At 39.9% G+C, this 144,179-nt stretch overlaps 1 protein-coding gene across 2 annotated transcripts; it reads left to right on the forward strand.

Moving 5' to 3' along the window:
• Positions 1-21,624: 21,624 nt before the first annotated feature.
• SLAIN1 (SLAIN motif family member 1) lies at positions 21,625-86,496 on the forward strand. 2 transcript variants are annotated; one of them, XM_060287966.2, is made up of 8 exons: positions 21,625-22,491; positions 36,207-36,346; positions 59,728-59,877; positions 61,116-61,265; positions 63,894-64,235; positions 68,645-68,800; positions 79,657-79,939; positions 81,164-86,496. In XM_060287966.2, the coding sequence occupies exons 1-8, from the start codon at positions 21,878-21,880 to the stop codon at positions 81,237-81,239; spliced, it is 1,911 nt and encodes a 636-aa protein (XP_060143949.1). In that variant the 5' UTR covers positions 21,625-21,877; the 3' UTR covers positions 81,240-86,496. The 2 variants fall into 2 exon arrangements, with proteins under 2 accessions (XP_060143949.1, XP_030694481.2); XM_030838621.3 differs by lacking the exon at positions 59,728-59,877 and having other exon boundaries at positions 21,627-22,491.
• Positions 86,497-144,179: the final 57,683 nt, after the last annotated feature.

A 144,179-nucleotide genomic window follows, 5' to 3' on the forward strand; every position in this document is an offset into this window, starting at 1 on the left:
CTTTATTAAAATTAAAAACTTCTGCTCTGTGAAAGGCACTGTTAAGAGAATGAAAAGATAAGCCACAGACTGAGAGAAAATATTTGCAAAGTAGATATCTGGTAAAGAATTTGTCCTCCATACCAAAGAACTCTTAAAACGAAACAATAAGGAAACAAAAAACTTATTTTAAAAAATGGGCAAAAGATCTAAACAGACACCTAACCAAAGAAGATGGCAAATAAACATATGAAAGATACTCAACATCACTTTTCATTAAGGAAATGCAAATTCAAACATGGATAAGGTACTACTTTATGCCCATTAGAATGGCGTAAAACTAAAAACTGAGCATGCCAATTGCTGGCAAGGATGCAGAGCATCAGGAACTCTCATTCATTGATGGTGGGAATGCAAAATGGTGCAGCCACTTTGGAAGACAGTTTGGCAGTTTCTTACAATGCTTAACATATTCTTTCACATAATTCAGCAATTGTGCTCCTAAGTTTTTACCCAACTAATTTGAAAACTTATGTCCATACAAAAAGCTGCATGTAAATGTTTATAGCAGTTCTATTTATAATCATCAAAAACTGGAAGAAACCAAGATGCCCTTCAATAAACAAATGTCTTGACAAAACTGTGGTACATCCATACAATGGAGTAATATTCAGCAATGAAAATGAATGAACTATCAAATCTGCGGAAACGTGGATGCTTCTTAAATGCATATTGCTAAATGAAAAAAGCCAGTCTGCAAAGGGCTGCTCCATACTATGTGTTCCACTTATGTGACATTCTGGAAAAGGCAAAACCATGGAGACAGTAAGTAGGTTAGTGATTGCTGGGGCTTCAGGAGGAGTGGGCCTGGGGAGATGAAGAGCTGAATAGGTGAAGCATGGGGAATTTTTTTTTTTTTTTTTTTGCGGTACGCAGGCCTCTCACCGTTGCGGCCTCTCCCGTTGCGGAGCACAGGCTCCGGACGCGCAGGCTCAGCGGCCATGGCTCACGGGCCTAGCCGCTCCACGGCATGTGGGATCTTCCCGGACCGGGGCACGAACCCGTGTCCCCTGCATCGGCAGGCAGACTCTCAACCACTGCGCCACCAGGGAAGCCCAACATGGGGAATTTTTTTAGTGCACTCGAACTATACTGTATTTTGCAATGGTGAATACATGACACTATGCACTTGTCAAAACCCACAGAACTTAGCAGTACAAAGAATGAACCTTAATATATACAAATTTTAAATCTCATTTAGGCAAGGGATCCCAGGATGGAATGCAGAGTGTTGCAAAAGGATCCAATGGTATTGCAAATGTATGAAACAGTCTCAGTAAAGGGGGTGAGGGGAAAAGGGGATGACCTTAGTAGCTCTGAAAGTGAGTGAACGGTAACTTTGGAAATGAATGGAGTGTGTAAGACTAAAGACACAGCAACTGTACAGGTCACTGTACTCTAGTTGACCAAGTTGTTTTTCATGGAGTACAGGTTAACAATTCTGAAACCACTATACATACGTATACACTGGAATTGAGTAATTCAGTAAATAGACAGTGGTTGGTGGGAGCCACATTTCTCACCGTTGGAGTGGGAGGTTACAGATAAGGAGGGGAAGAGACAGGTATGGTCCCTGTGGTAATGACTGAGTTAGAGACATCAGTATGATTTCGTGTTTAGTTTAATATAGATACAGATGGTTACACATAGAAATATCTAAAGGTATGTGCATTTACATGTGTTAGTATACACACATATATTTTCTTGCTCTGTCAGCTGACAGAGCCTAGAAGCAATGAATCCAGATCTTGATTTTTTAATACGATTCTCCAATAAAAGTGACCAAGACTCCTTGGAGAAATGGCTGGTTCTAGGGCTGGGGCAGGATGTAGAGAAGATGAACCCGGAGCATCTTATAGTGCCAGGAAATAAGGAAGTGCTCAAACATATACATGCACACACATATGTACACACAAATGATGTGGATAAGTCAAAGGGACATAAGTGTCAATTGAAAGCGCTCCCAATGGCCAAAGCTGGTATTTGAGCAACTAAATAAATAATTTAGCATTGAATTATAACCCAAAGTATAAAATAAAGATTTGTGAGTCTGTGCTGGCATCAATAAACATTTGAAAAAATAAATAATGGAGGAGACACAAATGTCCCATGCAGAATTCCAAATAATTTATATAGCTACTCCATCCTCGAGGAGGTAGAACATAACTCTTCACTTCCTGTGTGTGGGCTACATAGTGCATATCTTCCAGACCACAGTATGGGATGAGGAAAAAAAGAGTAACTTTATGGAGGAGGGACCTGACAAACACTACCTCAGAAAGGTAATCAAGATTAACGTCAATAGTAATTAATGGTATTACTAGCATGTACTTGATAGGATGTGATAAAAATAGCACAATATCTCTGTAACCTTCTTCCCCAAAACCCAGAACTCCAGTCTAATCATGAGAAAAGCACACATCTTCATTGAGGAGACAATACTCCTCAAAACTAACAAAGGCATCAAAAATTTAAAAGTCCGAGACACCATCACAGCAAAAAAAGAGCCTGAGACATGACAACTAAATGGTTCCTGGATGAGATCCTGGAACCAAAAAAGGACCTTAAGTCAAAACTAAAGAATTCTGAATAAAATATAGGCTCTAGTGTTGCTTTTCCTTTCTTTCTTTCCTTTTTGTTTTTTTTTAAAGAAAGGCAGACTGCCACATGCAGGCTCATTAGGATGTGCCTGGAGTCCTGGAAGTTTGTCTACCCTACATTCTCCTACAAATGGACCTTGAGATCTTGTGTGCAGGTTCTAGCAGGGGAGCACAGCAATTAGTAGACCCTTGACCCAAGAACGGTCCTCCTCTATCGGGGAAGGCCGACCAAGTGGGCAGTTTTGGGAGGGACACATATGGAGCAATGAGGGAGGGAGGTCACCTTCCTAGCCAGCAAGATCAGCCACATCAATCCTGGCGATCAATAGGGTGACAGATGTCGCAGCCAGATCACCCTCATATCTAAGGCTTTAGTTTATAATTGATTCTGAACTGTGACAAAGCTACCATGCTAATGTAGGATGTTAATAATAGGTGAAACTCTGTGCGAGATGTATGGGAACTCTGTATTATCTTCACAATTTTACAGTAAGTCTAAAACAACTCTAAAGTACACTATTTTTTAATAAGTTATTAAAACCCTACTATAGCTCACTAATGCTGGGCATGTAAACATCGTCAAATGATAGATATGGGGTTAGAATACAGACTAAGCTTCAAAACAATGAAATCCAGAAAGACAAGGGTTCCAAACACATGGAAATTTCTTCCTCTTCCACATGACAGCCCTGGGTTAGGTTGTGGTCCAGAAAAGGTGAGCAGAGCAGCTCTAATCCAGGGTTGCTGACTCCTCTGTCCTGTTACTCTGCCATGCCCTAAGGGGCTGCTTTTACTCCAGGATCAAAGCAGGCTCACCAGCATTGTTTCCACCTTCCAGCTCCATGGAAGGGAGAGTGGAGACAACCACCTTCCTTTTTTTTTTAAAGATGTGGCACAAAACTGTCACAAAACACTCCTACTTGCATCCCTTTTGAAATAAATTGGGACTCCTGGCTAGGTGGATTGCACAGGAGGATGAACTGTAATCTCTAGCCATGAGTGCCAATTAAATCTGAAGGGTTTCTATTAATAAAGGAAGAAGCCAGAATAAAACTAGTATCCATTACAAATCTCTCCTGGCTTCCTGCTCAATTATCCAAGCGCACCTTTGTTCCCATACACAGAGCACACCCCTCAAAGGGGTACATCCTGAAATCCCATTTGATCACTCATCCAGCTCAGAGGCCAGGAATTCTGGTTGACTCTGTGTCCTCTGTCAGGTCCTGATGCAACCCCCTCCAGTGCAGGGACCCGTAAACAGAAAGGGCATGATCTATCCCCCAACCAGCCAATACACAATTGTGGAGTAGGAACGAGGTAATCACAGGTAAAACTCTCATTCAGAAAAGGGAAGAATGGGACCAGTGAGTGGTCCATGGCAGTGAACAACGTTTGCTGGGCATCAGTTATGGAAAGTCCCCTCTGGTATTAGGATCCTTGATTTCATCCGGTCTGTTCTCTGGGAGGCACCCTCTTGTTCACTGTCCACCATGGTCACATCTGAAGTGGACATTGGAGGTATGGATCTGGGGACCCAGGGTTGCTTCAGGGTGGGAAGGGGCATGGCAAACTGGGGAAGGGGCATGGAAAACTGTCATAGACTTCTGTAAGCCTGGTTTGTGTTTTGTTTTTCAGCAGAACAATTTGCTCAAAAACTTAATATGCTTCAGTCTATTAGCTTCTAGTTAGTTCCATATGAAATTAACATTAGCAAAGGCCTCGGGTGGTCATAGTTCTTTCATCTGCCGCTTCCCCTCTTTTATTTACTGGCCTCTGTGCTTGGCTGTCCCTTTCTCCTTCAACTAAATGATCTTTGCAGTTGAGTTGATTCCCATTGTCTGAGGAAGAGCATTCAATGGCAGGCCCGGTACAGCTTCTGAGAAACATTACTATCTCCTGCTCTTCATCATAAAGTTGCAGTTGGCTTTTCTAGCTTGATTAAGCCCTCAATCACTGGACTCCCAGGCAACTTAGATTGCAGGTCTCAGTCAGGACAGAAGTGCAATGCCTAAGCATTTATGCTTGCAGACTGGCTAATGGACGCCTTGCTTCATCTCTCTCATCGTATCTTGTTCAATGCAGTAAGGAGCAGCAAACACGTACTAACATCCTGAGTTTTCTCAATCTCTCCTCCTAGAATCATGGGTTCCGGAGCTAAAATAAGCAAGAACTTTGCCAAATGTTTGGCCATGGCATAACAAGAGTCATCAGATTTCCTGCCTGCAACATTTCCTCATTCCTTATACTTGTTTTAGGCTTTTATTGGATAGCATCCTATTTCCAGTACCAGTTTCTAGATAAGTTAGGACACAACGAGGTGGCTGTAACAAAGCATCTATAAAATACAGTGACTGGAACAGGAAAAGATTCTTTTTCTCTTTCTCATAGCACAACAGAAGGAGGCTCTGTCCACGAAATTATCTAAAGCGTATTGTACTGCCATCCTCTAGCATCTCATGATCAAAGTTGGCTCTCATAACTGTGCCCCTGCCTGAAGGAAGAGTAAAAGAAAGGATGTGATGAAGAATCTGCCTCCACTCCTGTTGCTCATATTCAACTGGCCACACTTAACTGCAGGGAGGTTGTGACATGTATCTCCTAGCCAGACACCTGCTAACCCATGTCGAGGTTTCTGTTAGTAAAGGAAGATAGAGAAATGGATTGTGGGAGCAGGTTGTAGTCTTGGCATCTGTAGAGCCTTGTGAACTCAGGCGCCTGACTTGTCCCCTGTGAGAGCTTATCAGTGGATGATGGTACCTCAGGGTCTCCTATATGTCCTTGTATACAAAGACATTGTGATTTGGACCTCCCAACACCCATCCCTTTTAATAACGTCTTTTCTTGATGAACTAAGGATTTTAGATCTATGTGGCCACTTAAGTGTGTTTCTGACCCAATACTCTCAATTAACAGGATCTGGAATTGAGGAGAACTGAGGACCTCAGTTCCTGAACACTTCCATTATAGATCCAGTCTGTCAGTGGCAAAGCTAGGATTGGAACCCAAAATGCTGAAGTCTCTTTCACTAACCATGGGGTTTAAAAATGAATGCAATAATCTAAAAATGATCTCACCAGAATAGAACACAGTGACAGACTAAGCTTCATATGCCATTCTCTTATTTAGATAATTCAGTATTTTATTAACTTTTAGAATTACAATGACACATTACTAACTCCTACTTAACTTGTGGTTTTTATGATTCTGGATCAATTTATGCCATACATTTGCAAAACACATTCTGTCCTAGCTTGCATTTGTATAGCTTTCCTCTTTCATGAGTGTTGTTTGTTTGTTTGTGTTTTTTTTATTTTATTATTATTATTTTTTTGCAGTACGCGGGCCTCTCACTGCTGTGGCCTCTCCCGTTGCAGAGCACAGGCTCCGGACGCGCAGGCTCAGCGGCCATGGCTCACGGGCCCAGCCGCTCCGCGGCATGTGGGATCCTCCCGGACCGGGGCACGAACCCGCGTCCCCTGCATCGGCAGGCAGACTCTCAACCACTGCATCACCAGGGAAGCCCATGAGTTATTTTTTTATACTGTGCATATGTCACTTGTCACTTGAATTAGATGAGTTTAACAGCCCTTTTGGATCCCATTTAACATGAGATGCTTTAAAGGGTCAAACCTTGAGACCAAATCACAATTTTACTAAAGTTGATGTGTATTATACCCATTATATGTCCCCAATTTACTAGATTTATCACTATTGTAAAAAAAAGTTAGATTAGGATTTACTCCTTTAAAAGCTTTATTTTCCATAGTTTGCTGTTTTGAATATGTATTTTATTTCTTCTGGAAGTATAGCTTATTGGTCTACAGTTTTAGACTTGTTCCCTTCTAAATGTAGTTCCCTTTTTCACTTTTAGGATTTTCCATAAATTCTTTCACTTTGCATTTGTGTGTAGAAATATTATTTCACCATGCACTTCTGCCAAGTTTGTGAGTCCCCAAGACTCCTGATGCCAATCATAAGTTCAAGAGGTCTCTAAGACAACCGTCCAGCTTGATAATTCACTAGAAGGACTCCCAGAGCTGTCCTACTCATGGTTATGGTTTATTTTTGTGAAAGGATACAGATTAATACCAGCCAAGGGAGGAAGCACATAGGACAGTGTCCAGGAAACGCCAAGCACCAGTCTTCAACTGTCCTCTCCCAGTGAATTTGTGTGGCCCATGCCTGTTTCTCCCAGCAATTAGGTGTGACAAGACACACTAAGCTGTGACAACCAGAGAAGCTCATCTCATCCTTGGTGTCAAGAGTTTTTATGGGGGTTCAGTCAGGTAGACTTGGTTGACTGCTCACATAGTTGACCTTAGTCTATAGCCCCCAACCCTGCCTCTCCCCAGGTAGAGATGATACTGTGTGGCCCAAAGCCTTCACCATAAATCACAGAGTTCAGATAGAATATCTGGAGTGGCCCAAGGCCCCCAGGCAAACAAAAACACACTTAGCAGGCAGGACATTCCAGGGATCTCCCAGGAGTTGAAGGAAAAGGACAAACTTCTCTTTGGGCACTGTTAATCCTTTACTACTCATCTTTTAAGTAAATAATACTGTAAACCTTGTAAATCCAGAGATACTCAGGGTTCAGTCCCATAACAGTGCTGCATTTATTCAAGAAGTGTAGTTCAACTCTTGAAATGTAATTAAGAAGAATTCCATCATTTACTAGTGACTCTTAAAGGACATTCAAGAGGATCCAAATACATACTCCACATTCGCTTATATTAAATTCCTCTTCCCTCATCCCCAACCCTACTTCCCCCCCAAAAAAACCCCTCTTAAACTCCCAGCCTACCTAATATTGCCCTCCTCCTTTTCTCTCTCTTCTTTCTTATCACATTGTTCAGCAGATTAATTTAGGCTTAAATTCAGCACAAAATTATCCATCCTTTTTTAGGATGTGGGAAGAGGTAGAAAACTGAGCTCACCAATGCAGATTTTCTTTGACAGGCAGGGAAATGGGGACAATCAACGCGTATGCTAATATTATTTTTTTCTGACATAATAATTATAACTTCCAGTCACCAGGCATCAACTGTGTTTCAGGCATTTCACATATATGTGTTTCTGGATCAAATATGTTACCTTCTCAGAGATCTCACAACCTAGGAAAACTTTCAACAATTTTAAGTGGAGGCAAAGTCATTCAAGAAATACTATAGGAATTACTGCTGAAGTGCGTCATTCCATGATACTTTGTTGTGGTAAAGGAAATATGTACCATGGGGGAAAAATTGTTTATGTAAGTATCAAAATATTCAGCTTCAAAATTTCCTTTTTCTTTCTTTATTATTCTTTATTCTTATGGTTGTCTTCTAGCTCAATATTGGATAATTAATTTAGGGAGGAAAAGGGAAAAAATCTTAGGATTCTACCAAATTTTAACAAACACAAAATACTAAAATGCAGGCATATATATTTTTTAACTCTTTTATTAGGTAGTGAGACTTCTATTCTGTCAATTGTAATATATATGGAGATGCTTGAATCTGTTATGAAGTTTCAATACACTTTCTTTATATATAGTAGAGAAAAATGAGCTAGAAACTTTTCCCACTATCTATGTACCTTAAGAGTATCATCGATTCATTTGTTAAACTGCTCACACACATGCTTCAGGGTGAATTAAAACCAAATCTGAAATACAAGTTACAGTTTATTCTTTTGGCAAAAGGAGACAACAGACTTTCCTTTCCCACCTCCATGACCCCTCCAACCCCTCCATCCCCACCTGACTCCCACTTACCTCCAGCCTCAGGAGACTGGTTCAATACAGCAATTTACTATGTTTACAATTTTAAAACATGACACAATATTATCAATGTATCTCCCTAATCAGCTGCAATTCTTGAATCTACTCAAATATCCAGGCAGTGCTCCCATTTCCCAAATTATACTATAAATGTTCTCTAAGTTTGTTTGAATCACGATTACAAAGGCTCTGTCCCTTGCATTGGATTAATATGCTCTTGACTCTTAATCTATAGAATTTTTTCTCCATCTCTTTTTTCCTCTTGCAGTTTTGTTGTTGTTGAAGAAGGAGGAGGAAGAGAATGGGGAGAAAGAGAAGCTGAGTCACTTGTCTCGTAAAGTTTCCTACAGTTCATATTTTTGTTTTGTCTTGTTTTAGACATGTTTTTGGCCCTTCTATTTCTCTGTCTTCACATGTGGTTAAATTCAGGTTTGGTGGTGGTGGTGGTGATGGTATGTGTATGTGTATGTGTGTATATATGAAGACTACTTAATAAGTGATATTGGGTACTTTCATCAGAAGCACATACTGTCTTTCATTTGGTGGTATTAACAATTTATTGGGGATTTCAAAACGTGATGTTTTCATTCTACTTTCCCTTTTTCATTTATTAACCTGAATACATGTATAAAAAACACTTTCTCTCATCCATAATTTGGTTACTCTGAATATTTAGAGAAAAGGCAGGATAAAGATTTTATCCTTTATTTACCAGTTTCCAAAATAATAACTCAAAGCCCTAGTATTCTCCAAAGATGATCTATGTATTTAAATATCATTTTGAACTCGTGGATTTAAACATATTTGATGTGTTTCAATCCATGGCAATTATTGTTCTTATTGACACTTAGGTCATCTAACCTTCAGACAGTGGGAGCTTATTCAAGTTGGCTCCTGAGTCTTTTTCACACAATCCTACTAGCCTTGGATAAGAAGTTTCAAACTTATCTAGTACATTTCCTACCTTAGACCTACGATCAGCCTCCTTTTTCAAGGACCCAGATCTCTTTTTCTGGAAAATGGTATTTAAAGACCAAATTCTAGGAACTCGGGTAACTCATTGCTATTGGGTCGGTCAATATCTCTAGGCAATTTCAGTGCACAGTGCTAAAGAAAAATTTTTTTTTCACTAAAAAATATAAATAAGTCTTCACTGATATTCTAATTGAATTCAGGGTTATAAGGTTAAACTCGTTCATCTTAGTGAATATCTCCTTTCTCCCATATACCATATCATAGCACACACATCACAGTCTCCAGATAGCTATATCAACACCACTATCAACAATATATTTCTAGTAATTTCTTCAACTCAAATAAAATTATCTCTAGGAAAGGGATGGCAACTGAAAACTGACAGTATGAATCATTCTTTCTTAGCAAAGACTAATTGCACGCCTTAAGCATATTTACTTGGTGTTATTTAAGATCTGTGTAAAAATGTTGATGTACTGGGGTATGTATAGAAGTTTCTCTCAGGAGAATGATAGAATTTTCTTCACAGAATTAGTACCGTAGTTGCTATAACTAATTCTTATCTTTGCTGTGCATTAACCAGAAGGCTAACATATTTGCAAAGAAACTCTCTTGTAATGTGACAAGACTCACAATAAGTTGGTCTCCCTCCACGAGAAAGGCCCAGTAGGGGTCAAGCCATACCGGATTATACCATGGTTCAGTCTGGTAGCCCCGAACACTTACCATAGCCACTTGCAAGCACTGAAGTAACAGATGGTAAATTTAAAAGAACAGCTTTTTAAAATTTAAAACAAATCTAAATGAAACCTCCCTCATCATCTCCATTCCACTCTTTCCCAAAAAGGGGGTGAAAAACATCACAAGTATGATTCTGAGATGTTTATTTTTAAAGTAGCATTTATCCTAGTTTTCAAAATCTATTACAACCCATAGTAAACAGTGGTTTGTTTTTGTTGGTGGTGGTGGGTTTTTCTGTTTGTTTGTTTTGTTTTTGTTTTTTTAGTAAGGCAATGCCTCATTTTATCAGCTTTCCCTGGCTGATGACCAGGATGTGGAAAATAGAGTTAGGAGACTAAAGACTTCTAGGAGGCAGTAGCAGAGAGGTGAGCTGCCTCCACTGCCCAGTTGGTACAAGAAATCCTATCACTGTACCTCAATGAATATGAACATTTTTCATCTTTATTTTTACGAGAAAATGGTTTATGTAATTTACCTTTCAGTCCTTACATAAGAGAGAGAAGTTTAAAATCACTGCAGCTTCTGCTTATGTTTTGCTCAGGGATGGGCTGCGCTGGTTGAATGGGGTGCCGTGTGCCGCGCCCGCGGCTGATGAGAGCGGGAACGCGCAGAGAGAGGAAGTCCGCGGCCACACGTCTACCCCGTGCAGCCAGAGTGGGGTTAGGATGCACTGTTGAGTTGGGGGATTTTTTTAAAGCAGATGGTAAAAGAGTGTAGCCCTCTTATCAAAATGACATTCAAAGTTCACACTTTGAGCCACCGGCAAACTCCACATCCAAGCAAACAACAGTGGGAGAAAAAATATTATAAAAAATGTATAGGGCTTCCCCGGTGGCACACTGGTTAAGAATCCGCCTGCCAATGCAGGGGACACGGGTTTGAGCCCTGGTCCGGGAAGATCCCACATGCTGCGGAGCAACTAAGCCCGCGCGCCACAACTACTGAGCCTCTGCTCTAGAGCCCGTGCGCCACAACTATTGAGCCTGCATGCCGCAACTACTGAAGCCTGTGCACCTAGAGCTCGTGCTCCGCAACAAGAGAAGCCACAGCAATGAAGAGTAGCGCCCGCTCACCACAACTAGAGAAAGCCTGCGCGCAGCAACAGACCCTGCGCAGCCAAAAATAAATAAATTAAATAAATAAATTAAAATAAAAGAATAAGTCTTGGGACTTCCCTGGTGGTGTAGTGGTTAAGACTCCGTGTTCCCAATGCAGGGGGCCCAGTTCGATCCCTGGTCGGGGAACTAGATCCCACATGCGTGCTGCAACTAAAGAGCCTGCCTGCTGCAACTAAGACCCGGTGCAACCAAATAAATAAATAAATCTAAAAAAAAAAAATGTATAAACCAGGAACTGAAGAGAAATGTGAGTCTGAAGTCACAGGACTGCCATTCTCACCAGCAAGCATGCAGACAGCGGGGATACAACTCCCCAGGACCACAGAGAAGTAGGGTGCAGTGTCAAGACACTTTCCTCCCTCTTTCCATCCTGGGAAGAATAAAAAAAAAAGTGCTGCTGTTTGCTGCCCAGAGCTATAGCTTGTAAGAGTCTGAGTGCCAAGGCAGACACCAGGACAGACTCAACCTTGGTGACCAAGTCTAGCCAGCATATCATCTGACTTTAACCTCTTCCCAATATCATGGTCGAATAAGAACCCTAAGCATCAAGAGAAGACCAGGTTTTGAAACACAGGTCCTAGGGGCTGAGCTGAGGCAATCACAAAACCTCTTAATAGAAAGGAGGAAGAGAGAGAAAAAGAAAAGCAGCACCAACTCAAGGTGGACCTCAAAACCAAAAAAGAAAATTAACAAAATAAAGACACCAAGTAAAATCAAATATTGGGAAATGAAATCATTCTAGACAAAACAAAAATAAATGTGCCGCCTTAAAAAAAACTTTAAGATAAGTATATCTAGAGTTATCAAAGACATGCAAAAAAGGAATAGCATCATTTCAAAGAAGTGAGAAATTATGCAAAAAGATGCTTTTTAAAACTTAGTAAACTGGACAAACTCTAACCTGGAGTGATCAAAGTAATATGAATGAAATGGGAGGTAATACTAAGGCATTCACCCGGAATATAGCAGAAAGGCAAAGAGAAAACATTTTCTGAAAGAACAGTTAAGAGATATGGAAATAGATTGATAAGGAGATAATTAAAAATCAATGAACGAGTGAATAAATGAATGAACACACACACACACACACACACACACAGAATCCCAGAAGAGAAGAGGAGAAAAGGTAGAAGTAACAGTCAGAAAGATAAAACCTGAAAATTTTTAGAGTTGATGACGTAAGCTATCAGACTGAAAATATACTCCAGATAATTAAAGGTAAATGCACAACTAGACACATTAAAATAAAAGAGCAAAACACAAAGATATTCTTAAAATCTACTCATAGAGAAAAGACCAGAAGGCCTACAGTTAGACTTATTACCAGTAGGTACCAGAAGAAATAAAATTTTATCTTCAAAGCTCTTAGAGAAAATCTATCTATCCAGGATTTTATATCAAGTTAAAGCTCATTCAAGGATGAAGGAAGACATTTTTCCACGGACTCTTATTGAAAAATAAAACAAAACAGGCAAAATTCCATATTTAAGAAGAAGGAAACACGGGCTTCCCTGGTGGCGCAGTGATTGAGAGTCCGCCTGCCGATGCAGGGGACACGGGTTTGTGCCCCGGTCTGGGAAGATCCCACATGCTGCGGAGTGGCTAGACCTGTGAGCCATGGCCACTGGGCCTGCGCGTCCGGAGCCTGTGCTCCGCAACGGGAGAGGCCACAGCAGTGAGACGCCCGCGTATCACAAAAAAAAAAAAAAAAAAAAAAAAAAAATACTACCTAAGGGGCTTCCCTGGCAGTCCAGTGGTTAAGACTCCACGCTTCCTCAAGGGGCACGGGTTCCACCCCTGGTTGGGGAACTAAGATCCCACAGGCCGTGCAGTGAAAAATGAAAATACTACTTGAAAGAAAGCTGGTATAGCATTATTAATATTATTAATGTTAAGTGAAATATATCTTAGGGCAAAAAAGCATTACAAAGGATGAAGGAAACGTTACACAATAATAAATTGAATTATCCACAAAGAAGATATAAATCATGAACTGAACATGTGTGCATAAAATATACAACACAACAAATATATATGTTTATGTATACAATATCAAGATAGGACATTTAAACACTTTTCAAACTGTAACTGATAGATAAGCTAGTAAGACTATAGAAGATTTGAATAACATAAGCAACTTGATTTCAAATATACATACATTTTATATTTTTATAAATATTAGAAGTTTAGATAAATTATGTAATGTGTATCTTGCACGTAACAAATAGAATTACACATATTATTCAAGTACACATGGAATATTTCCAAATATTGGCAGTGTCCTAGGATACAGAAGAAGTCTCATCAAATTTCAATGAATCAATAACTCAGACAGAAAAAGGCAAATACTGTATAATCTCACTTATATGTAGAATCTAAAAACAAAATACACAAAAAAATTTAAAAAATGAATTCACAGATACAGAGAGCAGATTGGTGGTTTCTAGAAGAGGGGGGAAGGTGTGGGGAGGATGCACGAAACGGGTGCAGGTGGTCAAAAGGCACAAACTTCCATTTATAAAATAAGTAAGTCATGGGGACATAACATTCAGCACGATGACTGTAGTTTAAAATATCATGACATATATTTGAAAGTTGCTAAGAGAATAGATCGTAAAAGTTCTCATCACAAGAAAAAAATTTGTAAATATGTGTGGTGATGGATGTTAGCTAGATTTATTGTGGTGATCATTTCACAATACATACAAACGTTGAATCATTTTGTTGAACACCTGAAACTAATATAATCTTATATGTCAATCATATTTCAATTTAAAAAGTCAATGAATCAGATTTATATAGACCATGATCTCTAATCACAATGTCATTAAATTAGAAATCAATAGTAAAAGATGATGAAAAGTATTGTATATATATATTCAAACTATAGTTGTATTTTTATTTTTTTATTTTATTTATTTTACTTTTTTGGCGGTACGCGGGTTTCTCACTGTTGTGGCCTCTCCCATTGCGGAGCACAGGCTCCGGACGCGCAGGCTCATCGTCCATGGCTCACGGGCCCAGCCGCTCCGCGGCATGTGGGATCCTCCCGGATCGGGGCACGAACCCGTGTCGCCTGCATCGGCAGGCGGACTCTCAACCACTGCGCCACCAGGGAAGCCCTAAAGTTGTTGTATTTTTAAATGACAAATGAACTCAAGACATAATCTCAATCAATTTCTAGCCAAACAACCACAAAAGCAGGAGATTCCAAAATTTAAGGGAATCAGCCAAAATATTTAAGGTAAATCTTAGCCTTCAGTTTATTTAGTAGCAGGAAACATTTACATAAAGTATATTGTAGTAGGCAGTGCTGTACTTCCAGTTCTCCGCTGCATACTCCTATTGCTTTGAAGTTATATGTAACCACGTGACTTGCTTTGGTCAATGAAGTGTGAGTAGAAGGAATTTTTGCCACTTTCACGCAGGAGCTTTATGAGCTAGTATGCAGTTGTCCAGGTCCTTTGTTCTTACCTTGGCAATGATAGAAGCATGGAGATGGAGCCTACCTTAGCCCAGGTACCTGAGTAAGGATGACAGTCTTCTGACCCCCACCCTGGCTCTCTTCCTGTGTGTCCACATGTACAATGCAACAGCATCCTAGGGACAGGCTGCCACCATCTCAAGTTAGGTTTCCACAGTTATTCTCTGGATTTCTGTCTTCTACAAGCTGAATTAGTTTAGGTCTTTCTTCTTTGAAGCTGCGTTTGTAATCTGTTGGTCTCATCACCTACTGAACCTGATCTTTTAAAATTATGTTTTATTGTTTGTTGTTTTCTCTGTTCCCAGGTTTTTAGTAGCATGTGGGAGCTTTCAGACAAGTGTTTTCCATGGACTAATAAAAAGTGCTTACAATTACTGTCAAATAAAGCCTGGAGTCTGAAAACAGAGGCTTTAAACTGGTTATAAAGCTGGAAAACTGTCCAGTAGTTAATTTCCCCCATCCTACCCATTTGCTATTCTTTAGTTCTCAGAGTAAATTCACCTCTGAGATTTTTTACATTTTGTTTTGATGAAGGCAACCATGCCTTTAATAAAGTATTTTCTGTTAATCTACACTTCCTTTCTGAAACTGAACAAACAAAAAATATTCCTGAAGATAAGAAGTAAGAACATATCTGTAATCTTAGTGACACAATCCTTCAGTCACATGATTATAATCATTGTCTCTGTGCAGGATCTAGGATGAGCAAAATAGTATAGTTGAAACACAGATAACCCCGTTATGATATAATCATTACTATTTTCTGAAAGCTCATTATGTGCACAGACCATGGTTAGGCACTCACTGGACGTTTGTTTTGAGTAAACCTGCTGCAACTTCTTTGAGGCTGGCTTATAATTTCTAGAATGTGATGATTTGCCTGAGAGAATGCTGCACTATTTCCTGTGAGCTGCCTTCCACTGCCTTTTACTTAGATTCCCATCATGTCCTTGCAGCTATGGGAGTAAGTCGGAGAACTAAAATGACCCACTGTGATAGGAGGACTTCTAACCCTGCTGTGTCAGACTTTCAAATGATTTCTGACTGGTTTGTAACACTTCAGTGTGATCGCAATTTTTTGCAAGGAAGATTTTTAGAGCTCTGGAAATTATCAAAGAAAAAAGAGCTCTTTTGAATGAAAGAAAAACTCTACCACACTGACTTTTATGATGAGAGAAACATTTGAGGAAAACAAGAAAATAGATTGTTCGAACTCCAAAGGCTTTCAAAAGCTCTAGAGTAGACATCCAGTGTGATGGTAATATAAAGTACCAATTTTTGCCAGCAAGACTCGTCATACCAGATTCATTTTTCTCTTATAAAGTTAAAAAATTGGTGGAAAATTGTAAAGATGCTTATTTTTCAAGGTTTAAGTATGTTATTTTTTTCAACGTTTAAGTAATCTTACATACTTTCTTTCAAAAAGAGCAACTTGTTCAAAAATGTCTATTTGTTTTAGTTTAAAAAGTTTCAGATTTTGAAATAAGTTTCTGAACTTCAAAAAAATTTATTTTTATACTTTTGAAATTTTAAATACATCCAAGATCATCATGGGATCTGTTTAGATCCAACATAGGCTGTGACTTGGTTCCTTCTGAGTATTCTTAAGAGTGGTATTGACATTTGAAGAATCCAAATGGCTAGAAATACAAAACAAAGCAGTGATAGTTTACGCTGTTTCATCATCTGTGCAGAAGTAAGCATTGAATGAATAGCCTTTGTACTGTCAGAAATGTTGTACCAGCACCAGCAACTTTGTTGATCTTGGAAACCTACTGTTTTCTGATCTGTGCTTGGTGACTTTTTAAGCTCCAGTAATATTTGCTTGTTAATGAATCAGACTTTGTTCAAGGCATTCTTGGCTATTGAGTTTGCATAAGTCAATAGTTTTTATTGATAAACCGTTAAGACCAGAGCAGGGTATTTTGCTAGGTGCTGCCCAAGATCAGAAAAGAGATACTGCAATGAATGAGCTGGGGCTGCCTAGTTTTCAATTCCTGCCTCTGCCACTTCCTGGCTAGGTAACTTTGGGCAGATTGTGTGACTTCCTATGCCTCAGTTTCCTCATTTATAAAACAGGAGTAATTATAGAAACTACCTCAAAGGGCTGTTTGATGATTAAATGTGTTAATACAAGTAAAGGGCATAGAACAGTTGCTGGCATTTAATAAGCACCAATAGCTATTATTAAGGTAAATTTTTAAAGTTTCATTTTAATGAGCGTGGCACATGTGTGACCGATTCATAAAACAAAACAAATTGACCACAGGAGTAAACAGTATTGACTAGGAATTAGAGCTGGGTGCGGTATCCTAGTTCTATCGTTGCTTTGATACATCCTATATTCTGTCTGATAAATGAATATCACAATACTCGCCCCAATGCCTCATAGCTTGATAAGGAGAACCAAATGAAATAATGTACTTTTTTTAAAAATTTACTATTTGAACCATTTTTTAAAATTAATTATTTTATTTTTGGCTGCATTGGGTCTTCATTGCTGTGCACAGGTTTTCTCTAGTTGTGGCGAGCGGGGGCTACTCTTCGTTGTGCTGTGCCGGCTTCTCATTGCAGTGGCTTCTCTTGTTGCGGAGCACGGGCTCTAGGCACGTGGGTTTCAGTAGTTGTGGCGTGCAGGCTCAGCAGTTGTGGCTCACGGGCTCTAGAACGCAGGCTCAGTAGTTGTGGTGCACGGGCTTAGTTGCTCTGCGCCATGTGGGATCTTCCCGGACCAGGGCTCGAACCCATGTCCCCTGCATTGGCAGGTGGATTCTTAACCACTGCACTACCAGGGAAGCCCCTAATATACACTTTCTATACGAAGTCCTCCGAAATTTTTTTTTTTTTTTTTTTTTTTTTTTTTTTTTGCGGTACGCGGGCCTCTCACTGCTGTGGCCTCTCCCGTTGCGGAGCACAGGCTCCGGACGCGTAGGCTCAGCGGCCATGGCTCACGGGCCCAGCCGCTCCACAGTATGTGGGATCCTCCCGTAGCGGGGCACGAACCCGTGTCTCCTGCATCGGCAGGCGGACTCTCAACCACTGCGCCACCAGGGGAGCCCCTCCGAAAATTTTTAGCCAGAATTAATTGTTCCTTCTTGGGCACTCCCTAAGCTGTTGACTTGTATTTTCGTCATGACACTTAGCACAATGTCTTGAACGATAATCAACTGTTTATATGCTTTTTTCTCCGACTAGATAAGGTCTTGGTGGTGGAGAAATTGTCTTACTCACTTTTAAAAAGCCATCTAGCATTGTGACGAACATAATAGACATGTAATAAGTGTTTGTTAAAAAGGGTTCTGACAAGGATACCTCGCCAAGTCAGCAGAATTATTATTATTATTATTATAACTACTCCTATATGTGCCTTTACAGGGCATAATTACATGGGTTGTTGGCATGAATTCGAGTAGAGCTGGGTGGGGTTTGAACGGAGCAACCCACACAGGGAATTATTTACATAAATTCTGGCTTCATATATTTTTGTTTTCTCTTTGCATTATTCCCTGACACTAAAATCCACACATTAATGCAGCAAGTATTCTTATAGCTTTTAATTGGGTCAGATGTGAATTATTATGGAGTCTGCAAAAAGCCTTCTAATCCTCCCATGTTGTTACCATATGACAAATGAGGCTTATAGAAGTAACTGATTAGGTTCTTGTCTAAATTTCAGCTAGAACTTGGGATTTATTTATCCATGTATTCTAAAAATCATTTCAATGTGTTTTTGCTATGTGCTAGACACTTGCTGGGCACTGGACAAAGGTAGTGGGGATCCACAGTATTCAAGACAAGTATTCTGTATGGATAAACAGGAATCTAAACTAAGAGGCCAAAGGAAAAAACAAAACCCAAAACAAAACAAAAACAAAGCCAAACAAACAAAAACAAACGCTGTGGTTCCTCTGAATGAATTTGGAAACAGAGCTGGGGATCTTTGATCCTAGTTTAACACACTAGTGATTTTTTCTTTTTGTGGTAATTGGATCTATCAACTTGAATGAAGGTAGTGGTCATATTAGGGTATGTCTATTGCAGTGATGGAAAATCTGCATTTAAAACATATGGGGCTTACTCTTAAGAGGAATTTCACTCTAAGACAAAGGGATAAAGAGAAGAGTGGTTGGGCCATGAGAAACTGTGCTAAGAATTATTGTCATTTTCAAGACTGAACTTGGGCAAGTAACCTAACCTTGTTAGCTTAACTGTAAAACTGGGATAATAACAGACTGTTCCTAGATTTCCTTGGAGAATTAGATTTACAAACTCAGGAAGAAACTATGCTGTCTTTCCAATTTTGTGGATGGATCAATTTGACGTCCATAGATACTATTAGAGGTATATGCGAAAAATACAAATCAATTACTTTCTCTCTTGAAATTCACTAGAGTGACCCAGCGACCATAGTTCTGGAGTGTAAGGAATGAGGGGCACCAGAGAAATATGTATTTCTTTATCTGATTTTGTATGTGTGATATATGGATATTTCTCATCAATTTATGGTGTTTCAAATGTATCCTTAAAGCATAAATTTTTTAATGAGACATACATTTTTATTTTCCATATCTTCTTTGTAAACCTCTGAAATCACCTCATGTATTTCATTTAAAGCAAAAATATTTTAAAATTGAGAAGCTATGCATGCAATTTCTTTCAAAACACAAAGCTTACAAATTTGCATCAAAATAAAAAATCAAGACTGCTTAATTGAAACCTTGACACCATCAACCTCTTTAATTATGTGTTAAAGAGACAGGCATCCTGGGGATACCAACTTAAAATCAGGGTACATTTTGAGGGTTTCTGTTGTGTGTACATATGTAATTCACGGAAGGGGAAAAAAGAGGTGCTGACATAGAAAAGAAAGAGATGATATAAAATTTCTCTAGACGTGAATCCTTTCACAGGTTAAAAACAGTTAGGAAGAGGACAAATTTGTCTTTTCAGAAGAAGAACACAGAATAGAAATTTAGGACAAAATGTTTCACCTCTTTGCTAGGTCTAAATTTCAGTGAATGCTCTCTTTTGAAACAACAAAGATTTTTTACAATACTAATTGTTACTTAGAAAACACAGTTCTAAGGCTTGACTACTGGTTGCTTGAATGTATTCTATAGACCATACTGAGTAAACGGAGGAGAAGAAGGATGTTTATTATAAATTTCGCAGTAAAATGACTGCTTTTCTTTACATCTTAATTCTTGTTGTCTTCGCTCTTCTGTGCCTATTCCCGATTTCTTTTGCTAATGTGGAACCCAGCAGCTCTTTGTTCTCATTGTGTCTGTTGTCTCCCTTTCTTTGTGTTGCAGGGATACTGCTACCCACATCTGCCACTGAGCATGCGGAAAATCCTTCAATAGATTCTTTACTTAGGACTTTCAGTAGTATTACTCCACTTCTCCAGGTTTTAGTAATAACCAGTATATCTAGAAGATAGACTGAAACTTGGAAAGGTGATGGGTGATACAGGTGGTTAGGTGGTGGTCTAGCAAGCTGGGACACCAGATAGGAAGGCTCAGGGTAGTTATCACACATATTTATCCAATTTACGGAAGATCTCACCAAGCTAGTTAAATGCAGATCACTCACCCTACACACAGAAGTTGGAGATATAGATTGACAACTGACAAGACACAAGTGTTTCTGAGCAGGAAGCCACAGAGCTGTATCTAAAACCAACGGATACAATAACCAGTTCCAGAGGGATGTGGTACACTGACACAAAGATTGGTATGTAAAGTCCCAGAGCAGGGACCTTCACTAGATAGTATATCATCTGAGGATGAGAACCAGTTGTGTGGAAGTTTCTCATAATAAAATCTCAGACTTTTCTCTGTGTTAAACACCCCAAAATGCTACATCAATATCAATTGAATGAAAAGACTCAATTCTTCTGCTTAAGCCACCCCTCACCCCGCTTTTACAAGCAGATCTACCAATAATTTCCAGAAGGTGTAAGAAAAGGCAAGTTTGCAGGTGCGATTCGGGGTATTGGGGTCGAGCTCTGAGGTTTTCTCTTTTTCTTCCCCAACCTCACGCCAGCAAGTCTGACCTAATAGCTTGTAAATTATTTAACAGATGGAACACCATTCAACTTTACTCATGTTTCTCCCGTAATGACTTTTGCCTGTTTTGTTCACTTGAATGCATGGCCAGCTCTTCGAATGGTATCTGCCACAGAGTTAGGTGCTCAAAGATCTTTTGTTTAATGAATGTATATAGTATAAAAATGTTTTTCTTTTATTGCGGCAAACATTGGTGGTAATACAATAGTTCAAACCGGACAGTTTTAGAAAAAACTGAACACCTGGCTCTTTAGTGGGGGGAAGGCCACTCTCCCCCCTCTTAGTGAGAGGGAGATTTTCTTTCTCCTCGGCCTCTTCTCTCCCACCATTTTGTTTTTGCATTACCAATCAAGGGATTAATAGCATCACCTCAAAGCCTTTCCGTTCCACGTTTTTACTTTTTGGTTCTTAAGATACCGTTTCCCGGTCCTTTGGTTTTCTATAGGTTTAACTAGCTAGCGGCTGGTAGACGACACGGTTAAGTCCAAGTGCTCTTGTAAGGTAGCGAACCGGCGGGCAAACGCTGCCCTCCTGCAGCGCAGGCACCTGCTGCGGCTGCTTTTTCTAGAACCCCGCCCCTAGCTCCGAAGTCAGCTCAGTTCGCTCCCTCCCCCGCGGCGGGAGGAAGTGCCGGTGGCGGGAAAGTTCGGGCCAGGTCCAATCAGGCACCTGGGATTGGGTAGCGCGGCCGGGGGCGGTGGCCCCCGGACCCCAGCCCGCGCTCCCGGCCCCGCCCCTCGGGAACGCCTCGCCCCCCGGCTGGTCCGATACCCCCGCCCCGCCCACCCGGCGCCCGCGCCCCGCCCCGCCCGGGGGCCGCGGCTAAAACCCGGAGCCGCAGCAGCGCCCAAGGGACTGGAGGGAGGCTCTGAGCATGTGCAGAGCAGCGCGGCGGCGGCTGCCTCGGCGAGAGGCAGCGGCCCGGTGCTGATGCGAACAGCCGCCTCGGTCTCTGCCCCAGCGTAGTCGGCCCCCTGGGCCGGGGCGGCAGGGAAGGAACTGTAGCCTCCCCGCGGCCCGAGGAGCCGGCGCGTCGGCCTGTACCCCGCCCCTCCCCACCCCCGGCGGCCGCGGCGCCCTCGGGGACCACGATGATGGCGGAGCAGGTGAAATGCGCCTCGGCGGGGGGCGGCTCCGGAGCGGGCTCCGGGCCGGTGGTGAACGCGGAGCTGGAGGTGAAGAAGCTGCAGGAGCTGGTGCGCAAGCTAGAGAAGCAGAACGAGCAGCTGCGGAGCCGGGCGGCCAGCGCGGCCGCCGCACCGCACCTGCTGCTGCTGCCGCCGCCGCCCCCCGCCGCGCCGCCCCCCGCTGGGGCCTGCAGCCCGTTGGCTCCGCGGAGCCCCCCGGCCGCCGCTGCCGCCGCCTCGGGGGGACTGGGGCTGGGGCTGGCGTTGGGCGCTGGGGGCGGAGGCGGGGGCGGCAGCGGTGGCTCTGGCCCCGCGTTCCCGGGGACCTACTGCCTGCCCGGCCCGGCGCCTTCCCTGCTCTGCAGCCTGGCGCAGCCCCCCGAGGCGCCCTTCGTCTACTTCAAGCCGGCGGCGGGCTTCTTCGGCGGGGGCGGCTGCGGCCCGGAGCCGGGGGGCGCGGGGACACCTCCCGGGGCCGCCGCCGCGCCGCCCTCGCCGCCCCCCACGCTGCTGGACGAGGTGGAGCCGCTGGACCTGGAGAGCGTGGCCGCCTGGCGGGACGAGGACGACTGCACCTGGTATTGCCGAGCTCTGCTCCCTCCCTTGGGGCCCTCGCCTGCGACGCCCGGGGAGGGCGAGGGCTGGAAGGAAGAGGGGGACCTCAGCCACTGCCCCCAGACGGGGTGACCTGGCAGGTGCCGAGCCGGGCGATGAGCGGAGGCTGTTCACCGGGGTGGAAACCTATTTTGTTACAGCTCAGGCCGACCTATCTGGGGATGAACTGGTCCTTTTCCTCTCCTGTGTTGTCGTCTTTGCTGATGATTGGGTGCCACGCTCCTCGTTAGCATTAACTGCAAAATCCATGCTATCTTGTCTTTTTGTCACTCAGTCGTGTTCTTTTTCCTCAGTCTTTTTTGGGAGTGACGGGGGATGGGTAGGGGTTGGCCTCCATCTGCGACTGTTACTGTTTTGTCCTCCCAAACCAAGGCCGGACTGGATTTGCGTGCTGCCCCTACCTCCTCGGCACCCCAGGGCACCTAGTGATGCATGGAGGAGTGATGAATCTCTCCTTAAGAGATTCGTTCTTACTGTTTGAGTTGTTCAGTGGTTTGTCCTCATTCGCTGCATCTTCTTTGATAGCTTCTCACTTCAGAAACAGGCTCGCTTTTTCCAGTGTGCTGACCTCACTGGCTTTCCCATCAGTAACGGCGTAAAAAAAAAATGAAGGCTTTTCGGGGAATGGAGTGAGCAGCTTGAAGGCACTCTGTTACCTAGCACCCAAGGAACTTGCTTTAATTTAAAAAATTAAACTGGTGATTGAAGAAAAGTGAGATTAGAGAAACTTTTTTTTTATTTTTTAGAAACTTGAAGTTGGTTATCAGAAAACTTGAGGCTGGCAGCATTTATTCAGTTGAAATCTGGTTAGCTCTGTCTGCTTTCCTTCAGTGAGTACCTTGCGGGGGGGGAGGGAAGAGGGGTGTTCTGATTCCTTTATTTGTTTTTAATGGTGCTTGCTCATAGGGTAGCAGTCACTTCATGACTTCTTTTGGTTGGTTCGCATGTTTTCCTCAGTCGTTAGAGGTAGTGTGATGTGGTCAGATGAATAGAAGCTTCAAATCAGGTGGGACTTAGGTTCACGCAGGGAGAATGAACAGCATTCACCTGTACGTAGCAGTAGCATGAAGAGTAATTGTAGTTCTTTTAATCTTAGGTCCTCTTCCTGTTTTCCAAGCTGGATCTTCCTCACTTTCTTTGTGTTTATGTTGAGTGATTGCTCAGGAGGGAATGGGAGATGGAGAACCTTGCTGGTTTCCCATTAGGAACTGTGGTGGTCCTTTTCTCTTGCACTTTTTTATGTTGAGAACTCTAACTGTAAAGTACATTAATTGGTTTGATTCTGAGAATCAAAATACAGGGAGCTATAATAAGGCATAGTCATCCTTCTGCTTAGTACTTTTTGGCAACTGGGCAGGTAACTCAGGTTGTAAAAATCAAAACAACTCGCCACTTTCTGGAACTTTAAGCCATTCATTAGAAGCTGCACCTTTATTTTTGTAAAGTCCAGGCTGTGTTGTAATCTCAGATTCAGCCTGAATATGGTACCAGAAAATGCTCTCATGATGGTGCTTAGGTTGTTACTAATAACTGTAAGCCCTTATGCCACTTTCAAATTATTTTAGATTTAGTCCCCACTTGGCCTTTTCTGGAGATATGTACGTAAGTAATAGAAGGAAACTTGCTGTATTTTGGCTGAGGATCAATCCTGTGCTTTAAAGCTATTAGCACTTTAAAATTTATCATGATTCACTATTTTATATTAGATTTGTGCTAGTACATACACAGTGAATATAATTGTAATATTTTCTTTTATTAAATGGACTTCTACCATATTTAGTTATCCTCCAACTGTTGCTAGTACTTTGGTATCTTAGGCTTTCCTTTTGTAGTTATTTTTTGTTAAAACATCATTAAAATAACTAAAAGAAATCACCTACTTGGTGAGATTAGCCTAGTAGCGCTTCAGATGGTTTGAAGCAAATCTAACCAGGTTTGATTTGCAGCAGGTTCTACTAATTTCACTCATCAGGTATATCTGTGAATGACTAAATCAATGCCTTGACACCTTACAGATGTTTCTGTAGACAAATGGCACACTGTTTATACAGTATCTTCCTCAAAACAAAGCCAGGGTTAGAATCCCAGGTGGAAAAACAGGGAGGGATCATTAATCTTAGTGCGATGGACTTAAAATTTTTGTAAGGTCACCTGATTTATAGAAAACTTTCTATCAGAACATTTTTATACATTGAGATATATTTGTATTGCCGTACTGGCCTGTTTGATCATCACCAGTCAACAGGGTTTAATTTTCAAAGCTAAACCCACTTGTTAATGCTTGCAGAGCCTTCTGATGTTCCTTCATCACTGCAAACCGCGTGTCCCTGCCTGACGCTGTCGTCAATAGAGTGCTTTTCATTTGGCTTCCCTGATAATGTTTGCAGGAAGGCTACTTATTTTTATCTTCCCTGTTTATTAAGAAACAACTGAAGTGGATAATATGTACCTGATTGTTTTAAATTATTTATAAATTTATAAATTATTTATAATTTTTTAAAACTTTATAAAGTGGATAATATGTACCTGATTATTTTAAATTATTTATAAATTTGTAAAGTCACAAAAGTCTTCCGTCTTGTCCTCAATTTACTACTGTGACTCAGAGTGAACCCTGTTAACCTTCTGTAGATCCTTCAAGGTAAAAACATAGTTATACAAATCAATATGCAAATATATCCACATCAGTTTTTTTACACTTACCTTTCATTGGACACATCTTGGACATCTTTGTTTCCCTATAACAGTTGCATCATCGTTAACAGTAACTTGGTCCTTAATAATGTTACTTTAACTGTATTACCTACAATTTTTCATACATTTTTATCATGATTTCATCCTAATGGGTTAAACAAAATTAATAATTTATTTAGAATAGCACTTCCTGCTAAAATGTCAGATCCTTAGGAAAGGAAGTTCACAAATGTAGGTTAATCATTGAATATTTTAGAAGTTCTTTCATGTAAGTCTGTTTTATCTAATACAATCTTAGAATGTATAGCCTGGACAGCACTTGGCTCAAGAGTTATGTGCGAAAGAAAAAAGTGAATAATAGAAGAGTATTTGCTTGATGATAGTTCATTAGTTAGTGAATGATCAGTCAGGTCTCATAGGCCTTTTTTCCAAACAATTATTTAACCTGTAAGTTTCTTCTGTTTATTGAAAAAAACACTTTGATGCAAGAAGAATGATGTATTCTGCTTTTTGTTTTGATGAAAAGCTTTGAAACAAAACAATTGTCTTATTTCTTCAAATATTTATCTTAGTTGAATTTAAAGTATGTAATTTTGCCTTAATACAATCTGGTTATATTAGCACAGTGCTGCTAAAATTCAGTGTCTCAGAAAATTAAAGTTGACTGTGGTTTCAGAATCTTAAGTCCAATTATTATAATCCCATAGTAAGCTTCACATCCTGCTGTATCAGTTCTTCCATTATCTTACTACTAATTTGACAGCCTTAGCTCTCCAGGAGACCATAGGCCAGAAAGTACAGGGGAGAAACCGAGTACCAGGAGCAAATTAAAAAAGTTCAGAAGCGCTAAAGTCCTGATGCATACGTGGCACATGGTGTGACTGGATGATTTGCCAGTCTGTACAGAAGGATGTTTTGAAGGTCTCTGTCCCAGTGTTACCAGGCTGAGAAGCACTAGGCTAAGAAGAACCAGGGTACAAGGAGAGGGAACCAGATTGGTACGAAGTGGCAATGGGAGCAGTAAATCATTAACTGCATACTAGACCTTTCTGTGACCTATTTCAGCTCCCTAATTTCAGTGTTAAGTGCCAAGGAGAAATAACTTATGTAAACTTCTTCAGTTATTTACTGAAAGAATTGAGTAAAATTTAGACTTATTTATATGTATTCAGAAGTGTTTGCAACCATTGATGTTTTTTCCTCCAAGCATGGTTGTGACCCATTAATAGGTTATAAAGTCAGTTTAGTGGACTGACTCAGTATTATTTTTTTATGAAGTTCAGTGGAATATAAAATCAGGACCAGAGTACATTGTATCTTATAATACAAATGTGTCTTGATTAAACTTATTTCAGTTTTATGTGTATATGTCCTGGGTTGAAATAGTTAATGCATTTGTGCATTATGGCTAAAGTTAGAATAACTCCAGTTTGTACTGTTCAAAGCAAAACGGACTTGGAGAAAACAGGTAGAAGAGCACGGCTCCCTGAAGATAGTGTAGTGCCGGGGTAGGTCAGAACCTGCTCACCTCAACCAGAAGACGAGTCTGTATTCAGACAATGCCAAGATTAAAACATGCCAACTGGTATAAAATACAGCTGTAAAAGGAGGCATTTATTTTTAAAAGAGATGTGGCAGGGACTTTAACTTGCCCAACTGGAAAGGACAGGAGAAATGTTCTTTTTTTTTTTTAAACATCTTTATTGGAGTATAATTGCTTTACAATGGTGTGTTAGTTTCTGCTCTATAACAAAGTGAATCAGCTATACGTATACATATATCCCCATATTGCCTCCCTCCCACCCTCCCTATCCCACCCCTCTAGGTGGTCACAAAGCACCAGCACCGAGCTGATTTTCCTGTGCTATGTGGCTGCTTCCCACTAGCTATCTGTTTTCCGTTTGGTAGTGTATATATTAGTCCAGGCCATTCTAGGAGAAAATTTCTTAATGATACAAGGGGAAAATGGTGATATCTACAAATTAAGGAAAATTTAATGAATGAGATATTCATCTTCCATGTGTAACACCAAGACCCTGGACAGCTGGCTAAAGTCACTGCCAATTTTTCATCAGAGCTGTTGAACACCTTGTACTATACATATGGCACAGCTAAATTAGACCACCTAGGCTGTTTTTTTGCATAATTGATTTTCAGTGGAAAGACCAGAGGGTGCTTCACTTTCTGACAGTACTGATCGAAAATGCACAGTGTTTTCTAGGAGCAAGTGGAGTTGACTGAAGCCTATGCTGATGTGTCTTTCAAATGAGTAAATTTGAAACACTGCAGTGAGACACTGAAATAGAGTTTAGATATAAATGTGGAGGGAGGGGGAAGAGTCTGCTATGGGACCTTCAGTAACTAAAATTTAGACTTAATGTATCCTTTTAAATAGCTTATTGGGGGTAAGTTTCTTTTGCAGTGGCTAACCAGCTTGACCCTAGCAGATGCTAGTGAATCTAAGCTGACTAAGATTGATTGATTGTGCTAATCAGTGCTGGTGTTTTACCTTTCCTTAAAATAAAACTTATGGTGATTTAAGACTCTTAAAATGGCTTGTTTGAAAATTGACATATTACTTTTCAGTGACAGGTCTATGATATACATGTACAGTAAGTACCCTACAAACGAAACAAAGTTGTGAACTTTCAAAGATGGGAATGTGTGTTCACATGTCCAATCGCGTAAGTTAGTTCACTTGTCTGGTGTACCTTGTCATGTGCATGCATCCTCTACAAGTGGTTGTGCTTTTGTGTACTTTACTGTACAATACTATATAGAGTCCAATAGTACAGCATCTTTATTTCAATCAATCCCAGGATGTCCAGAAGCAAGCGTAAAAGCGGCAGTGATGTGGCTGGTACTGTACAGTACTTTTCAAATGTTTTCTTTATTTTTTGTTTGTTTTTTATGTATTATTTGTGTGAAAAGTATTATAAAGCTATTACAGTACAGTACTATATAGCCGATTGTGTTAGTTGGGAACGGAGGCTAACTTTGTTGGACTTACGAACAAATTGGACCTATGAACGTGCTGTTGGAATGGAACTCGTTCGTATGTAGGGGACTTACTGTAATTATTTTTGAATTATCTGCAGAAGGATGGCTTTAGAACCAAACATTGAGAATAACCAAGATATTTTTCTAGACATTTTGAAATACTTCATTTGAAGCATTCAGGGTTATTATGATGGACTTTGTATTATTTCCAGCCTCCCAGTGTTAGTGCGTGTATGCAGTCAGGAGGTCCAGAAAATGAAGTGTATGAAAAAGAAAAGATTCTGTGAGAAGGACAATAGTTTCTAGTCATGTGCTTTTGGAAGTTTTGAAGAGAAGTGAAGGAAAATTAAAGTGTGACATTTTAAATGATAGCTTTTCTATTTGAAGGCTTCTCAAGTTTTAGACTAAGGCTTTTCACATATTCTTGCCATATTCTAATATATTGTCAACGAAAGGTAGAAGTTGAAAGAGCAGTTAGTAGGAGGTATGTGTATTAACAATGGCAAACTAGGATATTGTAAATGTTGCTGGCATTGTAATGACAATGAAAGAGGTGATTTTTATGACTTTTTAGAAGATAAGAGCCATTTAGGAGAAATACAGGTTTTACCTTGCTAATCTAATTTTGGAGACATGTTATACTCAGGGAGTTTGTAGCTACGTGATCTTCATAACTCACTGCCCTTTTTCTCTCTTTAAATCCAGTTCTAGGCCTACCCAGAGAAGTAGTAGGCTCAAAACTATCCTGGGAACATTGTTTGGAGACTGACTTTAAAAATGATCCCTTCTATCTTAATTCCACATATTTGCTTAGTACTTCCAAAGTTCTATCAAGGTAATACAATAAGTAGGATGTAAATGGTTCAAAAACTCTTCTATACCAAGGCTTACTACAGAAAGCAGCAGTTCTCCCAACTCTTTCCTGCCTCTGAGTCCTCCACATAGATATTACTTTATACTCCTTTGGCAGTTTCTTTTGTTCTTTATTTCTAAACAGTCTTTATACTACATGATCTTAAACAGATATAGACTTGTTTTGGAAAATGAGGACTAAGGCCTCTTCCCTTCATCCTCCAGCTACCATATCTTCTTTCCCTTCTCGTAATGGTTTTTATAACTTTTCTCTTAAATCATCGTAATGACCTGTGTCATGGTTATCACTGTTATTAGCTGAGTCCTGTTAATTGTATGTTACATTTGTTTTCTCTAATCTCCTTGTTCCTCCAAGAGTCAATAATGGCCTCTCTCTTCCCCCTTCACTTTCTTTAATCCCTTATTACTAATTATCTCTGTAAATACTGGAGCCATAACATCTCTCAAGAAGGTCAAACGTATTTGATAATCTCTTAAATCTGTTTTTAAAAATTTATTTTGTCCTGCCATCCGTTCTAGAATGCTTAATCCCATTGCTCCAGTCTTTACTGTCGCTCCTTAGGCTGGATGCACAATGCTGTTACCATGGGAATTCCTTCGGGTTTCTTGCCAATATTGGATCTCCTATTTCATAAATCCTTTGTCTTGGAATTTCATTTATTCTTGTGGGTGGGATGCAGCGTCAGTTAGCTTTCTGAGAAAGGGGACATGGATGAGAAGTACACTTTGAAATCCTGTGTATTTGAAAATGTCCTTATTCTATCCTCATACAAGATTCATGGTTGGTCTGGGTATAAAAGTCTAAGTTATTTTTCCCTGTTAGAGGGCATTTGTGACTTTTTCTTTAGGTTTCTTTCTTTATCCCTAGGGTTCTTAAATGTCATGTTGTACCTTGTATGGACCTGTCTGTTTGTTGCACTGAGCATTTGTGGGTGCCTCACTCTAGAACCTGGTGGCCTGCCTTCAACTTTGGAAAATTTTTTGCCTTTAAAACAAATAACTTTCTCTTCACTTTCATGTGTGTTTTAGAACTTATAATAATGAGATGGAGGCCTGCTGGTACAGTCATTTAATTTTCTTATCCCTCTCTTCTGGTTGTTAATCTTTGTCTGTGTTTTGCTCCTTCCTGGGAGACTTCTTCAGCTTGATCTTCCAAACTCACTTATTGAATTTTTTGTTTCTTCTATAACAGTTTAATTGTTTCACTTGCCAAGAAAGAAGAAGCTGTCCCATTTAAATATCCTGTTTTTGTCTTGTGAATACAACATTTTCTCTCAGATGGTATCAGTTATAATTGTCTTGGATTTTTCATCTGTTCCCTGCATTGTTTTTCCTCCTCAGTTCTTTTTTCCCTTCTATCAATACTTTTAGTCTCAGGGTTTTATTTAAAAGGATTATTCCAGATATCTGGTGTCGTGGGTTGTCTGTTCATACCCAAAGGCGATATCGAAGTTGATCTAAGGCCTCTGCATGGGTGGAACTCTGGCTGGTAGACTTTACCAGAGATTGGGTGGGTGGCCAGCTCAGGTTTCAGTATCTTTAGGTCTTCTCTTGGGTTCATCTGTGTCTCCAGACATAAACCTTCTGGGAGATAGGAGTTAAGGCAGTCGATTCTCGGAATGTAAAGGGGAAAATGGGGCTAGGGTGCTAACCATTCAGCAAGTAGACTTTTGGTCGGCCTCTCTGGTTCAGTGCGGGTACTTCATCTGTCTTTCAGCTGAGTTCTGTGTGCCTGAAGTCAGAGCTTCTCTGGGTCAGCCTTATGCACATGTCAGTAGTAAGCCTCTGGTCCTAGATTGTGGCAGAGGAGGGGTGGTGGGATGGGCAGTGTGGAGTAGAGGAGGCGATCTGGGGTCCCACCTATTCCTCACGCAGGCTTTCAGCCGAATTCCCTGCTTTCAGTCGCATGATCACCCCCATATTCTGTGAACTGCAGGGTCGGGGTGAGCCACAGTAGCAGATAGCACGTGGACAGCGGAGGAGAAAAGAGAGAAGTCCCTGTACGTGAATATGGCAGAGTGGGTCCCAGAGCCATTACATGTTCCTCTGGGAAGCTGCTTTTGAATGTGCTGTGAGGCTGCGTGGTCAAACGAGAGAACCATATTACTTAGGCCCTAATAGATTAAGGACATCTTCCTGAGGGGTTCCCTGCAAGCAGAAAGCAAAACGCTCTACCAGAAAAACCCCCAAACTGGTGGGAGTGTGTGAAATCCCCAGGCAAGCTGCTTGGTGGAGGTTCCTAGCGGCAGGAGAAAGCAGCGGTCATCCCATGGGATGCTGGAGGTGATGGGCAGAGCAGTGCTTCACATGGCATCTCTGGGCAGATGCTCAGAGAGTGCATGAACCTGTGTGTGTATTAAACAGTGAGGAAAATGTATTAATTTAAAAGAAGCTGAAAGATAAGGAGGTTGCACAGTTGCCTAGTGTTGTGGCTCCTTTCTGTCAGGGCTGTGGCACCTGCTTCTGTGATTCAGCTGCCTGGTGGATGGCAGCTCCAGGGTCACTGAAGGGCGGGAAGTCAGTTGCTTACTGTCTTGTGAGTTTTTCGTAAAGCTTCATTACGGTATAAGTGCAATATAAATTGCAAATATTTAAAATGTACTGTTTGATAGATTTGGGCCCATGTATAACCCATAAAACCATCATCACAGTCAAGATAGTGGAGATGGCCCAATGCTTTAAGCTTCCTTGTGGCCCCTTGTATCTCCTCCTGTCCTGATCCTGCCTACGTCCAGCTCAGGCACCCACTGATCTGTTTTCTGTCAATCTAGATTAGTTTGTGTTTTCTATACTTTTGTATCAGTGAAATCATATAGTAGGTACTCTTTTTCATTGGTTTGGTTTGGTCTGGCTTCTTTCAATCAAGATAATTATTTTGAAATCCACCTCTGTTGTTACATGAATCAGTAGTTCATTTCTTTTTATCGTGAAGGTTTTAGATTGTAAGGACACAACGATCGTTTGTTTTATCCATTCATCTTTTCATGAACATTTCAGTTGTTTTCAGTTTCGGACTATTACAGGTAAGTCTTTGCATAGACACATGGCATTTGTGTCTTTCAGGTAAATACGTCATGACTTTTGAGTGGCTGTAACAGAAAGTAGGTGTACGTTAATTTTTAAAGAAGCTGCCAAAATCGTTTCCAAAGTGGTTGTGCATTTTACGTTTCTGCTGGCAGTTTAGGAGTTTCAGTTGCACGATGTCGTCCGGAAGGCTTGCTATGGCTAATCCAGGCATTCTAACAGCTGTGTGATAGTATCTCGCTGGCGTTCTAGGTTGCATTTCCCGAATGGCTAATGATTAGCCTCTTTTCATACACCTGTTTACCATCCATAGTTCATCTTTGGTGAACTATCTGTTTAAATCTTTTACCAGTTTTTTAAAACTGGGTTGCTTATTAAGTTTGCAGAATTTCTTATATATTCCACTTATAAGTTTCTTTATCAGATAAATGATTTGCAAATATTTTCTCCCAATCCATGGTTTGTCATTTATTCTCTTAACAGTCTTTCAAAGAGCAAGGCTTTTAGTTTCGATGAAGTCCAGTTGGTACATTTTTTTTCTTTTATGGATCATGCTTTGAGTCTAAAAATATGTATCTAAGAAATACTGCCAACCCAAGGACACAAAGTTTTTCATCTGTAGTTTCTTCTAAAAGTTTTACAGTTTAGGTTTCATATTTTTGTGATCTGTTTTGAGTTCACTTTGGATAGTGTGTAAAGTATGGATCAAGGTTCACTTTTTGTATATGTGTATCCATTTGTTCCAGCACCGTTTGTTCAAAAGACTATCTTTTCTTCATTGAATTGTCTCTGTACTTTGTCAAAAAAATCAGTATTCCACATGTTAGTATTTCTGTATCTGGACCATCTATTGTTTTTCATTGATCTATTTATTTTCATGCCATCCTAAATTGTCTTTATTACTGTAGCTTTGGAATAAGTCTTAATCAGTTAGCGGTAGCTCTCCAACTTCATTGTTTTGGCTATTCTAGGATCTTTGCATTTCCATATGAATTTTAGCTTTTACGTTCTACAAAAAGCATGCTGAGATTTTGGTTGGAATTTTGTTAAATAGATCAATTTAGGGAAATTGACATCTTAACAATATTTAGTTTTCTGACCCATGTACATGGTCCGTTTCTCTTTAAATTTCTCTCAGAATGTTTTGTAGTTTCCAGTGTACAGGTTTTTGACATCTTTTGTCAGATTTATCCTTAGGCATCTTATGGTTTTTCTTATACTGTTGTAAATGGGAAGTGAAATTTCAAAAATACTGGTTGTTGCTAATATAGAAATACTTTTGTACTTTGATTTGGTATCCTACAGTCTTGCTGCTAAACTCATTCTAGTATCTTTTTTTGTATATTCCTTTATACATAGACGATTTTTTTACATAGACAATCATGTCTTCTGTGAATAAAGACAGAGTTGTTTCTTTCCAATCCAAATGTTTTTATTGCCTGATTGTGCTAGCTAAAACCTGCAGGCCTTGTATTGCTCTTGACAGGGGAAAAGTGTTCAGTCTTTCACTGTTAAGGATCCTTTTTTGTAGATGCCTTTAATAAGATTGAGGATGTTTCCTCCCTTTTTTAATTTGCTGAGAGTTTTTATCAGGAATGGATGTCATATGTTTTTTTTCTTTGTATATTGAGATTATCATATGGTGTTTCTATTTTAGTATATGTGATAAGTTACACTGGTATTTGAATGTTAAGGCAACCTCTCATTCCTGGGATAAACCTCACTTGGTAATGACGAAGTATCCCTTTTATATATGGTCGCACCAAATTTGCTAAAACATTTAGACCTTTTGCTTCTGTGTTCATGAGGGGTGTTGGTATTTAGTTTCTTACCTTGTAATGTCTGTATCTGGTTTGGGTATCAGGTTTCATAGCTATATTGGTCTCATAGACCATGTTGCGATGTGCTCCCTCCTCTTCTATTTTTTTGGAAGAATTCGTGAAGATTGGTATTCTTCTTTAAATATCTGGTAGAATTTGGTAGTGAAACCTTCTAGGCCTGGGGTTTTCTTTGTGGGTAGGTTTTGCTCATTTGTCTTTGCAATGGTCTGTCCTTTTACTTTTAACCCGTGTGTTTATATTTAAAGTACCCATGTTGTAGGCAACATATAATTGGGTCTTTCGTGACCCCTTTAAACATGAGGAGAAATTTGCTCACATGCCCATCAGAATATTTCCCCTCAGTTTTTATTGTCTAGGACTGTGTCCAAGGCTTGTGCCTAAACCAGTCATTGGGCAAATGGGATTAATGGAACTGGCACCGTTGGCTCAGCACAGTGCATGTCTCTCAAGGCGTGGTCTCCACGTAGCAGTATCAGCATCACCTGGGAACTTGTTAGACATTCACATTGTTTGGTCTTACCCGAAACCTACTGAATCAGGTAGGTTAGAGCTGCCTGCAATCAGGTGTTAGCAATTTGTGTTTTAACAAATCCTCTGAGAGATTTTAATACGTCAAAGATTGAGAACAACTGGCTTAGACTAACCTTTAGTTGGGGGTCTAGAGTGAGCTACCCAGTCCTGGACAGGGGTCTAGAGAGAGCTACACAGTAACAGTGCAGAGGTCTGACAGCAAGGAAGGGCAAAAGGGAAGGATCTACATAGATTGGTGATAATCTTGACACAGTAGGCCAGGGTGGGACCTAGGAATAAGAATTTTTAACTAACCAACATACTCTCTTAGAGTGTTGTCCACACTCTAAGGGAAGAATGACATATTAGGATTACTGTCAAGTTGATTAGGAGAGAGATTTTAGAATCTTCATCTCCTGACAGGAGTCAGCAAACTGTGTCTTGTGGGCATATTGGGCCCACTGCCTGGTTTATGTAGCTGATCAGCTTAGATTTTTACATTTTTAAATGATTGAAAAAATCAAAAGAATGCTATTTTGACACGTGAAAATTATGGGAAATTCGACTTTCAGTATCTATAAATAAAGTTTATAGGAACACAGCCGTACTTATTATTTATCGTCGGTGATAACTTTGGGGCTGCAGAGGCAGAGTTGAGTAGTTATGACAGAGACTATGTGGCCACAAAGCCTGTATGTTTACTAGCTGGCCCTTATAGAAAAAGCTTGCCAACCCCGAACTATAAGAATAATTTGCTAAATACTACATTCCCCAGCCCTCTGGGATAGATTACTCGAATAGGTGGTGGGCTGGACGATAACAGTAAAAGTGAATAATGAAGTATGTTAGTTCAAGAATACCTGCCCCTTAGAATTATGGTAACTTTGCTTGAAGTAGTATTACTTTAATGAGATTTGTAATTAGAATAAAGCTTTATATAGCAAGGTCAGTTACTAGAGCCTGTGATTATAATTTTCTTTCTTTTTTCTGTCAACTGTTGGTTAATTCTCAAGGTAAACCTTTTTGTATAACCCTATCACTGAAAATATTCTAAAACCTACCTTAAAACAGTACATCAATGAGAGAAAACCTTTGTTATGACTTGTAGTGCCCCAGGGTGGTTATTTTGAATCCTGCCAACTATTGTGCAATGGTGAAGATGCTGAAAGTGAACTCTTCCTAAAACATATCTTTGAAAGCTGTTTGGCTTTAATGAGAAAGAAGCACATATCAAATTTGGTATAGATTTAAGACAGGAAATATCTGATTATTTAAGCGTTGAGAGAATCAAACAGCTGACTTGTTTTTAGACTTACTTTTGTTAAATGCAAATAAGACTTGCCTTGTTTGCCACATCATGTTTATGTATATTAGCCCAAGTTCACATAAGATTCTGTTGTCAAAGAGAGATGAAAATGTTCACTTCTAGAAATATAAGTGAGCTGATCAGATCATCACGGTGCCCCAGGTCAGTTCAGTAGCCAAAGCCCCAGATCTTTGACTCTCTGAGACATTGTTCCATAGTTTTTTGAAGTCCTCCTTGCCACCAAGCTACAGAATGTGTCATATTCTACCAGGGGGTATTTATCTGTTAAAAATGATTTTGGTGTTTGAAGTAATCAAATGTGAGTTCTGTTTTGATAGAAACTGTTAAATACATGTTGTTTTCTCAAGTACAAGCGAGGTAATCTCTATGTAGCTATATAATCCCTATAATGTAGATTTCTTTTTTTAAGGTTATACGTTGGCTCTTCAAAGACATTCCCGTCATCAGAGAAATCCCTGAGCCCTTTGCAGTGGTGTAGACATGTCCTAGATAATCCGACTCCGGAGATGGAAGCAGCAAGGCGTTCCCTGTGCTTTAGACTGGAGCAAGGTAACCGCGAACCCATACACCTGCATCCTCAAACTCCTGCCACTGTCCACTGTTTTGTTGCTGGTTTTGGAATAGACACTTAATTGAAAAACTTTACCCTAAGGTGCAGCTGTTGCATGTGATTCACTTCATATGTTTACACATCAGGGTTTCTCGGTATAGAATATATTTAGATTTGTGCTTGTTTTTAGCCAGATTTTCAGCTTCTTTTAGTGTTGTAGGAATACATATTATTTTTCTATTTTTTCTTTCTGTTTATGAATGTACCAATACATAAAATGGGCCAGTTTTACATTCTCTGGGGATGGTTACAAGGTTGTGTCGCTGAATTCCAAGATAGTGAACTGGGATTCCACTGGGACCTGGGCACTGACCTTTTGCCTTCCCTAACTGTTTATTTGGATGTATAACTGGAAGTCCTAACCTTTACAAACTAGGAGATAATCTTCATATTGTATGTAACATTTAATTATGGAGCCCAACATAAGTTTAAGTAAAAAAAAATAATAATAATTAGGATAGTTGTAGCAGGGGAAAAAAAAAGCAAAAGGAATGAGTAGTACTCAGCTCCTTGCTATTTTGATAAAGTAGACTAGTACTTAAGGCTGTAATTATTTAGGCTTTTGCTTGTCTCTTAACCTCTTGGTATCGGTTTCATTATCTAGGTACACTTTACTCCATGGATCACTCGCATCCAAATCACACTTGAGCTCGAAAATGGGGTTAAGGGTTAACCTTAACCCTCCAGATGAAAGAATCAGGGTAGCTGAGAGTAGGGCTAAGGGAATCTGCATTGGCAAGGTCACCAGTGTGATTCTTATGCACACTGAGGTTTGAGAACACTGCCTATGAAACTCTTCAAGGATAATGAATGCTTATCAAATACTTGGACATGATAAGACAAAGTGTAATAGGAACCGTTTCTCGAGCTCTTAATTCTGACAGTCAGAACATTAAGTTCTTGACATTTTTCATTGTGTTCTAACTGCTCATCTGAGGTAGGTACTACACTCACTTTTAGAGGTGAGAAAAGTGAAGTTTAGAGAAGTTGAGAGGATTATGAGGGCAGAGTGGTCCTTGAGAGCAGAGCCAGGGCCTGGGTCTCCCTGACACCAGAGACTGTCCTTAACCAGTATTCCATCCTGCTTTATTGACACAGTCAACAGTAAATATGAACAGAAATCTGTTTTAAATATGTGGGGAAGGCCAAACTAAAAATTAGCGTGTTTTATTAGCATTTTAACTAAAATGAAATAAGTGATGTAGTAATAGCAAGTTGAAGAGTGGAGTAGGAACAGAGGCATACTAGGGTTAAAACTTTGGTGACAGATGCATGTCTAAGAGGACAGCCATCTCAGAGCCAAGACTGTGGTCCTGTTTCTGGGCCCATTTCCCTGAGTGGCCCTAAGCAGACCGTTATTTTCTCTTTCAAAGGTTGTGTAGGCCATCCCTAAGTTTTCTTATTCAAATACCTCTGATTCAAGGACTTTTTATATGTATATTTTTATATATGAATTTTGCTCAGTTTCATTTGAAATAAAATAAAAATAAAATTCAAATGGAATTAGAATCCTTTAGTTCAAGGGTCAACAATATGAAAGGGATCAGATAGTAAATATTTCAGGCTTTGTGGGCCATCCAATCTCTGCCATCACTAGAAAGCAGCCATAGATGCAAACATTAATGAACAAGGCCGTGTGCCAGTAAATCTTTATCTGTGGACAGAGATTTGAATTTCATGTGACTTTTTTTTTCATGTGTCAAGAAATATATTCCTATTTTTAATTTTGGTTTTTACCTTTTTTTGAAAATGGTTAAAATATTCATAGTTGGTGGGTATTATAAAAACAGGGGCAGGTTGGATTTGGGCCACTCAGGTCATAGGTTTGCTGACCCCTGCTTTATAGTTCATTTGCACACAAGGTAGATCTACATACAAGGTTGGTTTAAAAAATAGAGGAGAGGCTATGTTAATTTAACGCAATGTAACATAAATGTAATTTAAAAATAATCATAGTTGGTGGGTGCTTTTGAGATTCTAGACTAAGTGCCTAATTTTCCTTTCATTGGCAAGGGGCTAAAGCAAAATTGTGAGGTCATGAGGACATGAATTGCAGTTTTATTCATAGTGTAATTTATTTAAATTTAATATAAAAGAGTTAGAGCAGAGAACTAGCTTTTCAAATTCAAAATTAGTCTTTTACTAAATTTGTATGTAAATCTAAATCCTCTTTTGCTGTGAGGCTAAATGCTTTTGTTCCAAAGATCCATAATCCATAATCCCATTCTGAGATAAGAAGTAATGGATTAGAATAGGTTGTTCAATGGGTGAAAAAATTTTTTTTGAAACTTAACATGTTTTATAAAGCAGTACATCTATAGTTTAGCAAGCATTAGTCTTACAGACATTATAAGGAAAAGGGCAAATTCCTACCCCATTCTCTCATGCCCATTTTATTACCCAGATGCAGTTACTTAACAAAAACTATTTGTTCTGGTTTTGTTTGTCTACCCTCCCTTTATAAATTCCAGGCTTGTATGGCTATTGCCTGAGTTATCAATTTTAATCATTACCGGTTGGCTTTCTACTTTGGGTGGTGAAGGTTTCATTTTTAACTTCCTCCCCCCACTATACTTTTTCTCCGCATATTCCGTCATGTAGCTTTTTACCAATTTTAGGATACATCAGTATGGATTATGATAGCAAGACTCACATCGAAGCCATGCAGTATTTTATCATTATGTTTCTTTTTTCATTTAACTATGCTTTTCCTTGAGTTAATTGTAAAAAGACATTTTTCTTGATCCTTGTCATTAATTTACCCTTAGACTCTCCAAATGAAACATCCTCAGTATGGTTAGACATAGACACCCACCAAGGGTTTTTATTTATTTAGTTTAACCATTCCTCCTGGTAGTGCCTTCTATTCTTACTGCAGTCGTACCTTGTTCTCTGTAGGCCTGTGCGCAGCTGTCATGGTGGGACTTCCTTTTTGCTCTCATCCTAGGAATTCCGCATCCTGTCTTCTGCATTGTATCGCTCGTGTCCTAAATGCAGAGACTTCCTTTTCCTTATTCCCTAGTTTAGCAGAATACGTTCTCCTGTTGCTTTTTGTGGGGAGTAGAAATGGAAAGAGGATATGTGGGAGGTCAGTGGTGAGAACGTCATATGTCTGAAAATGTCTTTATCGTACCTTTGCTCTTACACTTGATTGTTCTTCGGGCTACATGTAGAATTCTAGTTTAGAAACCATTTCCAGCAGAGTTTAGAAGGCAGTGTTGCATTATATTTTAGCTTGAGGATTGCTGTTGAAATCCTGTACCATTCTCATTTTTGATCTTTCTGCGTAAAATACACTGGATATTTTAGAATCTTTTCTTCCTGGTATTTTGAAATTGCATTTGTGTGTGTGTGTGTTAGACAGTGGGTACTTCCAGCCTGGAAACTTTAGCTCTGCAAAATTTCATGCATTATTTCTTTGTAACCACCCCTCCCCTCCAGTTCTCTCTATTCTTTCTTTCTAGGTACTCCTTTTAGTCAGATGCTGAATTTCCTGGATTGATGTTCACATTTTATATTTTTCTCTTCTTTTGTTTATTCTTGATTTTTTTTTGAACATTCTGCTTTCTTGGAGATTAAAAAACTCGTCTGCTAAACTCTTGCTGCATATTTATTAAGTACCTGCTATGTGTCAGGAACCATGGTAGGTAACGGGGATCCAGCAGTAACCAAAACAGTCCCTGCCCTCATTGAGTTTACCATGTAGTTTGCAAACTTTCACTTAATCCTTCTGTTTTTTGTAAGATACCCTTGTATGTGTGAGATATCTTAAATCTAGCAGCTTTCTGCTTCAGTTTAAGTGATGAAATCTGTCTTTGGTAAAGCACGAGAGGAGCAGCTGCTTGGGCTGGGGAGGGAGCCCAAGGGTTTTGGTACTCTTCCCATAGACTTTGCAGCAGTCATCTTGTGTTCGTTTCACCATAGAACTCCCTACCCTCTGTGGTGTCTGTACCATCAGTTTCAGAGCTTTTCCAGGTCTTTGTTCACCTATTCCCGCTGTGGACCCTCAGAGCAGAGAATATCAAAACCCAACTGGGTCCATCACCTAATGTTTATCTGTTTTTTCATTTCTAAATAAAATGACTCTTCTTAGTCTGATAGTATCTCCTCTCCTGTTTGATATTCCATGTAGGTTTAGAAGACCTGAGTTAGCTGTCATTCTAGTGTGGTTTTGTAGAAATGAGAGAAGAAATCATAGTTAGTCCTCTATAGCAAAGAATTCTTACTGGATTCCAGTTAAGGGATTCTTTGTCAGTGACAGCTAATTAACTGGTATCAGTTAATTACAGTTTCTTTTGGTTTTTTTTGCGGTACGCGGGCCTCCCACTGCCGTGGCCTCTCCTGCCGCGGAGCACAAGCTCCGGACGTGCAGGCCCAGTGGCCACGGCCCACAGGCCCAGCCGCCCCACGGCACGCAGGATCCCCCCGGACCGGGGCATGAACCCGCGCCCCCTGCATCGGCAGGCGGACCCCCAACCACTGCGCCACCAGGGAAGCCCCTAATTACAGTTTTAACTTAAAGTTTATTCATTATATAGCATAAATGTTTAATTGGAATAATGTGTGTCACGTATTTTAGAAGTTTCAAGTAACTCCCTAATAAAGTATTTTGTTTTTGTTTAGACTTCATTTCTCTGGAACAATCAGCATCTTCAAGTACCAGACATCATTGAGCATTTTCTTTGAGACCAGGGTTGTGTCTTCATTTGAATATAAATTGCCCAAGGACAGGGACTTTTTTTTGTTGATCACACCAGCTGCAGAAGGGAACCTGACATGTATTAGACACTGTTGCTAAAATTAATGAATTTTTGTTTAATTCTTTATGAACCCAATGTCACAATTACTACTGTTATAATTTCAGTTTTGCTTTTGAATATTTCAAGATGGGGTGAAGTCTTTGCACCACTTTCCTTACCAGCCATCTCTTTCTTTCAGAAGAAAGACTGGCGTCACTTGAAGTATCAACTTGCAGCATTGCTTTTCCATTCACAAGCATGTTTACTTTAAAATAATTGGTTTTTACTTACCTTACTGCATTTTGTTGCAAAATGATTAGTGGTTGTACATGCTTCTCCCAGCCATTCCCCCACCCAAGACTGTTCAGTTAGACCATCCACTGCCATGAAAAGGAGCAGTTAGAGATGAGCTTTGAAGAAAGGTAAAGTTATCCTCTCTGTCTCTCTCTCTCTCTCTCTCTTTTACCAAGGGATAGGTAAATGTTCTTTAACGTCGGCCTGCAACTTCAGATAAGATGCTGCTTATTAGAGAACAAGTATTTTAGATATTTGGTTTTTATTTCCTGACCCTGATGTTTTGGGGAAGAAAATTGCTCAGCAATTAAAGATGAATTCCCTGAGAACATGTGAAGAGGGCCATAGTTACGAGGAGCCAGAGTCTATCTAGTGGGTGGGCCTTATGTCCCCTTGGGCCCCTTGGTCTTACATCTCTTCTTTCTCATTCCCTCTTGTACCCTAGGAACTTAGCCTGTGCTATTTTCTCAGTTGCAAATTAGCTGTCTTCTCTGCTTAAGGCCCACACATCCCCGAGCACATCTGAGTAAGGGTTTGTCAACCTCTGTTTCTGCAGGTACACGGAGTAGCATTTCTCTTAGAATTGTCTCTAATTGTGTAGTTGCTAACGAGCTCGTTTGGATTATAACTTCTTGAAGGGCCTAACTCTCTTCTTGTTGCCTACCTTCTCGATTTGGGAGGGTCCTCTAATAACCTTCATTCATATCTGACAACTTTGTGACCCTGGTTCTAGATTACAAAACTTGGTAGATTTTGGGAGAATATATGGGAGGTGTTCAAGTCTTGCCTTGAGGTTGTGAGAACAGGCTTATTAAGATCCTGCCCTTTGAAGAAGGTTTGTTTTTCTGAAGAAAATGATGGAAAAGAAATGTTTTATATGATTTAATTTTATAGGGAGTGAGCACCCACATTATGACTGCTTGTAAGATATTGCTAAAAGAAAACCTTTGTTGTCACAGCTATAATTTTGCTAATTGGTTAAGTGCACTCAAAATACAATAGGATAATTATTTTTGGTGTAGGGTATATATATTACAGATGATCAATATGTATCCAATACTCTTAAATTCTCATAGGGAATATAAATTGACTTTAATTAAAATATTAACTAATATTTTAACTGAATATTAATTAAATTAATTGCAACTTTATTGTGGCTCCTGAAACTTATTTTTCCCTTTTCCAAACTGGTCTTACTATTCAAATTGTATAATTTGTAAAGTCTTATGTATCAAGTAGTCAGCAAGGCAAGTTACTTAAGCTTTCTCAGCCTCTTCTACATTTACGTTTATTTTATAGAGTTGCTATAAGGGGTTAAATAAAGATGTTTGTGAAGGAGACATAATAAAGGCTTAAATATTCAGTCTCTTTCCTAATATATTGGAATAACATAAATGACTTTTTTGGATAATGTACAGAAAGTAATGATAGAAATAAAATAACTAATTGCTGAAAGTTAAATCTTTCAGTACTTCTAAATCTACAATCTATTCGTATAAAATTCAGAAAGCCTAAACTAATATTTCCTCTTTTTCTTGGTTGGTTTTTCCTTTTTGAAAATGCTCCTAACAATGTTTGTTATGTTACATTTGGAAGCACCCTGTTTTGTGAACATCTTTTAATTGAATTTTTAACATGTGTATCCCTTTTTTTCACATAGATTAAGCATCTGAGGCTAGGGGGACCTGTACCTCAGTTTCCTTTTGAATTGCCAGTGCTTATTACTAAGTTTTAAGCTCTGAATGGTTGGTTTCTGTTATGTATTAATTTGAGTACATTTAAATTCCTTAGAGCAAAGAAACTAATTGAACATTTGGTGTTGTAAATGGCATCCGGTTAGCCAAAGCCACACACAAAATAATTATGTAGTCATATTCATTACAGTGTTAGCTCTGAGGATAGAGATTTGAGTCTGTTTCGTTCCCTGCTGTCACCCTCCCAGTGCCTGGAATGTCACCTGGTAGGCGTTAAATGCTGATAGTTAAATGAATGAATTTGGAGGAAGGGTTTTTTTTTTTAGTTAATTAATTTATTCTTTTTGGCTGTGTTGGGTCTTCGTTTCTGTGCGAGGGCTTTCTCTAGTTGTGGCGAGCGGGGGCCACTCTTCATCGCGGTGCGCGGGCCTCTCACTGTCGCGGCGTCTCTTGTTGCGGAGCACAGGCTCCAGACGCGCAGGCTCAGTAGTTGTGGCTCACGGGCCCAGTTGCTCCACGGCATGTGGGATCTTCCCAGACCAGGGCTCGAACCCGTGTCCCCTGCATTGGCAGGCAGATTCTCAACCACTGCGCCACCAGGGAAGCCCCATGGGGGAAGGGTTTTTGATCTAGTAGTTAGATCTAGTGCCTCAGCCCTACTTGACTCTGGTTAAGAGCACATCACTTGTTTCCAATGTCTTGCTTATGAGTGGGGACGTTTAACAGATTTCACAGGGCTGTTACAAAGATTTCAGGAAATGCTGAATGTGAAATTAGTCTGAAAAACGTGAAGTGTCATGTAAATACAGGGACACGTTCCTAATACACAGTTCTTTATTCAGAGATTGAACCCAAAAAAATACAGGGAATCCTCTTAGTTCGGCTATTTATAGAAAGCGAAGAGTATTTTTTTCTTTGAGGGAGTGGGTCTGTTTTCTCTCCCTATAAATAAAGATACTTGGTAGAGTTAGGGATCTCAAATTGAAGTTTTATGAGTGTAGTTTATTCAAGAATAGTAGAAAATTCAAGAGGACCTCTGTGGTCTATTCTTTTTCTCCTGCTGCTTCTCGGATCTATATGTATTAATATTTCATTTCTGACATGCTTTTCTTTCTTCTTCCCCACTTCCTCCACCCCTTTAGAATGTAAATAACAAATACCCATAGAACTTTCATGGGTAGCATTAACTCACATGATATTCTAAATTGGAATAAGGCTAATCTAGACTCTTTTGTTAAGTCCATGTCATGAGGCTGGGATGTTAGATAACCAAATAATGATCCAAAAGCTTATCTAAGTAATTTGAAACACCCAATATGTGGCTCAGTTAATTTGGGGCCAGTTAATAAAAGCTTATCTTGCCTTAAGATTCTTGAATGTCCATAACTATTGAATCAGGACAGGTCACATTTGAGGAGTGTGGGTATAGTTTGCACCAATAGTGTAGCTCTGCACACTTAGCTATCTTGGGTCATGTTTCCCTGGGACCATCTCTCATTTCCTCTGGGATTATATACTAAGCAAATGTGAATAGCTATTACCTCTTAGCTGAGTTTTTCTCTTATCTTCATATGACACCAGTTCCCATTCTTGTCTCAGTTGTTATGATGGAGTGTTTCTCTCTAAATTTAGCCAATGAAGAAGAAAGTTGTCGACTAACCCAGGGCTCTGAAGGTGGCCTTTTTCATTTGCAAAAGCCACACAGATTGAACTGAGACATTAAGAAGCTTATCGAGTGTCTTGTCTCCTGGAGCCTGCCCAGTCTCTCCTTGCGGGGCCCAAGATGCTATCTCCGCCAGCTCGTGTTTCCAGTCTTGAGGTGCTCTGTCACATTTGGAACACAAAATTAAAACTTAGTCTGTGCGGTTCATTTTAGGTAAGCTCTGTAAAGGATTCCCTTTCTCATTGGAAAAGTAATCTGGAATCACACTGAAATTTTTGTGCAGAAACAGGGTTTCTTGACATTTGCTATTATCTCTGTGCGCTGGAAGTTGAAGATACATCACGTCTGTGTGCTTCCATCACATCCTTGCTTTGCTCTTAGGCTCCGAATAGCATCAGTGTATTTGCTTCATTATTAGGAATGGTGTTGAGTACAGTAAAGTAACACATAATTAGGGATTGTGTTCCCATGAAATTCACAGTTTCTATACCATTATAGCCAACAAACATAGATATGTATTTGCCAGATATTCCTAAACAATTGTCCTTTCCTTTCTTTTGCCAATTATGCATGTGTTTCTATTTGTTTTTTCTTTTGCATTTCCACCATGATTAGAAAGGTGTTTATCAAAATAAGCAATAACTTATGACAGTGCATAATGTTTGTTATAATGAACACATAATTGGCATGCTATTTTGTTACCCACCCCAATGAGAAGAAATGATAGAGATTCTCCCAAAGCAGTTGTTTCCTGCTTTCACACTACTCTGATGATTGATTACACTTGCCTTTATGGCAGTAAAATTTTATTTTACCTGTTTCTTGGGACCTCTACCAAACAGTCAATTTCTGCAAGAATTTGTAGACAACCTTTCCTGAGACACTGGGCCTTGACCAGAGAGATGATTCAGATGCTAAACCATGAAGTAAATGTGTATTGAGCACTTGCTAGCGCTCAGTGCTAAGGACTAAGGGTACAGTGGCAAGATGAACTCAGCATCTGGCCTTTGGAGCAAGCAGTCTAGTACAGGGAACAGATGACACAGATGGCAGCTCTTGTTCTTTTTTCTTCCTTTCCCTTAAAACAAGCATGATGATGTTCATGGACCTGAGTCTGAGGGGTATGGCCAGGAAATGCTTTCCTGAGGATGTGACATATTGAAGAGTCAGCAAAAGTTCAGCAGGTAACTCTGTAGCAGAGGAGTGCAGGGGAGCAGCTCAGACCATAGGAGCAGCATGTGGAAAGGCCCTGAGATGGGAGGAGACTCGTGAAGTGAGACGAACTGGCAGACCACTGGCAGGGAGAAAACCTGAGCTGAGTGATTCTAAAGGAAACTAGAGTTAAGGACTCTGGACTTTCTATTGAGATGGTTGGGAAACCTTTGAATAGTTTTAAGCAAAGGAGTGACATGACTTTGGACAGGAAAGCTACAGGGTTGTCTTACAAGACTGACCCTTTTTTGAAATCTGGCAAAATTTGGAGAGTTGAAATAGTGATTTTAGAAATTCTTTGGGATGTTGCAGTTGGGCTTTAGCATTTTTTAGGATGATTCTTTAACTTAGTTAGACTTGGAAATGTTTTCTCCTGCTTCTCTCATTAATATCCTGAATTTCTTGCGTGACCGCCTATGGGAAGCAGTAGTTTAAAATGTGGCCAAACTTCATGGTGCTTAATTTACTTTGAAAATATAAGGCTTTGATAGTCTCATTTATTTATAATACATGGAGCTTTATACTTTTATATAATGACAAGTTTCATGTGTTTGAATTTTGGAGCTCTTGTCATTTTGTACCTGTGAGTTTAATATTTTTCCACTTGTAAGATATATTTCAGTGAACGGGGTGTGTGTGTAAAAGTATCAGTTTTTGAAATTCAGGTTTTAGTGTGCGTGCCTGTGTATTCATATACATGTGTATATATGCACATGCAGTGTAATCGTGTGTGATTTTCCATTTTCATAGCATTTTTAAATAAGGAAAGTGGGATCAGGAAAAGGATACTCTAGCAGTAGGAGTTGCTGGCATGTGCTAAAGATGATGACTGCAAGTGGTGGGGATGTCTAATCTTCAGGGTCAAACCAGATACCTATTTTTATTTTTATTTTTATTTTTATTTTTTTTTATTTTTTTGTGGTACGCGGGCCTCTCACTGCTGTGGCCGCTCCCGTTGCAGAGCACAGGCTCCGGACGCGCAGGCTCAGCGGCCATGGCTCACAGGCCCAGCCGCTCCGCGGCATATGGGATCTTCCCGGACCAGGGCACGAACCCGTGTCCCCTGCATTGGCAGGCGGACTCTCAACCGCTGCGCCACCAGGGAAGCCCCCAGATACCTATTTTTAAAGATGGCAGAGAGATCTGATTGAGAAGCAGAGCTCGAGGTGACTTCAGGTATCCACATTAGACTGAGCAGAGAGTGGGAGGAGTATTAGATGAACTTTGGAAGCCTGCTACCTTCCACCCTAAGATAGAGACCTCCTTCCTTTGTGCTGTTGGGATCTCAGCCACTCTACTGCTGCATGTCCAGGCACGTATGGAGAACTTGCTTATGAAATAATCCACCTGTTTACATACTGTCTGTTGTTAGTTTCCTTAGAGGCCTGTTGGTGTAATACCTACACTGGTGCAAAAGAAACTCAACGCCAGTTACCTGTATTCAGATGAACTTAGCCTTTATTCATAAATACGAACCAGCAACCAAGTCTCACTTGCTTTTTGAGAAAACTAATAGCATGAACAAAATAAAAAGGTCAGCTGACTTTGTAGGAAAGAAGTAACTAGGGGAATAGAGAGCTCAGTGTGCTCAGATTCAAGGGAGTAGTAATACAATTTTAAAACAAGAACAGATTGCTAGGAAGAGCAGTAGTCAAATGATTACTACTTTTAGTCATTTTTAATTTCTTGGAAGTACTGAAATAAAAATGGACAGGGCTAAGAACCAAGCTGCTTATCTGAATTAGACAAAGGAATTGCCCCAAAAGAGAGAAAATTGAGAGAAGTTAGGGCACTTGGAGGACAGATCTGCAACCTCTGATCTTTAAGTTTTAGAAGCTGGAACAGATAGTTTAGAGGAAGAAAGAATCAGTTAATTACGGAAGAAGATCTCTTTGAGCTGAAGAAAGACACGCCCTCAGCATGAACTGGGATAGATGAAAAGTGACCTACACCTAGACATCCTGGTTTAATTCAGATTTTCCAGGGCTTAGGATAATATCCTAAAAATGTTCAAAGGAAGAAATAGGTTATCTACAACAGTAACAGACCTCAGATATTTCATAAGTAATATTGGATGCTAGATGGGCAATATTGTCTTTAAAGTTTTGAGGGGAAGTTATTTTCAAACTGTGATTTCGTACCCAGGCAAATAGTAAATTGTGGAGACAAGTGGGAGAGGGTTTTGGATCTGCAAAGATTTAGAAAATTTTTCTTCATGCACCCTAGTTTAATGGCGGGAAAAGTACCAGGAGAGAGATCCATGAGATCTACAAACCCTAGGTCACCAAGATGACCTAGGAGAAACCAAGAAAGATACAATAAGAAAGTGATTTGACTCTGAGGGCTTACGATGTCCTTCCCCTAGTTGTTGGGGTCTAGTCCAGTTACTTTTCTCGGCTGCTGTCCTTTCACAATGCTCAGTTCTCCAGTTAATTGTACTTACTACACCAAAACACTGAAATGCCACGTTTATGTGGCTTGACATCCAGTGATCACCTTAAAGCTTGTCCGAAGCACAGCTATTGCACAGAACGAAAATACAATAAACCTTGACAGTGTCCAGATAGAACCGTCAAACCGAGGTGGAAGGTACGAGAGGGGGAGCATGCACGAAATGTCTAACCTTTTCACCACGGGGAGTCAGGCACCAACAAGCTGGTGCTGGTTTGTCTACTTAAAGTTGCGCTTTTATACGAATTATATAATTGTCCCCAAATTCCAAAGCAAAACTCCTGCCAAATGGATCTGGTTGTTATAACCTTTATGTATATTTGAATGTTCTTCTACGTGCAGGTATTTTAATAAAATCATGGAAGTGGTTAGTTTTAGGGCCAAAAAAAGTTTTTGCTTTGTCAAAGCTATTTATATTGGTATGTTTACTTTCTACTACCACTCAAGACTGGTAGGTCAGAGGCCTTTTCTGCCACTGGAATGTAGGCCACACACATTGTGTCCCTTACTGGCAGAAGAGTACCCTAGCGCAGGAGATGCTAAAAGGAAGGATGGTTCAAATTCCATTTCCATCACTCTTCTATTCAGGAGCTTCTGTTAGCCTACTGGGCTTGGATTCTTACCACACTGTACATGTTCAAGGGCAGGGGGACTCTTATTGGTGATCTAGTCTATCCTTAGAGTTCGCTGGGGGGAAGCCACTATATTCAAAGGTCAAGATCGTCTAGCCTATTTCTTCATAGAATTGGATTCTGTAGCATCTTCCTTCTCTCATTATTGCCGTGTCGAACGTGGAAGTTGTTCCAGCCGGCTGTCACGGCTTGCGTTGTGGCTGTAGTCTAACTTGAGAGCAGCCGTCTGCAATCCGCATGACAACATCGCATGGTTGACAGATTCTTAGGTCACTCTTTTCCCTTGTTCTTTGCAGGTTACATTATTACTTTCACATGGGCCCTCTTCTCACATTCTGTGGCCATTTTCACTGTCCTTAAATTTGCTGTAAGCCATAGCAGTCAGGCCCAAGGGAGAAATGACTTCTGTACAAGGGAATTTTTAAACATGCCTTTGAAGTCTAGTTACTACTGAAGTTAGATTTATTTTTAACCTCCCCTGTTAATTGCAGATGGGAAGTCTGATGACGATGGTGACTTGTGAAGTCATAGAGGTCACTCCAGTCCCGGATAACACTGGATTTGGTCCATGTGTGCCTAAAGCTGACAGCTTATCTTCAGTTTTGACCAGTGATTAAGTGGAAACAAGTGGACAGTCCACAGAATTTCCCTTCCCAAGTCTCATTTTCCAGCTTTACTTTTAGACCATTGTCCTGGTTAGAGAAGACCTGAGAAGGATCCAGTAGTGGCTGGGAGAGAAGAGCATTCGGCGTGTGGTCTCGGGACTGGTTAGGGTCTGAGAAGTAGAAAAGGTCTAGTGCCTTACTCATGATGATGAGATACTTTAACCAGCTAGATTACTTTAACGATGAAATTCAGATCAAGAATAATTATAAAACTCTGATCCCTGTGGAATAAATGTTATCAAGTAACACTCCTTCGTGGTGAAATTTTGTAACTCTCATTCAACAAATATTAAACATTTATATGCCAATCATTGAGGGTATACACCATCTTTTAGTTACTTTCAAACCTAATATATTAAACTTAATCCTAATGTTGAAAGTGACTTTCTTGATTAGCTCTAGGTATTATTTATATGCGTAAATGAACTGTTTTATTAGATGTTTTTTGAAGGTGGTATGTAAGTCATGTTTTTATAAATTATTACATTTTGAATATAACTGGAAGTTTAAATACTGAGTATCTACAATGTTCCGGGATCATAGGTGTATATGTATCATATATATATAAAACATATAATTTTAAATCATTACATTTGTCATTGTAGGTTGAATGGACTGAACCTGTGGGAAAAGATTCAAATTAACTTAGTAGGTTTTTCTAGCTGTAATTTGAAGATTGAGAGACTTGGGGGTGATGAGTAACTTACTCTGATTAAATAGCTCCTAAGAGGGCTTCCCTGGTGGCGCAGTGGTTGAGAGTCCGCCTGCCAATGCAGGGGACGCAGGTTCATGTCCCGGTCCGGGAAGATCCCACATGCCGCGGAGCAGCTGGGCCCGTGAGCCATGGCCGCTGAGCCTGCGCGTCTGGAGCCTGTGCTCCGCGACGGGAGAGGCCGCAGCAGTGAGAGGCCTGCGTACTGCAAAAAAAAGAAAAAAGAAAAAAAAAAAAGAAGCCCCTAAGAATACCAGTTACACCAATTAAGGCCCTCATCTGCTAGTTCTTTAGGCTTTCTCCTTATATCAGTGCACTGGCGTGTGCATAATAGTTGAATCCTCTTTACTTTTTGTATGTCTGGAAAGAGCAGTATGACCACCTGTTTCAGAGCAGTAGAAGGACCTCCTAGATCCCATATGCTTATTTATCAGGCCGGGGAGAGCTGTGGAGAAATTAATGCTGCTCAGGTTCACCCAGTAAAAATAGTGGATCAGATAAGCTGCAAACCGTATGTTACTACTTCAGGGGGCTGGCGCGGGTTGGAGCCAAGTCAGCAGTGCTTATTACTTCCTGTGAACTTATTCCAGAAAACCTTTACCTCAGTCTGTGCAGTCAGAGTTTGTAAGAGTGAACCAATAAAATACTGTCTTTCCTAGGGTTCTTAATTCCCGCGTTTAAGCTTAGTCCAAGCATTTCTGTAGGCTGTAGGTATGTAAAGCTGTAACATAATCACCTAGGAAGTTTATTCTGGAGAGGATGGTTTGTGAAAATGGAGTTCTTCCTGCCCCGGTGGTTTGTGGGCTTAGAGCAAAATGCTGTGGTCTGGATACAGCTTCCTGCCAATATAAGGAGAACAGAAAGTATTAAAAGAGCTGATGTCGCCTGTCCTTCGCTGATCCTAAACCACTCTGTACCTGGTGTTAGTAAAGGGCCACGTAGTTGAATTCCTCTAATTATTTGGCTTGGAACTGAGGCCTGCCTGCCTACCTGTTGTATAAAAGAAAGAATAAAAGCGGAAGGATTGAATGATTGTTAATCTCTCCTTGCTTCCTTTTCCTTTACTTTCCGTGACTCTGTGGTAAAGAACATCATTGTTTAAGACTCAGAGATATGACTTAGAAGCTTGTGGTTTTGAAGAAACCATATTTCTTAAAAATGTGTCATTTGGGACGTTTGTTTCCTCTGAGATAGCCTTTGGGTAAATAAGTGAGAACTGTTGACCCATCCTGGTCAAACTGTTGAAAGTTCAAGGTTCAGTACTTTGCTTCTGAGTTGCTAACAGCTGAGGAAAGATTAAGCCTGTGAAATTGTCTAGATGAGCTAGAACGTAAAAAGCATGCCCATCATTTTGAGAAGGCAGGTTAAACGGCCTGAGTATTAGGAAGAGTGGAAGAGCGGATCATTTCTGCACTCTCCTTTCTCCCACCTAGCTTCCAGAACATTTTCCGTCAGAATTTAGAAGACGTTTTTGCCCCAACTTGCTGTAACTTTTCACTAGTTTTCCTTAAAAAATGATTTGGGGCTTCCCTGGTGGCGCAGTGGTTGAGAGTCCGCCTGCCGATGCAGGGGACACGGGTTCGTGCCCCCGTCCGGGAAGATCCCACATGCCGCGGAGCGGCTGGGCCCGTGAGCCATGGCCGCTGAGCCTGCGCGTCCGGAGCCTGTGCTCCGCAACGGGAGAGGCCACAACAGTGAGAGGCCCGCGTACCGCAAAAAAAAAAAAAAATGCTTTGTAGCTTGTGAATACATGGTGTAAACTTTTGTCTTATACTCGCCACAGCCCTGCTTATTACCCTCTGACAAACATACCTTCTCTTCCGATGAGAACGCTGCAACACAAGGATGTTACATTGATCTGCCCCAGATCTGAGAACTAGCATGTGGCAGGATGGAGACTGGAACTCTGGTGTCCAATGTCTTTTTAGTCTTTTGTTGGTCTTTATTACAGTATGTTATGAAAAGTGACAGTAGAGAAGAATGCTATTGGCTATCGTTATGTCTTAACCCTTGACATACCCTTGCAATAGAATCCTGTGCATTTATCAGAGGGAATATTACAAAACCTGTATGTATAGTAGTCCAAGGGTTGGCAAGTTATGGCCATACCTGGCCTTCTGCCTGTTCTTATATGGCCTCTTTCACATTTTTAAACGGTTGAAAAAAATTAAAGAACAGTAATATTTCATGACCCATAATTTCTATGATATTCAGCTCTTGGTATATATATAAATAAAGTTTTGTTGGGGCATAGCCATATTCATTCATGCAGGTATTGTCTGTGGTTGCTTTAATGCTGTGATGGCAGAGTTGGCGGAGTTGAGTGGTGGCAGCAGAGACCATATGACAGCAAAGCCTAAAATGTTCACTGCCTGGCCCTTTACAGAAAATGTTTGCCAACTCTTGTGTTGGCCTGTTGCTGTGACTTTCATCTCTGACTTTCATAGGCATTGAATACAGCCACCTAGCCCTTCCAGACCCACATCTAACTCTTCTTACCAAGATCTTACACTAGATCTCTAAAATTCCCCAGTGGCAAATAACCTTCAATCACTAGGGCTTTTTTTCCCCTTATTTATGACACAGGTGGTGTCACTTTGACATTTCCGTGAGTAATATGGCCACCACACTTCAGCTATCTAAACCTAAACCAGTAGGACATAAATGCCCTTTAGAGAATCATAAAAAGGACACTTGCTAACATCTTCAGGTGTTTTGTTTAGGCTTGCCTGTTGAGATTAGTATCATCACGGAGATATGCTCTCCAGACTCACCTAGGTAATAATCTGTGCTTGTCTTAGTGGTGGGCTGGTCATTACTGTTAATACTTGCCAGGTTCTCTATTCCAGCCTCTGCCTTCTCAGCATGTTTATTGCCTTCTGATCTACAGGTAAGAGGCCACAAAACCCACCTTCATCTCCCGCCACCTCCACTGATCCTCCCCATACCCACTCTTAAACGTTCCTTCCTTAGGCCTCTTCTCTTTTCCTTCTTTATATTCTGCTTGGGTGATTTCACTCATGCCTGCGGTTTCATCTAACACTTACTTGTTGATGTACCCTGATCTCTTTGTCTCTTGCCCTCTTTCCTGAATTCTGACTCCTTACTGGACACGAGCACATAGGCATGTCCTACAAGTATCTCGAATTTAATTCATTTTTTTCTTAAGCATGCTTATCTCATGTTTCCCGTCTTAGCGGATGGCATCTGTGTCTTAGAATCCATGGTGTCAGCTTTGCCTTACTCCTTTTGTCCACTCCCTGTGTTCGTTGGCTCACCAGATATTTCCACTTCAGCTCAGATGTGGCTTAACGTGTTTTCACCAAATGTTCTGCCAGTACTTTAGTTTGGTACCTTGTGGTGTCTCACCAGCTGCACTGTGAAGCCTCCTAACTGGTCCCCCAATCATCAATCTCTACCCAATTAGTCCATCATTCTATATGTCGTCAGAAAATACATATCTGATCATGACTTTCTCCTTCTCAAAGTCAAGACAGTACTTGAATATTAAAGCCTCTACTTATACATGACAGTGCAGAAACGGATCCTCCCAAGCTCTCCAGCCCTAACACTTCTCCACATATACCCTATGCTTCAGTCCTAACGTCGGCCATTCCCTGAATATGCCCTGCTTGTTCACGCCTCCATGACTTCACATGTGTTATCCAGAATGAATATGTAGAATGGCATTGTACCCTGGGAGATAAGCTCCTCAACCTTCAAGGGCCATGTTAAACATCATGTCTTCTGGTGAAGTCTTTGGATTCCCTCAAAGGTGACCATTTTCCTCACTTTGCGTGCACTTCATGGTGCTGTCATGGCGCTTGTACTCTTGTTACTTGCCTGTCTTTTGCACTACTGGTCTTTAGAAATTGAAGTGGGAAGGACGGGAGAACAGTAACCATATTTTACACAGCTCAGTATCTGTAGCATCTGGCACTGGAGAGCCACCATGGTGGGTGCCTACTCAAATGAATAGAAAAATGAATTTTAGAAAAGCAGGTGGGAGCATAGGGGCCAGGCAGATTTCCCAGAATGACTGGGAATTGAGCAAGAAAAGAACTCTGTGCTGTGTGTACCTATGGAAGAGATCGCTCCAGGAGACGGACCTTTATTTTTTTGGTATCTGTTGGTAAATGTTGAATAAAGGACGGACTCTGGGTGTGGTCTGTAAATGTTGGTGTCTGAATTATTCTGGAGCACTAGACTTTTTTTTTTTTTTGGCTCAGGAGTACACAGATAGTTGGCCTCAAGCAGCTCCTGGTTTAGGGAATGATGGAGAATATAAATTTGGGTAGCTGAGAAGAGCCACGAGCAAGGAGATGCAAAAATATGACTTAATGTAGAAGGCAGTTCTGTGAATTTTAGTAAAACAGAACTCAGATTTGCTGTCAATGAGTTTTCATCAGGCTTATTAAAAACTGCAGAAAGAAAACATTTCTAGGGCTGCTTTAGACTGATTTCCTCACACTGCTGGGATCATTCCAACCTTCTGGAGTGATGTTCCAGATCACCTGCTTTGTGAGAGAGACAAGTAACAGGATGTGGGAAATTAGTGAGCCATGGGCTCTGCAAACTGCAGTTTTGACTTTTAAAGTCTTATTCTTGGATGAGAAAGAAAGAAAGAAAAAAGATGGGAGAAGTAGAGTAGGGCTTGTTTTTAGGATAACTTCCCATGCCTTAGTCTGTTCAGGCTGCTCTGTAACAATACCACAGACTGGGTGGCTTGTACATGGCAGAAATTTATTGCTCACAACTCTGGTGGCCGGACATCCGAGGTCAGGTGCTAGCGTGGTCTGGTGAAGGCCCTCTCCAGGTTGCAGATTCCTCCCTGTATCTTCACATGGCACATCTCTCTGGAGCCTCTTTATAAGGCACTACTCCCATTCAGGGCTCCACCCCCAGGACTTAAGCACCTCCCAAAGGCCGCACCTACTAATACCATCATCTTTGGGGTTTAGCGTTTCAACGTATGAATGTTAGGGGGACACAAAAAAATCAGACCACAGCACCTGGTTAGAAGTGTGTCTGTACTGTTAGAAGCCACTAGACAGAGTAAGAGTCCAGGACTCACCCAGCTCAGATGCTACGCTGATAGTGGGGTGTACAGAAATTCCACTGAACACACTTTCAGCTGTTTTGTATATGGTTTCTTTGATTTTAAGAGATGTTGGCATCTCAAGAATTTGAGGAAGCTTTGTAGCCTTCTTGCACGGTTTACTGCCAACTAGTGTTCCTGGCACAATCCTTCACTTTAACTGTGCATTGTAGGAACTAGCTCATCTAGGCTGAAGCCTGTTTACTCCGGATGCATCAGTTACTCCGCACAGGACCTGGCCGTTAGTGATATAAAATCATTTAGCTCGAAACCAGAAGATTCACACATAAAATTCAACAATTTAGCGGTTACTGGGAAGTATTAACGAAGTGCTGCTACAGGTATATTTCTTCACTGGGCCTCAAGCTAGGCTGAAATGTCTAGACTCACCTTTGTCTTCAAAGATATACTAAATTATAGTTATATTAAGTTTAAGAAATTTGGCAAAATCATTTAGATGTCAAGGTAGGAATGGTAGAATGGTTTGAAATAGGGGAGTATTAGTGAACCTGCCAAGATTTTGACCACATTCAACATTTATCGATTATATACTATGTGCCAGACATTGTATTGGGTACTCAACTGGCTCTGTCTATAACAAGGGGAAAGTGTGAAAATGATTATTTCCAGAATAGAGTGTTGCTTTATTTTGAACTCTTAGGTAGATGCAGTACTGTCCTTTTGAGGATTATCACTAAGGTTTACATATTAGATCAGTTACTCTTTTTCATTTTATGTGAATTAAGCCATACTGCATTCTTAAATTAGATTTTGATTATATGCATGGATATATATATTCAACAAAAATTTGAATATTTACTATATATACTATGAGTGTAGGCAAAGATGATCAAGGCATGGGAGGAGGGTCATGGTTTCTGGGAACTTTTTTGTTAGGAATAATTTTTAGTGTGGAAAATTTAAAAAAATTAGATTCTTTCTTAAACCTATCCCATTACCTATCCTTTATGATTTTTCTTGATATTATCATCACTGGAGCATTTATCAAATTGATTTTTGCAGGGGGGTTATACTTTGCCTAATGTACAAAAAATAGCTTCACAGATATAGTGTAATTTATTTTTTAAGTTAGACAACTTTGAAGGTGTACAAAAAAAATAACCTAGTAGACCATTGGACACTCAAACTAGTTTCTTGCCGAAAGATGAGGTATCTGTCCACAACTTAGTACTTTGTCACGTTTATTTCAATAGAAAATGCTTACCAGACAGAAGGTGGCAAAGTCGAAAGTTTAACCAATACCAATTGTATTCTTAACAAGGAAGCTTTAGAAACACTCTAGATGTGGGAAGTGAGGTATAGGGCATTGGGTAAGGGCCCTAGTGAGGTGATCTGGAGTCCCTGAGATCTAGTATTGGGTGAAAAGCCACTGTGCTACTTTAGAAAGGAAGAGAGCAACACAGTTAAAATAATCAATGACCAACACAAGCTTGGTAGCGATGCTCAGAGCAAGCTTTCTGAGGGCAGTGTTGGTGGCCGGAACTTGGCTGAAGAATAGATTGCGATAATCTAGTGAGAGATGGCGAGGTCTTGATGAAGGAAGTGGCAGTAGGACCACAGAGAGTGTGCAGACAGAAGTGTTCTGGGAGAGAGTTTAACTTAGGTATTTGGGAATGAAAGCCCTGCCAAGTATGATACGTTTGATCCAAGTTGGAGAAGCCCTGTACTTACCGATAGAACTTTAGAGTAGGAGGATAGGAAAGCTTAGCTGTTCAGAAGTTCATCACCCATTTTCTCCTTTATCAGAAGCTGTCTTGCTCCTTTCTTAGCGTCATTTTGATCATCATCAAGCCTCTCAAAAAATTTGACATCCTCGTGTATACAGAAAGTCCATTAAATTAATTAAATGGAAAAAACAAAATTGCCCTATGAAAAGTTCTTTGTGTTTGTTTTTATCCTCTAAGGAAATGCTTCCTGTTGCAGTTCTTACAATTCTTTAGCTACACACTGAAGAATAACTAGGATGCGGTGGCTTCCGCTCCCCTCCACTCTCCTTCTCCACCACAACCTCGGGCACTAATATAACATCGTTATTTTGTTAGCTTGCCTCTGCAATAATTCTCCTCCCTCTTCTTAAAAGCCTCCATGCCAAAGGACAATGCAAAGCATTCTTTCTTGCAATAGATGCTAATTGTGTTCTTCGTTGGGATCTTGCTGTCATAGCCACAGTCGCTGTGCCATCGTGCTGGGAGGCCCGGGTCACAGTAGTTATTGTGCAGAGTAATGAATGCTCGTTAGTGGTGATGTGTTGTCGCCTGCATCTGTGGGTGAGAACACGCAGTCACTGTAATTTGCCTGGCGAGTGATCATATTGGTGTAACATAACGTCAACTGTTAAGCAAGTCAGCTGTCACAAAGAACTATTGGTTTTTTTTTTTAATATAGAATTTTTAATGAGAAACTTTGAGTTATAGAGATTGAAGATGTGAGAAGAGCTACCTGGTGTGTGTTGCATATTAACCCCTACTTCTCAGTGTGTTTTGGGATCAGGTTTACATATCTGGTGGTTTAGGGAAGGGAGTGCCAGCTCTGCACGTCTCTGCTCTGGCACAGATTGGGAATTGCATGTTGGATAAGTGACGTGACTGGTGTCAACTAGGAACGAGGCTTCCTGGCAGTGACCCCTTCGTGAAACTTGTGGATTCTGAAAGCAGAATCACTGTGAATGTAGTTTCCTCAACTAGTTCTTCCATCTGCGTAAGGAAAAGGTTATTTCTTCAGTAGTTGTTTGAATGGGATGGTGCTGTTTCTCAAGAATTCTTGCTGAAGTAACAGGAAACATTTGCTCTTATAAATAACCGTGGTGCTAATATGCAAGGACCTTACCTTACCAGTCTCAGGATTGGAGCTTGTTACTTTTTTGCCTGCCCACAGCCCACAGTTTCTTCCTCTCCAACCCCACTGCCCATCTTTGAACACTTTTTAGCTATTTGCTCATTAGCATCTCTCATTAAAAGTGTCCTGGGAGTGCATTTCAAAGCAGTTCTTTTTATACTTGTTTCTTCAAGTTTTGTCGAATTTCCAGCAAATGTAACGAAGTTATTGCTCAAAGTGAAACTTAACCTAATTTATACTTTTCATCTATTCCCTCCTGTCCTGCTTTAGTACATTGCTTTTTAGAAAAGTGGATTTTGACTAGCACAGTAATTTGTATGCCATGAAGAGAGAGGAAGTGATTTTAGGTGTGACTTGAAGTTTTGTTTTGTTTTGTTTTGTTTTGTTTACAATTTAGGGTCTTTTTATATCCCAAGATCCAAGGGGCTGGTAATTTTGGAGGAGGGAAATATGTTAATTAGGACAGGAGAGATAATGTGCAATTAGATCATCTGCCAATGCAGGTAAAATTCCTTTTTGTTCCTTATTTTATAGTATTAAATTAATAATAGGTATAATCCTACCATTAAAAGTTACCTAAATAACACATGTTCAATGCAGAAAATTTGGAAAACATTTTTTATAAAGAAAAAATCCAGCAGATTATCAGTTACCTCTATGCCTGCCACCTGAAATAACTATCACTAAGTTTTGGTGTATATATACCCTTCTGTGATTTTTGTAGATCATTTTTCCATAAAGCTTGTTTTGGACTCAAGCAGAGATGCAGTAAGATACAGTAGTCATTTTAAGTTTCTTCCATAATCCAAGAACAAGTTTCCATAATAATTCTTTGGTCAACATTTATTAATATTAAATGGGTTGAAAATAAAACTTAGGGAAAAAAATAGGACTATGAACAGTTAATATTAAGAACTATTTCCCATAATTCTAAAGATAAGTTTCCTTGAGTTTTTCTTTTGACATTAACATTTTATATTATTAAAACAGTTAAATTTTTGTGCAGAAATAGAAAATATTCGTAATGAGGAAATTAAAAACAACTTTTCACTGTTATATAGACATACTGACTGTAATCAAGGTGGCACTGATTGAATGGTTCTTAATGAAGGTAGAAATAGGGCCCTGCTTCACAAATAGCCCGCTTTTACATATGTTTTCCCTTAGATAAGTGAGAGCCAGTTAAGAATGAAAAGTTGCTTTGTCTTTTCATTTTGTTAACCTCTTCCCTTTCTCCCTCTGACAAGTCAACGTCTGCTTCTGTATAGCTAACCGCTGCTGTTTATTTTCTGCTTCTGTGACAGCTAGCCGATGGCGGAGTCTCTTCCCTTCAAATGTCTCACTGGCTTTTCCTTATAGCCCTGTGGCAAGACTCAGCCCTTATAGCAATGGCATTAATACTCCCAGCTTCTCTAAAACCTCAAATAAAGCAATACTAACACCTGAAAGAACAGGTAATATTTCAACTTCTCGTCTAGCGGCTTGCTTTGTAAATCAGTCACTAAACACAGCTTAAATATCCACCTTTCATTGAAAAGCTTGAGGGTAATCTTACTTATCACAATGGGGAGTCTGCTGCACACTTACTTTGGGTAATGACAAAGGCTAGCGTTAATTTGTACTTTAACGTCATTAATCTGCTCTCAATTGTGTACAGTAGGCAGCCTTCACTCTATCAAATGCATATATATATAATTATGTGTTTCCAAATGCATAATGTGCTTTTAAAATTAAATGTTGAACAAAATAAAGGTCTTTATGATTTTCATTATGATTGAAGATTATCAGACTTTTATTATATCTTGCTGTTTAAAAAATTGTTGGTGCTTTTTATTAAGTCAGGGCTGTGTAGAAAGAATAGTCATAGTAGCTTTTTATGAGATGACGGTCTCATAGTTGTCTCAGCATTGGTGATTCCATCCCTATAGTTTTCTCCCTTCAGCCCTTTCTTCCTTGGTTCTCCTATCTCCAGCCATTACTTTCTCACTTTCATGAGTGACTACAAGTCTCCTGTGACGGTTCTAAATTATGAAGGTTTTGTATGTGCTTCCCTGTATGGACGTGTGCCGTTTATGTGTGATATTCTTATCCATGTATAGCACTGCTGTTTGTACCTGTTTAAAAAGTGGACCAGATTAAAATTTAGTTTCAAATATATACTCCATTACTACCAGAGACAAGCATGTCTGATTCTTCATTGGAAGTGTACAGGATATGTATCCTTATACCATGCCTTTAGATATATACCTAAGCTAATGGGATGCAGATTTAGCATTATTGATTTTTCTTGTCTTACGGTGGTAAAAAAAACATATAACATGAAATCTACTGAAATCTACCTTTTCAACAATTTTTTTTAGTGTACAGCACAGAGTGGATTTTTGAATTATGAAAACTGAATTTGAGAAAACAAAACAAGTGGTTTTGTATATATGAATTATGAACACGTGAAGAGGTGCATACTGTCTTGCCGTTCTCCTGTCATAGTGGTGTGTTGGTTGTTTTTTGGTGACTTAATGAAAACAGGAAAAATATAGATGGGTCTTGTTTTTTTTTTTTAATCCATTCAGCCACTCTGTGCCTTTTGATTGGAGAATGCCTTGAAGTGCTGACTGTTGATATGTGAACTGTAAAGCACATGCAGATAGCAGTTCTTTAGACTAAGTAACAAACATGTTTCCCTTGTTTTTAGGTTACACATCCAGGGGCTCCCCTCTCAGTCCCCAGTCATCCATAGACAGTGAGCTGAGTACTTCAGAGCTGGAGGATGATTCTATCTCCATGGGATATAAGTTACAGGACCTCACTGATGTTCAGATCATGGCTCGTCTGCAAGAAGAAAGTAGGTTCCTCTTTTTTTTTTTTTTAAATTAATTAATTTATTTATTTTTGGCTGTGTTGGGTCTTCGTTTCTGTGCGAGGGCTTTCTCTAGTTGCGGTGAGCGGGGGCCACTCTTCATTGCGGTGCGCGGGCCTCTCACTGTCGCAGCCTCTGCAGAGCACAGGCTCCAGACGCGCAGGCTCAGTAGTTGTGGCTCATGGGCCCAGTTGCTCCGCGGCATGTGGGATCTTTCCAGACCAGGGCTCGAACCCGTGTCCCCTGCATTGGCAGGCAGATTCTCAACCACTGCGCCACCAGGAAAGCCCCGGTTCCTCTTTTTAAACTAGAAAACGTTTTAAACTAGAGGCTTCTACTTGAAATCTAAGGGGGTGGGGAGGTTTCAGGGATTTCTCCCCAGGTAATGGGCAAACAATTCTATTTGTTCTCTCCTCCCATCCTACTTTGTAGGTGGCGCAATTAAATGCTTCTCACAGTCTCATGACCATTGTAAAATATTAGCACATACTCTGGGCAAAATACATTGATGTAAAACATCACCAGTGTAGCCACTGTGGAAACAGTTTGCCAGTTTCTCAGAGAACTAAACATGCGGTTTCCATAAGGCCCAGCACATTGTATTCTTGGGCATTTATCCCAGGGCAATGGAAACTTATGTTCAGAAACACAGAAACCTGTATATGAATGTTCATAGCACTTTATTTATAATAATAGCCAAAAACCAGAATGAGCTCAGATGTCCTTCAGTAGGTGAGTGGTTAATTAAGCTGGGGGTACCTCCATACTGTGGAGTACTACTCAGCAAGAAAAAAGAATAAATTTTGATAGACATTACCATCTTGGATGAATCTCCAGGGAGTTATGCTGAGTGAAAAAGATGATCTCAGGAGATTTCATACTGTGTAATTCCATTTATATAACATTTTGGAATGACAACATTTTAGAAGTGGATGACAGATTAGTGGTTGCCGGGGCTTAGGGATATGGCGTGGGCTCTCAGGAGGGAGGTAGATGTGGTTATAAAAGTGCAACATGAGGGATTTAGGGAGCTGCTCTGTTTTTGACTGTGGTGATAGGTATATGATCCTACAGGTGATAAAATTGTATAGAATTTAATACTAATACATGTACACATATAAAAGTAATACTGGAGAATCTAAATCAGATGGGTTTATATAAGTGCCGATATCATAGTTGTCCTATTATTCTATGATTTTGCAAAATGATACCATCAAGGGAAACTGGACAGAGTACACAAAAGATCTCTATTATTCCCAGAACTGCATGTGAGTGTGTAGTTATCTTAATAAAAATTCAATTAAACATGCATTAATGCATTCTCAGATGCAAATTATTACATATAGAATGGTTAAACAACAAGGTTCTACTGTATAGCACAGGGAACTATATTTAGTATCCTGAGACAAACCATAATGGAAAAGAATATAAAAAATTATGTGTATATATATATATGTATAACTGAATAACTGCTGTACAGCAGAAATTAACAAAACATTGTAAGTCAACTATACTTCCATAAAAATTGTACTTCTCAAGATACATAATTATTGCAGGAGAGATAATTGGAAATGTTATTTCCAATAACATTGAGTTATTGGTTCTGCAATAAGGTTACAACAGTTAATCTGAGAGTGAACTACTTCAAGGGTATTAATGGTATCAAAAGGCAAAAGAAGATGTAGATCACAGACCTGGGCTAAGCTTATTTTGGAATTATCTTCTGAGGCCAACATAAGTAGAAACAGCCAAGTATCATTTAAGCATAACAATTTCCTGCTTTCAGAATTGGGCAGGGCTACTATGAGAAAGATTGTAATGCTTATGCAAGATTTAATAAGATACACTTTGAGAGGAAAAACGATTATTTTATGTTGTTATTTAGTAACAATACACTAACAGTAACTCTTTCTAAAAAAATGTATGGCTGAAAGATTGGATGTCAGTCTCGGAAGTTAAGCAGTCAGTCAGGCATAGACTACTTTAAAAAAAAGTTGTGGGTTGGGCTTCCCTGGTGGCACAGTGGTTGAGAGTCTGCCTGCTAATGCAGGGGACACGGGTTCGTGCCCCGGTCTGGGAGGATCCCACATGCCGCGGAGCGGCTGTGCCCGTGAGCCATGGCCGCTGAGCCTGCGTGTCCGGAGCCTGTGCTCCGCAGTGGGAGAGGCCACAACGGTGAGAGGCCTGCGTACCGCAAAAAAAAAAAAAAAAAAAAAAAAAGTGTGGGTTGGCAACGAGATAACTAGAAACTTCCAGATGATGATGAATAGTGTCTCCTAAGTAGTCTTCCTAAGTATCTCTCCAGATTCCAGAAGGAATGGCTTGGGGAAATCGACAGATACTGATAGATGAACTGTAGTGGTATATTTAATCTTCACTGGAATTGGGGCAATCTTTTTCCAGAACAGAATAGTCCAGTATTAGCTGTCTGTTTGGTAGGTAAACGTGTCTGTTTTCTTGGGATGTAATAAACTAAGAACAAGATAGTGGGTCTCCACTTGAATCACTTGCTTGACACAAATTTTCCTCAAATATTTGATGAATTGGAACTTAATAATTAAGCCAGATTGAAATGCCTCATAAGATAAAATACCAGTCCCTGTTGTTCCGTAGGTCTCAGGCAAGATTATGCTTCTACTTCAGCATCTGTGTCGAGACCTAGTTCCAGTGTGTCACTGAATTCAGGAAAAAAAGGGACATGCAGTGATCAAGAATACGATCGATTCAGCCTGGAGGACGAGGAGGAATTTGATCACCTGCCACCACCTCAGCCTCGTCTTCCAAGATGCTCACCTTTCCAAAGAGGAATCCCCCATTCACAGACTTTCTCCAGCATTCGGGAGTGTAGGAGGAGCCCCGGGTCCCAGTATTTTCCTTCGAATAATTACCAGCAGCAACAGTATTATTCACCTCAAGCCCAAACTCCAGATCAGCAACCAAATAGGACCAACGGAGGTAAGTTGTACGCGCCGTTGGTGTTCGATGTGCTTGGATCTTTCATACGTGGTCAAGAAATGGTTTCAAGGTCAATATAAATAACTGGTAAACGTTTCCAAGACTTATTAAGTGCATCCTTAAGACTTATCAGTTTGGTTGGTGTACATTTAAATCTATAATTGACCAGCTTCTGATGATGTGTCCCAGATTTATAGCTTCAGGAAAACCGTTGTGAGGTACCAGACTGAGTCAGAAATGGGGGAGTATCTTCGTGTTGTGGCTGGTAAAGCTGTAGGAGAGCAGGGCTGTGGAAGTTGAGGAGTTCCTAGTTCCATGGAGTCGGAGGCACGGAGCCGCATCTTCTCTCATCTTTCTTAAAACCCCCCATCTCTGACGGCCTGCTCCTAGCCCACAGTGATGGATGGGAAGTGTGGACCGTGGTGCTTGGAGAGGATGCTGCTGTGCACATCGAGATTTAGGGGAAGTTTGGGATGTGTCTTTCCCTCTGGTGTCCTGACATCTAGAATTAAGATCTGTGCAGCAGTGGGGCTATGGAAGCTGATGTTTGGCGTGGTAACGGCAAGTTGATTTGTCCTGATGGCAGCACGGTGGGTTGGAATATGTGTCGTTCTTTTTTTGTAATTTTTTCTATTTCCCTCTTCATCATTTATCTTCCTTCCCCACTCCCAGGAGTTATAGATCTTGACTTACAAGAACTATAGGGAGAATAATCATGTGATATTCTAAGCCTGGTATGTTTTTGCACTGATGATCAGTCTGACCCTCACACACAAATCTTGTAGAGTGTGGAGAAACCAACGATATTTATAGAGTTATAGCTGTTAATTATGATACAGCAGCATTTCTCAAACCTGGGCCCAGAAATGATCCAACAAATTATTTAAAAATATTGCAAGGCCAAATACAAATCATACTAGTCATCACCTGCTATCATGTACTTAGTGTTTACTTTTTCTTCCTCTGCACTTGTATTATTCATGCTAATTGAGAGACCATTTGAAAATATTTAAGGTTTTATAGTCTCTCTTTTTTAATACCTTCAGATTTCAAATTTAACAAAAACAGTGGCAGGTAAAGTGACTGCCACTAGTGAGTAATTTATTAAAGCCCATAATATCGAAGACAATATTTTATGTGCTTAACGAAAATTACAGCATCATTAAAACTGCGGGAGAGGGCACAGAGTTGTTTCTGCAAAGGCTTTTTTTGTCAAGTGTCTTAGAGCATCACATCCTGCCTGTCAAGCAGATGCTCCCTCTGCATCTTGATTAGCTGTCAATGGGGTCATTGTCCTACCTTAGAAAAGTGGTGTTAACTTATATTCAACACCATTATGAAAAGGGTTAGGTGTCCCTAAATCTGTGTTATGATGGTTCCTGTTAGGAGAGTGGAAATATTTCTCAGCCTGGTGTCTGACTGTGGTAGTTTTATTTCTCTAAAAGGTCTGGTCTGCACACGTAAAGGAAAATGGAATACAACAGCAGTTCTCTGGATTGGACTTCTGACTAATCAATTTAATGGCTGAGTACACAGGCTCTGAAGGCCAGTACGAGCTGAGTTCCCCTCCTGGCCTACCACTTACACCTTTCCCAGGCTTCTCATGCCTCTGAGCTCTCACTTATTTGGCTACAAAATGTAAACAAATAACATCCCTTTCTTAGAAAACTTAGGTATAATTGGACATCAGATCATCTGGTACACTCTCCTTTATGTAACATGTAATCCTTTAACCTAAGTTTGTCATAAGGAATAAATGAAATAATGACCATTCCATTGCCTGGAATAAAAACGCTGGAAAAGTTCAAAGTGCTGAAAAAGTAAAGGTGGTCTCCCCAGCCCCACTGTTTTTTTAAACTTTTATTAATGTGGCTCAGATATCTGAGCCTTCATTTGTTACCAGAGGATTATTTGAACAAAATTGTGGAATGAGAGGCGTAACTTTGAAACCAATCTCTCAAATATTTTTCTAAATTATTAAAATAATATGGATAAAAGAAAATAATTATAAATAGAAGTGCGTGTTAATATTTCCTACTTCCATAGCTCCTACATTGCCTGGTTTCCAAAGGGATGGCTCTTGAAAGTTCTTGGTATATTTCTGGGGATCATAGGATTAAAAGGAGCAGACAGCAGTCCACTCTTTTTTTTTTTTTTTTGGTGGTACGCGGGCCTCCCACTGTTGCAGCCTCTCCCATTGCGGAGCACAGGCTCCGGACGCACAGGCTCAGCGGCCACGGCTCACCAGTCCAGCCGCTCCGCGGCATGTGGGATCTTCCCGGACCGGGGCACGAACCCGTGTCCCCTGCATCGGCAGGCGGACTCTCAACCACTGCGCCACCAGGGAAGCCCCTAGCAGTCCACTCTTACCTGTGACTTCAGTTACCCATGGCCAACTGCAGTCTGAAAATGTTAAATGGAAAATTACAGAAATAAACAATTCGTAAGTTTTAAACTGTGCATTGTCGTGAGTAGTATGAGGAAATCTTGTGCCTTCCTGCTCTGTCCCACCTGGGACGTGAATCATCCCTTTGTCCTGTGTATCCACGCTGTGTGTGCTTCCTGCCTGTCAGCACCTGTATAGGAAGAACATCGTATATATAAGGTTCTGTACTATGGGCAGCTACAGGCACCCGCTGAGGGTCTTGGAACGTATCCCCTGCCCATAAGGTGGGGCAGGGTAGGGCTACTGTATTTGAATAATTTGCCAGGTATGATAAGTGCTTAAAGCTTGCAGAACATTTGCTAACTGTGATTTTTAGGCTATGGCAGGGGTTATCAGTGGCATGGTGTAATCAGTGTTAGCCTGGGGACCTCCCCTGAACCCTGTACTTACTGCAAGGCTAGATTTAGATGTTTGGTGGGTAGCTGGCTGCTGTCTTTATTCCTTAAAGGATTCCTAAAGATTGATAGCGAAGAAAAGATAGAGAAACAATGGTCTAGACTATAACCCCAACTGAGAGTCGGGAACTCCCTTGTCTAACACACTGTATAGTATATATACACAGGAAATACTCGTTCATTCATTCATTCCTTCCACAAAGTGGGGAAGGGTGTCCAAGTGAAAGGACCAGCACGCTCACGGGTACAAGAGAGTGTGAAGTATTTGGAAGTTCCGTTCTCCACTGTGGTTGGCAAGTAGGCTGTGTGGCGAGGGCAGCAGGAGATGAGTCTAGAGATGGCTGCAGAGCCTGTATCTTAGAAGGATCTTGTCTCAGTCCAGGAGCTTGGGCTTTCAGAGGAAGGGGAGGGACAGTGACTGAAGGGTTTTTAGCAAGTGGCTGGCTAGAAGTCACTGGCTGTATGGAAGATGGGGAGGAACAAGACAGGGTGTACAGAGACCAGTTAAGAGGAAAATTTTGTGAAAATGTGGATGACAAATAATGAGGTCTAAACTAGGTGGTAGTGGGAGATTTGTTAAATATTTATGAGGCAGAATTGAGAGGACTTGGGAGTTGAGGGTGAAGAAGGGAGGTGAGACTTGGAAGATTCCGCCGCTTTTTGGATTAGGTGACTTGATGAGTAGGGCTATAATCAAGGGATCTAAGTGATGCAGAAGGAGCTGTGTGTGAAGGGGAGAAAAATGAATCTGGTTTTGTAATTGAATGGGTTTTTACTGAGTATTCAGATGTATCCTGTGTTTTCTGAGCTTGAGTGACCTGATATGTGTACTTTAGTTTTGGCGGGGTGTGTATTAAAGAGAAAACTGTCTACATTGTAGAGTTGCCCTCTTGTGGCTGAATTCAAATCTCAGCAGCACTGAGGTCTGTGCGTGACTGACTCTCTGCTGCCCCTTAGTGGCGGAAGATGTTCTCAGCAAGGAAAAAGAAAGGGAAGCATTTGTTCAAGTCTCCAAAGGTTTGGTGGTGTACTCATGCCCCTTAAAACTTTCCAGAAGTTAACGTGGTCATGTTGATGTGATGAGTGGATATGTCAAAACATCTCAAGTTAGAATTTTAAGAATTTCTTCCTCTTTTGATATGCTAGCAAAAGATTCAGTAATTGCTGGTTTGACACTTCTAGGTTTTTTTATTATTATTAACATGTAACAATTCCTATCTTTTTTTTTTTCCTTTTAAACTGTAAGATTATTTTCTATCCTCACTTCGATTCAGTTTTATCCACTTATTGTATAGAAACAAACAGCTAATTGATTACCTAACTCCTCCCTCTTTTTATAGAACAAGTGCTTTACTTTAGCAGTCTCTTTGGTGGAACCTTTCTGGAGACATGGAGTGTGTTTGTCTCTACTGGGGGTAATTAATTAGCTTGCTAGAGTTCATAACACACGTGATAATTTCTGTTTGTCATTGAACAAAATATAATTTCTATTTGTATTTAATTTTGAAAGCTAGTGTTTTAATTGGCATAAAAGTTGTGATTTTTAACTTAGTAAAATTCCTTTCTAGATAAGCTCCGAAGAAGTATGCCTAATCTAGCTCGGATGCCAAGTACAACCGCTGTTAGTAGCAATGGTAGTTCTCCAGTCACCGTGCGGAATAGTCAGAGTTTTGACTCAAGCTTGCATGGAGCTGCAAATGGAATTTCAAGAATACAGTCTTGTAGTAAGTATGACAGTATTTTTATATGTAATTTTAATTAGTTGTAACACCATTAGGAAAATCTTACTATTTCATTTCTTTCTTTCTCTTAAGAACACTACAGGAAACTTTTCTCCTTGTGACACTTTTTTGTCTTTCACCATGATAATTGAGTGGTATTTTCACTGGTGCCTATGTCACCAATTAATAATTAGTAAATTATATGCAATCCTTTATACCCAGGGATAGCAGTAGAAGCACTAAATGGTGATTGATTTGTTTACTCATCATACAAAAATGTTTTCTTTGCAGATCTGCCTCTTTTTAGCTGTGTACTTGATCTATTTACTTTGAGGAAAGCACACTTACTCTGTCTAGCTGTTACTTTGGTCTTATTTTTCACCAGTCCAGAGCTTTCCCCTGGCAAATGAAGTTCTATTTTAGTGTGTCTAAAGTAGGATCCATCTACTTCATTTCAGTTTGCCCCACAGTGTGTCATTCATCCTCTGTACAGTTTACCCAGTGATGAGCAGCACGGTGAAAGTAAAATCTAGTGTGTGTGTGTGTGTGTGTGTGTGTGTTCGCTTTGTGTGGGGATGTGCTGGCTCCAGGGCGCCCCCCCACCTCCTACTCATGCTGTCTGTAGGGGTAGTTGGGGTTAAGTCTGAGGCTGACCCCTGGGTGGCAGATCCAAGGTCACAGTCCCAGTATTGATATGCCCAAACCCGGGAGGCCTGAAGTGTGTTCAGTGTGTGGCCAAGCGCCATCAACCAGATGTCTTAAGTCTGCACCCAGAAGACTCCCTGGTGGCCCTAACAGACTACCCTGTGTACCTCCAACACATGTCTAGAATGGGTTAGATTTTTGGTGCCTACCTCTGTCATTCAGTAAAGTGTTACACTTTACTGTCATTATGTCGTCTTCCATACTAGCCTACTGGCTCCCTCTGGGCTTGGACCATAGTGCATCTGATTTTCTGTCCCCAGCACCTGGCATGCTGCCGGGTACATTGTACTCTCAGTAAATGTTTGAACGAATGTATAAATGAATGCCATAGGGCTGTATCTTAGGGCTTGATCTGTTAATATTTGAATTAATGGCTTGTTTAAAGACAGAGAAGACAACCTGTGAACTAATGGTGAGAAACTGAGAAGACTACTAATTTTATGTCAGGAGGTTAGGACAATTGGCCAAATATATCATGATGAAATTTAACTGAGATAAAAATTCTACACTTCAGTACAAAAGTCAATAGTATAAGCATAGAAGGGAAAATACAGTTGTGATGGTAGTAAATAGGGTAATGATTAGGAGTTTTTGTGAACTCTAATTCAGTGTGGGTTAATAGCACGATTCGAGTGCCAGAAAAATGCACGTAACCCAAAATAGAATAGAACATACACTACAAACCATGGCAGGTTTTGACGGAAGTGCTTAAGAAATGACGGGAACATGTCAAAAGGATATAGGAAACAACTTGAAGAAACTCCCAGAGACCAAATCTGGGACAGTTTGAGCCGCAGAATAAATATTTATATTAAAGGATTATAACCCATAGGTTATTTAACTGTGGGTCCATACTTAATTGAATAAAATAAATGGAGAAGAGGGGAAATTCTTCTTTATAGAAGAATTGCAATTGATACACAAGAGAAGTGAAGAAAATAGAAAAACCATTGTAAGTCAAGCATAATAATGAGAGAAAACAAAAAAACCTGAGAACAATGTTCATGTGTAAGAGGAGGTCAGTCATGAACTTGTTTCAGATCTCAGGACTCTGCTCTCATTGACTTTTATTCCTAAGCATTGTAAGAGAATATTCTTTGTACATTCTAAGTGTGTATCATGAAGATTCCTAGTTCTGGGCCATTCTACTTTCTGGAGTTAACAAAGGTAGGATACAGAAAGTTGGAGAGGCAGCCTGATATAGAAGGAAGACACTGGGTTAGCAGTCAAATACTTGAGTTTGGGTGTTTTTGTTTTTAATTTATTTTATTTTATTTATTTTTGGCTGCTTTGGGTCTTTGTTGCCGTGCGCGGGCTTTCTCTAGCTGCAGTGAGCGGGAGCTACTCTTCCTTCCAGTGCGCGGGCCTCTCACTGTGGTGGCTTCTTTCGTTGCAGAGCACGGGCTCTAGGCACGCGGGCTTCAGTAGTTGTGGCATGCGAGCTCAGTAGTTGTGGCTTGAGGGCTCTAGAGTGCAGGCTCAGTAGTTGTAGCGCACGGGCTTAGCTGCTCTGCGGCATGTGGGATCTTCCTGGACCAGGGCTCGAACCTGTGTCCCCTGCATTGGCAGGCGGATTCTTAACCACTGTGCCACCAGGGAAGTCCCTGGGTCTTTTCTTAATCATAAGTTCATGGGAAAGCTCCATATCCTTTCTGATTCTTGTTTTCTCATTTGTAAAATTAGGATTCTGTCTATTGATCTTAACTAGTTTCTCTTTGTTATTTTTTTAAACTCAAGGGTGGTTATCTATCTTGTGTGTAGGAGAATTAATGGGAGTATCTTCATGAATAATTTCATTTCAAATGATTTTGAAATTTTATTGAATCTGTAGATAAATTTTAGAATTGGTATCTTAAAAATATTAGTTTTCTAATGCGTTAACATGGAACATTCTTTCATTTATTTAGATCATCTTGTCAAAGTTCTATAGCTTTCTATATAGAGGTTAATACATCTATAATTTATTCCTAAGTATATTATTTAAAAAAAATTTTTTAACATCTTTATTGGGGTATAATTGCTTTACAATAGTGTGTTAGTTTCTGCTTTATAACAAAGTGAATCAATTATACATATACATATGTTCCCATATCTCTTCCCTCTTGCGTCTCCCTCCCTCCCACCCTCCCTATCCCACCCCTCCAGGCGGTCACAAAGCACCAAGCTGATCTCCCTGTGCTATGCGGCTGCTTCCCACTAGCTATCTACCTTATGTTTGGTAGTGTATATATGTCCATGCCTCTCTCTCGCTTTGTCACAGCTCACCCTTCCCCCTCCCCAGATCCTCAGGTCCGTTCTCTAGTAGGTCTGTGTCTTTATTCCTGTCTTACCCCTAGGTTCTTCATGACATATTTTTTTTCTTAAATTCCATATATATGTGTTAGCATACAGTATTTGTCTCTCTCTTTCTGACTTACTTCACTCTGTATGACAGACTCTAGGTCTATCCACCTCATGACAAATAGCTCAATTTCGTTTCTTTTTATGGCTAATATTCCATTGTATATATGTGCCACATCTTCTTTATCCATTCATCCGATGATGGGCACTTAGGTTGTTTCCATCTCTGGGCTGTTGTAAATAGAGCTGCAGTGAACATTTTGGTACATGAGTCTTTTTGAATTATGGTTTTCTCAGGGTATATGCCCAGTAGTGGGATTGCTGGGTCATATGGAAGTTCTATTTGTAGTTTTTTACGGAACCTCCATACTGTTCTCCATAGTGGCTGTACCAATTCACATTCCCACCAACAGTGCAAGAGTGTTCCCTTTTCTCCACACCCTCTCCAGCATTTATTGTTTCTAGATTTTTTGTTGATGGCCATTCTGACTGGTGTGAGATGATATCTCATTGTAGTTTTGATTTGCATTTCTCTAATGATTAATGAAGTTGAGCATTCTTTCATGTGTTTCTTGGCAGTCTGTATATCTTCTTTGGAGAAATGTCTATTTAGGTCTTCTGCCCATTTTTAGATTGCGTTGTTTGTTTTTTTCTTATTGAGCTGTATGAGCTGCTTGTAAATTTTGGAAATTAATCCTTTGTCAGTTGCTTCATTTGCAAATATTTTCTCCCATTCTGAGGGTTGTCTTTTGGTCTTGTTTATGGTTTCCTTTGCTGTGCAAAAGCTTTGAAGTTTCATTAGGCCCCATTTGTTTATTTTTGTTTTTATTTCCATTTCTCTAGGAGGTGGGTCAAAAAGGAACTTGCTGTGAATTTTGTCATAGAGTGTTCTGCCTATGTTTTCCTCTAAGAGTTTGATAGTTTCTGGCCTTACATTTAGGTCTTTAATCCATTTTGAGCTTATTTTTGTGTATGGTGTTAGGGAGTGATCTAATCTCATACTTTTACATGTACCTGTCCAGTTTTCCCAGCACCACTTATTGAAGAGGTCTGTCCTTTCTCCACTGTACATTCCTGCCTCCTTTATCAAAGATAAGGTGACCATATGTGCGTGGGTTTATCTCTGGGCTTTCTATCCTGTTCCATTGATCTACATTTCTGTGTTTGTGCCACTACCATACTGTCTTGATTACTGTAGCTTTGTAATATAGTCTGAAGTCAGGGAGCCTGATTCCTCCCCAGCTCCATTTTTCGTTCTCAAGATTGCTTTGGCTATTCGGGGTCTTTTGTGTTTCCATACAAATTGTGAAATTTTTTGTTCTGTGAAAAATGCCAGTGGTAGTTTGATAGGGATTGCATTGAATCTGTAGATTGCTTTGGGTAGTAGAGTCATTTTCACAATGTTGATTCTTCCAATCCAAGAACATGGTATATCTCTCCATCTATTTGTATCATCTTTAATTTCTTTCATCAGTGTCTTATAATTTTCTGCATACAGGTCTTTTGTCTCCTTAGGTAGGTTTATTCCTAGATATTTTATTCTTTTTGTTGCAATGGTAAATGGGAGTGTGTTCTTGATTTCACTTTCAGATTTTTCATCATTAGTGTATAGGAATGCCAGAGATTTCTGTGCATTAATTTTGTTTCTGGCTGCTTTACCAAATTCATTGATTAGCTCTAGTAGTTTTCTGGTAGCATCTTTAGGATTCTCTATGTATAGTATCATGTCATCTGCAAACAGTGACAGCTTTACTTCTTCTTTTCCGATTTGGATTCCTTTTATTTCCTTTTCTTCTCTGATTGCTGTGGCTAAAACTTCCAAAACTATGTTGAATAAGAGTGGTGAGAGTGGGCAACCTTGTCTTGTTCCTGATCTTAGTGGAAATACTTTCAGTTTTTCACCATTGAGGATGATGTTGGCTGTGGGTTTGTCATATATGGCCTTTATTATGTTGAGGAAAGTTCCCTCTATGCCTACTTTCTGCAGGGTTTTTATCATAAATGGTGTTGAATTTTGTCAAAAGCTTTCTCTGCATCTATTGAGATGATCATATGGTATTTCTCCTTCAATTTGTTAATATGGTTTATCACGTTGATAGATTTGCGTATATTGAAGAATCCTTGCATTCCTGGAGTAAACCCCACTTGATCATGGCATATGATCCTTTTAATGTGCTGTTGGATTCTGTTTGCTAGTATTTTGTTGAGGATTTTTGCATCTATGTTCATCAGTGATATTGGCCTGTAGTTTTCTTTCTTTGTGACATCCTTGTCTGGTTTTGGTATCAAGGTGATGGTGGCCTCGTAGAATGTATTTGGGAGTGTTCCTCCCTCTGCTGTATTTTGGAAGAGTTTGAGAAGGATAGGTGTTAGCTCTTCTCTAAAGGTTTGATAGAATTCACCTGTGAAGCTGTCTGGTCATGGGCTTTTGTTTGTTGGAAGATTTTTAATCACAGTTTCAATTTCAGTGCTTGTGATTGGTCTCTTCATATTTTCTATTTCTTCCTGATTCAGTCTTGGCAGGTTGTGCATTTCTAAGAATTTGTCCGTTTCTTCCAGGTTGTCCATTTTATTGGCATAGAGTTGCTTGTAGTAATCTCTCATGATCCTTTGTATTTCTACAGTGTCAGTTGTTACTTCTCCTTTATCATTTCTAATTCTATTGATTTGAGTCTTCTCGCTTTTTTTCTTGATGAGTCCGGCTAATGGTTTATCTATTTTGTTTATCTTCTCAAAGAACCCGCTTTTAGTTTTATTGATCTTTGCTATCGTTTCCTTCATTTCTTTCTCATTTATTTCTGATCTGATTTTTATGATTTCTTTCCTTCTGCTAATTTTGGGCATTTTTTGCTCTTCTTTCTCTAATTGCTTTAGGTGCAAGGTTAGGTTGTTTATTCGAGATGTTTCCTGTTTCTTAAGGTGAGCTTGTATTGCTATAAACTTCCTTCTTAGAACTGCTTTTGCTGCATCTCATAGGTTTTGGGTCGTCGTGTCTCCATTGTCATTTGTTTCTAGGTATTTTTTAATTTCCTCTTTGATCTCTTCAGTGATCACTTCGTTATTAAGTAGTGTATTGTTTAGCCTCCATGTGTTTGTATTTTTTTACAGATCTTTTCCTGTAATTGATATCTAGTCTCGTAGAGTTGTGGTCGGAAAAGATACTTGATACAATTTCAGTTTTCTTGAATATACCAAGGCTTGATTTGTGCCCCAAGATATGATCTATCCTGGAGAATGTTCCATGAGCACTTGAGAAAAATGTGTATTCTGTTGTTTTTGGATGGAGTGTCCTATAAATATCAATTAAGTCCATCTTGTTTAATGTATCATTTAAAGCTTGTGTTTCCTTATTTATTTTCATTTTGGATGATCTGTCCATTGGTGAAAGTGGGGTGTTAAGTCCCCTACTATGAATGTGTTACTGTTGATTTCCCCTTTTATGGCTGTTAGTATTTGCCTTAGGTATTGAGGTGCTCCTATGTTGGGTGCATAAATATTTACAATTGTTATATCTTCTTCTTGGATCAATCCCTTGATCATTATGTAGTGTCCTTCTTTGTCTCTTCTAATAGTCTTTATTTTAAAGTCTATTTTGTCTGATATGGGAATTGCTACTCCAGCTTTCTTTTGGTTTCCATTTGCATGGAATATCTTTTTCCATCCCCTTACTTTCAGTCTGTATGTGTCTCTAGGTCTGAAGTGGGTCTCTTGTAGACAGCATATATATGGGTCTTGTTTTTGTATCCATTCAGCCAATCTGTGTCTTTTGGTGGGAGCATTTAGTCCATTTACATTTAAGGTAATTATCGATATGTATGTTCCTATTCCCTTTTTCTAAATTGTTTTGGGTTTGTTATTGTAGGTCTTTTCCTTCTCTTGTGTTTCTTGCCTAGAGAAGTTCCTTTAGCATTTGTTGTAAAGCTGGTTTGGTGGTGCTGAACTCTCTCAGCTTTTGCTTGTCTGTAAAGGTTTTAATTTCTCCATCAAATCTGAATGAGGTGCTTGCTGGGTAGAGTAATCTTGGTTGCAGGTTTTTCTCCTTCATCACTTTAAATATGTCCTGCCACTCCCTTCTGGCTTGCAGAGTTTCTGCTGAAAGATCAGCTGTTAACCTTATGGGGATTCCCTTGTGTGTTATTTGTCGTTTCTCCCTTGCTGCTTTTAATATGCTTTCTTTGTATTTAATTTTTTACAGTTTGATTAATATGTGTCTTGGTGTATTTCTCCTTGGATTTATCCTGTATGGGACTCTCTGTGCTTCCTGGACTTGATTAACTATTTCCTTTCCCATATTAGGGAAGTTTTCAACTATAATCTCTTCAAATATTTTCTCAGTCCCTTTCTTTTCCTCTTCTTCTTCTGGAACCCCTATAATTCGAATGTTGGTGCGTTTAATGTTGTCCCAGAGGTCTCTGAGCTGCAGTAGTTATTTCCACTATTTTATCTTCCAGGTCACTTATCTGTTCTTCTGTCTCAGTTATTCTGCTATTGATCCCATGTAGAGAATTTTTCATTTCATTTATTGTGTTGTTCATCGTTGTTTGTTTCATCTTTAGTTCTTCTAGGTCTTTGTTAAATGTTTCTTGCATTTTGTCTATTCTATTTCCAAGATTTTGGATCATCTTTACTATCATTATTCTGAATTCTTTTTCAGGTAGACTGCCTGTTTCCTCTTCATTTGTTAGGTCTGGTGGGTTTTTATATTGCTCCTTCATCTGCTGTGTGTTTCTCTGTCTTCTCATTTTGCTTATCTTACTGTGTTTGGGGTCTCCTTTTCACAGGCTGCAGGTTCATAGTTCCCATTGTTTTTGGTGTCTGTCCCCAGTGGCTAAGGTTGGTTCAGTGGGTTGTGTAGGCTTCCTGGTGGAGGGGACTAGTGCCTGTGTTCTGGTGGATGAGGCTGGATCTTGTCTCTCTGGTGGGCAGGTCTACGTCTGGTGGTGTGTTTTGGGGTGTCTGTGGACTTATGATTTTAGGCAGTCTCTGTGTTAATGGCTGGGGTTGTGTTCCTGTTTTGCTAGTTGTTTGGCATAGGGTGTCCAGCACTGTAGCTTGCTGGTCGTTGAGTGAAGCTGGGTGCTGGTGTTGAGATGGAGATATCTGGGAGATTTCGCTGTTTGATATTATGTGGAGCTGGGAGGTCTCTTGTGGACCAGTGTCCTGAAGTTGGCTCTCCCACCTCAGAGGCACAGCACTGATTCCTGGCTGCAGCACCAAGAGCCTTTCATCCACACGGCAAGTTCAGATTTTGTTGCCACTTGATCTTTCACTCAGTCTTGAATTGTATCTACTAGTTTAGGAGGGTCCTCTGTGGCGGCAGGGGTGGCTGTGGCTCAGTGGCAAGGACACAGGCCTTTAAAATGTTTTTTATAAATAGTATCTTTTTCAAATTTTAGTTTCTACTAGTTGGCTGGTGTTTAGAAATACAGTTGATTTGTGTATTTTGATGTTGTATTCAGCAGCTTTGCTAATAACTTCATTTATCCTAATAGTTATAAATTTGGAATATACCCATAACATAATGCATCTGAACACCAACGCATATTCAAGAATGTTCATAAAACCCCAAACTTAGAAATAACCAAGCTTTTCATCATCAGAAGAATGGATTTTGACATTCATTCAATGGAATACCCATAGCAATGCAAATATGGATGAATCTCAAAACATAATATTGAGCCAAAGAAGAGAACATACTATATAATTCCATTTCCATGAAGTTCAACATAGGAATAACTAGTCTGTGGTGATAAAAGTGCAAATAACAGTGACTTTGGGGGAGTGATGCCTGGGAGAGGGTATGTGAGAGCCTGCTGTGGTGCTGGCAGTGTTTCACGTCTTGTTGTGGATATGGTTACACGCGTGTGTTCACTTCAGAATTTCATTCTGCTCTAGGCTTATTAACGTTTAGGTACTTTATGTATATTGTGTTTCAGAAGAAATTGGGCCGAATTCACCTGTTGAGTTTTTTTAAAAAATTAAGACTTTGTTTTTGAGCAGTTTGAGGTTTACAAAAAAATTGAGCAAGAAGTACAGAGTTCCCATATATCCCCGCATGTCCCCCTTCCCCTCCTCCAGTTTCCTCTGTTATTAACATCTTGCAGTAGTGGGGTATGTTTGTTACAGTTGATAAGCCAATATGTTGGAACATTCACAGTTAGATGCTACTAAATTAAGGAATTGCAGAATTGGTTGGAAAGGATCTTAGAGATGATTTGCCAGCCAACACAAGTTTACTGTGTCCCTAAAGCTTGATGGAAACAGAACTATAGCAGAATCTTAGAGACCTCACTTTTCATCGAATTTTTTGGCTACCATACACATACATCAGCATTCCTACATATAGATTTCACTAATGTATACTTGAACAAAGCTAATTTAAGGAAATACTTTCAAGAGATATTTAAAAAAACAGACTTTTTTGTCTTTCTCCTCACTTTTTATCAGAGATATCTGTTGTATATTCTGTGCTTAAGTTCAAAATCAGTTAAACTGTTTTAGAAAACAGGGTCTGTTTGTGTTAACCGCATCACAGGTGTACTAGGCAGCAGAGGCTAGAGTGGTTAGTAAACAACAGGTAATGTTGTATGTATAAGTTTATGTTAAATTTGTGATTCAGTTTTTTCCTTGGAGAAAAGGATTTATAAAATTTTATAAAATTTTAAAATTTCTGCCAAACAGTTCATTGTTTTTTAATGTGAAATAGTGCACAATGATGGGCCAGTATATTGATAAAATTCTTAAGGGTTCTTACCCAGAGAGCTCCCTTCATTTCACAGATTCTGCTGCTGTTATCAAGGTAGTACTTGCTGAGTGGTTACTCAGCCATTGTAAGGCTTTATGCGGATTAACTCATTTAGTCTTCCCACCAACCCTATGAGATAAATGTCATGATGAAAATTATTTAAGAAATATGTCTGTATGGGCTTCCCTGGTGGCGCAGCGGTTGAGAGTCTGCCTGCCGATCAGGGGACATGGGTTCGTGCCCCAGTCCGGGAAGATCCCACATGCTGCGGAGTGGCTGGGCCCATGAGCCATGGCCGCTGAGTCTGTGCGTCCAGAGCCTGTGCTCCGCCACGGGAGAGGCCACAACAGTGAGAGGCCCGTGTACTGCAAAAAAAAAAAAAAAAAAGTCTGTAATAAGCTGTTTGTGCCTACCAATGCCACCTGTCTACCCTTCTATAATTACTGCTATTAAATTGTCCCCTTGTTTTTTTCTTTTTGTGGTACGTGGGCCTCTCACTGTTGTGGCATCTCCTGTTGCGGAGCACAGGCTCTGGATGCGCAGGCTCATCGGCCATGGCTCATGGGCACAACCGCTCCGCGGCATGTGGGATCTTCCCGGACCGGGGCACGAACCCGTGTCCCCTGCATCGGCAGGCGGACTCTCAACCACTGTGCCACCAGGGAAGCCCTGTCCCCTTGTTTTATCCTCATGAAACCATCCCCGGTGCAACCATCAAGAAATCCTAATGTCTTGCAAGCAAGCAAGCAAGCAAGGAAGAAATCCTGTGAGAACTCAGAGATGCTCAAATTTGTTAAAGGAAAGAAGGTTGTTGTTCCAGCTGGCTTCTAAATATAGTCAGGCACTCAAAAATGTTGCTGCTGATTGACAGAGAAGGAGACGCTTGTCACGAAGTAGAATTTTCCAATACTAAATGCAGTCTGGAACTCGTGTTTCATTTATCTACATGCATATATGTAGATAAATTTCTATACATGTAAAACCCTTTCAACAGTATCAGCTGCTTTGAACATAACACACGTGTACATAGTGGTAGGCGTTCTCACGTGAGCGTCCTTTGTTCTTCTAGTTCCGTCACCGGGGCAGCTTCAACACAGAATCCACAGCGTGGGACATTTCCCAGTGTCTGTCCGGCAGCCTCTTAAAGCCACAGCCTACGTGAGTCCAACCGTTCAAGGCAGCAGTAACATGCCTTTATCCAACGGCTTACAGTTATACTCCAACACGGGGATCCCTGCCCCCAACAAAGCTGCAGCTTCTGGGATAGTGGGCCGCAGCGCACTCCCAAGACCTTCATTGGCAATAAACGGGAGTAACCTGCCTCGAAGCAAAATTGCACAGCCTGTCAGAAGGTAAGAACCTTTGCTCGTTCGTGTGCAGTCTGCACTTAGAAACTGCTCTGGGAACCATCCTGACTTTGCCTTTGTCTAACCCTGGGAGGTCACTCTGCACCTTCTGGCCTGACTCGTGACCTCCTGCCTCTGCGTTTAATACCTTTTTAATCAATTTGTAATCAAAATGGGCAAAAATGTCGTTAGGCACATGCACATACACACCCTCCCCCAACAGTCGTGATTTTAAAAGCATCTTAGTGATATTTAACTGGGGCTTTATTAGCTTATGTTGGTGTAAGTTTGGTATGTTCCAGGTAGAATTTTTTTTTTTTCTTTCAACATTCCAGCCTGCTTGCAGGGCACCTGTTCAATGATCTTATGGTTGTGACGTGCCCTTCTTGAACTGGATCTCCTGGAGTGTCTTATGGTTAAAAACAATTCCATAAAAGCAAGTTGAGGACAGAGTAGAAGAGGCAGGATGTGAGAACAAGTAATTTTTCTTTATGCATCGGGTAGCTATAAATAGTTTTTCCTTTCCGATAAATAGGTGCTCAGATCAAAAATAAATTCAGAAACTATTGTAAAACAAACACAGAAAAGTAAATAATCCTACTCTCCAGATAGAAATCATTTTGGTGCACGTTTGTTCAATGCCAGGCTGTGTTGCAGTTGTGACTGAATAGAATCACATAATTTGATATATGTAGGTCATTGTGGATAGTCCATTTATCCTTAGATATATGTCTTCAAACTAAACTCTTGGAAGGGCTGTCACTGCCAGACAATGAGAGGGTCTGTTTCCACAAACTTAGGCAAACATTGGGTATTATCATTCTTTTCAAATTCTCAGCCAATATAATAGGCAAATCTTTGATTATTTGTAAGACAGAATAACATGAAGAAATTTTCAATTTGTATTCAGTGAAGTAACCACTTATGTTTTTGGGCCATTTTTCTCCTGAGTTTATCTGTTTCTGATTTTAAAATATTCTTTATACACTAAGGGTATTGATCATTTTCCGCTTAGGTTGCAAATCTGCTTGTGCACATACAACATGCGTGGCAACGTGCCGAGAACTGGGCTTTCCATCAGATGAGCATGTTGAAGGCCCAGAAATACAAGGCACACTTGGGAAGGTGCCAGCACGTTGTCACTGCTGGAGTGGCGGAGAGTAGATCAAAGTAAGTGATGGGACTCGTGGGATTACTTACAAGCCGTGTCCTTTTTTCATTCCTTTATAGTTTCCTTCAGCCTCCAAAGCCTCTGTCTTCACTCAGCACTCTGAGGGATGGAAACTGGAGAGATGGTTGCTACTGATGCAGTTCTATGTACGTTTGAACAGCTGGAAAGAAGTGGAAATGAGGGTCGTGTTACCTAGCTGGCTGGGTAACAGCGGGTGTCGGGATATTCTTTCCCTTCTGCGTTTTAACATATTTACTGCATTGTTTTTCAATGGACCAATCACCAGAGACTAATTATTGCACTTAAATATTTGCCTGAGATACTGCAGCGTTCACAAATCCATGGTTGCAGTATTGTGACACTTAGAGCTAGGAAGTTTTTGTAGAACTGATATGTACCTGAATCCTTTTTGAGAGAATTGAGATGTATCCATAATGCTTTCTTTGCCATCTGAGTTTCTTAAAGTAACTTGTTCAATTTACTTACATGTTCTAAACATCTTCCCATTACATGTTCTGTATTTTAATACACTGCATCTTTACAACCAGGTTCTATAACGTATGCTTTGAAATTCACTTTTTTATAGTTTACAGGAATTTTATTTTTTGTGCCTATTTCTTTTTACACCTACGTGAACCACTGTGGAACAACTTAAATTTTGTGCCATAAAAATATTTTTGTGGTAAGGTACTATTTTTTTAGCTCTAGGGATATATCAGCAAAAATCCATCATAACAATTTGAGAGACATAAAATTATGTTGAATGAGCACAATGTAATCTGAAGCATTGAACACTGAGACAGCCAGACAACAGAGTGAAATGGTCTTGTTGTTTTCATTGTTAATTTATTGTCATACGTGGGTTTCATATTTATAATGGCATCACAAGCTCATTGCACTTAATACCTGCAATGTTTGCTACTGTACTACTATTGATTTTCAATACTTTTACAGAAGACGAAACTGTAACATTTTATTAATAATGCTTCTGGAAATGAACGCATTTTAAAGCAAATAAATCTTTTTGATAGACCTTTTACAAAATCCATTTGCACTAATGAATGCTTTCTTATGGTATATGACTTCATATTTGTTACTGTGTACACTGCTGTTTTGGAATGTTCAGAAATAAAGACTATTTCAGCAGTATCAGGTCACGCATGAATGTGCAGCATAAACAGTACGAATACCACGCCTACGTTTCACCACGACTGTGAAAGTATTGTCATTGTTATGCTCTCGTACAGAGCATTTATACCTGAGGCGGGTAGGCAGAATGTTCACATTTGTAAACAGTTCTCTCTCTCTAAAATGCTTGGGAGAAGAGATGTGAGGTTTTAGTTCTGCAGTGGGGTTTCGGTACCACTTAGGATGGTCACTAGAACCCAAGGAGCCTCTTGCCCAGAAACCCATTTGTGGATGAATACTGTCAGTGGAGATTCCAATATTTTGGGGGGGTTGAACTTGAAGTATTTCTTTTCCCAGTGTCAGAAGTATTATCATTAGTCTACACTATAGTTGATGTACACTGGAAAACTTTTCACCTCAAGTTGCTATGGAAAGGTTAGGTAAAAGGTGTCAATGTTAAGTTTTAAAACAGAGTTCTCCTGAAGGTCATTAGGGATTTTTATTTTTAAGAAATGTGCCTTTCTACATAGTTCCATGGGGAACTAAAAGACTGGCTTTTAATTAGCCTGTCCTTTAAATGAAATGTGGGCTAGAGGAGGTGAGGTATCAAAGGAGAAGTGATACTTATTGAGCACTTTGTTAGTGACAAGCACTTTCTTAGTCACTTTGCTAGTGACTGTGCTAGAAATTTTTTATATATTTGTCTAATTTTTAACAATCACCTCCTATTACCACCATTTAAAAAGTAAAGACCCTGAGCCCAAGGGATGTGACATTAACCTAGTGTAAACATCTAGCTAGTAAATAGTGAAGCTGACTTTTGAATCCAGGTGTATCTGATCTCAAAAGTCTGTTTTTGCCACGACTGTGCTCTTCCTATGAACATATGTAGTTCAGTTAGTACATTTTTTAAAAATGAGTTTATATTCTGAGAAGGTGAAAGGATTCAACTCATTTGCAAATCAAGTATTTCATTTATATTCAAAAAAGTCTGTTCAGCCCTTGGAATAAAAACCAAAGATCCCTGTATCTTGGAATTTACATTCTAGTTAGTAGAGCAACAGTAAACCACATACAAGTAAGTAAATCACAGTACAGGTCTTAAGTGCTATGGCAGAAAAAAGAAAAGGGATGAAAGTAAGGGAGGAGGTGAGAAAATGGAGATGGGGAGAGATCACAGTATTAAGTAGGATCATCTGGGTAGAGCTCACTAAGAAGGTGACACCTGAACAAAGACAAAATGGTGTTGGCGATTATTTTCACAGTTCTCCCCAGGATGGTAGTAACATTTATTCTAGATGCATAGGAGAGAATTTAATATATTGCATCAAGAGATGCCCTAGGGTATGGTCCGCACATCAGCAGCAGCAGCATCTCTTGGAAACTTACTAGAAAATTCAGCTCCTCAGGCTCACCCCACACCTATTGAATCAGCCATCTAGGTGATTTACAGAGCCCCCTTTGAGGAAAGCTGCTGGAAAGGAGGGAGCAGCCTAGGCAACGGCTTAGGGCAGAGCGTGCCTGGGGTGTTTGAGGAAGAGCAAGGAGGCCATTGTGGCTGCAAGCAGAGGGAACAAGGAGGGAAGCAGTAGAGATGAGGTCCGAAGGGAGACAGGGAAAGATCACGTAGGGCATGTGGGCCACAATAAGGCTTTGATTTTACTCTGGAAATGGGAGCTATTCATGGTTTTGAGCAGCAGAGTTTATGATTTGACTTTTTAAAAGCATCACTCGCATTTGGTGAGACTAGACTCTTAAGAAATGAAGATGCCGTGAAGGTGACAGGATAGCAATGGAGGAGATAGAAATGGTCAGATTCAGGCTGTCTTCTAAAACTACAGCTATCAGGATTTCTTTATGGATTGGATATACTGTGTTAGAGACCAAAAGAAAAACTCCAGGTGTTTTGGGCTGGCAACTAAAAGGATAGAGTTCCTCCAACAGAGACGGGGAAGCTGTGGGTGGAGTAGGCTGGAAAACCATGATTCTGGCTGAGCTCAGTTATGCTCTCTAGGGAGTTCCCTGGCAGTCCAGTGGCTAGGACTCGGTGCTTTCACTGCCGGGGCCTGGGTTCAATCCCTGGTCAGGGAACTAGGATCCCATAAGCCATGTGACACATTCCAAAAAAAAAAAGTTACGCCCTGTATCTCATGTGCATTCCTCAGACTGTAACAAACCAGGACTCATACAGGAAAAGGGATCCTGAGATGCTTAGTTCTGCAACATGAAAGGGAGCTATGGTGCTGAGTTAACACAGACAGTCTTCCCTGGCTGACATTTGTATTAGTTAGCTATTGCTGCATAACAAGTTACTACAAAACTAAGTGGCTTAAAACATTATCTCAGTTTCTGTGGGTCTGGAACCTGGCCACAGCCTAGCTGGGTCCTCTGGCTCAGGGTTTCTCACAAGGCTGCAGTCATCCTGAGACTCAACTAGGGAAGAATCTGCTTCCAAGATCATTCACGTGATTGTTGGGACGATTCATTTCCTTTTGTGCTATTGACTAGAAGGTACCATTGCTTTCTTGCCACATGGACCTCTCCTTGGGCAGCTTACAACATAGTGGCTTGCTTCATCAGAATGAGCACGAGAGAGAGAGAGAGAGAGAGCGTGCGAGAGCGCGTGAGCCAGAAAGCTGGAAATTTTTCTGTTGTAACTTAATTTTTAGAAGTGACAGCCCATCGTTTTTGCCATGTTTTATTCATTGGAAGCAAGTCACTATGTCCAGCCCTCATTTAAGGGGAGGGGATTACACAAAAATGTTAATACCAGGAGACAAAGGTCATTGGGGCCATCCTAGAAGCTGCCTGCAAAACACTGCCAACCACTTTACCAGATAATGCCAATCTAATTTCCCATTAGTTGTATTACTACTGTACATGTTTGCCAGGAGGCTATGAGAATTCCTGTTACTACACATATTTGGTATTGTTAAAACATCTTTAACTTTTAAGTCTGTGGGTATCTAGTTGTGTCTCATGGTCTTAATTTTCATTTCCTTGGTTGTAGTGAGATAGAATACCTTTGCATTTGTTTATTGAACATTTGCGTATCATCTTTTATGGGTTCCTGTTCAGGTCTTTTGTCCATTTTTCTATTGGGGTTTCCTTACTGATTTGTAATAGTTATTTATATAGTCTGCTACAAACCTTTTGTCAGTTATATGTGTTAAAACTATATCTTCACACTGTGTAGCTTACCTTTTAATTCTTTTAATGAGGTATTCTGATAGAATTATTAATTTTAACATAGTACATATTTACCATTTTTTTAAAGATGAGCCGTTTTGTGTCTTGTTTAAAGAGTATTTCCTGACCCTGGAATCGTGAATATAATCTCCTGTATTCTCAACGTTTTATTATTTTGCTTTTCACCTATATTTTATATTGTTCATGTGGATTTATAGTTGTCCTAGTAACACTTACTGAAAACTTTGTCCTTACCTCACTGTTCTTTGTCATAATCAGATGTCTTTGTGTGTGTATGTGTCTATTTCAGAACTGTCTATTCCTGTACCAGAACCATACTGTTTTAATCTCTATAGACTTATAATTACATTTTGCTAAATAGAGTAGTTTTACTATCTTTTCCTTCAAGTGTGTCATGGATATTCTTGTCCCTTTGCATTTCCACATGTATTTTTAAACAAACTAGGCAGAAAAACATCCTGTTGGAATTTTGATTGGATTGCATTGAATTTATAATTCAATATGTTGGAAATTGACTGTTTACATACTGAGTCTTAAAAATCCATGAACATGGTCTACCTCTTCTTTTATTGATTGAGGTATTCTTTAATCTCTCTCAATAAAATTGTGCAAGTTCTTCCCAGAGGACTGAAATGCCTTTTGCAAGATTAATTTCTAGGTATGTGATACTTTTTTATGCTATGTGATACTTATGATATTTTAAAAATTTCATTTCAAATGTTTTATTCAACCACCTTAAATTTATGTTAGTTATGTTAATTTATACTTAGAATCTTTATATACACAGTCAAAATGTATGAATGTTAGATTTCTTTCTTTCCTATATCTTTTTCTTGCCTATGGTCTTCAATGCAGTAGTAAATATAAATGAGAATAGATATCTATCTCTTTGCTAATTCAAAAGGAAAGCTTTCTCTTTTCTTACCATTAGGTTTCAAATTTGCTAACAGTATTTTATCATAAAAGAATGAATTTTAAACAAACTTTCTGCATCTATTAAAATAAGACTATCTCATTTAATCTGTTAATATGCTGACTTTATAATGGATTTTTCTAATGTTGACTCAACCTTGAATTATTGAGATAAATCCAATTTGGTCATGTTGCATTACTCCTTTCTAAAATAGATTGATTTCATTTACTAATATTTTATTTAGGAGTTTTGTCCAATTTTTGAATAAAATTGGTTTATAATTTTTCTTTCTCAAACTGTCCCTATTAGGTTTTGGAATGAAGACAGTATTAGTCTCATAAAATGAATTGGGGAGTGCTATGTGTTTTTCTAGCTGGGAGGATTTATGTAATATTGGAGTTATTTCTCCCTTAAATATGTGATAAATCTCACTGGTAAAGCCACTGGGGCCTGGAGTCCAGTCAAGTCATGTTTTTAAAATCTGATGTTGTGTTTATTCTGCTTCCAAAAGCATGATTAAACCTCCTGCTTTATTGGTGGCTTATCTATACACTCCTCTACTCTTCGTAGTTCTATCAAATTTTGTGTTGTCTTTTTAGGCCACATGATTTGGTGTATACATATTTAAATATCTTTTATCTTCCTGGCAAAGTGAACCTGTTATCATGGAACTAGTCTTCTTTATCTTTCTTTTTAATGTCTTAAAAAATCTATTTTTCAGATATTAAATAGCTACATATTTCTTTTAGTGTTTATATGATACATATTTTTAAACCTTTGCTTTCAAATTTTATTCTTGTGTTAAACAACATACAGTTCAGGGTTTTTTAAACCTAGTATGAAAATCTTTGCCCTTGAACTTGATCATTTAAGCCATTGTATATAAAATAATTACTGACATATTTAGATATAAATCTACCACCTTCTTATGAGCTTCGTTTGTTACATCTGTTCCTTTTCCCCCCATTTTTGTCTTCCTTTAGATTGTTTTTTTTAATTCTGCTTTTCTCTCCTATTAGTTTGAAAATTATACCCTAATCCTCCTTTGCTATTCTTTTAGTGGTTACCCGAGAAATGACAATTTGCATCCTTAACCTGTCAAAGAATAATCTACCTTTATCATCCTTGTAGGTAAGAGAAGGAGCCCCAAATCTCCCTACATCTAATCCTTAAATTCATGATTCAGCCAGGGATTAGGGAGAAATGACCATATATAGATTTTTGGGCTGTCTAAAATTTAGAGAAATCAGAATTAGCCATGTAAACAGTGCAACACTGTGCTAAAAGACGTTTAGAGAAAGAGTGGTGATGGGACCAAGGGAATGATCAGCTTTGGTGAGGTCAGCAATTTGATCTTAAAGCAGGTCCCGCGTTCACTCATCCAACAAATATTGAGAGCCTACTATTAGTCAGGCTTTGTGCTAAACACAGAGGATATCACAGCCAACAAGTCAGATGTGGTTCTACCTTCATGGAAGTGACATTCTTGATTCTAGTAAGAGAGACAGGTTCACATCTAACAAATGCCATGTCCTTCCTATAAAGGAAGAAGCAAGGAGCTAAGATACAGAATAACGGGATGGGAGCAGGGGGGGCAAGGATGCTCCAGAAAGGCCTGTCTGAGAAGAGGACATTTAAGCTGAGGATATATGGGAATTCATCAAACGAAGAGAAAGGGACAGATTATTTCAGGTAGAGAGAGGGAAGAATTCGGAGTGTATAAAGGGCCAAAAGAAGGCTGGTGGGGCTGGATCTTAGTGTGCTGGTGGCTCAGCTGGCTCCACGCTTTGTGGGGTCCAGTACGAAATGAACTTTGAGAACATACTAAGAATTTCAGGATGGCAACAGTCCAGCATTAAACCAAATCACAGGGCCCTTCTGAGCACAGGCCTACGTGCCACTGCACAGGTCCCAGGACCACGGGAGAGGGAGGGGCATGAGCCCGTGGAACCTCAAGTAAGGAAGGGCTTTAAATTTTATTCCAAGTTCAATGGGAAGCTGTTTATTAATAGTAACACTAACACTCATGCTTCTCTTCCTATGTGCCGGACACTCAACTAAGTTCTTTAGAAGTTTTTACTAATTTAATCCTCACACGATCTTATTGTTCTAAAATTACACCTGTGGGATTTTAATTTGTGGAAGTGACTGAGTGATGACATCAAGAGGTCGATGCCACTGAAAGAAGACTTTTATTACTCATGTTTCCTGAAAGGAAGGGGCAGGTCACAGCACACAGAGGCAGGTTTTGGTCAGGAGGTGGAAGTCTAGGCCAGAGCCTTTGCTGGGGTTTCTGCAGGAAAGGCAACGCAAGGCAGAGTAAACAGTCTAGGATTGGCTGATCTGAATAATTCCAGGAGGCTTCGAGCTATAGGGGTGGTCTCCAGTTGCCTAGTACTTGGTCCTAGGGTGATTTAGGGCAGGGGGAATATTGCTTGGGTGTGTGAGAACTGGATAAGAAGTGGGTGGGGGACTTGGCCTTGGATCAGCCGGTCTGCACACGCAGGCCGACTCACAGGGAAGAGGTCAGCACTTCGGTAGGTAGTTTGTGGCCCTGTGATGAAGAGCTGCCAGACAGACATAACAAATCTAAGCGCAGCTAAAACGCCCACGGAAGGAAGCACTGTTATCATCCCCATTTATTTCTTCTACATCCCCAGGATTTATGTTATACCTGGAAACTTGTACCCTTTGACCCCATTTTACCCACTCCCCCCCCCCACGCCCCTGGTAACCACCAGTTTGTTCTCTGTATCTGTGAGCTCATTTTTGTGGTTGGTTTTTAGATTCCACATATATGTGAGCTCATATGGTATCTGTCTTTCTATTATCCCCATTTTGAAAATGAGGAAACTCAGGAACAGAGAGGTTAAACAACTTGCCCACGGTCACAGAGCTATTAGGGGCCAGAGCTGGGATTTGGACCCTGGCTTTGAACCAAAAGATAACTTGAATAAATGTGAAGTTAAAACTCATGGTCTATGGAGAAAGGACTAAAGAGAGCCAAGGGTGGAAGCAAGCACAAAGCTGGGGTGGGCGTTCCTGGTAGAGGGGCAAGATGTGCGAGGAAACGGAGTGTGCAAAGAACAGGTGTTAACTGGCGTGGCCAATCCGGTGAACTGTTTCATTCAGCTGCCTGCAGGGTGCAAGGGAGTGCCGGAGGGAACTAAGCTGAAGGCGTGGGCCGGAGCTAATGTGGGGAGGGCCTTCTAGCCCATGCAAAGTAAGAACAGGGCGGGGATGCGGGCTCTCTCCAAGGGAAGACTGGAAGGCAAGAATGCCATCTCAGACCGTGTTAGCCCCGGTTCAGTGCGGGGCACAAACTACCCTAGCTGTGTTGAAGCAGAAGGGATTTGATGGAAGAAATTAGTGCCTATAAGACAATTGGCAAGACAGGTGGGCCAGCCCAGGATAGGCCTCTGAGAACAGCTCGTCACACAGCATCGCAGACCAGAAGATGGGCTAACGTTGCCAGAGATGGGGCAGAGGGGAATGAGAAGCTGCCCCGGAACCCTTAGCTCCACTACCACGCTGCCCTTGCAGAGACCAGGACGCTGCATCCAGGCTGTGTCACCATGCCCTCCAGGTCTGTACCAACAAAAGGCAGATGGACCACAGGGGTCCCCATGTGTCCCACACATGAAAGTAGTGACCAGATAAGGGACTTCTGCTAACGCTGCCACAGAATAAAGCCAGTGCCTCCACAGCTTGCCCACAAAATGTCAGACGTTCCCGAACTGTCACCCTTCCCTGCAAGAGCATCTGATCAGTGGGCCCCTGACTGCATCTGGAATTCTCGCAGCAAGAAAGCCTGAGGTTTGAGGGTTTTAGCTTTCTGTCCTCTGCAGTATAGGGAGCTTCCCGCAACGGAGCACCATATTCACATCCACCCGGGAGACGACTGTATTTGCCCCGTGGACATCGGACAGACCGGAAGGGAAAGACATGGGAGACGTGGAGAAGCTGATAGGCAGGGCTTGGTCACCTACTAAAAAGACTTTAAACAGAGCTAAGCCAATTTAGCACATGCACTTGGCAGATTCACTTTAGGGAACATAGCATCCAATGATTAGAGGCAAGTGAGGGCTGTGGTCCGCTCTCCACAGCCTCCTAGCCAAGAAGCTATCACAGATGTGTTGCCGTAACATGGGCAAGACACGGGTCACCACTTTTCTCACTCCGATGCCATTTCCTCATCTTTCACTGCTTGACTCTTAAGCCCGTGGCACAGAAGCACTACATGCCTGCACTAATAGCTGTGCTACTAGGGATAGATATATTCATTTGACTTTCCCCAGAGGCGGATTCTAGACAAAAGTCAGCAGTTTAACTGGGAGGTACAGGACATGCTGTAGGTGAGTGGAATCAGGGAAGAACCGGGAAAGCAAGCACTAAAGGGGATTTATTTGGCCCGTTGCTGGAACTTAAGCCCATAAGGATATTCTAGGAAACAGTGTGAACACACTCCTTAGGGTCTCCCACACAGAGCTGAGATATTTATTCACCAGCTCCCATCAGTCAGTGGGTGTTAAGTCCCCAGACTTCCTGGCCTTCTGTGTTGGGCGACATAGCTGTCTTCCCCAGCTTCAAAGACCCAGCCGATCTGCGGTCGGTACCCACTACAGTCATCTAGATCAGGGTCTGAAAACTACCAAACCTGGCCCACAGCCCATCTTCGTACAATCTTCATACAGCTTATGAGCTAATAATGATTTTTACATTTTTAGAGTTGTTTAAAAAAACAAGAGCGTGTGTAACAGATTATGTGTGGCAACGCCTAAAATATTAACTTTGTGACACCTTATAGAAAGTTTCCTAGCCCCTGACGTAGATTATCTTGCAGTAGCAAAGAATCCCCACATCTCAGACTACTCCTGTGCACTCTAGGGTCCAATGGAGTCAGAGGAGGGTTTTGCTACAAAGGTAGTCACTCTGCCCCTTCTTATAACACGGCCATGTCAACAGGGGGCGCCAGAGCTCATCACAGCAGGGAGAGAGAACTGAGAATCAGAGACCAAGACTTCAGTGCTCCACACTGAGAGGGGCACGTGCCATCTCCTCAGAATATGACCAGAGCTGCCCGCACGGCCTCTCTAGCTGCACAGGAAGCATGAAACATGCTATTCTGAGTCCAAGAAGTGGAAGAGATTTGGGAACATTGGTGAACACTGCTCACAGCTACCAGCGCTCTTTCGCATCTTCCCTCCATTTTCCCAATATAATTAAACAAGTTTTTAATCTAAACAATATTTATTGACTTCATATATTATATTTTCCTGGAGTTAACAACTGCTTCATTTAAAACAAAAATTTCTTAGAGTTCTTCGAACCTGTGGCTAAGTGTTTTATAGTCCACAGAGCTCTGTAAATACTTTTCTCCCACATAGTCAAATCTATCAGGCATCTATTAATCCCATTTTTTCTTCATTTTCCCTGAAGACATTTTTCTTCTGGAGCCTCTTCCACACGAAAAGATGCTCAACATCACTAATCATTAGGGAAATGAAAATCAAAGCTATGAGATAGCACTTCACACCCATTAGGATGGCTTTTATAAACTAAATAAAAACAACACAAAATGAAACAAGTGTTGGCAAGGATGTGGGGAAATTGGAACTCTTACGCACTGCTGATGGGAATGTAAAATGGTGCAGCTGCTATGGAAAACATTATGGAGGTTCCTCCAAAAATTAAAAATAAAATTATCATACATCCAGCAATGCCACCTCTAGGTATATTCCCAAAAGAAGTGAAAGCAGGGACTCGATCAGGTTATTTGTATACCCATGTTCATAGCACCTTTATTCACAATAGCCAAAAAGTGAAAGCAACCCAAGTGGTCATCTGGAGATAAATAAAATTCCATACAGTGGAATTCAGCCTTAAAAAGAAAGGTAATTCTGACACATTCTACAACATGGATAAACTTTGAGGTCATTATACTAAGTGAAATAAGCCAGACATAAAAGGACAAATACTGTATGATTCTACTTATATGAGATGCCTAGATTAGTCACATACATCGGGACAGAAAGGAGGATGGTGGTCAGCAGTGGCTGGGGAGCTTCTCTCTGAGGAAAAAAAGGTTTGAACTCTACATTGGGCACCCATACTCTTAAGACCTGGACTTCAGAGAAAACCTCCCGAAATACCAGTTTTGAAAACCAGTGGGGCTTATGTCCACGAGACCCAAAAGGCTACAGTGCACTGAGAAGTGGCTCTTAAAGGGCTCATGTGCTCAGACTGACTTGCCCCAGGAAGCAGTGTGAGAGCAGCTGGCCGAGAGGTGCACAGACCTTGTGTGAAAGAGGCTTATTTGCTTATCTTAAATCATCAGCTTGAGGGGCAGGCATCTAATTTAACACACATTTGGGGGCCTGCTGGGGTATTCTCTGGGGAAGGAGGCTGTTGGGTACCATCTTCACACTCTTCCCTCTACTGTGCTCCAGAGCGCCAGTATCTTCCAGAGGGAAGATTTTACACGTGCCTGGTGCCCTGGTTTTTAGGTCTGGTGCCACAGCTTTTATGGATGCCACCTAGGGGATGCCCTTGATCACCTAGCTCTGCTGGCTGGAGGGCTTGCATTCCTGGATCCCATGGGACTGTAACAATCAGAGACATAGTTCTTGGCCAGTTACCACCCTCAGGGCACTACACAGGCAAGTGAAATACACCCCCAGTCTTTCTGTGAAAGAGGCTTATTTGTTCGTCCTGGAGCTTTGGTATGAGGTGCAGGCACATATCAAACAGCCTACTGAGGTACTCAGGAAATAAAGGCTGATGGAAAGCATCTTTGCACTCCTCCTCTGCCTTACTTCAGCTTGCCAGTATCTCCAGTAAGGAGCTTGTACATTCCTCTGGCACCCTGGTTCTTGTGGCTGCCCCCAGGGGACACTTCTAGGTCACCTGGCTCTGGTGGCCAGCAGGACTTACGCTTGTGATCCCAGAGAACTGTATATATTTCCATACTTTAAAAGCTGCTGCCTGAGGGTCTAGCTTTCAATCAGCTTGAACTGAGGTCCTAACTTAGATCCTCTTCTTTGGGACATTGATGACCCATAACTACTGGGAGCTGCTAAAAATAAAATAGGCGGCTTGGACAATCACAAAGGTTTGAGTGACAACCTAGAGCTAGGGCAGGGTTGAGCAAAAAGTTTCCTCTCCTATACAAGGCCATTCTTTCAAGACTGGAAGAGATGGCTGTTTTATCTAATGCACAGAAACAAACACAGTCAAGCAAAACGAAGAAACAGAGGAATAGTTTTTAAACACAGAACAAGGTAAAGCCTCAGAAAAAGTCCTTAAGGAAATGGAGGTAAGTGAGATACCTGATCAAGAGTTAAAAAAAACAATCGTAAAGATTCTCACTGAACTTTGAAGAATGGAGGGACCCAGTGAAAACTTCAAAGAGACAGAAAACACAGGTACCAAATAGTCATAGAACTGAAGAATACAATAACTGCACTGAAAAATACACTAGAGGGGCTCAAAAGCAGACTAGATGACGACGCAAAGAAAGGATCAGTGAACCTGAAGACAGGGCAGTGGAATTCAGCAATTAGAGAAGCTAAAAAAGAAAAAAAAAAAAAAAGAAAGGTGAAGATAGCTTAAGGGACAACATCAAGCAGGCCACCATTCACATTAAAGGGGTCCCACAGGGAGAAGGAAGAGACAAAGGGGCAGAAAACATACTTGAAAAAATAATGACTGAGGGAAATAGACATTCAGATCCAGGACAGCCATAGAGTTCCAAATCAGATGACCCCAAAAGGCCCACGTCAAGACATATTATGATTAAAATGTCTAAAGTTAAAGACAAGGAAAGAATCTTAAAACCAGCCAGAGAAAAATAACTTGTTATATACAAGGGAGCCTCCATAAGACTATCAGCAGCATTTTAGAAGACACTGAATATATCATGACACTCACTTAACCTTCCAACCGAGAATACTCTACCCAGCAAAGCTGACATTCAGAATTGAAGGACACAGGACGGGGATAAAGATGGAGTAGGAGGACACAGAGCTAACCTCTTCCCATGAACACATCAAAAATATTTCTACATATAGAGCAATTCTCACTGAAAACAAACTGGAGACTGGCAGAAAGACTCTTATACAAAGAAGGCTGGGGCTTCCCTGGTGGCGCAGTGGTTGCGAGTCCACCTGCCGATGCAGGGGACACAGGTTTGTGCCCCAGTCTGAGAGGATCCCACATGCCGCGGAGCAGCTGTGCCCGTGAGCCATGGCCGCTGAGCCTGCGCGTCCGGAGCCTGTTGCTCCACAATGGGAGAGACCACAACAGTGAGAGGCCCATGTACCGAAAATAAAAAAAAAGAAGGCTGTAAGAAAAATCCACATGGAATTGGGTAGGAAGGGAAGAGATGTGATCAGGTTGGGATCTGCACCCCTGGGATGGAACACAGAGTAGAGGGGAATTCCATGGGTGTGGAGATACTTTTTGGGGAGTAGTGCGAACCACCTATTGGGCACCCCAGCCCTTGGATCTGACACTGGGAAATCAAGTCCCCTTAGCTGGTTTAAAAAAGAGTGGGACTGATGGTGAGGCCATAGAAACCTAGACTCCACTTGTGAAGAGTACAAACACACTTGCTCACTCCCAAAACAAGGTGGAGGAAGCAGATTGAAACTGCCCAGGCCTCTGACCAGTTTCCTGCAACCCTGGCAGGTGCCCCAACCCGAGCCGAGTTCACCCCCGACCGCTCTCATTCCATGGTGCAGCTCTGCACTAGGATAAGGGCTGCTGTGGCTGAGAGGAGTGAATAGTTATGAGGAACAGAGCCAAATTTGACCCAGAACATCTGAATGGGGCAAGGGTGGCCATTGCCGGCACCTAAGGAGACAACAGATCAAGAGGGGTCAGGGACACTGACTGGTGCTGGGATTAACACAGCCTGTGCCCTGACCCACTCCAAGCACCTGCTCTCACCCCTCTTGCTCCATGGCCCAGCTCCACACTAGGGTGAGGGCTGATGCAACTGAGAGGAATGTGAGGTTGTGACAGAACTGGCTTGGACCCAGAACAGCATTTGAACAGAGCAATGGCAGCCATTGCTAGCACCCAAGAAGGCAAGGGTGCAAGAGAAGTCTGGGACTCTGGTGCCAGGACCACCACAGCCCATGCCTCAACCCATACTAAGCACCTACTGCTGCCCCTCTGCTCCAGCACTGCTCTCCTCTGAGGGAAAGGTGCCAATGCTAGGAGGGGACAGACCACACACATAAAGGGCACAGAGCCAGATTGGCCCCAACACTCAGGGCTTCTGTTCCAGCAAGTTCAAACCAAACACTGCCCCCCAGTAGGGCATTATTGGTCACTGAGCAGAGGAGAAGGTCCAGTTCACACCGAAGCCACTGGGCACATGCAGACTAAATAGGAATGGTCCCACACAAGGACACCACTTCATGAGTCAGAGAAAGGAGACAAAAAGTTAAGCAAAATGAGAAGACAGAGGGATTTATTTCAAATGAAAGAACAAGGGAAAACACCTGAAAAAAAAAAACTAATAAACAGAAATAGATAATTTACCAGAAAAAGAGTTCAAAGCATTACTACCAAGAATGCTAATTGAATTACAGAAAAGAATACATGAACACAGTGAGAATTTTAACAAGGATCTAGAAAATATAAGTAACCAGAATGAAGAATACAATAACTGAAATTAAAAAAACACACTAGAAGGAATTAACAGCAGACTAGGTGATACAGAAGAAGGCCAAAGTGATCTGGAAGACAGAATAATGGAAATCACCCAATCAGAACAGCAAAGAGAAAAAAGAAATTTAAAAAATGAGAACAGTTTATGGACCTCTAAGGCAACATTAAAGTGTACCAACATTCTCATTATAGGGGTCTCAGAAGGAGAAGAGAGAAAGAAAAGAAGCAAAAATGTATTTGATGAAGTTATGGCTGAAAACTTCCTAAATCTGAAGAAGGAAACATATCCAGTTCCAGGCAGCACAGAGAGTCCCAAATAAGATGAAGCAAAACAGACCCACACCAAAACATATCATAATTAAAATGGCAAAAGTTAAAGATTAAGAAACAGGCATTAAGAAAAAAACAAAGAATCACATACAAGGGAATCTCCATAAAGCTATCAGCTGATTTCTCTGAAGAAACTTTGTAGGCCAGAAGAGAGTGGCACAATATATTTAAACTGCTGAAAGGGAAAAGCCTGCAACCTACGATACTCTACCCAGAAAGAATATCATTTAGAATTCAAGGAGAGATAAAGAACTTCTCAGGCAACCCCAAACTAAAAGAGTTCATCAATACTAAACCTACCCTAAAATAAATGTTAAAGGAGCTTCTTTAAGTAGAAAAGAAAAGGCCACAACAGAAGTAAGTATAGGGAAGGAAAAAGACCACTAGTAAAGGCAGATGTATAGTAAAGGCTGTAGATAAACCACTTAAATAAACTAGTATGAAGACTGAAAGAAAAAAATTGTAAAATCAATTATAACTACAAAAAACAGTGAAGGGATAAACATGAAGATGTAAAATATGACATCGAAAACACAACACATGAGGGAGGGGCATAAAAAACGGAGAAAGTGTTTGAACTTAAGTGACTGTCAGTTTAAAACAAACAGACATAGGTCAACATATATGAACCCATGGTAACCACAAATCAAAAACCTATAATAGATACACAAAAACTAGAGAGAAAGGAACACAAGCATACCACTAAAGAAAATCATCAAACCATAAGGGAAGAAGCTAAATAAAGAAGAAAAAAACCAGAAGAACTACAAAAACCAGCAGAAAAGTAACACAATGGCAATAAGTACATACCTACCAAAAACTAGTTGAAAAGCCAATAGACTAAATTCTCTAATCAAAAGTTGTGGGGTCAACTGATTCACTTTGCTGGGTACCTGAAACTAACACAACATTGTAAATCAACTAGATCAACTATATTTAAAAAAAGCCAAAAAAAAAAAAAAAAAGATATACGGTGGCTGACTGGATTTAAAAAAAGATCCATCTATGTGTTGGTTACAAGAAACTCCCTTTAGAGCTAAAGATACACAGACTGACAGTGAGAAGATGGAAAAAGATATTTCATGCAAATGGAAATGACAAGAAAGCTGAGGTAGGAATACTTACACCAGAGAAAACAGACAAGATCTACAACAAAAGACAAAGGAGGGTATTATACAATGATAAATGTTTCAATACAAGAAGAGGATATAACACTCATTGACATATATGCACCTAATACAAGAGCACCTAAATATCCAAAGCAAATACTATCTGACATAAAGAGAGAAATTTACAATAATACAATATTACTAAGGGACTTTAACACCCCACTTAATCAATGGACAGATCATCCAGAGAGAAAATCAATAAGGAAACAGTAGTCTTAAATAACACATTAGACCATTTGGACTTAATATCTACAGGACATTCCATCCAAAGACAGAAGAATACATTATTTTCAAGTCCACATGGAATGTACTCCAGGGTAGATCAAATGCTAGACACAAAACAAGTCTCAACAAATTTAAGAGGACAGAAATTATATCATGCATTTTTTCCCAACCACAATGATATGAAACTAGAATTACAGGAAGAAAAATTGCAAAGACACAAGTGGAGAATAAACAACATGCTACTAAACAACCAATGCATCAATGAAGAAATCAAAATGAAAATCAGAAAATACCTCAAGAAAAATAAGGAAAAAAAAAAAACTTTCCAAAATTTATGGGATGCAGCAAAACCAGTTCTAAGAGGGAGGTAAATAGTGAGACAGGCTTACCTCAAGAAACAAGAAAAATCTCAAACAACCTAACTTACCATCTAGTAATTAGAAAAAGAAGAATCAGCGGAAGGAAGGAAATAATAATGATCAGAGAGGAAATAAATAAAATAGAGAAAAAAACACAATAGAAAAAAATCAATGAAATCAAGAGCTGTTTTTTGAAAAGATAAACAAAATTGACGTGCGTTTGAAAAGATAAACAAAAGTGATGTGCGTTTAGCCAGGCTCATGAAGGAAAAAAGATGACCCAAATAAACAAAATAAGAAATGAAAGAGAAGAAATAACAACCAATATCACAGAGATACCCCCCCCAAAAAAAATCAGAAGAGGATACTATGGAGAGTTATATGCCAACAAATTGGAAAACATAGGAAAAAATGAACAAATTTCTATAAACAATCTTCTGAGACTGAACCAGGAAGAAATTCACCATCTGAAAAGACCAATCACTAGCAGTGAAATTGAATTAGTAATAAACTCTCAGCAAACAAATTCTAGGACCTAATGGCTTCACAGGGGACTTCTACCAAAGAATAGCTAATACGTATCCTTCTCAAACTATTATAAAAACTGAAGAGGAGGGAATACTCCCAAGTTTATTCTACAAGTTCACCATTACCCTGATACCAAAATCAGACAAAGACACTACAAAATAAATAAATAAATAAAGTTAGTTACAGGCTAATATATCTGATGAATATAGATGCAAAACTCCTCAACAAAATATTAACAAACAGAATTCAATGAATATATAAAAAGGATCATACACCATGATCAAGTGAGATTTACTTAGGGATGCAAGGATAGTTCAATATTCATAAATCAATCAATATGATACACCACATTAACAAACTGAATAAAAATCATATGATCATCTCAATAGAAGAAGAAGTTTGTGATGAAATTCAATATCCATTTATGATAAAAACTTTCCACAAAGTGGGTATAGAGGAAACATACCTCAATATAATAAATACCATATATGATAAGCCCACAGCTAACATTATTCTCAGTGGTAAAAAACTAAAAGCATTTTCTCTAAGATCAGGAAAAAGACAAGAATGCCTACTCTTGCTACTTTTATGCAACATATTATTGGAAGTCCTAGCCACAGCAATCAGACAAGAAAAGGAAATAAAAGGAATCTATATTGGAAAGGAAGAAGTAAAACTGCCTGCATATGACACAATGCTATACATAGAAAATCTTAAAGACACCACCAAAAAGCTACTAGAGCTCCTCAGTGAGTTAGGTAAGACTGCAGGATACAAAATTAATATACAGAAATCTATTACATTTCTATACACTAATAATGAACTATCAGAAGAGAAATTAAGGAAACAATCTCATTTACAATCACATCATAAAGAATAAAATACCTAGGAATAAATCTAAGGATGTGAAAGACCTGTACTTGGAAAACTATAAGACACTGATGAAAGAAATTGATGATGACACATACAGATGGAAAGATATACAATGTTCATGGATTAGAAGAATTAACATAGTTAAAATGACCATAATACCCAAGGCAATCTACAGATTCAGTGCAATCTCTCTCAAAATAGCAATGGTATTTTTCAAAAGACTAGAACAAATAATGTTAAAATTTGTATGGAGACACAAAAGACCCCAAATTGCCAAAACAATCTTAAGAAAGAACAGAACTGGAAGTATCATGCGCCCTGATTTCAGACTATACTACAAAGCTACAGCAATCAAAAGAGTATGGTAGTGGCACAAAAACAGACACAGAAATCAATGGAATGGAATAGAGATCCCAGAAATAAACTCACACACTTACAGTCAATTACTCTATGACAAAGGAGGCAAGGATATACAATGGGGAAAAGCCAGTCTTGTCAATAAATGGTTCTGGGAAAACTAGACAGTTACATGTAAAAGAATGAAGTTAGAACATTTTCTCACACCAAATACAGAACACATTCTAGATGGATTAAAGACCTAAACATAAGAGCTGAAACCACAAAACTCCTAGAAGGAAACCTAGGCAGAACACTCCTTGACATAAATTGTAGCAATATTTTTCTGGATCTGTCTCCTAAGGCAAAAGAAACAAAATTAAAAATAAACAAATTTGACCTAATTAAAGTTAAAAGCTTTTTCACAACAAAGGAAACCTTCAACAAACCAGAAGATAACCTATGGAATGGGAGAAAATATTTGCAAGTGATATGACCAATAAGGGGTTAATATCCAAAGTATATAAACAGCTCAAATAAGTCAATATAAAAAAAAAAACGATTAAAAAAATGGGCAGAAGACCTGAATGGATATTTTCCCAAGAAAGACATACAGATGGCCAACAGGCACATGAAAAGATGCTCAACATTAATCAGAGAAACACAAATCAAAACCAAAATGAGATATTGCCTCACACCTGTCAGAATGGCTGTCGTCAAAAATACCACAAATAACAAATGTTTGCAAGGATGTGGAGAAAAGGGAACCCTTGTACATTGTTGGTGGGAATGTAAATTAGTGCAGCCATTATGGAAAACAGTGTGGAGGTTCCTCAAAAAGTATAAATAAAACTATTTTATGATTCAGCAATTCCATTCCTGTGCATATCTCTGAAGAAAATGAAATAACTAATTCAAAAGGATACATGGGGGCTTCCCTGGTGGTGCAGTGGTTGAGAGTCCGCCTGCCAATGCAGGGGATGCGGGTTCGTGCCCCGGTCTGGGAAGATCCCACATGCTGAAGAGCGGCTGGGCCCATGAGCCATGGCCACTGAACCTGCGCGTCCAGAGACTGTGCTCCACAACGGGAGAGGCCACAACAGTGGGAGGCCCGTGTACCACACACACACACACAAAAAAGATACATGGACTCCAATGTTTATAGTAGCATTATTTACAATAGCTAAGATATGGAAGCAACCTAAGAGTCCATCAACAGATGAGTAGATAAAGTCATATATATATTGGGCTGTCCACCAAGTTCATTTGGGTTTTTCGTATGCTCTTACAGAAAAACCCAAATGAACTTTTTGGACAACCCAATATATGTACACAATGGAATATGACTCAGCCATCAGAAAGCATGAAATTTTGCTATTTCCATCAACATTGATGGACCTGGAGGGTATTATGCTTAGTGGAATAACTCAGTCACTGGTATGTGGAATCTAAAAAATTAAACAAACAAATGAATATAACAAAACAAATGAATATAACAGACTCAAATATAAACAAACTAGAGATAGGGAAGGGGTGTATAGTGGTAAGGGTATACCAGGTACAAACTACTATGTATAAAATAAATAAGCTACAAGGACCTATTGTAGAGCACAGGGAATATAGACAGTATTTTATAATAACTTTGTAGTATAATCTATACAAATTTTGAATCACTATGTTGTACACCTGAAACTAATTTAATATTGTAAATCAACTATACCTCAATAAAAAAAAAGATAAGAAGGTACATTGAGATGGACACATTTTAGAAACTGAACAGAAATAAAAGAATACTTTGAAGGGGCTTCCCTGGTTGTCCAGTGGTTAAGGCTCTGAGCTTCCACTGCAGGGGAATGGGTTTGATCCCTGGTTGGGGAACTAAGATCCTGCATGCCACACAGTGTGGCCCCAGAAAAAAAAAAAAAAGCTATAAAAAGAATACTTTGAAACAAATGAAAATAAAAATATGAAATATCAAGATGTATGCAATGCAACTAAAGCATTTTTAACAGGGAAGTTCATAGTGATGAGTGATTACCTCAAGAAACAAGAAAGTCTCAAATAAACATCCTAACTTTACACCTTAAGGAACTAAAAGAATAAACGAAACCCAAAGTTATTAAAAGGAAGGAAGTAACAAAGATTAGAGCAGAAATAAGTGAAATAAAGATGAATAAGACAGGACTTTCCTGGCGGCACAGTGGTTAAGAATCTGCTGGCCAATGCAGGGGACACGAGTTTGAGCCCTGGTCTGGGAAGCTCCCACATGCCACAGAGCAACTAAGCCCATGTGCCACAACTACTGAGTCTGCGCTCTAGAGCCTGTGAGCCACAACTACCGAGCCCGCATGCCACAACTACTGAAGCCCATGAGCCTAGAGCCTGTGCTCTGCAAAAAGAGACGCCACCGCAATGAGAAGCCCACGCATAGCCACCAAGAGTAGCCCCTGCTCACCGCAACTAGAGAAAGCCTGTGTGCAGTAACGAAGACCCAGTACAGCCATAAATAAATAAATAAATAAACAAATAATAAAGACTAACAAGGCAATAGTAAAGATCAATGAAACTAAGAGCTGGCTCTTTGAAAAAATAAACAAAATTGATGAACCTTTAGCTAGATTCACCATGAAAAAAAAGGAAAGATTCAAACAAATAAGGAATGAAAGAGTAGTATTACAACTTACACCACAGAAATACAAAGGATCATAAGAGACTACTATGAACGATTATATGCCAACAAATTTGACAACCTAGAAGAAACAGAAAATTTTCTAGAAATACACAACATACCAAGCCTGAAATAGAAGAAATAGAAAATCTGAACAGACAAATTACGGGTAGGGAGGTCAAATCAGAATCAAAAACCCCTCAAACAAAAGTCCAGGACCAGATGGCTTCACTGGTGAATTCTACCTAACATTCAAAGAAGAATTAAGGTTAATCCTTCTTAACTCTTCCAAAAAATAGAAGAGGAGGGAACGCTTCCAAATTCACGAGGCCAGCATTACCCTAATACCAAAACCAGACAAGGATGTCACAGGAAAATAAAATTACAGGTCAACATCCCCGGTGAATATAGATGCCAAAATCCTCAATGAAATATTCACAAACCTCACCAAGATGGTGAAATAAGTCATTCCTGACAATGGGCCCCATCAGCACTGGGGTCTATTTGTGGGAGCTACTACTCTCATCTCACTCCAAAGGGACTGCAGGGGAATCTGTAGGACCACTGGGAAACTGACTTTAGTAGAGAAGGGGGAGGGACTTTCAACAACCAGCATATGAATTTTGGCAGACCAAGTTCATACCGGCAGTGTCAAAGTCATAATCACAACCAGTGGCTTTGCTTACCAGTAGAACCAAGTCAGGGATCCACTCTGATTACAGAACTTGGTGGGGTGCAGATCTGTCTGATTTGCATACTCAAATGAAGACGTTTGCTGGCCCTAGAGTCAGGTTTGCCCATTCCTGTGCAAGGAATGGATTCACAGCCCCACCTGCTGTAGAGACTGTCTTCTGGCCCCAGAAGGGCTGACAACAACTTCTGGAAGCTGTGTGGCACAATGGTGCTCCAACCAAGAGGTGGGTGAGCAGAGCTGACTGCCCCCAGAGCAAAGCCAGTATGGAGTGTGGAGGGTTTCCATGCTACACACGGGCAGGGGGATTAATTTACAGCCAAGACTGAGGGCAGCTCCTGACTCTTCCCAATAGGAGAGTATGTTTGGGAAACTGAGAGTAGCCTGGAGCTGCCCCTCCCCTTCCTGTCCTGGCAAGACAGCTGAGACAAAGCTCCACTCACTATGGAGAGTATCTTCCAGCCCCATCTGACCAGAAGGGCTGGTGACAACTTCTGGAAGCTGTGGGACCCAGTGGTACTGGAGCCTATAGAAGGACAGGCAGAGCCAATAGTCTGCAAAGTAAAGCCCGTGGCCCTGTTTGGCCAGGGAACTTTGGGTGCAGGTTGGCTTGAATTAAGACAACAAACAAAGATCTTTACCAGCTTTAGAACTGCTTCTCCCCATGCACCCAGGCAGGGAAATCGATTTTGTAGCCACACTCATATCACTGAATACAGCCTTCAGCCTGTCTAACTAGGGAACCTAACCAAAGCACATGTGAAGCTGTTTAGCCCATTTAATAGCCCTTTGTTTAGTGGTACTTGAATAGAGAGCATAGCTTATGATTTCTCCCATCTGCAGAGCAAATCTGGTGATCAGGGAATTCTGTGTACACTCTGGCCTGACTCAAGTCCCCAGACAATGAGCTGTATGGGTGCTGGGTTGGCGGTGCTGCCTTTCCAGGGCAGGTAAGTTAATTTATAGACAGTCCCATCTATGACTGAATATGGTATCCATTCCCAAGCACTTAGTAAGCCTACCCAGAGAATCTGGGCAACTGCAGAGACCATCCTACAGCCTCCCTTGGGTAGGAAACCAAGGTCAAAGTCCTATCTCACTGTAGTCAGCCAGAGGCACACCCCCAAGCTCCATCCTCAGAGCTTGAACATATGCCTTGCTCAAAAATAGACCATAATATCAGGTGCAACTTGCCCAAAGACATTACCAACAGACATATCCAGAAACCCAAACTGAGCTGACTGGTGAAAATCTGTCTCTACCAAAGCAAACCTGTAAAGTATAGAAGAGGAGACCAATTACTCAAGTACAGATACCAGTGTAAGAAATCAAGGATCACAAAAAAATCAGGTAAATATGACAACACTAAAAGAAACTAATAAAGCTCTCATAACTCACCCTAACAAAATGGAGATCTATAAAGTTTTATACAAAGAATTCAGAATAATCCTCCTAAGTTTAGCGAACAATAAAAAAAACACAATGCATGAACAAAATGAAAAGTTTGACAAGAAAATAGCAAGCATAAAAAAAAAGCAAACAGAAATCTTAGAGTTGAATACAATAACTGAAGACTCAATAGAGAGCTTCAAAAGTAGATTCAACATGCAGAAGAAATAATTAGCAGTATGGAGGATAGGGCATTAGAAATTATCCAGTCAGAGAAGCAAGAAGAAAAAAAAGGATCAGGACAGAGTGAAACCAGTGCTGATGGCTGCCCCCTTGCCATACTTTCCAGCCCAAAACATGTGCTGGATGGGGCTGCTAGTATGTGTAGCAGCTAGGTGCTAACTCAGGCAGAGGGACCCTGGGAGAGGACCCAGTCAAGGTGTGTGGAGACAGCCTGGAGAGCCTGGAGTGTGGTCCAGGCTGCCATTGTTAGCTCGCATGGTATGGGGCACAGGTTCACCATTGGAGCCCTATTACCAGCATAGCACAGGGCAGGGCACAGGTCCTCTGATGGAGCCCCGTTGTCAGCATGCACACAGCAGGGCACAGGGCTGATATCTGAGCCCATTATCAGCACTCCCACAGTGGGGGAGGGTCTGACAGTGGCGTACTTTGTTAGCACACACTCTTGGTGGCAGGTGCCATCACAGAATCACACGTCCCTGGTGGACAGCCCCTGGGGAGGAGTACACAGTGGTTCCTTTCCCAGTGGGAGCGCTCCAGTACTGCTCACATTACACCACAGCTTGGAGCTGGATATGGGGCAGACAGGTCCCGGGAGAGGCTTACCATAGAGGCAGCCCAGGTCCCAGGTGGCAGCAGCACAACCACCTCGATTCCTGCAGCCACAACACCAGGACCCCAACCACCAGCCTAGAACTAGGTCTGGGACAAACACAAGGGGGAAGGAACACAACCTTGGGCTGCTTCTGGGCAAAACTGCAGACACCTGCACAGGTGGCACATATGTTCACCATGACCACATGGGCCTCACTTGCTTCAGTGCTCACCTCCTTGGGGATGGAGCACACACCTAAGGGCAATTGGGTCTTATTAAGCCTGACCCTCAGGGTTTTACTCCAACAACTGGGGAGCAGACCCAACCCCCGACAAGGCTGTGACAGCCATGGAACAAAGAGGAGGCCCCACCTAACAACCAGTGCAGTTTCTGGACACTACAGCACCAACCACACAACCATCAGGGGAAAATGGCCAGCACACTCTGAGGGAAGACATGGCAGGCATCCATACCAAAAACAGCCCTCACACCAAAAATATTGGACTTACACAGTATACAAGGAAGCCTCCCACATAAAAACAGCCTTTCAAGACCACAGTAGACAACCATTTTTCCTAAATTCATAGAGACAGAGAAATCTAAGTAAAATGAAAAAGCAGAGGAACCACTACCAATTAAAAGAATAAGAGAAATCCCCTGAAAGAAGAATGAAACAGACCTCTCTAGTGTACTAGACCATGAGTTCAAAAGGAGGTTAATAAAAATGCTGAAGGAATTAAGAAAGATTATTGATAGAAATGCATATCACTGTAACAAGGAACTATAAACTATAAAAAGGAACTAATCAAAATTAGACAACTCAATTGCCAAGATAAAAACCAATCTAAAAGCAATGAATAGCAGACTATGTAGAAAAGTGAATAAGTGATCTGGAAGATAGAATATAGAAATCACCCAATGAGAACAGCAGACAGAAAGACAAATTTTAAAAAATGAACACAACATACAAGATCTGTGGGCTAATATAAAGTGTGCCAACCTGTGCATAATAGGGGTTCCATAAGAAGAAAGAGAGAAAGGGATTGAAAATATATAAGAAATTATGGCTGAATACTTCCCAAACTAAAAGAAGAAAACAGATATCAGGTACAGGAAGCACAGAGGGTCCCAAACAAGATGAACTGAAACAGACCCTCACCAAGATGTATCATAATTAAAATGGCAAAAATTAAAGGTAAACAGAGGATTCCAAAGGCAGCAAAAGAAAAATAAAGAGTCAGTTACAAGGGAACACCCATAAGGCAAGTCAGCTGATTTTCTCTACAGGAACTCTGTAGGCTGGAGTGGAGTGGCATAATATATTCAAAGTCCTGAAAGGGAAAAACCTGCAACCTCGGATATTCTACCCAGCAATGTTGTCATTTAGAATAGAAAGAAAGTTAAAGAATTTCTCAGACAAGCAAAAACTAAAAGAATACAGCAATACTAAACCTCACCTAGAGAAGACCTTTCAATATTTCTTTAAGTAGAAAAGAAATAAAAATCTATAGTAAAGGGGAAAATCACAGTAGAAAAGGCATATATATAAAAGGACAGAAGATCACGTAAATAAGCCAGTACATAGAATAAAAAATCAAAATATTTTGTAAAAGTGATTATGACTACAATTAGTAGCAAAAAGATAAACATGGAGATGTAAAATAGGACATCAAAATCACAGAATATGGGAGAGGGGAGTAAAAAATAATGTAGATATTTTAGAATGTGTTTGAACTTGTTTGACAAACTGTCTAAAGCAAGTAGATATAGTCATGGGTTAACATACTTGAAAACCAGTGTAACCACAAAACAAAACAAAAAATAGATCTGCAAAAACTACAAAAGAGGAACTCAAGCAAAATATAAAAGAAAACCATCAAACTACAAAAGGAAAACCAAAAAGAAGAAATGAACAAGGAAGAACTACAAAATCAACTGGAGAACTAAGTTTAAGATGGCAATAAATGCATACTTATCTATAATAACTTTAAATGTCAATGGACTTTATCTTTTGTTTGGGGCATTTAGAGTGGCAGATTGGATAATAAAATAAGAACCTACAATATGCTGCCTACAAAAGACTCACATTAGGCTGAAAGACACATAGATTGAAAGTAAGGGATGGAAAAAGATATTTCATGCAAATGGAAACTATAAGAAAACAGAGGTAGCAATACTCATATCAGATTTTAAAACAAAGTCCATAAAGAAAGACAAAGAAGGACACTATATAATGATAAAGTGATCATTAGAAGAATACTACACTCATTAACATATATGAACCCAATATATGGGCACCTAAATATATAAAACATTATAACAGACATAAAGGGAGAAGTTGACAGGAATACAATTATAGTAGAAGACTTTAATACCCCTCTGACATCAATGGACAGCTCTTCCACAAAGAAGATCAATAAGGCACCAGAGATCCTAAATGACACAACAGAACTGTTGGACATAGTTGATATCTACAGGACGCTACATTCAAAAAGACAGAATACACATTCTTTTCAAGTGCACATAGAACACTCTGTAGGATTGAGCACACACTAGGACACAAAACAAGTAACAAATTTAAGAGGATAGAAATCATTTCAAACATCTTTTCTGACCACAGTAGTATGAAACTGTAAATCAACAATAGAAATAAAAATGAGAAAAAAAGCCCCACCAATTACATGGAGACTAAACAACATGCTACTAAAAAACCAGTTGGTCAATGATGGAATCAAAGAGGGAATCAGAAAATACCTTGAGACAAACGACAGTGAAGTCACATCCTTACAAAAATTTATGGGATGAGGCAAACGACAGTGAAGTCACATCCTTACAAAAATTTATGGGATGCAGCAAAAGCAGTTCTAAGAGGTAAGTTCATAACAACACAGGCCTTCCTCAAGGAACAAGAAAAACTTCAAATAAACAACCTAACCTACCACCTATAAGAACTAGAAAAGGGAGAACAAACAAAATCTAATGTGAGCAGAAGGAAGAAGATAATAAAGATCAGAGGGGAAAGAAATAAAATAGAGATTAAGAAAAAAATAGAAAAGATCAATAAAACCACGAGCTGGATTTTTGAAAGGATAAACAAAATCGACAAACCTCCAGCCAGGCTCACCAAGAAGAAAAGTGAGAGGATCTAAATAAAGTAAGAAATGAAAGAGTAGAAATAACCGATACCACAGAAATACAAAAAATCATAAGAAAATACTACAAAAGGATACATTCCAAACTGGACAACCTAGAAGAAATGGACGAGTCTCTAGAAACATACAGCCTTCCAAAATTGAGTCAAGAAGGAACAGATAGTTTGAACAGACTGATCACTAGAAATGAAATAGAATGTGTAATTTAAAAAAACTCTCTGGAAACAGAAGTCCAGAGCCAGAGGGCTTTACTGGGGGATTCTAACAAGCATACAAAGAGATTGAAGTGGAGGGAACACTCCCAAATTCATTCTATAGAGCCACCATCATCCTGATACCAAAACCAGTGAAAGACACTATAAAGGAAGAAAATTACAGGCCAATATCTTTGATAAATATAGATGCAAAAATCCTCAAAAAATATTAGCCAACCAAATCCAGCGATACATAAAAGGGATCATACACCATGATCAAGTTGGATTCACAGGGGTCGCAAGGATGTTTCAACATAGGCAAATCAATCAATGTGATACAGCACATTAACAAAAGAAAAGACAAAACCATATGATCATCTCAGATGCAAAATTCAACGTCCATTCATGATAAAAACTCTCATTAAAGTGGGTATGAAGGGAACATATCTCAACATAATAGAAGCTATTTATCACAAATCCATAGCCAACATAATACTCAACAGTGAAAAGCTGAAAGCCTTCCTGCTAAATTCAGGAACAAGACAAGTATACCCACTCTCACCAGTTCTATTCAGTGTAGTACTGGAAATCCTAGCCACAGAAGTCAGACAAGAAAAAAAAAAGGTAACTTAATTGAAAGGGAGAGTTAAAATTGTCATTATTTGCACATGACATGATACTCTATATAGAGAACCCTAAAGACTCCACACAAAAACTATTAGAATAAATGAATTCAGCAAGGTAGCAGGATACAATATACAGAAATCTGTTGCATTTCTTTACACTAACAATAAAATATCAGCATGAGAAAATTTTAAAAATCCCATTTAGAGCTGTGTCAGAAAATAATATACCTAGGAATAAACTTAACCAAGAAGGTGAAAAGCTTATACACTGAAAACTATAAAACACAGAAAAAGGAACTTTAAGATGATACAAAGAAATGGAAAGATATCCCATGCTCTTGTTTTGGAAGAACTAATACTGTTAAAATGGCCATACTACACAAGGCAATCTACAGATTTAATGTAATCCCTATCAAAATACCCATGACATTTTTCACAGAACTGGAGCAAATAATCCTAAAATTTATAAGGAACCACAAAAGACCCAGAATTGCTGAAGCAATCCTGAGGAAAGAGAACAGAGCCACAAAGCTACTGTAATCAAAACAGTGTTATGACACAAAAACATACATATAGATCAATGGAACAGAATAGAGCCCAGAAATAAACCCACATACCTATGGTAAATTAATATGTGACAAAGGAGGCAAGAATATACATGGAGAAAATATATTTTTACCAAGTGGTGTTAGGAAAGCTGGACAGCTACATGTAAATCCATGAAATCAGAATACTCCCTCACACCATATACAAAAATAAACTCAAAATGATTCAAAGACCTAAATATAAGACATGACACCACAAAACTACTAGAAGAGAACATAGGCAAAACATTCTTGGACATAAATCATATCAATATTTTCTTAGATCAGCCTCCCAAGGCAAAAGAATTAAAAGCAAAAATAAACAAGTGAGACCTAATCAAACTTAAAAGCTTTTGCACAGCAAAGGAAACCACAAATAAAACAAAGACAACCTACAGAATAGGAGAAAATATTTGCAAACAATGCAACTGACAAGGGGTTAATACCCAAAATATAAACAGCTCATACCACTCAATATCAAAAAACGACAACAACAACAACCCAGTCAAAAAATGGGCAGAAGACCTAAATGGACATTTCTCCAAAGAAGACATACAGATGGCCAACAGGCACTTGGAAAGATATTTAACATCACTAATCATTAGAGAAATGCAAAACACAATTACAATGAGATATCACCTCACACTAGTCAGAATGGCTATCATCAAAAAGTCTATAAGTAATAAATTCCAGAGAGGGTGTGGAAAAAAGGGAACCCTCTTACACAGTTGGTGGGGAAGTATATTGATTTAGTCACTATGGCGAACAGTATGGAGGTTCCTTAAAAAGTGAAAAATAGAGTTACCATATGATCCAGCAATCCCACTCCCAGAGTTTTCACCTTTTTCTGGATGAAAACTCTAATCCAAAAAGATACATGGACCCCAGTGTTCATAGCAGCATTATTTACAATAGCCAAGACATGGAAACAAACGAAGTGCCCATTAACAGATGATTAGCTTAAGAAGATGCAGTATACACACACACACACACACACACCGGAATATTACTCAGCCATAAAAAAGAATGAAATATTCCATTTGCATCAATATGGTTAGACCTAGATAATATCATACCCTAAGTGAAGTAAGTCAGGCAGAGAAAGACAAATATTATATGATATCACTTATATGTGGAATCCAAAAAATAATACTAATGAATCTATATACAAAACAGAAACACTCACAGACATAGAAAACAAACCTATGGTTACCAAAGGAAAAGAAAGAGGGGGGGATAAATTAGGAGTATGAGATTAACAGATACAAACTACTATATATAAAATAGATAAGCAACAAGGATTTACCATATAACATAGGGAACTATATTCAATATCTTGTAATAACCTATAATGGAATAATCTGAAATAATACATACATATAAGTGATTCACTTTTCTTACACCTGAAACTAACACAATACTATAAATCAATTATACTTCAATTTAAAAAAAAACCAATATGCTGCCTACAGGAGACTCACTTTAGCCTCAAACACACACATAGACTGACAGTGAAGGGATGGAAAAGTCATTTCAAGCAAATGGTAACCAAAAAAAAAAAAAAAAAGGAGGGATAGCTATACTTATATGACACAAAATAGACTTTTAAAAATGGCAAAAAGACACAAAGAAGGTTTTTATAAAATGATAAAGTGGTCAATACATTAAGAAGATATAATAATTGTAAATATTTATGCATTGAACATCTAAGTATATAAAGGAAACACTAATAGAGCTAAGAGGAGAAATAAACAGTAATACAGTAATAGTTGGGTACTTTAACCACACTTTCAATGGACAGATCATCCAAACAGAGAATAAGGAAAGTGGATTGGAACAACAATATAGACCAAATGAATTTAACAGACACATGCAGAACAATGTATCAAACAATAGTGGAATACACATTCTTCTCAAGCACACATGGAACATTTTCTAGGATAGGCCATATGGTAGGCCACACAACCATATGTTAGGTCACAAAACAAGTCTTAAGTCAAGAATATTGAAATCATACCAAGTATCTTTTCTGATCACAATGAAACTAAAAATCAATGATAAGCAGAAAACTGGAAAATTCATAAACACAGGGAAACTAAATACTCAACTGAACCACCAGTGGATCAAAGAAGAAATTAAAGTAAAATTTTCTTGAGACAAATGAAAATGAAAACTTACCAGAACATATGGGATGCAAGAAAAGTGGTTCTAAGAGGGAAGTTCATAGTAATAAATGCCTACATTAAGTAGCAAGAATGATTCCAAAAAACTGACCTAACTCTATGCCAAAAGGAACTAGGGAGAAAACAAACAAACTGAGTCCAAAGTTAGCAGAATGAATGAAATTATAAAGATCAGAGCAGAAATTCATGAACTAGAGAACAGAAAAACAATAGAAAAGATTAACCAACTAAGAGTTTGTTCCTTAAAAAGATAAAGAAAATTGACAAACCCTTAGATAGACTAACCAAGGAAAAAAAGAGAAAGGACCCAAATCAACAAAATTATAAATGAAAAGGGAGACATTACAATGGATACCACAGAAATTCAAAGGATCATAAGAGACTACAATTAAGAACTATATACCAACAAAATGGACAACCTAGAGGAAATGGAAATATTCTTAGAAACATACAACTTACCAAGACTGAATCAGGAAGAAATAGAAAATCTGTAGAGGCCAATTACTAGCAAGGAGATTGTTGGGAGATTTCTGATTACTGATTCAAAGAAAATCCTAGGACCAGATGGCTTCACTGGTGAATTTCATCAAACATTTAAATAAGAATTAACACTCCTTTTCAAACTCTTCCAAAATACTGAAGAGGAGAAAACACTCTCAAACTTATTTTACAAGGGCAGCATTATCTTGAAACCGACAAAAGGACACTACTGGAAAAGAAAACTACAGGACAATGTCCCTGATGAAGATAGATGTAAAAATTTCAATAAAATATTAGCAAACCAAATTCAATAGCACATTGAAAATATCGCTCACTATAGCCAAGTGAGATTTATCCCTGGAATGCAAGGATAATTCAATATAAACAAATCAATGAATGTGATATGGCATAATAATAGAATGAAAGAATCATATGATCATTTCAGTAGACAGAAAAAGCATGAGAAAAATTAACATTCATTCACTATAAAACCTCTTAACAAACTAGGAATAGAAGGAACATATCTCAACATAATAAAGGCCATATATGACAAACTCACAACTAACATCATACTCAATGGTGAAAGTTTGAAAGCTTTTCCTCTAAAAATGAAGAACAAGAGAACCCACTCATTCCACTCCTATTCAACATACTACTGGAAGTCCTAGCCAGGGCAATCAGGCAAAAAAGAAATAAAAGTCATGAGAATTGAAAAGGAAGATGTAAAGTTGTCTTTATTTGCAGATGATATAGTTTTATACATAGAATATTCTAAAGACTCAACCAAAATACTTTTAGGTCTAACCAACAGATTCAGTAAAGTTTCAGGATACAAAATTAATATGCAAAAATCAGTAATGTTTCTAGACGCTAATAACAAATTTTCTAAAAAAAAAAAGGAAATTGATCCACTTACATAGCATCAAAAACAATACTTAGACATAAACTTCCCTAAGGAGGCGACAGATCTCTACTCTGAAAACTACAGGACACTGATGAAAGAAATCAAAGCAGACACAAATAATGGAAACATATCCTATGCTCATGGATTGGAAGAATTGATATTGTTAAAATCTCAGTACTATGAAAACCATCTATTGACTCAATGCAACTCTTATCAAGATTTCAATGGCATTTAGTTTTACAGGAGAATAAAAACACCTAAAATTTGTATGGAATCACAAAACACCCTGATGACCAAAATTACCTTAAGAAAGGAGAACAAAGCAAATTCATCTGGCATCTTGATTTCAAGCTAACCATATAGCTAGCTATACAGTCATCAAAACATTATAGTACTGGCATTAAAACAGACAAATAGACCAATGGAATGCAAGGAGAGCCCAGAAATAAACCCAAGCATATACGGTCAACTAACATTTGACAAGGGAATCAAGAAAAATCAGAGAAAACAGTCTCTTCAAAAACTGGTGCTGGGATAATTGGATAGTCACATGTAAAAGAATGAAACTGGATGCATATCTCACCCTATTCACAAAAATAAACTCAAAATGGATGAAAGATTTAAATGTCACACATGAAATCATAAAACTCCTAGAAGAAAATATACAAATAAAGCTCCTTGACATGGATCATGGTAATGATTTTTTGGATAGGACACCTAAAGCACAAGCAACAATACTGAAAATAAACAATTGGGAATACATCAAACTAAAAAGCTTCTGTGTAGCCAAAGAAACTATCAATAAAGTAAAAAGACACCCTACAGAGTGAATGAAAATATTTGCAAACCACATATCTGATGAGTTAATATAAAAAAATAAAGAACCTATACAAATCAATAGCAAAAAAAGAAAATATCAAATAACCCAATTAAAAGCTGAGTAAAGAACCTAATAGACATTTCCCCAAAGAAGATATATGAAAGGCAAACAGGTATATGAAAAGAATCTCAACATCACTAGTCATTAGGGAAATGCAAATTAAAACCATAATGAGATATCATCTCATACCTGTTAGAATGGCCACCATAAGAGACAACAAATGCAGGAATGAATATAAAGAAAAAGCAACCCTTGTGCGCTGGTGGGATTGTAAATTGGTACAGCTACTACCAAAAACACTATGGAGGATCCTTAAAAATATTATAAATAGAACTCCCATATGATCCAGTAATTCCATTTCTGGAAATATATCCAAAGGAAACAAAAACAGTAACTTGAAAAGATATCTGCATCCCCATGTTCATAGCAGCATTATTTACAAGAGCCAATACATGGAAACAACCTGAGTGTCCATAGATGGATGAGTGGATAAAGAAGTTGTGAGATATATATATATTATTCAGCCATAAAATTGAGAAAACATCATCATTTGTGACAACATGGATGAATCCCAGTGAAGGCATTATACAAACTAAACACGTCAGATAGAGGAAGGTAAATATTGTATGATCTTACTGTGTGGAATTAAAAAACCCAAAACACCAAACTCATAGGAAAATAGATCAAACTTTTGGTTACAGGAGGTGAAGGGTGGTGGGGAGGGGAAATTGAAGGAAGTTGGTCAATAGTTACAAACTTCCAGTTTTAAGGTAAATATGTACTAGGGATGGAATGTACAACATGATGACTACAGGTGACACTGACATATGATACATATACTAAAAGAGTAAATCTTAGGAGTTCTTATCACAGGGAGAAATTGTTTTCCTTTTCTCTTTTTTTTATTGTATCTATTTGAGAAGATGGATGGTAGCTGAACCTAAGGTGGTAATCATGTCACAATACAGGTAAATCAAATCATCATGCTGTGTGCCTTAAATAATGTATGTCAACTATTTCTCACTAAAACTGGGAAAAAATTAGCAAGCTGAATTCAACAATACATTAAAAGTTATCATATATCAAGGTGAAGTGGGATTTATTCCAGTGATGCAGGACTGGTTCAACATCTGCAAATCAATGTCATACACCACATTAACAAAATGAAGGGTACAAATCATATTATCACCACCTAGTTGCAGAGAAAATATCTGACAAATTTCAACATCCACTTATGACAAAAACTTTCAACAAAGCATCTATAGAGGAAACATACCTCAACATAATAAGGGCCATATATCAACATACAAGCCCACAGCTAACATCATACTTGATGGTGAAAAGCTAAAAGCTTTTCCTCTAAGATCAAGAACAAGACAAGGATGCCCACTCTCAACACTTTTATTCAACACAGTATTCGAATTCCTAGCCATGGCAGTTAGGGAAGAAAAAGAAATAAAGGCATTCAAATTGGAAAAGGAAGAAGTAGAACTGTCACTATTTGCAGATGACATGATATTACACAGAGAAAACCCTTAAGACACCATCTGAAACTGTTACAACTAATAAATGAATTTGTTGTAGGATACAAAATGAATACTTAAAAACTGGTTGCACTTCTATACACTAATAATGAAGTATCAGAAAGAGAAATTTTTAAAATCCCATTTATAACTGCATCAAAAAGAATAAAATACCTAGTAATAAAATTAACAAAGGAGGTAAAGCATCTGCACACTGAAACTACAAGACATTAAAGAAAAAAACTGAATAGGAAACAAAGAAATGGAAGTATATACTCTGTGCTCATGGACTGGAAGAGTTAATGTTGTTAAAATGTCCATACTACCCAAAACAATCTATAGAGTCAATGCAATCCTTATCAAAATTTCAATGGCTTTTCTTATGTAACTGGAACACACAATCCCAAAATTTGTATGGAACCACAAAAAACCCTGAATAGCCAAAGAAATATTGAGAAAGAAGAGCAAAGCTGGAGGCATCACATCCCCTGATTTCAAACTCTATTACAAAGCTATAGTAATTAAAACAGTATGATAGTGGCATAAAAACAGTACAGAGATCAATGGTACAGAATAGAGAGCTCAAAATATCCCACATATATTATCACAAAGGAGCTAAGAATATACAATGGGGAAAGGACAGTCTCTTCAATAAGAGACAGCCACATGCCAAAGAATGAAACTGGATCACTGTCTTACCCAAACACAAAAATTAACTTAAAATGGATTAAAGAGTTGAACATAAGATCTGAAATCATAAAACTCCCAGAAGAGGTAAGCTCCTTGACATCAGTCTTGGCAATAAGTTTTTTGAATCTGAAAACAAAAGTAAAAGTAACAAAAACAAAAGGACGGGCTTCCCTGGTGGCGCAGGGGTTTCCCCGGTGGCGCAGTGGTTGAGAGTCCGCCTGTGGATGCAGGGGACACGGGTTCGTGCCCTGGTCCGGGAGGATCCCACATACTGCGTAGCGGCTGGGCCCGTGAGCCATGGCCGCTGAGCCTGCGCGTCCAGAGCCTGTGCTCCGCAGCGGGACAGGCCACAACAGTGAGAGGCCCGCATACCGCAAATAAATAAATAAATAAATAAATCAGTGGGACTACATCAAACTAAAAGACTTCTGCATATCAAAGGAAACCATCAGTAAAAAGGCAACCTACTGATTGGGAGAAAATGTTTACAAACCATCTATCTGATAAATGGGTTAATATTCAAAATATATGAAGAGCTCATACAACTCAATAGCAAAAATCCAAACCGATTTAAAAGTGTGCAGAAGATCTGAATAGACATTGTTCCGTAGAAGACACACTGATGGGCAACAGGTACATGAAAACAGGCTCAACATCACTAATCATCAGGGAAATGCAAATCACAGCCACAATGAGGTATCTCACACGTGTTAGAATGGCTATTAGCAAAAAGACAAGAAATAACAAGTGTTGGTGAGGGTGTGGAGAAAAGGGAACCCTCGTGCACTCTTGCTGGGAACGTAAATTGGGGCAGACAATATGGGAAACAGTATGGAGGTTCCCCCCAAAATTAAGAATAGAACTACCATATGATCCAGCAATTCCACTTCTGGATATTTATCCTAAGAGAACGAAAACACTAATTCAAAAAGTTATATGCATCCCCATGTTCACTGCATCATTATTTACAATAGCCAAGATATGCAAACAACCTAAGTGACCATGGATGTATGAATAGACAAAAAATGTGACACACACACACACACACACAAACACACATAATGGTATATTATGGGTAGACCTGGAAGGTATTATGTTAAGTGAAATATGTCAGAGAAAGAAAGAGAAATAATGTATGCTGTCTCTTATACGTGGAATATAAAAACAATCAAGCTCTTAGATAAAGAAGAGATTGGTGGTTGCCAGAAATGGGAAGAGGGAGGTGTACGGTGAGAGAAATAAGTGAAAGTGGTCAAAAAGTTAAAAAAAACAAAAAAGAGATATGGCTTTTCACATATTAGCTTATATAACTTGAAAGTCACGTAAAACATCTATACATGTAGGAAGAATTTTATTTTGCTAGCTGCTATCTCTTCCTTTGCCACATGATATACTTCTAAGTACAACAAATATGAGGCTAATGAATAGTCATAGAATGGCTAAGAAACAGTTCCCATAGCTTCATTACTTTTTTAAAAACTACATTCAAGTGACATAAATAAATTCACATTTTGTGTTTCCAGGTGTCTCATTAATTTTGAAGTGTGTCAGTTTTTTTTTTTTTTTTTTTTTTGCGGTACGTGGGCCTCTCACTGCTGTGGCCTCTCCCGCTGCGGAGCAGAGGCTCCGGACGCGCAGGCTCAGCGGCCATGGCTCACGGGCCCAGCCGCTCCGCGGCATGCGGGACATTCCCGGACAGGGAAATGAACCCGTGTCCCCTGCATTGGCAGGCGGACTCTCAACCAAGGCGCCACCCGGGAAGCCCTCAGCTTTTGTTTTTAACACTGTTTGAAAGATTATACCGCCTGGATTATTATTTTCATTGCACAATAAATCAAACAAATATGGGATAATATTATAAAACCCTGTACTTTTTTCTTTTTAGAATGAGATGCAGATAAAGTCAAAGTTTGCTGATTAGAGTCAATATTTATCTTACAATACACAATTCATACTTTTAGATCCAGGAGTTAAACCTGAAACTGATCATCTTTCTGTATTTTGCATGTAACCTTTTTCCTTCTAATAACTTATCAATTTGAGGTACAGCTGGACTATTGTAATGACACAGTTATGACTGTTAAGAACTCACAAGACGCGATAAGCACCCTGAAGTAATACTGAAACTTCATAACCCAGACTCCGTGGAAAGGCCCGACATTCTTGCAGAGGAGGAAGCTATGCTGTAGCTTCATGATTAACTGTTAAGTATAAAATTAAATTGTGGAACTGTATTATTTTTCTATTACTGCATAATAAATTGTCATAAACTTAGTGACTTGGAACAGCACAAGATTATTATCTTACAGTTTGTGTAGATCTGAAGTCCAGGTTCAGCTGAACTGGATTCTCTGCTCAGTGCTTCTCAAGGCTGAAATGAAAGCGTCTCATGGGCTGCCTTGCCTTCTGAAGTTCGGGGTCTTCTTCCACGCTCATTCATGCTGTTGGCTGAATTCAGGTCCTTGCAGTTGGGGCACCGAAGGCCCTGTTCGGGTGGCCGTCAGCCTGGCGTCGGCCTCAGCTCCTAAAGGTCCTACCTTGCTGCCTGGCTCCCTCCTTCTGCCTCAAAGCAGCCTTTCAGGAGAGGCCCACGTCCTTTTAAGGGGAGGCCTGGGTCCTGTTAAGGGCTGACTTGATTAGGTATGGTCCACCTGGATAATCTCTCTTTTGATCAGCTTAAATGTCAACAGGTTAGTAATCTAATCAGAGGAGTGATTCTCCATTTTAGGCACCTGCTGGGAATGCACTCAAGAGGGAGATATACAGAGTTTGTACACTAGGGGGAGGTAATCTTGGGAGCCACCTTAGAATTCTGTCTTCCACGTTGGTCCATGACGTTGACGGCCAAATTAACTATCGCAGGCCAGAAAATCTGGTGAGACACTAATGGAGAAAAGATCAAAAGACCTTCCCTAGCTAAGATATGCATGTCCCATTGTTCCATCAGTTGAGTCTTGCACCACTTGCACTCACAATGACCGTTTCTTGGTGTGCACTGATCTTGCTAAGGATCTATGCAATCCTTTCTAATATTTTCTACGTATTCTTTTCTGTTCCATTTCATAACTTTTAAAAAAATTTATGACTCACAAAATGAATTGCAAAAATTGATTTCATGATGCATGATTGGAAAAACAGTGTTAAGGGACATATTTTATTTTAATTAGTAATCTGGAAACATTTTTATTTATAGAAAGAAACACTCAAATATATTTACAAAAAATTATTATTTCTGAATACTGTAAGTTACTATAGACTAAATTATAGATGGGTCAACAAATGCGTAATCTTCAAAAGCTGACTAAAAATTATTACAAGACAATTAGCAATACCACCGCAGTCCACAGGAGGGCAGCATCTGTTCTAGGCATATTTTAGGCTTAACTTAAATGTGCTCAGTTTTCTATGAATAGGAATTCTAAGTGAATTACTTATAGTGTACTAGTGTAAGCAAAAAGTGGTTTATGCTTGGCTCTAGAGAATCAGTCCTGTCGAAACCAAAAGAGCTACAATTTATTTATTTATTTAGGTCTGATCCAAAAGAATCCGTTGAATTCTCTTTCCCCTTGCGTTTCTCTTACTCCATTTTCTTTTTCCCTACTTCTTCTCTTTTGTCCTGTCTCTGGCCCATGTTCTTGCACAGGTGGTCCATGTAAAACCCAATTACCATGGGGCCCTGAGGAAATGGACTAATAAACTTTTGATGCCGACTCAGATTCTTTGTAAAGTCCCTTTCTTAGTTTCCACGCTGAACTTGACCTCCACCACCTGGCCTGCTACCTGTGCTAAGCAGTGGATCTTGTTGCATCACTTGTGTGGACCAATAGTACTCTCTTAACTAGTGTGAGAGGGGAGTCCCGCCTGGAGATGAGTCAGCACATCTAATAAACGTTCTTAGACGGTTAGGCCTTTTAGACTTAAATGTAATGTTGAACATTGAAGGAAACGTACTATTTCTCTTGCCTCTACTTTGGACCCACTACGATCTCACCTTAATATTGTGGTCTGATTTGACAGTACCCTGTGACTCAATCACTAGGAAATAGGCAGGAGGGCCCCGACATCCTAGCTAAGTATGGAACAAATCCCTGCCTTTTGTTTCACTTAGGCTTACATTGTCACAGGTGATAACACTGGCCCTAGTGTGTACTTGTTTCAGATGATTCTATTTTGGGAGAGGTTGGGTTAACCAGATCGTGTTTCCACATTTTTAAAGGGCCTGAAGGGCATCGCGTGCAACTACCTTTGTGGATTTCATCTCTCTTCCTCTTACCAGTGTGTCATGTGGAGAGTTGTTGCACTTGCCCTGCTTTCTCTTGCCTTTGAGCCTCTGCCTCTGTTGCTGCTCTGCTGAAACTCATGTTCCTACAGCCCTCTCCTTGTCTCCATGCCCTGCTTCAGGAGTCAACTGAAAGCACTTCTGGGAAGGGTGGTCTGTGGCTGGTGTGGCTCACAGCCCCTCATCCGCCGGCATCATAGGTGCCTGTTGACTTCTTGGTCTCTCTCAACAGACAGTAGCCCCCAAGACCAAGGCTGTGCCCACTTCCTAGACCTGTGGTGGGCCAGGCACCTAGTAGGTGCACAAGAAAACTTTTTGTATGAACAAAGTCAAAAATAACTGCTGATGCTCTTGTTGACTTTGAGTTGATAGACAAGGTACTTGACAGACAGGCTGTTGGTAGTCAAGATCCTGTAGGTAGAAAGGGCCAGTATGGCAGGGGTCTGGGGGATTAGATGTGTTTGGAGGGAAGCAACATCCAAGGTACGATGAGGTGAGGTCAAGAAGCTGTGGGGATGGGAAAGTTGAGCTAATGGTGGACACATCAAGAGTCTGAAGAGGTCTGGGGGGACTGGTTGCACATGCAGCTGGCTGCTTTGGTTCTGGGAGGGACAGGCATCAAGCCTTCAGCTTGGGGGCCTTTTTCCGGTTGCCCAAACACCAGGCAGCACAGGAGGCCTGCTGGCTGCTTGGGGGCTGGGAGGAAGTGCCCCCCGAGAAGGGCAACACTGGAAGAGCACCACGCTCTGCATTGTGGGTGCTTGACCTGGACCCCGAGCGGCATATGGAGAGGAGGAACCTGATGTTCCAGAGCAGAGGGGGAGTAACACACTGCCTGGTGGAAAATCCCCCAAACTACAAGGTTGCTGGAGCTATGCATTTCTGATTCTGGTTTTACTCCAGAATGCAGGCTCCTTTTCTTACTCTTTAAAAACCTCATTATAAAACTCCAAATCCCTCAAAAAAAAAAAATAACTACACAACAACACCTCACTGTAATTCTTTAGCATCACATCCCTCTTGTCACACACACTCTCCCAGCTCCTAGAACCTAAAAAGGTAACACCAACACTCATCCCCTCAGAGGCTCAGGGACCAGTTTCCAGGAAAGCCCAGCCACTCTGAGCTCATTTTCTCCTCTTTCCCAGAAGTGAGCTCGGCCAATAGGTTTGCTGTGGCCCAGAGTGTCCGAGCAACCCCAGTGGTAAGACCGTCTTTTTAGTGCTTGAAACGGAAGTAGGCATTTGTTTGAAGGAGAGCAGTCAGGACACTCATGTGAGGAACATAGAATGGTGGATGTTTCCATAGTTAGGGAATTCCAGAATCAAACGTTTTAAACCACAGTTTGAAGATACCTTGGAAAAAACTCTCTTATTATTAAACCCCAGAAACGAGCCATATTCTGGAAACTGAAGAGTTTCTCTGAATGCAGATCTTATCTCTATGGTTATGGAAAAGCAAACCCTTAGAAAATAACAACCCTCAGAAAGTTAATAAATAAATGCTTGGTTGCTTTGCTGCTATCACAGATGATACTTCAGTTGCTGTCAGCAAACTTAGCTTTTCTTGATTCAGACTAAGTGTTTGGGAAGGCACAGAAGGTTGGTTGTTACCTACGTATATGAAAACATTAGGGAGAGGGGTGAGTTGAACATTTCTCCTTTAAGTTTAGTTCCTTTATTATTTTCCTTTTCATAACTATACCTAAAAGGAGGCATTAAAATAACTAAAAAGTAAGGCTTATGTATGATGTATTAAAAAGATCCAAGTATAAGAACACTCACCGAGGTATTTTTTATAATAATGAAAGATAGGAAATAATCTAGATGAGCATCAGTAGGAATGTGGGTTAAAAAAACCATGGGACACAGTGGTGGGCTCTATGGTGGTTAAACTGAATGGCCTACAGTATATAGAATAACATGGAAAAATCTCGAAAATGTAGTATCTTTTCAGCTATATTGAAATGTGATCGACATAGAATGAAAACATGATTTTGAATAAAGAAAGCAAGTGGCAAAGGATTTATGCAAAATGATAGCATTTATGGAAATTAATTTGAAACAAAGTGATAAACTGTATCATTTGTATATGTTCATAACAAAACTTGAAAATACTTACAAGGAAGGATAAATCCCTAATTCAGGATACTGATTGATGTTCCAGGGTCTAGGAGGGGAAGGAGATGGGGGATTGGGATTGTAGCTAAAACTATAAATGTCATATTTTTTTAAAATAAAATTCTGAAGCCAAAATGGCAAAATTTTAAAATGTATTAAATTGGGGGGGGCTAGATACACAGATGTCTATCGTATTATATTTTGTTCCTTTTGGTGATTTTGAAATACAAACATAAAATTAAGGAGACCCATGAATATAAGCATCTAAAAAGTAAGCCTCAGATAAGAATTATTGTTAAAAGACTCAGTTTATCCATTCTCAGCCTTTTCAGACAGAAACTCCATTTCATTAAATTCTGCCTAGTTGATGCTGTGCCTAAACAAATTAGGAGTAAGAGATTAACAGATACAAACTACTATATATAAAATAGATAAGCAAAAGGATTTACCAGATAACATAGGGAACTATATTCAATATCTTGTAATAACCTATAATGGAATAATCTGAAATAATACATACATACAAGTGATTCACTTTTCTTACACCTGAAACTAACACAATATTGTATATCAATTATACTTCAATTTAAAAAAAAACCAATATGCTGCCTACAGGAGACTCACTTTAGCCTCAAACACACACATAGACTGACAGTGAAGGGACGGAAAAGTCATTTCAAGCAAATGGTAACCAAAAAAAAAAAAGCAGGGAGAGCTATACTTATATGACACAAAATAGACTTTAAACTAACGATGGCAAAAAGAGACAAAGAAGGATTTTATATAATGATAAAGTGGTCAATACATTAAGAAGATAAAATAATTGTAAATATTTATGCATTGAACATCTAAGTATATAAAGGAAACACTAATAGAGCTAAGAGGAGAAATAAACAGTAATACAGTAATAGTTGGGTACTTTAACCACACTCTCAATGGACAGATCATCCAAACAGAGAATAAGGAAAGTGGATTGGAACAACAATATAGACCAAATGAATTTAACAGACACAGGCAGAACAACGTATCAAACAATAGTGGAATACACATTCTTCTCAAGCACACATGGAACATTTTCTAGGATAGACCATATGTTAGGCCACACAACCATATGTTAGGTCACAAAACAAGTCTTAAGTCAAGAATATTGAAATATTACCAAGTATCTTGCTGATCACAGTGAAACTAGAAATCAACGATAAGCAGAAAACTGGAAAATTCATAAACACAGGGAAACTAAATACTCTACTGAACCACCAGTGGATCAAAGAAGAAATTAAAGTAAAATTTTCTTGAGACAAATGAAAATGAAAACTTACCAGAACTTATGGGATGCAAGAAAAGTGGTTCTAAGAGGGAAGTTCATAGTAATAAATGCCTACATTAAGTAGCAAGAATGATTCCAAAAAATTGACCTAACTCTATGCCTTAAGGAACTAGGGAGAAAACAAACAAACTGAGTCCAAAGTTAGCAGAATGAATGAAATTATAAAGATCAGAACAGAAATTAATGAACTAGAGAACAGAAAAACAATAGAAAAGATTAACCAAACTAAGAGTTGGTTCTTTCAAAAGATAAAGAAAATTGACAAACCCTTAGATAGACTAACCAAGGAAAAAAAGAGAAAGGAACAAAACCAACAAAATTACAAATGAAAAGGGAGACATTACAATGGATACCACAGAAATTCAAAGGATCATAAGAGACTACTATTAAGAACTATATACCAACAAACTGGACAACCTAGAAGAAATGGAAATATTCTGACACATACAACTTACCAAGACTGAATCACGAAGGAGTAGAAAATCTGTAGAGGCCAATTGCTAGCAAGGAGATTATTGGGAGATTTTTGATTACTGATTCAAAGAAAATCCTAGCACCAGATGGCTTCACTGGTGAATTTCATCAAACATTTAAATAAGAATTAACACTCCTTTTCAAACTCTTCCAAAATACTGAAGAGGAAAAAACACTCTCAAACTTATTTTACAAGGGCAGCATTATCTTGAAAAACCAGAAAAGGACACTACTAGGAAAGAAAACTACAGGACAATGTCCATGATGAATATGGATATAAAAATTTCAATAAAATATTAGCAAACCAAATTCAATAGCACATTGAAGAGATCACTCACTATAGCCAAGTGGGAGTTATCCCTGGAATGGAAGGATAGTTCAATATACACAAATCAATGAATGTGATATGGCATAATAATAGAATGAAAGAATCATATGATCATCTCAGTAGACAGAAAAAGCATGAGAAAAATTAACATTCATTCACTATAAAACCTCTTAACAAACTAGGAATAGAAGGAACATATCTCAACATAATAAAGGCCATATATGACAAACTCACAGCTAACATCATACTCAATGGTGAAAGTTTGAAAGCTTTTCCTCTAAAACTGAAGAACAAGAGAACCCACTCACTCCACTCCTATTCAACATACTACTGGAAGTCCTAGCCAGGGCAATCAGGCAAAAAAGAAATAAAAGTCATGAGAATTGAAAAGGAAGAAGTAAAGTTGTCTCTATTTGCAGATGATATAGTTTTATACATAGAATATTCTAAAGACTCAACCAAAATACTTTTAGGTCTAACCAACAGATTTAGTAAAGTTTCAGGATACAAAATTAATATGCAAAAATCAGTAATGTTTCTATACGCTAATAACAAATTTTCTAAAAAAAAATAAGGAAATTGATCCCACTTACATAGCATCAAAAACAATACTTAGACATAAACTTCCCTAAGGAGGTGACAGATCTCTACTCTGAAAACTACAGGACACTGATGAAAGAAATCAAAGCAGACACAAATAATGGAAACATATCCTATGCTCATGGATTGGAAGAATTGATACTGTTAAAATGTCAGTATTATGAAAACCATCTATAGACTCAATGCAACTCTTATCAAGAATCCAATGGCATTTAGTTTTACAGGAGGAGAATAAAAACACCTAAAATTTATATGGAATCACAAAACACCCTGATGACCAAAATTACCTTAAGAAAGGAGAACAAAGCAAATTCATCTGGCATCTTGATTTCAAGCTAACCATATAGCTAGCTATATACTCATCAAAACATTATACTACTGGCATTAAAAAGGACAAATAGACCAATGGAATGCAAAGAGAGCCCAGAAATAAACCCAAGCATATACGGTCAACTAACATTTGACAAGGGAATCAAGAAAACTCAGTAGAGAAAACAGTCTCTTCAAAAACTGGTGCTGGGATAATTGGATATTCACATGTAAAAGAATGAAACTGGATGCATATCTCACACTATTCACAAAATTAAACTCAAAATAGATTAAAGACTTAAATGTAACACATGAAATCATAAAACTCCTAGAAGAAAATATGCAAATAAAGCTCCTTGACATGGATCATGGTAATGATTTTTTGGATAGGACACTTAAAGCACAAGCAACAATATCAAAAATAAACAATTGGGACTACATCAAACTAAAAAGCTTCTGTGTAGCCAAAGAAACCATCAATAAAGTAAAAAGACACCCTACAGAGTGAATGAAAACATTTGGAAACCACATATATGATGAGTTAATATAAAAAAATAAAGAACCTATACAAATCAATAGCAAAAAAAGAAAATATCAAATAACCCAATTAAAAGCTGAGTAAAGAACCTAATAGACATTTCTCCAAAGAAGATATATGAAAGGCAAACAGTTATATGAAAAGAATCTCAACATCACTAGTCATTAGGGAAATGCAAATTAAAACCATAATGAGATATCATCTCATACCTGTTAGAATGGCCACCATAAGAGACGACAAATGCAGGCATGGATATGAAGAAAAAGCAACCCTTGTGCACTGGTGGGATTGTAAATCGGTACAGCTACTACCAAAAACACTATGGAGGATCCTTAAAAAAATTATAAATAGAACTCCCATATGATCCAGTAATTCCATTTCTGGGAACATATCCAAAGGAACCAAAAACAGTAACTTGAAAAGATATCTGCATCCCCATGTTCATAGCAGCATTATTTACAACAGCCAATACATGGAAACAACCTGAGTGTCCATAGATAGATGAATGGATAAAGAAGTTGTGATATATATATATATATATTTTATTCAGCCATAAAATTGAGAAAGCATCATCATTTGTGACAACATGGATGAATCTCAGTGAAGGCATTATACAAACTAAACACATCAGATAGAGGAAGGTAAATATTGTATGATCTTACTGTGTGGAATTAAAAAAACCCAAAACACCAAACTCATAGGAAAATAGATCAAACTTGTGTTTACAGGAGGTGAAGGGTGGTGGGGAGGGGAAATTTAAGGAACTTGGTCAGAAGTTACAAACTTCCAGTTTTAAGGTAAATATGTACTAGGGATGTAATGTACAACATGATGACTACAGGTGACACTGACATATGATACATATACTAAAGGAGTAAATCTTAAGAGTACTTATCACAAGGAGAAATTGTTTTCCTTTTCTTTTTTTTTTATTGTATCTATTTGAGATGATGGATGGTAGCTGAACCTAAGGTGGTAATCATGTCACAATACAGGTAAATCAAACCATCATGCTGTGTGCCTTAAATAATGTATGTCAACTATTTCTCACTAAAACTGGGAAAAAATTCGCAAGCTGAATTCAACAATATATTAAAAGTTATCATATATCAAGGTGACGTGGGATTCATTCCTATGATGCAGGGCTGGTTCAACATCTGCAAATCAATGTCATGCACTACATTAACAAAATGAAGGGTAAAAATCATATTATCACCCCAACAGTTGCAGAGAAAATATTTGACAAAGTCCAACATCCGTTTATGACAAAAACTTTCAACAAAGCAGCTATAGAGGAAACATACCTCAACATAATAAGGGCCATATATCAACATACAAGCCCACAGCTAACATCATACTTGATGGTGAAAAGCTAAAAGCTTTTCCTCTAAGATCAAGAACAAGACAAGGATGCCCACTCTCAACACTTTTATTCAACACAGTATTGGAAGTCCTAGCCATGGCAGTTAGGCAAGAAAAAGAAATAAAGGCATTCAAATTGGAAAAGGAAGAAGTAGAACTGTCACTATTTGCAGATGACATGATATTACACAGAGAAAACCCTTAAGACACCATCTGAAACTGTTACAACTAATAAATGAATTTGTTGTAGGATACAAATCAATACTTAAAAACTTGTTGCATTTCTATACACTAATAATGAAGTGTCAGAAAGAGAAATTTTTAAAATCCCATTTATAATTGCATCAAAAAGAATAAATTACGTAGGAATAAAATTAACCAAGGAGGTGAAACATCTGCACACTGAAACTACAAGACATTAAAGAAAAATACTGAAGAGGACACAAAGAAATGGAAATATATTCTGTGCTCATGGATCGGAAGATAATGTTGTTAAAATGTCCATACTACCCAAAGCAATCTCTATCAAAATTCCAATGGCTTTTATTGTGTAAATGGAACAAACAGTCCCAAAATTTGTATGGAACCACAAAAAACCCTGAATAGCCAAAGAAATCTTAAGAAGAGCAAAGCCAGAGGCATCACACCCCCTGATTTCAAACTCTATTACAAAGCTCTAGTAATTAAAACAGTATGATAGTGGCATAAAAACAATACATAGATCAATGGTAGAGAATAGAGAGCTCAAAAATAAACCCACATATATTACCACAAAGGAGCTAAGAATATACAATGGGGAAAGGACAGTCTCTTCAATAAGAGACAGCCACATGCCAAAGAATGAAACTGGATCACTGTCTTACCCAAACACAAAATTAACTTAAAATGGATTAAAGACTTGAACATAAGATCTGAAATCATAAAACTCCTAGAGGTAAGCTGCTTGGCATCAGTCTTGGCAATGATTTCTTTGAATCTGACAACAAAAGTAAAAGTAACAAAAACAAAAGTAGGGGCATCCCTGGTGGTGCAGGGGCTTCCCTGGTGGCGCAGTGGTTGGGAGTCCGCCTGCCGATGCAGGGGACGCGGGTTCGTGCCCAGGTCTGGGAGGATCCCACATACCGTGGAGCGGCTGGGCCCATGAGCCATGGCCGCTGAGCCTGCACGTCCAGAGCCTGTGTTCTGCCACGGGAGAGCCACAACAGTGAGAGGCCCGCATACCACAAATAAATAAATAAATAAATAAATAATAAAAAAGTAAATCAGTGGGACTACATCAAACTAAAAGACTTCTGCATATCAAAGGAAACCATCAGTAGAAAGGCAACCTACTGATTGGCAGAAAATGTTTACAAACCATCTATCTGGTAAATGGGTTAATATTCAAAATATATGAAGAGTTCATACAACTCAATAGCAAAAATCCAAACCGATTTAAAAGTGTGCAGAAGATCTGAATAGACATTTTTCCGTAATAGACACACTGATGGGCATCAGGTACATGAAAACAGGCTCAACATCACTAATCATCAGGGAAATGCAAATCACAGCCACAATGAGGTATCTCACACGTGTTAGAATGGCTATTAGCAAAAAGACAAGAAATAACAAGTGTTGGTGAGGGTGTGGAGAAAAGGGAACCCTCGTGCACTCTTGCTGGGAACGTAAATTGGGGCAGACAATATGGGAAACGGTATGGAGGTTCCCCCCAAAATTAAGAATAGAACTACCATATGATCCAGCAATTCCACTTCTGGATATTTATCCTAAGAGAATGAAAACACTAATTCAAAAAGTTATATGCATCCCCATGTTCACTGCATCATTATTTACAATAGCCAAGATATGGAAACAACCTAAGTGACCATGGATGTATGAATAGACAAAACATGTGACACACACACACACAAACACACATAATGGTATATTATGGGTAGACCTGGAAGGTATTATGTTAAGTGAAATATGTCAGAGAAAGAAAGAGAAATAATGTATGCTGTCTCTTATACGTGGAATATAAAAACAATCAAGCTCTTAGATAAAGAAGAGATTGGTGGTTGCCAGAAATGGGAAGAGGGAGGTGTACGGTGAGAGAAATAAGTGAAAGTGGTCAAAAAGTTAAAAAAAACAAAAAAGAGATATGGCTTTTCACATATTAGCTTATATAACTTGAAAGTCACGTAAAACATCTATACATGTAGGAAGAATTTTATTTTGCTAGCTGCTATCTCTTCCTTTGCCACATGATATACTTCTAAGTACAACAAATATGAGGCTAATGAATAGTCATAGAATGGCTAAGAAACAGTTCCCATAGCTTCATTACTTTTTTAAAAACTACATTCAAGTGACATAAATAAATTCACATTTTGTGTTTCCAGGTGTCTCATTAATTTTGAAGTGTGTCAGTTTTTTTTTTTTTGTTTTTTTTTTTTTTTTTTGCGGTACGTGGGCCTCTCACTGCTGTGGCCTCTCCCACTGCGGAGCAGAGGCTCCGGACGTGCAGGCTCAGCGGCCATGGCTCACGGGCCCAGCCGCTCCGCGGCATGCGGGACATTCCCGGACAGGGAAATGAACCCGTGCCCCCTGCATCGGCAGGCGGACTCTCAACCACTGCCCACCCGGGAAGCCCTCAGCTTTTGTTTTTAAGACTGTTTGAAAGATTATACCGCCTGGCTTATCATTTTCGTTGCACAATAAATCAAACAAATATGGGATAATATTATAAAACCCTGTACTTTTTTCTTTTTAGAATGAGATGCAGATAAAGTCAAAGTTTGCTGCTTAGAGTCAATATTTATCTTACAATACACAATTCATACTTTTAGATCCAGGAGTTAAACATAAACTGATCATCTTTCTGTATTTTGCATGTAATCCTTTTTACCTTCTAATAACTTATCAATTTGAAGTACAGCTGGACTATTGTAATGACACATTTATGACTGTTAAGAACTCACAAGACGAGATAAGCACCCTGAAGTAATACTGAAAGTTCATAACCCAGACTCCGTGGAAGGGCCCGACATTTTTGCAGAGGAGGAAGCTATGCTGTAGCTTCATGATTAATTGTTAAGTATAAAATTAAATTGTGGAACTGTATTATTTTTCTATTACTGCATAATAAATTGTCATAAACTTAGTGACTTGGAACAGCACAAGATTATTATCTTACGGTTTGTGTAGATCTGAAGTCCAGGTTCAGCTGAACTGGGTTCTCTGCTCAGTGCTTCTCAAGGCTGAAATGAAAGCGTCTCATGGGCTGCCTTGCCTTCTGAAGTTCGGGGTCTTCTTCCACGCTCATTCATGCTGTTGGCTGAATTCAGGTCCTTGCAGTTGGGGCACCGAAGGCCCTGTTCGGGTGGCCGTCAGCCTGGCGTCGGCCTCAGCTCCTAAAGGTCCTACCTTGCTGCCTGGCTCCCTCCTTCTGCCTCAAAGCAGCCTTTCAGGAGAGGCCCACGCCCTTTTAAGGGGAGGCCCGGGTCCTGTTAAGGGCTGACTTGATTAGGTTTGGTCCACCTGGATAATCTCTCTTTTGATTAGCTCAAAAGTCAACAGGTTAGTAATCTAATCAGAGGAGTGATTCTCCATTTTAGGCACCTGCTGGGAATGCACTCAAGAGGGAGATATACAGAGTTTGTACACTAGGGGGCGGTAATCTTGGGAGCCACCTTAGAATTCTGTCTTCCACGTTGGTCCATGACGTTGACGGCCAAATTAACTATCGCAGGTCAGAAAATCTAGTGAGACACTAGTGAAGAAAAGATCAAAAGACCTTCCCTAGCTAAGATATGCATGTCCCATTGTTCCATCAGTTGAGTCTTGCACCACTTGCACTCACAATGACCGTTTCTTGGTGTGCACTGATCTTGCTAAGGATCTATGCAATCCTTTCTAATATTTTCTACTTATTCTTTTCTGTTCCATTTCATAACTTTTAAAAAAATTTATGACTCACAAAATGAATTGCAAAAATTGATTTCATGATGCATGATTGGAAAAACAGTGTTAAGGGACATATTTTATTTTAATTAGTAATCTGGAAACATTTTTATTTATAGAAAGAAACACTCAAATATATTTACAAAAAACTTATTATTTCTGAATACTGTAAGTTACTATAGACTAAATTATAGATGGGTCAACAAATGCGTAATCTTCAAAAGCTGACTAAAAATTATTACAAGACAATTAGCAATACCACCGCAGTCCACAGGAGGGCAGCATCTGTTCTAGGCATATTTTAGGCTTAACTTAAATGTGCTCAGTTTTCTATGAATAGGAATTCTAAGTGAATTACTTATAGTGTACTAGTGTAAGCAAAAAGTGGTTTATGCTTGGCTCTAGAGAATCAGTCCTGTCGAAACCAAAAGAGCTACAATTTATTTATTTATTTAGGTCTGATCCAAAAGAATCCGTTGAATTCTCTTTCCCCTTGCGTTTCTCTTACTCCATTTTCTTTTTCCCTACTTCTTCTCTTTTGTCCTGTCTCTGGCCCATGTTCTTGCACAGGTGGTCCATGTAAAACCCAATTACCATGGGGCCCTGAGGAAATGGACTAATAAACTTTTGATGCCGACTCAGATTCTTTGTAAAGTCCCTTTCTTAGTTTCCACGCTGAACTTGACCTCCACCACCTGGCCTGCTACCTGTGCTAAGCAGTGGATCTTGTTGCATCACTTGTGTGGACCAATAGTACTCTCTTAACTAGTGTGAGAGGGGAGTCCCGCCTGGAGATGAGTCAGCACATCTAATAAACGTTCTTAGACGGTTAGGCCTTTTAGACTTAAATGTAATGTTGAACATTGAAGGAAACGTACTATTTCTCTTGCCTCTACTTTGGACCCACTACGATCTCACCTTAATATTGTGGTCTGATTTGACAGTACCCTGTGACTCAATCACTAGGAAATAGGCAGGAGGGCCCCGACATCCTAGCTAAGTATGGAACAAATCCCTGCCTTTTGTTTCACTTAGGCTTACATTGTCACAGGTGATAACACTGGCCCTAGTGTGTACTTGTTCCAGATGATTCTATTTTGGGAGAGGTTGGGTTAACCAGATCGTGTTTCCACATTTTTAAAGGGCCTGAAGGGCATCGCGTGCAACTACCTTTGTGGATTTCATCTCTCTTCCTCTTACCAGTGTGTCATGTGGAGAGTTGTTGCACTTGCCCTGCTTTCTCTTGCCTTTGAGCCTCTGCCTCTGTTGCTGCTCTGCTGAAACTCATGTTCCTACAGCCCTCTCCTTGTCTCCATGCCCTGCTTCAGGAGTCAACTGAAAGCACTTCTGGGAAGGGCGGTCTGTGGCTGGTGTGGCTCACAGCCCCTCATCCGCCGGCATCATAGGTGCCTGTTGACTTCTTGGTCTCTCTCAACAGACAGTAGCCCCCAAGACCAAGGCTGTGCCCACTTCCTAGACCTGTGGTGGGCCAGGCACCTAGTAGGTGCACAAGAAAACTTTTTGTATGAACAAAGTCAAAAATAACTGCTGATGCTCTTGTTGACTTTGAGTTGATAGACAAGGTACTTGACAGACAGGCTGTTGGTAGTCAAGATCCTGTAGGTAGAAAGGGCCAGTATGGCAGGGGTCTGGGGGATTAGATGTGTTTGGAGGGAAGCAACATCCAAGGTACGATGAGGTGAGGTCAAGAAGCTGTGGGGATGGGAAAGTTGAGCTAATGGTGGACACATCAAGAGTCTGAAGAGGTCTGGGGGGACTGGTTGCACATGCAGCTGGCTGCTTTGGTTCTGGGAGGGACAGGCATCAAGCCTTCAGCTTGGGGGCCTTTTTCCGGTTGCCCAAACACCAGGCAGCACAGGAGGCCTGCTGGCTGCTTGGGGGCTGGGAGGAAGTGCCCCCCGAGAAGGGCAACACTGGAAGAGCACCACGCTCTGCATTGTGGGTGCTTGACCTGGACCCCGAGCGGCATATGGAGAGGAGGAACCTGATGTTCCGGAGCAGAGGGGGAGTAACACACTGCCTGGTGGAAAATCCCCCAAACTACAAGGTTGCTGGAGCTATGCATTTCTGATTCTGGTTTTACTCCAGAATGCAGGCTCCTTTTCTTACTCTTTAAAAACCTCATTATAAAACTCCAAATCCCTCAAAAAAAAAACAACAACAACAACAACACCTCACTGTAATTCTTTAGCATTGCAACCCTCTTGTCACACACACTCTCCCAGGTCCTAGAACCTAAAAAGGTAATACCAACACTCATCCCCTCAGAGGCTCAGGGACCAGTTTCCAGGAACAGCCCAGCCACTCTGAGCTCATTTTCTCCTCTTTCCCAGAAGTGAGCTTGGCCAATAGGGTTGCTGTGGCCCAGAGTGTCCGAGCAACCCCAGTGGTAAGACCGTCTTTTTAGTGCTTGAAATGGAAGTAGGCATTTGTTTGAAGGAGAGCAGTCAGGACACTCATGTGAGGAACATAGAATGGTGGATGTTTCCATAGTTAGGGAATTCCAGAATCAAACGTTTTAAACCACAGTTTGAAGATACCTTGGAAAAAACTCTCTTATTATTAAACCCCAGAAACGAGCCATATTCTGGAAATTGAAGAGTTTCTCTGAATGCAGATCTTATCTCTTTGGTTATGGAAAAGCAAACCCTTAGAAAATAACAACCCTCAGAAAGTTAATAAATAAATGCTTGGTTGCTTTGCTGCTATCACAGATGATACTTCAGTTGCTGTCAGCAAACTTAGCTTTTCTTGATTCAGACTAAGTGTTTGGGAAGGCACAGAAGGTTGGTTGTTACCGACGTATATGAAAACATTAGGGAGAGGGGTGAGTTGAACATTTCTCCTTTAAGTTTAGTTCCTTTATTATTTTCCTTTTCATAACTATACCTAAAAGGAGGCATTAAGATAACTGAAAAGTAAGGCTTATGTATGATGTATTAAAAAGATCCAAGTATAAGAACACTCACTGAGGTATTTTTTATAATAATGAAAGATAGGAAATAATCTAGATGAGCGTCAGTAGGAATGTGGGTTACAAAAAACCATGGGACAGTGGAGGGCTCTGTGGTGGTTAAACTGAATGGCCTACAGTATATAGAATAGCATGGAAAAATCTTGAAAATGTAGTATCTTTTCAGCTATATTGAAATATGATCGACATAGAATGAAAACATGATTTTGAATAAAGAAAGCAAGTGGCAAAGGATTTGTGCAAAATGATAGCAGTTATGTAAATTAATTTGAAACAAAGTGATAAACTGTATCATTTGTATATGTTTATAACAAAACTTGAAAATACTTACGAGGAAGGATAAATCCCTAATTCAGGATACTGATTGATGTTCCAGGGTCTAGGAGGGGAAGGAGATGGGGGATTGGGATTGTAGCTAAAACTATAAATGTCATATTTTTTTAAAATAAAATTCTGAAGCCAAAATGGCAAAATGTTAAAATGTATTAAATTGGGGGGCTAGATACACAGATGTCTATCGTATTATATTTTGTTCCTTTTGGTGATTTTGAAATACAAACATAAAATTAAGGAGACCCATGAATATAAGCATCTAAAAAGTAAGCCTCAGATAAGAATTATTGTTAAAAGACTCAGTTTATCCATTCTTAGCCTTCTCAGACAGAAACCCCATTTCATTAAATTGTGCCTAGGTGATGCTGTGCCTCTCTGAAATCACTGGGGGAAAGGGGAGGCTTCAAGAGGGAGTGGAAATGCAAACCAAAACTCATCTTCAGCGGCCAGGAGGTTTTTATTTTCTCCCAAACGGGGACTCTTTGAAGGGAAGGATAATCTTTGATCTTCCTGTACCAATCCAGCATATCCAGCCAAGTGCTAGGGACACAAAGGCAGCTCAAAATATCAATAACAGAACTTTTGGTTGTCTTCCTGAACAGCTCAAAGCAGGTTCACACGGATTCCCTTATGTCGCCCCGCTGGGGTCCTGGGAATCTGATTCAGATCACATTACCAGCGCCACTCTGCCTAATCACAGCCGGCTTGTCCTGTTCAATATGGAACCAGAAGGGCTTTGTTCTAAGAAAGATGACCTGGGAAATCCTGCTGAGATAAGTTGGTCTGGATTGCATTTGGCTCATCTCATTACTGGATTGATAAACGTCCAGAACAATGACTGTGTGTTTCTCTGTTGGATTTTATTGAAAGGAACTTGCATTCAATACTTCTGACTGTGACAGAGCCATAGCATATTTTCTCTCAGTGCCTGCCTTACAATTTCTGAGGGTTTTCATGGTTTCTATCTATAAAGCAGCATTTTGAAAATTCTCTGCATGAAAGATGTAGTGAGAGTTGCATCAAGGTGATTCAGGAAAATGAGACATATGTGCTCATTGGGTCCAAGTTTGTCACTCTCTCTAGGCAAGAAAAGGCAAGGATGCATGCTTAGCAAAGCCCCATCAGAGCTGAGTATTTATATCACAGGTTAGCTATTAAAGCAGACAGCCAGAGAGGACCAGCACGCTGTGTGTTTGTTACTCTGGGGAGATCTTTCTGCCATTAACATCTTAATTTCTGCTAACTATCTTTTGATTCACAGCAAATGGTTTGATTGCTTCCAAAGGATTAAGAAAAAACCCTGGACATTATAATGAAAGTTTGATAGCTTCTTTAGGCTGGTGAGTGGTGGTCAAATGGATGTGGATTACACTCCAGGTCCAGCTGCCTCACCAAGAAAAATGATTCTACAGAATGCAGAGAAATTAAAGACATCAGCCAATCTCTTTGTTGATGGTAGGTAGCAAATTATGATGTAGGGAATGATCTCTGTGGGGCTAAGGAGGCAGAAGTAAAGAGTGGAATCCCAGAGCCCTTCTAGTGGAAGCATGGCTGCATGGTGTCTACTCAAAGGGGTGGAGTCAGGTAGCAGGTTGGGTCTTGATGGGAAGGAAGAAGAGAGATGATTTGGAGGAGGAAGATGGGAAAACTCTACTGCTGCTCATGGCTACAGACGTGACATGTCAACTAGATTCGACTTTCGATTTTGGAGGAAAGGGAAGAGAAAGAGATTCAGTTTTTGAGCTCTTACTGTGTTCTAGGAACTTCACTGAACACTTGAAAATGAATTTTAAATCCACTTGTCAAACTCGTAATTGTATATTATTATGTTAATCTTTTTAGAGGAGAAAACTAAGCTTAGAGAGATTTATTTCCCCATGGTCACATCTAGTAAATGGGGGAGGTGGAATTTAAATCTAGGTTTGTACTTGACTTCAAAGCCACGTTTATTCTACTTACTATTCACTGTTTGGACCATGAAATGGATCGTAACGCAAATGAGGGCATCCGCGTGCACAAACACAACACACACATTCACTCACTCACATGCTCTCGTTGTGTTTACAGAGAGGACAGTGTAGTGCGTGCCCCGCAGCGGGTACCCAGGCTGATCAATTGCAAGTATGGGAAGAAAATATTAGAACTTTCATTTACATTTTCATCTCAGCTTTTAAAAATTACTACTTTGTGTACATGTTATAAATACTGTATTATGTACATTGTTTTTACATATATAATACATGTATGTATGTATATATATATGTGTGTGTGTGTTTGTATATATACATAAGATGTGTGATCAGAAATGTTTGGCGAGTGATGATATAGACCAGTGGTTGGAAATTACAGCTCGTGGACCAAATCCAACCCATCACCTGATTTTGTAAATAAAGTTTTAATGGATCACAGCCATGCTCACTTGTTTACATATTGTCTGTAGCTGAGTCAAGTAGCTGTGACAGAGACCACACAGCCCACAAAGCCTAAAATGTTTCCCAGGTGGCCTTTTACAGAAAACATTTGCTGTCCCCAGACTTATACCATGAAGTAGAAGTAGACAATAGGAGGTTCGAAGCAAAAGCTTTGCCCTCAAACGTAAATTGATTTTTCATCACAGTTCTGCCTAGAAGCTTAGTAGAGCCTAAAAGAAGTGGATAAAACCTAATGTTTCATCTCAATGATCATAAGTCAACTTTTTAGTTAGTACTCGATATCTCCTGACCTAAAACCCTGCATCTTATCAACCTGTTCTGTGCAAAATAGGATACGATGAACAGGCAAAAGTGTTGACACAGGGACATGTACAATAATGAACAAAAAATGGATAATTTCTATAAAAGCCAGCATTAATCTACCTGCCGGTGGGCTCCCTGGCATTCATCCGCTCACCTTCCTCAGCTGCAGAAGCTGCAAATTTTCAGCTGTCAGCTCAGTATTGCTTGGCACTTGGTCAATGTTGACCAACTTGGCCTCAACCCCACGAGCAGGCTGTTTCTGGAGTAGTTCTAGGATTTGCTCTGCCTGGGGCTCAGCTTTGCTCTCTACGGTCCCATTGGGATAAAGCCCCAACGATGATCTACTGAGTTAGGGTTGCAACTACGTTTTAACCCCTACCTGTCCTTATACCTGCAAAAATGGTTTTCCCCTGGGCTTCCCTGGTGGCGCAGTGGTTGAGGGTCCGCCTGCCGGTGCGGGGGACGTGGGTTCGTGCCCCGGTCTGGGGGGATCCTGCATGCTGCGGAGCGGCTGGGCCCGTGAGCCATGGCCGCTGAGCCTGCACGTCCGGAGCCTGTGCTCCACAACGGGAGAGGCCATGACAGTGAGAGGCCCGCGTACCGCAAAATTAAAAAAAAAAAAAATGGTTTTCCCACTTCCTCACTCAAAGCTCTCCAGGATCCTGATTCTGCCACATGGGGATCTGAACCAGTGCCCTACTTAACTCACAGGCTCAGACCTCTCAGCAATTAAAGAGCCTGGATCACAACCACATCTCCACTTGAACTCAGACACTGTGCTTTGGGCTGCTGGCCATTCTTAGCCTCAGAGCTAGGCTGGCCTCTCTGGCACATTCCATGCAGATCCGTGCTTGTTGCCTTTCTCTGACAGCCCATTTTGAAGCCCGAGCGTGCTTTGCAAGTAAGAACATAAGGATTTTGTCTGCAGTCTTCCCAAGCAGTAAAATCCGAGCTTCAAATATTTGAAATCAACGGGGTAACAGAACAAAGTCATTTATGAGATAAATCACTCACAACTGAGCTATTTCTCAAGTGATTAAGCATCTTGCCTGTAAGCCCAGTTCTTCATGTTGAGCTCCTAATAGAGTTTTCAACCCCTTTCAGGTCAGAAGCGTCGGTGAGAAGTCGGAACCCTCCAACGGACAGTGATCGGAGATTAATAATTCCCTCCAGCTGTGACTCCTATGCTCAGTGGAGATCGTGGCTCACAGCGCCACTCCGGGCCTCACAGGCTCTCCTCAGGGTCCCTGGTCCCCAAATAGGGGAATGTCCACTTGCCTTGCTGAGCCAATTCAGCGAAACTTAGCACTGATGCCCGACTGCTACGTGATGTTCCATGGTGGTGGGCTGACCCAGCAGCCATTACCTAGTCATTAAGGATGCTCACAGATTGCTACCTTGCTTTTTGTTTGGACAACCTTGAGGGAAAACTACTGTTCCTTTGGGATCTGGTCCTTTATAATTTTTGTAACGATTCACCACATCATGGAGAATGCCTTCAAGAAGATGGCTGGTTTTGTACCTGGTCTTACTCTTTGTACTCTCATCCCTCTAGCCAGACAGATACTTCAGTGCATAAATCAGATTAGATTTCTTCCTTGATTCAAATCTCTCATGGTTTCCCAGAGCAATAATTACGGCTCATTAGGCCCTGCACATCTTCACCCTCCTCATGCTTTCGTCATGTCCAACTTTTACGCTCATTTCCACCTCAGGGCCTTTGTGATTGCTGATTCCTCTGCCTGGAATGCTCTTCGCCAAGATCTTTGTGTGGCTGACTCCATCTTATCAGCCATGTCTCAGCACAAATGTCACCTCCTTAGGGAAGTCCTCCCTGACCATCCTAGCAACATAGATACCCTCCTGGTCCACTCACTTTCTCTCCCTGTCACCCTATTTTACTGTATTCATAGCACTTCTCACTCTTTGGATTTATGTTGTATTGTTTATGTCATTTTGCTTGCGGGTTTGTTTATCATTCATTTATTCATCCATGTCTACATGCAACAAGAGTAAGTTCCATGCGGGCAGAACTTCATTTGTCCGGTTGACTACTTTATATTCAGAGAATAGTAGTATGCTCTCAGTAAATAGTTTTGGACAAAGGATTGAAGGAACAAATGAGGTAATGAGGTAGTTTTCTCCACTTCTTCTTGTATCACTCATCTTCTTCCAGGAAGTATTTCATTTCCATGAGATTGTTATGCACATCCTCTCAACCAGGCCCCATATTTCACATATACCTTCCAGAAAACCCCTAAGTCGACTTTAAAGTCAAGATCTACCTCATCCCTGTAGACAAACAGGAAACTCAACTGAACAGCTCTATCATCTAAAGTGCTAATAAAATAGCTCCTCTAATTTCCATACCATTAAGCTTGCCCACAATTATTTTATTTATTTTTTTAAAGTTTTTTTTTTTCTTTTTCTTTTTTTTTTGTGGTACGCGGGCTTCTCACTGTTGTGGCCTCTCCCGTTGCGGAGCACAGGCTCCGGATGCGCAGGCTCAGCGGCCATGGCTCACGGGCACAGCCGCTCCGTGGCACGTGGGATCTTCCCAGACCAGGGCACGAACCCGTGTCCCCTGCATCGGCAGGCGGACTCTCAACCACTGCGCCACCAGGGAAGCCCCTTGCCCACAATTATTAACAAGAAGGCCCCCAAACTGCCTCTGCTAAATGCTTACATATTCTCACAATTTATCAAATTAAATAACGGAAGTTGAGCAGGCTGTGGAAAGTTTAAAATATTGTGCCAATTAAGATTACATGTGCATTTCAGAGACATCTTGTCTTATTGATTTTGCGAAATGTGCTATCTTAAAAGAGACTAGATACAAAAATGGTAGCCAATAGCAATTTCTCAGATGTGTTTAAACCACACATTTTTAACCGATTTCATGCAGCTGTTTCAGCAAGGGTCTGATCAGAGAAGCAGAACCACACTGAGTGATAAAAAAGATTTATTATAGAGATCAGACTTTATGCAATTATGGGAGCTTGTTAAGTCATTATGTAAATATGCTGCCTTTGTGGCTAGCGCTGGGCCTAGGTCAGCTGGGAGAAGCTGGAGGGAAGAAGGAGGTGAAGTCTGGGAGGTCAAGGACAAAGTGAAACCCGCTAAGATGAGCTAGGCCTCGTGTCGGTCTCTCATTGGAACTCATGGTGGTCTCTGACTGCTTCCATGCTTCCTACTTTGATGGCGTGGGTAATTGCAAAATTATTGATGCTCTTTGCCATGGAGAAGCTGAAGGTGGAGATCCGGGAGGAGCTGAAAGAACTGAGGCCTGGATGTTGCCCTGCACCTCCAAGGTGACCCAGCAGATCTGTGACAATGCACACGACGCAAGCCACAATAGTGCTTGACTCTCAGCCGATCTTCCCAGGGTAAACATGGCTGTTGCTTCCCTTCCACCTTCTAAATCTCAAATATATTGCTCTTTCAGCTAATTCCAATTCAAATCGTTCAAGGAAACATGTTTCTGGCTCAGCTGATCTCACACAACACCAAGCCACTGTAGTAAGTAGCAGATTTTACAAAACCTTACAATCCATACAGTCATAAATGCATATTTCTTTGAAGCTCATTGATCCCAGATAAACCTGGGCACCAGTTTAGACTTCACCTCGAACCAGCATGTCACCTTTAGGAAGTCACTTAAACACCCTGGCCTTAAGATACTGCACTGGCTAATTAAGGGCATTTTGATGATATCTCTAAATGGCTTTCCAACTCCATTCTGTCCTGACTCTAAGATCTACCTTCTTATTATTTCTTTAATTTAAAAGAACTGAGTATAGAAAACTCAACCAATAAACATGATCTTTGATCAATGTGCAAACCTGTATTCTAAATCTATAAAGTTCTATAATACTTATTTTTTAGAGATACATACTGAACTCTTTATGGACGAAATGACATGATGTGGGGGATTTGCTTCAAAATAATAGGGGAAAGAAGGAAGTGCCAGGGAAGAAAGCGAGTAAACATGAAACACAATAGGCCATAAATTAATAATTGCTGAAGTTCATAATTGGTGAATGTGGGTAATGGGTTCATTACACTATTCTGTCTACTTTTGTATGTGTTTGAAATTCTCCATAGTAAAGTGTTTATTAAAAAAATTGCTTGCAGGCTTCCCTGGTGGTGCAGTGGTTAAGAATCTGCCTGCCAATGCAGGGGACACGGGTTTGAGCCCTGGTCCAGGAAGATCCCACATGCCGCGGAGCAACTAAGCCCGTGCGCCACAACTACTAAGCCTGCGCTCTGGAGCCCGCGAGCCACAACAACTGAGGCCCGCATGCCTAGAGCCCTGCTCCGCAACAAGAGAAGACACTGCAATGAGAAGCCCGTGCACCACAACGAAGAGTAGCCCCCTCTCGCCACAACTAGAGGGAGTCCATGTGCAGCAACGAAGACCGAATGCAGCCAAAAATAAATAAATAAATTTATTTTAAAAAAGAAAAAAAATTGCTTGCTAAAGAGTTTTGATTGTTGCATTTTGTTTTTTCTCATTTTATTGTTTAAGAAAAATGAGGTGTAATTGTTCCCTTATAAGATCCCCAGGGAGACAGAGCCCTCTGCCCATATGATAATTTATATCTACTGGTCCTTACAAATTATTCTCCACTCTCCCACCCCGCCAATGACCAGGTTGCAAGCCCAGACCTGGGAATTTTTGTTCACACACAACAAAACATTAAAGTATTCAATATGCAAAATGTAGTACAATCCCCTGTTTTCAGTGAGGTGATTCACCCTCAGCCTCCCCCAGCCCCACTCCTGGCAGAGCCTTTCTGGTCCAGCTTCACAGAGAATAAGTCTCCTGTCTTATGTCTGTGTTGGAGGATATGGTCACCCGGCTGTGAGAGTCAGGGACTGGATTTGGAAATCAGTTTCTTATAAAGACTCGAATAAGTCCTGTTGGATCAGCCCCCTCTCACATCCCATCATCACCAGCTGGGATCTGAGGTGGGACTTGACTTCAGACAGATAAAACCCTTTTCTGGGCTCCATTAAATCAATTGTAACTAGTCCTTGGAATTTCCATCTTCCAAAATGTTATTGACATATATTGTCTCCTATAATCCCATCTATAATTCTTTTTGTTTTTATTAATTTTTATCATTTTTATCCTTCATTCTAAATTTTGGGGCTTAGTGGGAGCTAGAGATAAACACATTTGTTTAATCCAATCCCTTTAGAGGGAAATCCCTGCTTGAGCATGTCCGCCCCAAACATTGTTTCCTTTTGTTTTCATAGGACTCATTTCAGGTGTCTTGTGTGGATCTATCCTTCTTCCTCATATATTAACCATGCCCGCCTGGACTTGCAGTATCTGTCAGGCTCACCTGCTGAAGCAGATTCCTACTTTTAGAATCTTTTGATCAGTACTGTCTCTCCTGACACGAGAAATGCTTCATTGGATAGAATTATTATTCTAGCTTAACCAAATCACTCAGAGTGATCGTTACCATCAAAAGCATTGTGAGACACATGGAAGAGTACACTTACCTGTGTTTAAAAGCAAAAGCCGCGGCTTCCCTGGTGGCGCAGTGGTTGAGAGTCCGCCTGCCGAGGCAGGGGACACGGATTCATGCCCCGGTCCGGGAGGATCCCACATGCTGTGGAGCAGCTGGGCCCGTGAGCCATGGCCACTGAGCCTGCGCGTCCGGAGCCTGTGCTCCGCAACAAGAGAGGCCACAACAGTGAGAGGCCCGCGTACCACAAAAAAAAAAAAAAAGCAGAAGCCAGGCGAATTCTACCTTCTGGAAATTTAGTGTCAAATCCTGCTTGAAAACAGCAGCTCTGGGAGTTCAGCTGTGTACATTTGCAGGTCCAGTAAAAGCAGGTTGTCTTTTTCTTACAGAGATCAAAAGTTCCTTCAGGTCATTTTTTTCATAGGATGTAAAGCATCTTTGGAGTGAGTGACAAGCTTCCAGAGGTGATGATGATAACTCCCTTCTGTCCACCTTGCAGAGCTGGTGGAGAAGGAAGCCAAAGGAAAAGCCAGGGCATTGGAAGAGACCCTGGGAAGTCTTGCCAGACACAGTGGACTGGCGTTCCCTTTCCTATCTCCCACCTTCACCTAGGTCACAAATCTCCCACCACCATCTCAATTTTGTTGAGTTCCAAAAGGAATTATGATCCAGTGCCAATTTGTAAAGCTGCACTTGGAATGT

The sequence above is a fragment of the Globicephala melas genome, chromosome 18 (genome assembly GCF_963455315.2).
Source record: "Globicephala melas chromosome 18, mGloMel1.2, whole genome shotgun sequence".
In the NCBI taxonomy this organism is placed as follows: Eukaryota; Metazoa; Chordata; class Mammalia; order Artiodactyla; family Delphinidae; genus Globicephala; species Globicephala melas.

What these genes read in the sequence shown, in the direction of transcription:
- SLAIN1 (XM_060287966.2), top strand. Translation starts at nt 21,878, where the DNA reads ATGATGGCGGAGCAGGTGAAATGCGCCTCGGCGGGGGGCGGCTCCGGA. An exon ending in ACTAACACCTGAAAGAACAG is followed by an intron (nt 59,878 to 61,115) that starts GTAATATTTCAA and finishes CCTTGTTTTTAG; the next exon opens with GTTACACATCCAGGGGCTCC. An exon ending in TTCAAGAATACAGTCTTGTA is followed by an intron (nt 68,801 to 79,656) that starts GTAAGTATGACA and finishes TTGTTCTTCTAG; the next exon opens with TTCCGTCACCGGGGCAGCTT.